The sequence below is a fragment of the Citrus sinensis genome, chromosome 3, assembly GCF_022201045.2.
Source record: "Citrus sinensis cultivar Valencia sweet orange chromosome 3, DVS_A1.0, whole genome shotgun sequence".
NCBI lineage: Eukaryota > Viridiplantae > Streptophyta > Magnoliopsida > Sapindales > Rutaceae > Citrus > Citrus sinensis.
This window is the reverse complement of record NC_068558.1, coordinates 46151558-46291556: the sequence shown is the minus strand read 5'-3', so window position 1 is coordinate 46291556 and position 139999 is coordinate 46151558. Positions and strand designations below refer to the sequence as shown.

At 34.4% G+C, this 139999-nt stretch overlaps 17 protein-coding genes, 1 long non-coding RNA gene and 1 other non-coding gene across 36 annotated transcripts in view; 7 read left to right on the top strand and 12 right to left on the bottom strand.

Moving 5' to 3' along the window:
- LOC102615873 (SWR1-complex protein 4) overlaps positions 1-4950 on the top strand; it is a 6113-nt gene extending 1163 nt beyond the window's left edge. For 2 of the 3 annotated variants that reach the window (XM_006492309.3, XM_006492311.4), the window contains 11 exons: positions 1-117; positions 313-380; positions 545-637; positions 746-793; positions 1095-1274; positions 1601-1711; positions 2489-2584; positions 4048-4119; positions 4246-4306; positions 4425-4459; positions 4572-4950. The exon at positions 1-117 is cut by the window's left edge and continues 13 nt beyond it. In XM_006492309.3, the coding sequence (XP_006492372.1) occupies positions 1-117; positions 313-380; positions 545-637; positions 746-793; positions 1095-1274; positions 1601-1711; positions 2489-2584; positions 4048-4119; positions 4246-4306; positions 4425-4459; positions 4572-4646 (956 nt within the window). In that variant the 3' untranslated portion in view covers positions 4647-4950. The remainder of the gene's footprint in view (positions 118-312; positions 381-544; positions 638-745; positions 794-1094; positions 1275-1600; positions 1712-2488; positions 2585-4047; positions 4120-4245; positions 4307-4424; positions 4460-4571) is intronic. The other variant, XM_006492310.3, reaches the window with a different exon arrangement.
- A 1239-nt stretch (positions 4951-6189) lies between these two features.
- On the top strand, positions 6190-7882 carry LOC102616554 (hypothetical protein). Its single transcript, XM_006492312.4, has 5 exons — positions 6190-6630; positions 6730-6869; positions 7079-7267; positions 7365-7416; positions 7506-7882. Exons 1-5 carry the CDS (start codon positions 6322-6324, stop codon positions 7620-7622), a joined length of 807 nt encoding a protein of 268 aa, XP_006492375.2. The 5' UTR covers positions 6190-6321; the 3' UTR covers positions 7623-7882.
- Positions 7883-7998: 116 nt separating this feature from the next.
- Positions 7999-9734, bottom strand: LOC102615574 (nifU-like protein 1, chloroplastic). The gene is made up of 3 exons (XM_006492308.4): positions 9332-9734; positions 8496-8632; positions 7999-8393 (listed from the first exon to the last, which is right to left on the bottom strand). Exons 1-3 carry the CDS (start codon positions 9675-9677, stop codon positions 8205-8207), a joined length of 672 nt encoding a protein of 223 aa, XP_006492371.1. The 5' UTR covers positions 9678-9734; the 3' UTR covers positions 7999-8204.
- Positions 9735-10632: 898 nt separating this feature from the next.
- LOC102615295 (hypothetical protein) lies at positions 10633-18631 on the top strand. Of its 2 annotated transcripts, none has more exons than XM_015525189.3 (9): positions 10633-11239; positions 12222-12641; positions 13873-14340; positions 15001-15109; positions 15185-15399; positions 16103-16190; positions 16280-16384; positions 17420-17587; positions 17665-18631. In XM_015525189.3, exons 1-9 carry the CDS (start codon positions 10781-10783, stop codon positions 18360-18362), a joined length of 2730 nt encoding a protein of 909 aa, XP_015380675.1. In that variant the 5' UTR covers positions 10633-10780; the 3' UTR covers positions 18363-18631. The 2 variants fall into 2 exon arrangements, with proteins under 2 accessions (XP_015380675.1, XP_006492370.1); XM_006492307.4 differs by having other exon boundaries at positions 10635-11239; positions 16106-16190.
- A 4618-nt stretch (positions 18632-23249) lies between these two features.
- On the top strand, positions 23250-29559 carry LOC102614799 (long chain acyl-CoA synthetase 1). Of its 4 annotated transcripts, none has more exons than XM_025093073.2 (21): positions 23250-23361; positions 23435-23490; positions 23868-24060; positions 24219-24282; positions 24389-24478; positions 24580-24636; positions 24715-24763; positions 24960-25036; positions 25117-25156; positions 25238-25332; positions 26234-26401; positions 26607-26717; positions 27097-27184; positions 27290-27356; positions 27491-27566; positions 27745-27862; positions 28187-28432; positions 28519-28658; positions 28748-28930; positions 29075-29194; positions 29287-29559. In XM_025093073.2, exons 3-21 carry the CDS (start codon positions 23915-23917, stop codon positions 29332-29334), a joined length of 1983 nt encoding a protein of 660 aa, XP_024948841.2. In that variant the 5' UTR covers positions 23250-23361; positions 23435-23490; positions 23868-23914; the 3' UTR covers positions 29335-29559. The 4 variants fall into 4 exon arrangements, with proteins under 4 accessions (XP_024948841.2, XP_024948844.2, XP_052294397.1 ...); XM_025093076.2 differs by adding an exon at positions 23595-23706 and having other exon boundaries at positions 23310-23490; XM_052438437.1 differs by having other exon boundaries at positions 23310-23490; positions 23833-24060.
- Positions 29560-31415: 1856 nt separating this feature from the next.
- LOC102614514 (probable pre-mRNA-splicing factor ATP-dependent RNA helicase DEAH2) lies at positions 31416-36258 on the bottom strand. Of its 4 annotated transcripts, XM_006492305.4 has the most exons (7): positions 35808-36250; positions 34463-34665; positions 33282-34366; positions 32747-32872; positions 32390-32628; positions 32094-32212; positions 31416-31839 (listed from the first exon to the last, which is right to left on the bottom strand). In XM_006492305.4, exons 1-7 carry the CDS (start codon positions 36096-36098, stop codon positions 31719-31721), a joined length of 2184 nt encoding a protein of 727 aa, XP_006492368.2. In that variant the 5' UTR covers positions 36099-36250; the 3' UTR covers positions 31416-31718. The 4 variants fall into 4 exon arrangements, 2 of the variants coding, with proteins under 2 accessions (XP_006492368.2, XP_024948814.2); XR_003062461.2 differs by lacking the exons at positions 31416-31839; positions 32094-32212 and having other exon boundaries at positions 32561-32628; positions 32747-32964; positions 35808-36258; XR_003062460.2 differs by lacking the exons at positions 31416-31839; positions 32094-32212 and having other exon boundaries at positions 32561-32628; positions 32747-32982; positions 35808-36257.
- A 1954-nt stretch (positions 36259-38212) lies between these two features.
- On the bottom strand, positions 38213-40473 carry LOC102614224 (probable glycerol-3-phosphate acyltransferase 3). The gene is made up of 2 exons (XM_025093044.2): positions 39697-40473; positions 38213-39589 (listed from the first exon to the last, which is right to left on the bottom strand). Exons 1-2 carry the CDS (start codon positions 40426-40428, stop codon positions 38690-38692), a joined length of 1632 nt encoding a protein of 543 aa, XP_024948812.2. The 5' UTR covers positions 40429-40473; the 3' UTR covers positions 38213-38689.
- A 6326-nt stretch (positions 40474-46799) lies between these two features.
- Positions 46800-49222, bottom strand: LOC102613720 (uncharacterized). The gene is made up of 3 exons (XM_015525170.3): positions 48329-49222; positions 47399-47543; positions 46800-47077 (listed from the first exon to the last, which is right to left on the bottom strand). Exons 1-3 carry the CDS (start codon positions 48882-48884, stop codon positions 47014-47016), a joined length of 765 nt encoding a protein of 254 aa, XP_015380656.2. The 5' UTR covers positions 48885-49222; the 3' UTR covers positions 46800-47013.
- Positions 49223-52128: 2906 nt separating this feature from the next.
- LOC107174355 (3'-5' exonuclease) lies at positions 52129-52725 on the bottom strand. The gene has a single exon (XM_015525179.2). It carries the CDS (start codon positions 52723-52725, stop codon positions 52129-52131), a length of 597 nt encoding a protein of 198 aa, XP_015380665.2.
- Positions 52726-52912: 187 nt separating this feature from the next.
- LOC102613042 (uncharacterized) lies at positions 52913-57300 on the bottom strand. Of its 2 annotated transcripts, XM_025093051.2 has the most exons (6): positions 57043-57300; positions 56191-56521; positions 55664-55804; positions 55110-55557; positions 54422-54720; positions 52913-53820 (listed from the first exon to the last, which is right to left on the bottom strand). In XM_025093051.2, the coding sequence occupies exons 2-6, from the start codon at positions 56491-56493 to the stop codon at positions 53476-53478; spliced, it is 1536 nt and encodes a 511-aa protein (XP_024948819.2). In that variant the 5' UTR covers positions 56494-56521; positions 57043-57300; the 3' UTR covers positions 52913-53475. The 2 variants fall into 2 exon arrangements, with proteins under 2 accessions (XP_024948819.2, XP_006492363.2); XM_006492300.4 differs by lacking the exon at positions 55664-55804 and having other exon boundaries at positions 57043-57286.
- Positions 57301-61714: 4414 nt separating this feature from the next.
- LOC102612542 (flowering time control protein FCA) lies at positions 61715-69702 on the top strand. 5 transcript variants are annotated; one of them, XM_006492297.4, is made up of 15 exons: positions 61715-61866; positions 61945-62194; positions 62466-62539; positions 62824-62902; positions 63681-63763; positions 63855-63906; positions 64348-64415; positions 65091-65157; positions 65850-65929; positions 66017-66081; positions 66664-66720; positions 66814-67153; positions 67764-67928; positions 68029-68208; positions 69163-69702. In XM_006492297.4, exons 2-15 carry the CDS (start codon positions 61954-61956, stop codon positions 69223-69225), a joined length of 1614 nt encoding a protein of 537 aa, XP_006492360.2. In that variant the 5' UTR covers positions 61715-61866; positions 61945-61953; the 3' UTR covers positions 69226-69702. The 5 variants fall into 5 exon arrangements, with proteins under 5 accessions (XP_006492360.2, XP_024948836.2, XP_006492361.2 ...); XM_025093068.2 differs by lacking the exon at positions 61715-61866 and having other exon boundaries at positions 62001-62194; positions 63665-63763; XM_025093069.2 differs by lacking the exon at positions 61715-61866 and having other exon boundaries at positions 62047-62194; positions 62424-62539; positions 63665-63763.
- A 2981-nt stretch (positions 69703-72683) lies between these two features.
- On the bottom strand, positions 72684-74639 carry LOC102612245 (WRKY transcription factor 23). The gene is made up of 3 exons (XM_006492296.4): positions 73872-74639; positions 73485-73628; positions 72684-73308 (listed from the first exon to the last, which is right to left on the bottom strand). Exons 1-3 carry the CDS (start codon positions 74291-74293, stop codon positions 72906-72908), a joined length of 969 nt encoding a protein of 322 aa, XP_006492359.2. The 5' UTR covers positions 74294-74639; the 3' UTR covers positions 72684-72905.
- Positions 74640-84665: 10026 nt separating this feature from the next.
- LOC102611943 (transcription factor UPBEAT1) lies at positions 84666-85446 on the bottom strand. Its single transcript, XM_006492295.3, has one exon. The coding sequence runs from the start codon at positions 85307-85309 to the stop codon at positions 84905-84907; it is 405 nt and encodes a 134-aa protein (XP_006492358.1). The 5' UTR covers positions 85310-85446; the 3' UTR covers positions 84666-84904.
- Positions 85447-98825: 13379 nt separating this feature from the next.
- On the top strand, positions 98826-103657 carry LOC127901299 (uncharacterized). 3 transcript variants are annotated; one of them, XR_008053459.1, is made up of 3 exons: positions 98837-99318; positions 100094-100343; positions 103354-103657. It is a non-coding gene; the product is annotated as an uncharacterized LOC127901299 (long non-coding RNA). The 3 variants fall into 3 exon arrangements; XR_008053461.1 differs by lacking the exon at positions 100094-100343 and having other exon boundaries at positions 98826-99318; positions 103361-103657; XR_008053460.1 differs by lacking the exon at positions 100094-100343 and having other exon boundaries at positions 98826-99318.
- MIR403A (microRNA MIR403a) lies at positions 99016-99145 on the top strand. The gene is given in 1 exon segment (NR_129321.1): positions 99016-99145. It is a non-coding gene; the product is annotated as a microRNA MIR403a (primary transcript).
- A 5501-nt stretch (positions 103658-109158) lies between the features above and the next one.
- Positions 109159-112965, bottom strand: LOC102611645 (stachyose synthase). The gene is made up of 4 exons (XM_006492294.4): positions 110814-112965; positions 110542-110719; positions 110092-110459; positions 109159-110003 (listed from the first exon to the last, which is right to left on the bottom strand). The coding sequence occupies exons 1-4, from the start codon at positions 112287-112289 to the stop codon at positions 109428-109430; spliced, it is 2598 nt and encodes an 865-aa protein (XP_006492357.2). The 5' UTR covers positions 112290-112965; the 3' UTR covers positions 109159-109427.
- Positions 112966-119859: 6894 nt separating this feature from the next.
- Positions 119860-120588, bottom strand: LOC107174352 (glycine-rich cell wall structural protein-like). Its single transcript, XM_015525175.1, has one exon. The coding sequence runs from the start codon at positions 120586-120588 to the stop codon at positions 119860-119862; it is 729 nt and encodes a 242-aa protein (XP_015380661.1).
- Positions 120589-128518: 7930 nt separating this feature from the next.
- Positions 128519-130168, bottom strand: LOC107174351 (glycine-rich cell wall structural protein 1-like). Of its 2 annotated transcripts, XM_052438317.1 has the most exons (2): positions 129193-130156; positions 128519-129117 (listed from the first exon to the last, which is right to left on the bottom strand). In XM_052438317.1, the coding sequence occupies exons 1-2, from the start codon at positions 129569-129571 to the stop codon at positions 128690-128692; spliced, it is 807 nt and encodes a 268-aa protein (XP_052294277.1). In that variant the 5' UTR covers positions 129572-130156; the 3' UTR covers positions 128519-128689. The 2 variants fall into 2 exon arrangements, with proteins under 2 accessions (XP_052294277.1, XP_052294276.1); XM_052438316.1 differs by having other exon boundaries at positions 128519-130168.
- Positions 130169-131422: 1254 nt separating this feature from the next.
- LOC102611354 (pentatricopeptide repeat-containing protein GUN1, chloroplastic) lies at positions 131423-135747 on the bottom strand. Its single transcript, XM_006492293.4, has 4 exons — positions 133565-135747; positions 132204-132420; positions 131939-132123; positions 131423-131844 (listed from the first exon to the last, which is right to left on the bottom strand). The coding sequence occupies exons 1-4, from the start codon at positions 135529-135531 to the stop codon at positions 131580-131582; spliced, it is 2634 nt and encodes an 877-aa protein (XP_006492356.2). The 5' UTR covers positions 135532-135747; the 3' UTR covers positions 131423-131579.
- Between the last annotated feature and the right edge of the window lie 4252 nt (positions 135748-139999).

Below are 139999 nucleotides of genomic sequence, written 5' to 3'. Positions count from 1 at the left end.
AGGAGACAGATCAATTGTTTGAGTTGTGTGAAAGGTTTGATCTCCGCTTCATTGTTATAGCTGACAGGTTTCCATCATCTCGGACTGTGGAGGAATTGAAGGATCGTTACTATGGTGGTAATTTATCTTTTTGTTGACTGTCATTGGTTGCTTGCTGTTTATATGGCTTTCCCCTTTTTATTTTTTATTTTATATCAAACTATAGTTTGATTGAATTCCAAATTTGTTCAGTGTATTGTAGACATTGTATGAACTCGTCTTCAGGGACTTTTCTGATTACTATTGATGATTATAATACCTTTTATTGTGCAGTATCCCGAGCTATTCTGATCGCTAGGGCTCCATCTCCTACCGATGTTTCAGGCCATCCTCTTGTTAAGGTGAATGTTACACTGTTATAATTTTGAGGTATTAAAATAAAGAAGAAAATAAATTTTTTTCTAGCTTGCAAATTATGTTTAGTCGGTTATTACTGATAATGTTTTTCAAAGTTTGCTATATAGTGTCATTATTAATTTGTACTTTTTCACATTTCCCAATGTAGGATCCCTACAATGTTTCACAGGAGGTAGAACGGAAGCGTGCACTGTCTATGGTACTCTCTCAGACAAAACATCAAGAGCGTAAAGATGCTGAGGTTTTTATTTTACTTGACAGTCTCTTTAGTAACTCAGTAACATCACTGTTTCTGGCAAAGATGTGAATTCAGACTGGTCAATAAGTTATCTGCAATTTATTTTCTCAGGTTTTGGCTGAAGCAAAAAGGATAACTGACTCACGGATGGCATCACGGGTAGGTGTTGGAAATGAATTGTTGTTAAGCTTCTTTCCTATAATGATTCACGTTTGCAACTGAATAGGCAGATTTGTATTATTCCAAGCAGAGATGAGAATCATATTCTTGGGGTGAAATTTTGACCAAAAAATCTAAGAAAAGTCAAATAAATTGTTTATAATTGGTGTTTTTCCCTTTTTTTTTTGGGTTTGTGATCATCATATTTTGATTGATTTCTAAACTGTTGTCATTCTGCCTATGGGAACATTTATGTTTAGTTTTTGTCTAAGGGTTGATCAATAGTTTTCTGCTTTTTCAGGCTGCTGAAGAGCCTGAGATGCCTGTTGCATCTCATGTGGGTTCAGAAAGTGCAGACAGGGCTGTTGTTCTGGGTGATACTGTATCACCTTCATCCAATATTCAGCTTCCCTCAGCAACAGTTGTACCTTCGACTTCAATAATTGCTGATAGTGCCTCTACTCTTGCTTCTCTGCGAATGGTATGCTGAACGATTGTTTCCTATTTATGTCCTGTCTCGCCCGCTCCACACTGTAACACCACCGCCAACACCCATCCCCAACCCCCCCCCCCCCCCCCTCCCTTCCTTCTTTCCAGCAGTTATAAATATGGTTAATGGAAGAACTAACTTTTAATTACTTGTTTTGTTTACCTTGTGGTTCTGTCATTTTCACATTGAAGGTTTGAATAGAGGTTATCACTAATTTCAGTGGCTGTTTGGAACCCTGTTTTTTTTTCGTTTGTGAAGTTTTATCTCCACTATCCCAGGCCTTGAATGACTTATCTAATGATTGAACATATTTGCAGCTTCGGGTTTATTTGAGGACTTATGCACTTGAGCAGATGGTGCAAGCTGCAAGCTCATCTGCTGGACTTCGAACCATCAAGCGGGTTGAGCAAGCCTTACAAGAGCTTGGGGTTTGTTCCTGCTTCCTGAACTGTGAATGTCATGCATATACTCATTTTTATTGTCACGTGATTTATCATTCAGTGATGTTATTTCTATAATTAGCAATGTAAGATAGTGTTATTCTACTACTTTCTAGTATTCTTCTCTGGAAAGTATGATATATGAAGAAGCTTTAGCCCTTAAGCTTCTTAACATTTTTCTCCTACTATGTATGGGCAATGATAGTTTTACGTTGAGATAAATTTCAGATTCTCATAAAAATTCGAAGCACATGCCTTTTGCCTGTATGCTTGTTTCAGATGAGAGATGGATTTTTTCTTTTTTCTTTTTGTTTTAAATAGTTACATTGGACCCCACCGCACCCCCAAGTTAAACGTATCCCCTTCTTCTTGAAACCTTGACCTCTTGGTTCCACTGCAAGAGTTCAACCAACTGAGCCATCCCTTGGGAATATAGGCATTATTAGATGGCCATATTAAGCATGTGCTTCACTAGAATGCAGGCATTTTACTTAAGGGTGTAACTATCATACTAAATTCTCATGAAGCAGATCTTGAACTTGATTGTAGATTTTTTTGTGACTTTGATTGTGAATATTGCTAGGTTCTCGTCAGGAAGTTCAAGATTTTATGATGAGCATGTCTAATTAAAATTGTGATAATTGGCCTTTGGTAATATTCCTTATGGTTAGTGATTTCAAATTTGCTGAATATGCTTCAAACATGGACAGTATTTTGTGAATATTCTGCATTGTTGAGTATAAGCTCATGTTACATCTTTTACAGGTCAATTTGAAACCAAAAGTTCCAACCAAAGCTGTTTGTGCGGAGCATCTTGAATTAAGAAAGGAAATTTTGACTTTGCTAAATCTTCAAAAGCAGGTACAGCATATCTAAGATTAATTTTCTAGATTAAGTTTTTGTAAAACAAACTGATCACAACATCTGTATATTCTAGTGGCGTTTGTTTTTTTATTTGAAGTTTGAATAGGTCTGAATGCATATATATGAACATGTTTGTTTTTCTTTTTTTAATATTTGATATAGTTTTTGGTTGTTTGATATTTTAAAAGAAAACATCTGAAATATGATAACCTCATAAATATTAATAATATTTATATTCATTTGTTAAATACATGACAAGTGATAAATAAATTGTTTGATTAGTTAAAAAATTTTAGAATGTGTACCTTAACAAAGCATTAAAAATAAAAAATATATTTAATACATATATTTTTCCTATTAATATATGATATTTTTAATGTTATTTTTAGTATATTATATGATTTTTTTTCTTGTTAATTATGTAAGCCAACCAAGAGTTCTTTAATCATTTGAATTAAAATTAATGTATTAAATAAAATTCAAAATTCATTATAAAAATAGTAATTGTAAATACAAAGAGATAGACCTATTATAAAATACACTCACAAAAAATCATATTATGTATAAAATTCTCATCCACAATTAAGAAAAAAAAAGAATGATAGTTAAATATGCACAAAACAAAGGAAAGGGATAAAAAAATAAATAATAAATGGATAATTTATATAATAGAAATAAATATATTTAATAGGGTTATTAATAAGATAGAATATTAAGGTTCCATTTAGATGTTTTGTCATTAAAGTTCCATTTAGATGTTTTGTCATTCAGATAAAAATCAAAATATTTAACTTTGTCCATTCAGACCTAAACATCTTATACTCAGATATAAGTTATTGAAAACAAACAAATTAAAAAATCTAAATGTTTGAAAATAATTAAAATTTGAACTTCAGAGAAAAAACAAACAACCCCTTTGTCTAGTTTCAATTTTATACTATCCTATTATCCTGGGAATGATGATTGATATTATATCTTTCATTTATAGTTGAGCTTATATTTCATCAAATACTTCTTTTTGTACGTATAAGTTTATGTTTGCTCTAGTGTCTTCATCAGTGTCAAGCAATACAAAAGTTTTTGTAGTTTCCTCCTGAGCCTGAAATCTTACACTACGGGGTGTTGGGAGACATTTGGTTGATGGTTACCATGTTGTGAGTCATGTCTGATACTTGAATGTAACTCGGGGGGTATTGTTTATGGTAATGCATCTCGCAAGTGCTGCTGTATTCAAATGACAGTCAGCATTATTAGCAACTAAATTGTCTTTCTTAATATGGTGATATTAACCAATTACTATCTCCATTTTGGTTCTTTGGGTTACACATAACAGGCAAATGTGTACCAACTTTGAATAAAAGACGCTAATGCCAGTTCTTAAGAGCTTGTTAGGAAATAATGACATGACGATGTTTCCCTTCGTGTATTGATCTTGACATGTGTAAACTTGCTTCATTTAGTTGCAATATAAGGAGGCAGAAGGTTCATCTTATCGTGATGGTTCATACATAGATATGCCAGGCACCCCGAAGGTTGGTCTTCTTATTTTTGATTTTTTTTTTTTTTAACAATGTCTTGTTTTTGTTATTTAGGCTTTTGTAATATAAGCTTTGCTGTCCTAATATTTGAAATTCTGAGTGATTTTGTAACGTTCACAGCGGTCACAACGTGCTGGAGATCAGGATCGGACATTTGTTCCTGAATCCATAAATTTTGGAGGTAAAATACTAATTGATCTCAATGTTTGGCTCTTTTCTTCAGTATATTCATTGTATGAGTCTATAAAATGTATAAGCTGTCTGTTATTGGTAAATTCAAAATTTCATTTGGATTTCAGGGGAAAGGGTTGGCAAGAGGGACCAGAAACGCAAGGTAATATTGTTGTTGTATATGGTTACGCTATCATGTATAATATTATTTCTACTTCTTTCCTCAAACTTCTTGTGGAATTAATATCTTCTTCCTTTAATATGTGAATCTGAAGGGACCTGGAAGGTTGTCAGAGGCTCCATCATCGCCTGCTCACAAAAGGCCAAGAAAGAAGGCCTCAGATTTATAAATTTTTGGAGGTGAATTGTTGTATAAAGTTCACTGTGCTTGAAGTTGGGAAGTATTGAGGTACACCAGAACAATTATGCTCTCCAATCAGTGGAGACTCTATCTATTAAAGGTCCCAAATGATGTTGTTGTTGGAGGCATGTTGGAAAATCCGAAAAGGTGATCAACAACATGATACACAAGTGATTGGTTAATGTTATGATAGGAAGATGATTATGTAGTTGTATTTATTCGAATCATATATTTTCATCATTCTTTTTTCTTTTTTCGAATTAGTTAAATTTGATTGTACTTTGTGTCTGAAAGGTGCAGTGCTACGTATTGTAGGCTTTTAGCAAAGACTCAAAATATCACGCAGGCAATGATACTAAGAGAAAAAGAAAAAGATGAGGAGAGAAACCACTTGAAGAAAAAGGATTAAAATAAAAAAAATAAAAATGGTGGAGAAAATCCTACCATGAGATAATTATCACATGACTATTTGAGTTTTAGATCTTATTTGAAATTGAGGTGTTGTAATTTTTAAACTACAATTGTTTTGAAAAAAATTATAATTATAAAATAAAAAGTTAATATGTAATAAATATAATTTTTAAATAATAAATTTAATAAAATTGTTAAAGATATAATAAATTTTTTATTATAGAAATAAAAAATTATATCAATATAATTTTAAGCTACAATAATTAATATTTATTAAATATTTTAATGCCAAAATTTCCCTAATTTCAATCCCAAGTGAGTAGGCTTGGCAAAATGCGGGTCCGATCCGAGTTTTGGTGTTGTTCGGGACCGCACCGGATGAGTGAAACACAAGACCGAACCCGGGTTAAAACCCGATTTTTTCGGGTGCAGGTCGGGCTCAAGCCAACACCCCCTGGGCCCGAGTTCGGATTTTTGATCTGGGTTTCTAAGCCTGCATGAGATAACTTCAATTTTTTCTTTCGTTTCTCTAACAATGCAAATTTTACAAAAAAATTGTCAAATAAACTTATTCAATCTCAAACTTTAAAAAAGAAAATAGTCAAATACAAATATATACCATATTAACAATGCAAATTTTACACAAATAATAAATAAAAATTATTTCAATCTACTTTCAAATACCTAAATTCATCCAATTTTTAATCTAAACTCATTCAATCTATATATAAAAAAAAAAATTTAACAACACAATAAATCTAAATAACATTCAATATATCATAAATTAATAATTATATATTTATATATATATATATTTTTAATTTATTAAGAAACCGAGTTTGGGTTCCGGGTTTTTGGTGTTGAGCCCGGACCCGAAAATATCCGAGGGTTGAGAATTTCAAACCCGAATCTGATTTTTTGTGTACCGGACCGGATTGCCCCGGGTCCGGTCCCGGCGGGCTTTTTTGACCCCCCACCGAAGTAAGGCTTTATTTTGGGGGCAACAGAATCTGCTTATGGGTTGAGACCGTTGAATGAAATTTTGCTACGTGTCCCACCTAAGACTTATTATAATAACTTTGTAGGCCCCCATGATAACAAACTTGTGCGGTCTAGATTTGATGATGGATGGTCCTTCGAAGGTCCAAAAACTGAAAATGCACTGCCAACTGAAACTACGGACGTTTCAGAAAAAATGAAGAAAGCAGATGACGTCCTTCTAACTTGGCAGTTGACAAAGAGAGGAGAAGAAGATGCACGCCGTCGCCCTTGTTGCCTTGAGCGGCTCTCGCTTTCTTGCCAGTCCCAGTCCCACTCTCTTTCTTCATACAAATGCAAATGCAAAAAGCAGAAATTATAGCTCTAGACCTTTTTGCAGATGCTGTCTAAGGAGGAAGCAGAACAGGCAAAGTCTCAGCAAAACTTGGCCATCCATTTCACTCGCACTGTTTAGTGCAGGCTTCTTTCTGGGTCCCGCTATTGATGGACTTCATTCTAGGGTTAATCTTGTGGTATACGAAAATGGGTCAATCAACGTTGGTCCACTTCACACAAACATCTGGGTACTGTTTTCCACAGTTCATCATTTAGCTCATGCTTTGTTGATATAGTTGAAGTTACTGAATATGCAGATTGTTTAAGTTTGTTTAATTTGTTGGCAGGTTCCTCCTCTGCTTGGATTGTTTTATTGCACTGTTGGGTTGCTGCAACTCTTCTTGGATGACACTGACAGTGACAGGGCCTCCTCGGAGTCGGAGGTTCCTGATGATGGGAGCCTTCAGAAGACAGTTTTTGCACTTATGTGAGTATAATTATTATTTTTTTCAATCATTTTTCGGGTTTCTAGTGACTAGTACCTTATCTACCTATTGACATAACATATCTAAGCCAACAACATAGACAATTTCTCTTTTCATTTCCAATATGTATCAACAAAGCTAATTACATTAACACTAATCATTCATATATTATATCACTGTTGATCTACTTATACATTCTTCTATAATGTAGAACACTCCTTCTATTCATAGAATTAAGTGCTGAACTGTATAAAGCTGGAGTTGGAGACAACATTGAGGCCTACATATTATTTGCAGTAGCAGAGCTTATATGGTTTTCCCTGGATAGGACTTGGCTCGGGTTTACCCTGGCATCTATTATAGGCCTAGTCTGTCCACTGGCTGAGATTCCCATAATGAAGTACGCATGCCTAATTTCGTAAAAGCTTATAAGAAAAGCAAATGATTCAAATCAATTTTAGGCTTTGACTGATCTGTCTCCGATTCTTTCTTTTCAGGCTTTTTCACCTTTGGTATTACCCAAAAGCAAACATTGAAATCCTTGGCCAGGTAATGTATTGCAATGCCATAGCAAAAAGCTAAATTGGTTAAAACTTTTTTTGATTCCAACTATAGATTTGTTTCCACATTGTACGCAGGGATTGGTCGCCTGGACAATCACTTGCTACTTTGTGTACACACCGTTTCTCATTAATTTATCACGCTGGCTGAGATCAATCGTAGTTGCTGCGGATTCAGAGGGCAAATCTACATAGGTGATGTGCTAAGAATTTGTCAAAAGTTTCAAACCAGAGTTTTCAAGAAGAGCAAGGGAAAGCCTTGGAAGCACAGATCATAGGCTTAAATGAACCATTCGGAATTCACAAACTTTATTTATATAACAATCTAGAAACAGATTTTCTGATATACATTGTTTTATCTATTACTACTTCAACCTAATTCACAGATGCTAGACATCTTTTTAACATTGGCATTAATTTGCGCCAATAAGGAGTCTGATTCCTATCTTCAATCCTTGGAAAGCCTTTCAAGTTGTGCTGTTATCTCAACATGATGAATTCTACCAAAAACCAAGTAAATAATAAGCCAAAAATAACAACTTTATCCAAACAACTCTTGCAGACAAGATAATTTAGAAATACATATTAGTTATTCAGCGAATGTTTTCAAGGTTCGACATTCTCAACCGGAGGAGTGAGACACCCTGAATACAAGAAGTATACGCATGTCAATAAATCAGCCACAAACCCAAAACTCATTGTAAACAAGTGATCTTGAACCTCATAAAATGTACAACAGATTGTTTTTACTTTTGAGTCTATGATACTAAGAGCAACCTAGTCAGTGAAGACAACATTCTCAATATCTGGGAACTTCTCTTTGATGGCTGCTCTAATGCCCGATGCAATGGAATCAGGCCCCACATACTTTACAATGCAATCCCCACTCTCAACAGATAACACTTCCACGCTTCCACCATAATTCTTAATGGCAGGTCTCAGTATATCAAGGTGACCATTTACTGCCTGCATTCACAAAACATGCAGAACGCTCAAGTCTCACAAAGGAACTGCAGTAGTGTAGTAATATCTTTTATCACTTATCAGACATAAAAGTAGAGCACTCACCTCAACTGTGGTCTCTCTTACTTCTTCATCATACACTTGGCGGATATCCTTGATTGCATCTCCAAATTTTTCCTTCAATACTCTCTCAATTCCCATCGACATGGTTGTTGTTGAGCTCGGGCAGCTGCCACATGCTCCTGTTGATCAATCTAACATCAGCAAAATCTCTGTTTGGATAATGATTAAAGACTTTATCTATTCATTCTGAAAATCCATCAAGTCCCTTTTTTCCACTCCTATCACCACTTTATAAAAAGCTGCAGCCCTCAAATTGTTATACAGAGAGTTTGAAATGGTGATCTCCGGAGACAATCAGCAGCTAGACAAGGTAATTCTATGCCCCTAATATGGTCCATCTATTGGTAAAAGAAACAGATTGTTTCTTCCTTTCCCTTGCCCATAAAAGAGCGACAGAAGTTAAATAAGATCTTTTAAATTCAGTGCACCAGCCTTTCAAGCTTTTACATTGATCGGACTGGTTTCCTTTGTACTTAAACTAACTCCCACTACACCAAATGCTTATCACAAATGTGGTGCCTCACCCCTTAGGGCTAGGTTTTGGGGTTGAGAGAGGACTCAGGCCGCCTAACATGCACAAGCAAGCTTCACAAAATCCACCATAATAACTTTGTTTCATAGAAATATACTACTAATCCACAAGATATTTCACTCAATTCCAACACCAAAAAAATAAGTTTTCTCTAATAACTCCAAAAAAAAAAATGAATGATTTTAGATGTCTTGAATTCTCGGTAGAATGCTAATAACAACTATATTCTTCATTCAATGCAAACGCAGAGGCAAACAAGTTCAAAAATTTCATGGAGTTTATTCACCTTGGAGCTTGACAGAGACGACGCCGTCTTCAACGGAAACAACGTCGATGTTTCCTCCATCGGCGATCAAATAAGGCCGCACGTCTTCGAGAACAAGGTCGACGTTTTTAGCCGTGAGGTCGAACTGGTGGGCGGAGTAGAGGCCAGGTGATGAGCCAGCGGGCGCGCTTGGGTTCGAAGCTCGTATCGCTGTTTCATGCGATCCGCTTTTTTGCAAGACTGAATTTTTTGGTTTAATTGATATGAATTGTAAGCGTTCATTGAACTTTGTTGGGAATTGGCTTTTTGAAGAGATCGTCGGCGTCTTTGATATTCTGGTGGCTGCTGTTAGGCTTAGACACGCCATTCTTTTGCGGCTTTTCTGATATTTTTTTTTCCCCAAAAAGGCTGTTTAAAAACAAATCTTGGACATATATTCTCTTAACATTCTTATTTATTTATTTATTTTATATGATACGTTTTTAAATTGTAGGATTGTTTCTTAAACCATATAATTTTATAATTCATTATAAATTAATTTATTTTTAAATTATAGAATTGTTTCTTAAACTGTATAATTTTATAATTTATTATAAATTAATTCATTTAAATTACACGAGTTAAGAGTGTGTTTATATTTTAAAAAATATGAACACATGAGAATAATTTTTTTTGTCATATAAAACTTAATGAAAACACTAAATAAAAAATATAAATTTTAATACATTATTTTTTTTAAAATGTATTCTCACTTTTCATATAGGATTATTTCTATGCCGGATTGTTTTTTTTTTTTTGTGGTCATTGTTTTGGGCCCACAGATTCGTGGGATATTTATTGTGCCCCTCAACTTAATTACTGATAGATACCTGGAAAACAATTAATCTCATTAATACACTAATAAATAACAATTAATCTCATTAACGGCAGTAAGTCACAATTGTTTTCCAAGGATTGAAGTGGTTAGCTTATCACACACATCATTAAAAATTTCAAAACACGTACAATTAGTTTTTAAATATTGTTTTGATTTTTCAGGATTCAGGTTTTAGAAAGCAGATTATACTTTTATCCACAACACCTCAAAAAATAATGGTCGTTAATTTACAGAAATTGAAAACCTGCATTGACTTTCAAAATTTAAGAATATATCATCATCACTGATTAAAAAATATAATTTATTTAAACAATCAAAATTATTGAATGAACAACTTAAAAAATTAAAATTCAATTCCCCAAAAAAAAAAAAAACCCTTCCATGTCCATCCCGCCAAAATCCGTATTAAGAAACCATTAAAAAAAGAAAAAGAAAAAGAAAAGAAAGTGTACATATCATCGATTATCGATTAAAGCTGTTAAAACTTTACCGGGTTTTGCCCGCTCAGTAAAAAGGAAACAAAAATTAAAATAAAAATAGAGCACGGAGAGAAAAACCCTAGGGTTTTCAGCAAGTTAAGGGACAAATCCAAAATGGTGTCCTCGGACACCGAATCTCAAATTCAATTCAGTAAAGGCACGGAAGTCGAAGTGACAAGTGATGAGGAGGGATTTCGAGGCGCATGGTACCTGGCCACTATTCTCGAGTCACCTCCCAAATCGGCTTCAAAGAAGCGCAAGAAAGCTCTGATTGAGTACAAGTACTTGGTCACTGAAGACGGGTCGGGTCCACTAACTGAGTACATAGACCCGGCTTATATTAGGCCTTTGCCACCTCAACAAGAGGGCGGTGAGGACGTTTTTGAGTTAAACGAAGTCGTCGAGGCCAATTATCGAGATGGGTGGTGGACTGGCACTGTGAGGAAGGTTTTGGATAACGGGAAATTTAGGGTTTGTTTTGATAACCCGCCTGACGTAATTGATTTTGAGGCCATAGATTTGAGAGTGCATTATCAATGGGTTAATGGCAAGTGGGTCCGACCCGAAAAGGAGGTTTGTAGCTGCTCTGGATTTGTTTTAGGCGTTCTTGAAAACCCAAAATTTTTTTAATGTTTTTTCAAGAAATAAATTCTTTGGTTTGTAAAATATGAGCTAAAGTAGTTGTCTTGATGGGTTTTATCGCGTAGGTTTTTGTGTTTTTCTAACTAGTTCTGGTGCATGCCGGTATTTTTACAAAATGTGAACCATATAGGGTTTTTTCCTTGTATTAGGAGGCAAAATCTCAGCTTACCAATGTTGTTTTGTACTTTTATTCGAGTTTGTGATTTTTCTGGTATGCATAGGTGTGAAAGCGGCATGGAGGTTGGGTGGAACCATTGCATGTTGCTTTGCATCTAAAGGAAAGAGCTTGATGCTCAAAACTCTGTTTCATTCTTGTGAGATGCTGGTGTCCAGCCTCCGTGCAAGAAATAATCACCATGGTTCACTTATTTTACCTTGTTGATTCTCTGTTTGCACTCATGCATAGTTTGATCTGTTTGGAGTCTATTAGTATTCATTGTATGCATATGTATTCCCAATTAATGGATATATTCCAAGTTAGTTGCAAAACAGAAAGATATTGTGATTCTTTCGTGGATGCTGAAATATGCTATTAGTGCATGAGCCCGGAGGTTTACCTGAATCCTTTGTTAGTTACTGCACTATCTAACTGTCACTTTGCGACATTTTCATGTTCGATATTTTTCTTTTGTAAAATTTTGCTACCATGCTATTTGCTATTAGTGCATGAGCCCAGAGGTTTACCTGAATCCTTTGTTAGTTACTGCACTATCTAACTGTCACTTTGCGACATTTTCATGTTCGATATTTTTCTTTTGTAAAATTTTGCTACCATGCTATTTTCTACTTTCACTTCCCCAAGCTGTAGTTGAATATGATCTGCCTATATTATTGGTAGCGTTATATTCAAACATGCTGCAGTTGACTTTGGTTCTGTAGTAGTGATATTCTTTTTTAATTTCATTTCTTAAAGCAATCAACAGGATCAATTTTTAGTCCTGGGACAGCAGTGGAAGTGAATCTTGATAACAAAGAAAGCTTACGTGATGTCTGGTTCCCTGCAATTGTCATTAAAGAAAATGTGGATGGCACTTTCTTTGTGAAGTATCAGAACTCAAAGAACAGTGAGGAGGCTGCAACAGTTAAAGTGACTCTGGATTCCCAACATATCCGACCTCCTCCTCCTCGTTACGTGGACAGAAATTACGAGTTGCTGGAAAAGGTTGATACATCTTATGGTTTTGGCTGGCGGGCTGGAGTAATTACTAAAGTTCTTGCCGGTCGAAGGTATAATGTATTTTTCAAGCATGGAAATGAGGATAAAGAACTTAGTCATTCAGAAATAAGACCACATGTGGAATGGACTGGCGGCAACTGGATTAGTAAATCCAAGGTATCATCTTTTCTTTAGTCGGGGTACTCTTGGGGTATTGCTTTTGTTGGAAATTCTTCACTAGTGCTTTTCTGTCCATTGTTTTTATTTTTCTGTTGTGAAGAGTGAATTACCTCTATTTGTCAAGCTGCCATTTCTTTTCCTCTTCATTGGAACTACTTTTGTTATTTTGAGTGTATCAGTGGATTGATCTTCTTTCAAGAGGAAGGAAATGATGCTCCACCCTTTGCTGTATACATGTGGAGTCGTGATCAGGTGCGTGTCATCACGCGCATTATTGTGCGTGACACGATTTCATTGGCTGGGCTATGGGGCGCCAGCCAATGATATCATGTCACATGGCCTGTCAGGCACAATAACGTGCGCGACGGCGTGCGCTCATATGCATGTGTCACATATTTTGTGTAAATTGTTGCGTTCTCTTTTAAGGGGTATGGACTTTCAAAGTTAGGTTGTATGCATCTATTCTAGTTTAAAGGTAGAAAGATTACTATCATGTGATTGGGTAGAATTAGTTGTAGTTTTAATGTTCAAATATTTGTTGAAGTTATTGTTTTGTGGATAAAAATCAATGGTGGAGCCACATAGAGACAAGTTAGTTTTTTAGAAAATGTTTTCTAAAATTCAACCAAAAATTTTAGTCCCCAATAAAATTTTTAATTTGTCCCCACCAACATTGGATAATATATAAAAATGTGGGTTTAAAATTACATTATCATCATTAAAATCACTTTGAATGAGTATGATAAATCCAAAATTCTTTTGAGAAAATTGAATTTGCCCCGCTGGGTTTGAATCCTAGCTATGCCACTGAATGGTGTCATTTTTCAGCATACTAAATTAACTGTAAATTGTTTAGCACAAGTGAATAAAAGGAAGACTAAGCTGTAAATTTATGAGATGCGAAACAATGAATGTTGAGAAACAGAGTGATCTAGTCATGCTTCTTATGGGTACTGATCACCTTCCTTGCTAACAATGCTTATACCAAGTGTCTGAATGTCTAGTCTGTTCCTTGTTAGTAGTTCTCTATCTATGTCTGTTGATATTCTTTTTGTCGCTCTAAGTTATTTGACCTGAAAGAAATTTAGAAATTGCTATGTCATTTAATGATGAATGGAATAATGCATTCATCTTAGAATTTTTTGGTATGCATGCTTAATGCTAAAGCTAGAAGAAGCATGAAATTATCTATTTATTGGTAACTTAAGTAATATGTTTGTTCATTCAGGAAATCTTGGTCACTTCTGATTATCAAGAACAGTTAGAGCATGCTCATAATGATTCCAACAACCCTGAGGTAGCTCAAAGACTTGAAAGTTCAGGCTCCGTGAAGGATAAAAGTGAAGAACAAACAGCTTGTTTGACAAACGTTAAGAATCAGATGGAGGACCAGTCAACTCCTATGCATGAAGATTCAGCTGCCTATGCCTTGTCTCCAAGCAAGAAGAAGATAAAGGTGACTAGCTCTAATGGTACTGCTGAGCGTTCACGTCCTATTAAGCAGTTGACTGAAGGAAATGCTGCCGATGCTCCAGCTTCTCATTTAAGGAAGACACAAAATGAAACTGCTAAGGAATCACATGTTGGTTTGGCCACCACAAAGACAGATAGAACTGGAACTAGATGCTCAAAGAAATCTGTTAGTGTTGAACAGCCTTCTGCTAAACCTGAGAGTCCTATCCTGGGAAAGAGAATTGTGAGTTAGTAATCTCTTTTGAAACCTTCAAACATTTTTATATTCATGACTGTATGTTACTTTGGCCTATATGCCCAATCTTTGGTCCGGAGAAACTTGTAAACAAGACACAACTGGTCCTGTGACCATATGTGGTCATCTTATGATTGGATCCATGAGTCAGACTGAAGGGTGAAGCTCTAAATAACTTATTCATGTTATGGAATAAGGTTTTTCTTTTTCGCTCTATTAGTCTTTGGGAGAGCTAATTGGTTCAACTGGTAAAATCTCTTGTGGTGGTACAGGAGGTGAGTTTCGAACCTTCCCACGTGGGTGGAAAGGGGATTGGTTATATGTATGTATACACACACACACACACACACACACACACACACACACAGTCCAATTCAAGCATGTCGAGCGAGAGGTTTAGGAATCAGCAATTACAAAACTGATCTGCCTAATTAATTCTGGGCTGTTAGAGCTCAAGTATTTGTTTCAAGTGTAAAGAAAATTTATTAATTCAGCTAGAGTATCTGTTGGACACCTTGACTTGGAGTATACAGGTTTGAAAGGGGCTGTTTTAAGTGGATACCTATGTTACTCTATGCCATGGCACAACGAGCATAATTTTCATATTTTACCTGTTGCTTTTGCTCACTCTTTTCCTTGCTCATGCAGAAGATTAAGCAACAGAAATTCGGAGTGGATTTTGAAACAGAGGACATTGTAAAAAGGAGGGGAAGACCAAGCAAATTACAAAATAAAAGCTCACCGACTTCAGTCGCTGGTACATGTGTTCATTTATATATTGCATTAATTGGGAAAAGTTTCTGTCAATTAACTGTCCATTTACGGTTTTCAGGTAAGGAGATGACTTCAACGTTAGCTGCTGCTGAACTTAATGAAAATGATGGTAAAAACAAAGAAGTCGAAGTGCCTGTCATCTTAGGATTAGAAGCCAAGGGGATAGAGGGCGCAATGGCTCAAAGTACTTACAAAATATCTGATGAAGTATCATTGAAACTAATTAAGGATCAGAAGAAGAATTTAAATGATTCAGGAGGAGACAGTCCTATGGTAAGCAATCTACTGACTAAATTTCCCACTTGTCTGAGAAAGAAAGAGGGGGCAAACTGCTAAGCAATAAATCAAAGAGTGGAGAACCACCAAGCTTTGTAGACAAGTTATTTAGTTTCTTGGAGGATCTTATTATGACCAATATGTATGATAGCTCCTAATATTTTGAATGATGCTTCATATCATTTAAAATAAGACCAGTCTTGAAATTGTTGACCCTGTTATTAAACTTATTACTTTTCCAGTGAGACAATTTTGATGTGTTTTATGTCGAGAGCTAAAGTGATTGGCATGTCAATCTTGTCATTTTTACCTTGAACAAACATCAGTAAACTGCAGATATTGATTTCATTCTCATAATTTTTCAGCAAAGCATTTTGCTAATGTGATGACTGAATGACCCGTAAGAAGAGATGAAGAAATACTATGCAGTGATTTATATAAAGAAAACCATTGGTTTGCCGACCTTTTTCATTTCTTATAAAATTGTTTAGTCATTTCCTAGCTGGGTAATGTAACCAGGTTGGCTCAGTTGAAACTTGCCATTGCTGTCAGTTTTGGCTAATGCTCCTTAGTAGGTCATTGTTTAGACATTGCATCAAAGATGAAGTTGGAGTTCTCTTTTAGTATCTACCTTCTATTTATTTTTGTTCCATAACGCAATTGTTCTGGTTTTGAAGTTTTTTCTTATGTGGTAAATAAGCAGGCCAAAGGTGGGGGAAGCAGCCAAAGAAGAAAGAGAGGAAGACCGCGCAAATTAGTAGTTTTAAGCCCAAGGGCTCCAGAGGATGGTATATGATAATTTTAAGCTATAACCATTGTTAGATAAATGTTTTAGTTGCTTTCTCTTAAGAGTGGGAACTTTGCATTATGTCTGCAGGTAAGGAGCACAAAGGGGAGGTAGGTGCTCTTCATGAAGTTGTTGTAAAAGATCATACAAATAAAGACGCTGATTTCCCTTCCATTAAAAGATTGGAGTCTACAGGTAAGGGCCTACCACCTGAAAATTATTTTCAAAATCTGAATTACTTAAAAGTGTAGGTTTGTGATTTATCCAGTGATAAACCAAATTATTGTTGGCAACATATTTGTGATTGTGTACGAGATAACATGGAACTGCTGAATGAAGCAGTTGGTGTACTACGAGCAAGTAAAGAAGTTTTCAGGTTCAATTACGAGAAAAATTGCACATAGGCAAAATTTAGGAGAAAAATTGCACATAGGCAAAATTTAGGTAGCTAGAGTGTCGACATGTCTTCTGTGTTAAAAAGTTTTAGTTGGTAAGCATAGAGCTGAAATCTATCCCCACTCCACCTAACCTCCTTACTACTTCATGTGAAGCCTAAGATCCCTTGAATGCTTTTAATATCTGCTGTCAAGAAACATAATTTCTTTTGTGATCCTTTGATAGCCTAGAAGTTGAAATCAAAATTCTTGGAATCTCTGTCTAGCCACTCAAGCCCAAAATGCATTTTAAGTCTGTGGTTTCCATTTCTATTACAATGTTAGCTCAAGAATTCAGTCAAGCATATTTATCTTTGTCTCATTGAGATCTTCACCTAGTAAAGGCATTTTATTTTTCTTCCCTCTTTTTAGTGCTGGAAACTTATATTCATCTAAACGGGCCTGAGTAAAAAGAATTCTGGGGAGGCATACGTTGCATTTTGAACATTGGTTATATCCTAAAGAATAATGATGCTGCAGTTTCTAATTTTGTCCAACAGCTCAATCAACACTTTTTTTTTTTTTAAGCTACCACCTCACATTAAACATACCCTTGGAATTAAACCCTTGACTTCTTGCTTCCACTACTGGAGGTCAAAACATCTGGCCTATCCTTTGGAGATAATCATCGCTGTACAAATGCATTGGTTTATTCTAGGGTTTGGATATATGCTTGAGATAGTCCAATTAATAGGGTAGTCTCTGGTTATATCCTGTCCCTTTTTTTTCCCCCACTTTGGTCTCCCTGTTTTGTGTGTGTGAATTTTGAGGAGCTGAAGCCTCTCTGTACTTGTAGTTCGTCAAGATGCTTTGGGAGCAAAAACAGCTGATATTTCAGAGGTTGATTGCACAACAAAAGAAATTGACATGGCCATTGCTGTAGCATCCAATAACATGGCTGATGATGATCAACCGCTCTCAACATGGATTGGAGGAATGCACTCTTCAAGTGTCGAAGAATTAAGTAAGCTACATGTACATATTAATTCACTCCTAGCTGTTATAATTTGCTTGACAAGTTTTGTTTGTTTTTCTCTCTAGGATTATCGTCTGGTAGGACTGTCAATGGATTGAACGAGGCAAAAGAAAAGCAAATTGACGTTATTATGAAATGTTCTGAAATTGATGCCAAAGGTAGTAGTGATGCAGTAGAGAATCCGGTTTTGCCTTTTGTGAAGAAGTCGCCAATTTGGACAACCATTGAATCTTTTGATGCTTTTCAAATAATGCCCCAAAAACCACATTTCCATCCTTTAAGTGAAACTAAAGAGGAGTACCGTGAAGGATCTGCTGTTGGCATTATGGTGACTTATGCTGGTTTGTTTGAGAAGATCACCATGATGCAATTTGATGATTCTAGAAGCGTATTTGATCGCACCTTGGAAAGTCTTCTGGACTTGGAAAGGCATGGGTTTGATGTTACGATGCTGCGAGGCCGTGTGAATGAATTACTCTCAATTAGAGATGGACAAGGGCGGCTTGTGGATGAATTGAAAGTTGCTGAAAAGGAGATGACAGAGCGTACCAAGGTGAAAAATGAGTTGGGCAAAGAAATCGAAGAGATTAAAAAGAAGATAAATGAGTTAGAGGAACAACTTGATTCAACAAAATTAAGGAAGCAGACACAGGAGAATGAGGTCGCTCGGTTGCAGTCAAATGTTGAAGATATTAAAAAACGGGTTCAGATGGGCCGGAATGATTTTGAAAAAGTAGCATCTGCATCTTGGAAAATCTCATGAAGTGCTTCAGTAATTTTTCTGGTTTAGATATTAAAAAACGCGTTCAGATGGGCCGGAATGTTTTTGAAAAAGTAGCATCTGCACCTTGGAAAATCTCTTGAAGTGCATCAGTTATTTTTCTGGTTTGCTTTCGTTTCTTGAAGCGTAGGTGATTATGAAATCTGTTAACTTCTGTGCATTCATAGGATTGTAATGACTGCTGATATTAGGAATGTTAAAAACTCTCAGCTTGTGTATCAGTATTCAGTTGCTTTGACACACTTATTGTACCTATCTCTCTCCCCCCCCCCCCCCCCCCTCTTTTTAATTTTTATTTTAAATGTTATGCATGGCCAGCAAAGGATCTTTCTGGATCCGACGTCGTTTTTTTTCTTGTTAAACTTCCTTTCAATTATTTTAGCCCTTCCGTTCCGTTCATACGAGTTGTTTTGAATCCAGACTTATTACTGTTTTGAAAGCTACAAATTAATAACATTGTGTAAATGAGCGGGTGGAGCGGAGTCTCACTTCCCTTTAAAGTGGGCAGATTGATTGAGAGTCTCACTATGTATGTGGGGCTTTATTTGTTTTCGTATTTTTAGAGTGAGGTGTAAGATTCTCACTGCAAATATTCTTAACAAAGTTTACAAATTACGATTTTATTATATATAAAATGGACTAAATTTTTTATTCTAAATAATTAAAATAAAATTAATATTTTTTTAAAAATTACATCATTAAAAATATTATTAATAGTAATAATTTTATATAAATAAAATCAATAAGTCATTCTAACGAATATATTTTCTTATTTATTTTTTAATTAAAAGCTACAAATTCATTATATAAAGATAAAATTATAATTTGAAGTAATTTACTTCCAATCCAATACAAAACAAACGCATAATTGAGATTGTGATTGACAATTCACACTCTCATTCTCAGTGCAAGTAAATACCTTATTCATATTCTCATTCTATACTCTTAATCTAATGATTTCCACTCCAATCCGAAAAATAAACACAACATAAAATTTAGGATCCCTCTATAATGCTGTAATTTTTTTTTTACAGCATCAATAATGTATATAATGTAAACCATTAGATTTAATCAATGGTATATAATATTTCTATTAATTAAAAATTTAAGTATTTAAGAATATTGTAATTTCTTAATAAACAGATTTTAAAAAAATGGTATTTTAAATTTAAAAAAAAAAGATAAGAGGTCTGATGGAATTCAATCTCTTTTTTTTTATCTTATTGAATTTACTGTTAGTCTTTCTCAGTTGTATTCTTTTATTTTAAAGTTGAGTTTTCACTTCCGACGAATTATTGAGGTGGACTTCTGCTTGTCTTCAAGTTGCTTTATATAAGCATCAATCAATTCTTGAATCAAAGATTCAAGTTCCATCTTCAATGCAAGCTCTTTCCCACTTTCCCTCAATTGTTTTTTTTTCTTTTAAATCAGTTTTCCCACAGCGATCTTAATCAAACTGCCCAACGCTTCCAACCATGCATGAATGTTCCCCTGCAACATTTCTCCAAAGTCTCTTGAACTAAAGATTCTACAAATTAAGCCAACTTTTCAACTAATTCATTTCATTATCTCTCAATTGAAGCTCAAAACTACATTCTGTTACAAAAGTTCTTCATCATAATGCAACAAAACACTCAAGTATGAATGCCAATAAACCATAACATGTCCATTATCTCAAACGGAATGTAATTCCAGAACAAAGCATTATTCAAAATGTCTTTTTCACTCTGTTTCGATAAATTAGAAAGAAAGAAAAAACTAATTTACCTACAACTTAAATGTTATCTTATTACTAATTAATTAATTATCTACTATATTAAATAAATGGCAGAGATTAAAATACTTAAATCTAAGAATTTATAACACTCACCACCCTATCAATATTCTAAAAGTCTGATAGAGAAATCCCATTTAATAGTGTAGAGAGGGTGGAGTTTATGCTCTCTGTGGCAAGTTAGAATTAGTTGCATCATAGCTCCATCTAGGTTCACTCATGGACCACCTGAGTCCATATTAAGAGTTAAAAAAATGTTCACACCCCATTAAAATCCTTTTAAAACCCCACTTGTATAAACATAATTCCGTTACTAGTCGAAATTACATAGACAGACAAAAAATGAAGTCACTTAAATTAAAACGTCTCCAGTCTCTACACCCAATCAATTATGAACTTTATTATCTTCAAATTTTGATACATAATATGATTAATTTTTTATAAGCTTTAAATTATTTGAAACAATAAAAAAATAAATTATTTAGTGATTGATTTTTATTACGAAAAAGTATGTTTAAAATTTAATTAATTTATTCCATATGATATTTGAATTGAATTAAAACACTATTGTATCCTTTGTCATTTTCTATAATTTTAAATATAAGAAAGTGAGATTTAACAAGAATTTTCATCCGGTGGTCCACTCCCATATTAATGGCCTGTTACTTAGGTGATGGGCTTAACTCCCACAATTATGGTGATCATACTAAATTGGTGCAAGATACATTGTTCGCCATAGTGTGCCTTGTGGTTTGCCATAGAATATGTGGCAAATTTTTATTAATGGAGTTGTGTTGTGGATCCCTATAGTTCCTACGCCAATGAGAGCACAAGATACATGCCGTCGTGCACCATACCATATATATAATTACATATATTTTCAGGTGCGGATGCATATAAAATAAAAAGATAAGCGGACTCTCAAACATTAAAAGATGAAAAATGGTACATTTTATTATTATTTTTTTTTAAAGCTACGTGGGTATGAAATTTGTATTTTAACGATTGCATACGAGAAGCTTTGTTGTCTATTGTAAATGTTTCATTTCGGGATTCTAAATTTTGTAAAAGTTCAAAAAAATTATTAAGTTGTATGATTTAATAGTTTAATTACATTATACTATTAAATTGTCAAGAAAATACTTCTAGAAGCAGCTTATTTTGAAGATTTAGAAACAGTAATTTTTGAAAGCCACAAATTTTGAATCCATGCAGAAAAGCTTGAAGAAAAAAAAAATAATAATAATAATAATTTAATTAGAAAAAGGAGAGGAAGTGGAGCCTATAAATAGAAGGCTTCATTTCCCCTCTCGGCATCCTATTTTTCAGTTTTATTTCCTCATCTTTGGAGAGAAATTGAGAGTTAAGAGTATCAAAATTATAGCTCTCGTCTTAATGATTTGAGATATTGGGAGTATCGGGGTTCTGGGTAGTGAGTCAAACATATTACAATACTTGTAATCCTTATTTCAGTAGTAAAATATTTTTATATGTCTTCGTCTGTGGACGTAGGCTAAAAACCGAATTAAAAGCCGAACCATGTAAATTTCTGGTGTCTGCTCTGTGCTTGTTCTTTATTTTCTTCCAATTTCATTTTAGTTGTGACCCTACTTCACTCATCAATTTTCCAAAATAAACTATAAAGTTTAATTGCTTTCTTTGACTTCAATAAAATATATGATCTTAGACTATATTAGTAACACGTGTGAGCATGCACACACACATGTGCGAGGCAATAACTTAATCTAATATAAAGAAATATATATGAGACCATCCCATCACCTTAGTGTACTGTACTATCTTATGACAGAGTTTTTAGGTCGCAAAATAAGCTGAGTGTTTATATTTAAAATAATTGTAGTCTTACCCTAAAATACATAATTTTATTATGGTCAGTGCTACGTTATGTTAATAGTAACGTACGCCACACACAACAACAATAGTGAGTCCCACCATAAAAATTATTATTGTATGTGGATATATGTTACGATTAACGTAAGGTAGCGGGATTCTTTTATTATATGAGTTTTTCTCATCAAAGTTTATCTCAATCTATCTATCGGGTTATCCCATCATCTCAACACAATTCGATACAAAAAGTATTTCTCAACCTAACATGCCATTTAGTAATTGCATTTCCGGGACGGACTGCCCACGTGTCAGGTCTTGTATGGCCATCTCTTTCTGATTGTGGTCTTTCATTTAATGATCTCTAGCGTAGTAGTTCCAGAGTTGTTGAATTGTATTGATGATGATGATGATGATATCGATGTACTTGAATGAAATGGACTTTTAACACTCAGCTTCTTTCTTTTAAGAATGAAATGGACTTAATACTTAGCTTCTTTCTTCTAAGTAACTTTTTATGTGAAGTGATTATGGATTTTTGCCAATTGTTTGTATGAACAAATGATATATAATTAGAATTTCAAGAATCAATTAATTATAGAGCAGTTCCTTATCAAAAAGAAGTTAGTAGCGCAAGCAAAAATCGATATCGTGAAGGTTAATTAGGAGTTCCGACATGGGAGTAATAAGGCCTACATCTCAAATATAAAAATAATAGGGTGATCACAAATTCTTGAAAACCTATTTATTTAAAAAAAAGATATGCACTCATCTATGTATTCCACTTCATTCTCATTAAGGCAAAATTTTTAGGTTAAGTATGTTATTAACTTAAAATTTTTTAGCGTAACTTTATTATTAATTAATCTTTTACTTACTCTTAGGTTGGGTTAATGTAAAATTAGGGTGGTCTTTCACTCTCTCTATAATTAGTTATGCTATTTATGGAGTGAAAATGATGTTACTTAAGAGAAATATAATGTAAGCCAATAGAAGAGAGCTGCAACTTCGTGGTGACGGCGGAGTAAATCAGTAAATGTAAGCAAATGACATTCCAACAAGGGTAAATTTTAGATTTTTAAATTATTATTTTTATTTTTAAAAATATCAAAATCATTCCTATTTTTTGTGAAAATGGCAAAAAAGAAAGGGTTGAGTCAATGAATTTTTTTTATCACAAAAAGAAAAATTAAAGAAGAATCTGAAATTAATCCTTCCAACAACACAGCATTCAAGTCTGTCCAACTAACTCATTAACAACCATACTGCTACGACAACAAATGTATCCCCATTTTGTTGTCCCATCAAGCCCAGTTCCACCACCCCCACCGTTGCATTGCATGATTCAGTTTCCACATGGTAAGGTTCTCAATTTCTGCGTATTTATTTATGTACATTTACTTATTCTAGGCACGGATATGGGGTCACGCAGATTCTGAGTATCGGCCTCTTCATAAGCACCAACCTCTTTATACTGCTGGTTTCAAGGTAATGAGTTTCTTGCATTCTTATAATTTTTTAAAATTATTAACGACTTTCTCATCTGCTTTTAGTTTTGCATTTGCTTCTCTAATATTTCAAGATCATTTTAGACTTCCCTTGCCTGTCCAGCACCGCTAAGCTATTGTCATTAGACTTTCTTTTAGCCATCGTAACTGGCGCTTTATTCTCCATCGTATTAATACTTGAGTTGACATTAAAGAGGTTTGCATTTTTCCTTTTTGTTTCAAGCAGCACATGCTCCATAGGATGGAATTTCTTCTTTCCTCTAATTTGAATTTTTCAAGTTAGAAATTTCTTCTTTCATTTTTGTTTGCATGTACACTAAAGAACTGGAACTCTTGTGTTGTTATACAAATGTCCAGTTTGCGGAGTCTTTGAGCTGTTCTAGTTTCTCTCGGGCCCAAAAAACATGAAGATTTTTGCAGCTCAAGTGGAGGAAGGAAAGGAGGGAAAAGATGGGAAGCCCTCAGTTGGTCCTGTTTATCGGAATTTGCTAGCCTCGAACGGCTTCCCTTCAGTAGACAGTGATTTAAATACTGCTTGGGATATCTTCAGGTATGTAAATGCTTTTTAATTCGACCAAAAGAAGTTAATTTTACTATAGTACATGCTATTCAATTGAAGTGGACAATGGGGTTGCTAATCCACTTGTCTCAAAGTCTTATGATCTTTCTGAGTTAATATTTTTGACAGACAATTTCCTTGATTTGTAGCATGTCTGTTCAGAAGTATCCAGGTAATAGGATGTTGGGCTGGCGTCCATTTGTTGATGGGAAGGTAAATATCTACTTGATGGCGTCAATGTTTCTTTTTTTTTTTTTGCCCTTTTGTCCTTTCGGAGCTCCGTTTATATTTTTCTTTTCTAACTTTGGCTGGTCTTCAGTTTGGGCCTTATGTTTGGAAAACTTACAAAGAAGTTTACGAGGAAGTTCTGCAGATTGTTTCAGCATTGCGAGCATCTGGGGCTGAACCTGTAAGCACACGCATATGTATTTGCCAGAAGTTTGTGATATGACTGCAAAATAAAAGTGAGAATTATGCTTTAATTTAAAAAAATAAAAAAATTTGTTACAGGGTTGTCGCGTTGGCATTTATGGAGCAAACTGCCCTCAGTGGGTTGAGGCAATGGAGGTCCGTTCTGACAAGTTTGATCTAATGTTGATTTATTCACTCTTTTTGGATGACTCTAAATTTTTCAATTTTGTGCAGGCTTGCAATGCCCTCAGTTTAATTTGTGTGCCTCTTTACGATACCCTCGGTAAATTCTCTCGAGAAACTTATTAGTTTTGGACTTCCAAATTCATTTTCTTTCTTGCATGAAAGAAGATTTTAGATTTTGACTGTGTACCTGAAAAACAAATTTTATCTCTTACTAGTAGTCTAGTATGCAGTCAATGGAGTTCGGTTGCTTTATGCAGTTTGTTTGATCTCCTCATGGGTTCTCTTGGATGCAGGGCCAGGGGCTGTGAATTTTATACTAGATCATGCAGAGATTGATTTTGTTTTTGTCCAAGATAAGAAAGTGAAAGAAGTAAGACTCAAAATACTCGATCTGCATTTTGGTTGTATAATACTAAGATTGTTCTAATTGATCATATACTCTGTATGCAGCTACTGAGTCCTGATTGTAGATCTGCTCAACGACTGAGAGGTTCAAATGAATAGTTGTTCAGTATTTTAACTTTGCTGAAACTACCAGAGGACATTTTACTGAGTTTGGTTGTGGTTGCAGTAATGGTATGCTTCACCTCATTGACAGCGGAGCAGAAGGAAATGGCTGTACAAACTGGGATTAAACCTTACTCATGGGATGAGTTCCTCCACTTGGTTAGTTTTCATCATTCTGTTTATGTGATTAATTTCTTAATATCATTTTTAATTAATTTCTTATTAAATTTGGTTAAATAATGGGAATTTCTCTATCTTTATCTCTCTAGCATTTGTTAAATCATTTATCACCATGACCAAATCGCTCAACAAACTGTAGCCCTATCTATTATTGAGGTTAGACAACTGTAACTTAAAGTTACAGCACTAAAATATTTGGTAAATATAGTTGCTATAGCTTGGAAGTTAAATTGATTTGATCAACCAATTTTTATGATGAAAAACTTATCATATCTTTATTATTTTTGTCAAAATTATTATTTAAAAGTTATGTTTACTGCATTATTTCACATTTGTAGCTTTTTTCTACAGTAACAACAACTTAAAAGGTACAGTACTTCAATGCCAAACAGAACCTATATATATGACATTACAAAATTTAAATAGTATCGTGTATTGAATTAAAATATTTCAACAAAATTTAGATTTTCATACCTTTTTCTAAATTTTTTAAAAATTATATTATTGTAAAACTCAGCTCCTTCTGTGTTGAATTCCTGGCTCCACTATTGAATTTACATGCATTAGTTTTTGTGAAGAGGGAAACTTGTTCACTTCCAAAATATTTCATTTTCATTATGTTCTGAAGCAAGATTTTTCATCCTAAGAATTATAGAATTATTCAATAATATGAGTTTCTCCCTGACTAAATCACCACGGCACGGGGTAATCCATAATGAACTTGATTAAAGAATATGCTCTCATTCCGATATTAGTATGCTTTTCTCTGTTATATTTCAACTTGAGAGTTTGTTATTTATCAGGGTAAAGTAAATGAAATGGAGATTTTGCCACCACAGCCTTTTAATCTTTGCACAATCATGTATTTGTTGGTTATCAGGGTAAAGTAAATGAAATGGAGATTTTGCCACCACAGCCTTTTAATATTTGCACAATCATGTATACTAGCGGAACCAGTGGAGATCCAAAAGGTGTTGTGTTAACACATGAAACAATTGCAACGTTTGTCAGTGGGGTTGATCTCTTTCTGGATCAATTTGAAGACAAGGTGAATATAGTGTTGGACCGTTTAACATTGATTTTACATGATATGATTTGGGTCCTCTTGTTCAAGTATTATCTAGAGTGGGAGGAAGTTTATACAATGAATCAGCTATTTATCATCTCCTCACAACAAACTCTGTTTATTTAGTGCTACCATTTTTATCTTTCTCTTCCCCTTCCTGAAGTACAATTTTTGTGACTTTACATAGATGACAGTGGATGACGTGTATCTGTCTTTCCTGCCTCTTGCTCATATTCTTGACCGCGTGATTGAGGAATATTTTTTCCGTAGGGGTGCTTCTGTTGGTTACTACCATGGGGTATGCTGCTGGAAATCTCGATTCTATTGTTGTGCTTTGAGTCATTCTTTGCAAGTGTAAGGTGTGCAGAAGAGAACAGTAAAGAATTAATATTAACAACAAAACTGAGTTTTTTAATGTTTGATTGATAGAAAATTTAAGATGCGAATTACTAAGTTTTGTTGCACTTGCTGTAGGTTTACTTCACATCTTATTTAGCTAATATTATGCATATTATCTTCTGTACTTCGCTTCACTTGAGGCATTCCACACATTCTGTGTCACTTACGTTTTTAAGGCATTCCATGCATTCTGTGTCACTTATGTTTTTAAGTACTTAATGTAAGTATATGTATGTTCATAAAAATATTCAGTTGAAAGTTTTGTTTCCTTTCTTAAGGATTTGAATGCATTGAGGGATGATTTGATGGAGTTGAAGCCAACACTTCTAGCGGGTGTGCCGCGGGTATTTGAAAAGATTCATGAAGGCAGGGAAACTTTCCTGGGCATTGGTCATTAGAAAACTTTGTAAGTTCATTGATTTTGAATTCAGAGAAACCAACTAACCAAATTAAAGTTTTTCTTTATTTCAGGTATAAAGAAAGCACTAGAAGAACTCAGACCTCTAAGGAGGCGAATTTTTGATGCCCTGTACAAATAGTAAAACGCTCTTCCCTCTAGTTAATAATGGTTCCTTCAAATAGCAATAGTTTTCTCTCTCTATTGAATGTTATTGCACCTTTTTACCATCATAGCATAATTATGATGCCGATGGTTGTTGTATTGATGTGCAGCAAACTTGCTTGGATGAATATGGGATATAAACAGAGAGAAGCATCACCGCTGGCAGATCTGTTAGCCTTCAGGAAGGTAGTGAATTTAAATCCTACAATCTGGTGAGGGTTCATAGTTCGTGAATTACCTTTTCATCCAACCTCAATGCCAACTCCAGCTTTCAGCACTGTGGAACCTTAATTAATTAGGTTTAAGTTTTAAGCTCTTGAAAGAACTTCCTTCAACTATCTGTATGTTGTTACTTTTTAACCAGGTCAAAGCCAGGTTAGGTGGCCGCCTTCGTCTAGTAATAAGTGGTGGTGCACCCTTGAGCACTGAGGTGGAAGAGTTCTTACGGGTTACTTGCTGTGCCTTTCTAGTCCAAGGCTATGGTAATGATATATGCCTATTCGCTGTAATGATTAAACCATAGACCATCTAGGACGTAAGAGTTGGGAGGTATTTGTGAGATAAAATAATTTTCAGATCAAGTTTGTGGATTTCTTAAACCTTTTATAGCTAAACAAACTACTGTAAAACTTTTATAGCTTTATTGAAGCCTTCTTCTCGTGACTTTTTATCAAAATATACAAAAATCTTAATGCTTTATATTAATTCTCCAAACCTACATTATCCTTCAGTCTCGCGTATGAGCATGACATTCAAACATATCATATTTCCCATGCATCTCTCATATTGGATTTTGGATTGTCCAGGTTTGACAGAAACATGTGGACCAACCACAGTTTGCTTTCCAGATGAAATGTGCATGGTTGGTACTGTTGGTCCAGTATCTGTATACAGTGAGCTTCGTCTGGAGGAGGTCCCAGAGATGGGCTACAGTCCGCTTGACGATCCACCTTGTGGTGAGGTATGCGTGAGAGGCAAGACTCTTTTTTCTGGGTATTACAAAAATCCAGATCTAACAAGAGAATCCATAATAGACGGGTGGTTTCATACAGGTTGATCAGTAACGTTTCCTGTCAATCCAAATTCTAAAAGAATTCTGATATTCAGTTCTGATACTAACATTCTCTGCCTTTCTCAGGGGATATAGGACAAATTTTACCCAATGGAGTTGTTAAGATCATTGATAGGAAAAAGAATCTTATAAAAATATCTCAGGGAGAGTATGTTGCACTTGAATATTTGGAAAATGTTTATTGCGTGGCTCCTATAATTGAAGACGTGAGCATTTCTTATAGTTCAGTTTCTTAGTGGAATCTATTGAAAATAAATTTTTATATTATTATTTAATATTTCGGTTTTCCTTAAAGATCTGGGTCTATGGGGACAGCCTCAAGTCAATGTTAGTTGCAGTAGTTGTGCCATGCGAAGAAGACACCAAAAAGTGGGCATACTCGAATGGTCATGCTGGTTCATTCCTGGAACTTTGTTCACTTGTTCAGCTACAAAATTATATCCTCTCAGAGCTGAAGAATGCAGCTGAGAGAAACAAGGTTATATTTGCCAACTGGGACACTGGCTGTTTTTCTCTGGTGCCTTAGAGATTTACTAGCGTTTTCTTTTACCTATATATCAGCATCAACTGTCAAATTTGAAACTGATCCATGACCCTTTTTTGGTTGTTGGCATGTAACCAGCTGAGGGGATTTGAACACATCAAAGGAGTCATCTTGGATCCTCGCCCATTTGACATGGAAAGAGATTTAGTGACTGCCACATTGAAGAAGAAAAGAAACAAACTGCTCATATATTATCAGGTAACAAAAATTACTCTCTGTTCTCCAATTTCTATTGCAACAATTGGTGATCTTACCGATAATCTAACAGATAATCCAACAATTGTGTACAGGTGGAAATTGATCAACTATATGAAAAACTGGCCCCGGGACGACGCTGATGAAATATGAGTACAATGTCGGTCGACTTTATCAACGAGAACTCAACTTGTTTTGTGCTTGCCCTTGCTTTACTAACAAAAGATTTTTAGTAACTTATTTTCTGTTTGAAAATAAAATTGTAAGAACAATCCTCTACTTCTATAGCCTTTTGCTTGATGTTGATGTATAAAAGTCGTGAACACCTCTTAAAAGAATGAGAGAATAAAATACAGACGGTTCATATATGTGATTAGTGTGTGTGTGTCTCCACATTTTTTTTTGAATGATTAGACTCACAAATCACAATTGATTATTTGTAGAGCTGGGAAAATTTAACACGACTCGATTATTCGACACGAACACGGTACAAATAAATGGGTATGAGTCGTCAAATTTGATATGATTATTAAATGGATGGGGTTCGGGTTGACATGATTTTTTTCGGTGGCAGATTAGAGTTAAAGTTCTTGACTCATTTATCTAAACAATGATATGATTATATTTTTTATTTTAAATTAATTTTTAAGTTCTTGTCAATAAAACTCAAATATTAAACATAATTATCTCTTTTTAATTTTTTTGGAAAGATGTATATATACACTATTTTATTTATAAAATTTTCTATAAATTTAGAACTTTAATAGTGTAAATGTGTAAAATATTAATATACATGTATATATTATGATATCGATATATAATATTATTTACATATGTATAATTTAAACTTTATTCAATGTAAATGTATAATATGTTGGGGGGTGTGTGTAACATTTGTTAAATATATAGATATTAAACGGATTATTGAGTAATTTATTTATTTTTTGTGTTGAGTTTGAATCTTAATATTTTAACACGATTATTAAATATGTCATATTTAGATAGACTTAAATTTAACACGATACGAATATAATCCGATGACCCATTTTGCATACTCTAATTATTTGCCTACAAAATTCTTCTTGCACCTGGCCCACACGATTACAGCGACCTCCAAAATCGAATACAATTATTATCGCCAAAGGCCCAAACGGTGCTGACAAAATAATAATTGACAATTAATTAAAAGCCCAAGACCTGTTCGATGCAAGGCCCGTGAAAAAGACTATTTTCACCTACAAGACCATTTTGTCAGGCCTGAACAAGACCAAGAGAACCCAAAAAAAAAAGTCTATTAAGCTTTCTTACTGAGTGGAGCTTTTAACATCCCTTCATAGTTCTTATGACGTTCCTTGTAATATTATTTCTTAAAATATCCTTACTTTAACTTATTAAATACACATTCATATATTAAAATGATCTATATTCCTAATACTGGGCATTCATTTTGATGTGGTTTTGACTTTTGTCAACAAAATGGGGACACAGAAGCACTTTTCTGTGCTTTTGATTTTTGAGTCCATGGAGAAGAAGTGCATTAGAAGAGTTTGAGAGAATGATACGAGTTAATCTTAAACCTGATCAAGTTGCTTTTTTGTATGTTCTTCTCGGCATGTGCACATTGGAGGTTGGTTGAAGAAGGTGAAAGGTGCTTTAATTATATGGAACCCAAATACGGAATCCGAGCTGAGATTGAGCATTATGCTTGCATGGCGTACCTCTATGGCAGTCGGTAGAGCTGGCCAGCTACACAAAGCAAAGAAAATGGATAAAAAGGAATGCCATTTGAGCCTGATATTGTAATTTGGAGCCTGCGACCGGCATTCTGCTCCGGAGCTAGAGGAGATTGCCGCATAGAGTATTTCTCAACTGCCAAACGACTGTTTGTTCATCATGATGAATATGGGTTTAATCAAGTTGAGGAAAAGGACGAAAGAGGAGTGAGTTGAAACCCTTCAAAAATTTGCAGTCTCATAGCAGCATTTCTATATCAATGCTGCAATGCGCCATCACTCATTAGAAGAGGCTCCACTACAGCCACGGTCAACTGAGTTTTTACTCTGTACGAGCAAGACTGTCTTTTTCCAGATACTAATTGCTGTCAAATTCACTCCAAATGCTTAGGTGTCTAAAGCTTGCTGCCCCTAATAGCGACGGCAATTGTTGAGCTCATATAAGTTTCGTACTCGCAATTGCTGAGTTCAATAAGGTCACAATTTAGATATAAACTAAATCCTATAACATTTTCTTCCAGCATCAAAAGATCTCGAAACACAACAATAACACATAATCATGCCAAAACAATCAAAAGCAACATAGCCATGACATCCGAAAACAAGCCAAGGGCCGATTCTACAAATACAAAAAGACAGTAACGGACATCCCTTCTCTAGGAAATGGTACATGGAATTATGCTAATATTTTCTTTCCATCTGATGCAGAAGTAGAATAGCTTTAATAGCAAGGTCTCCATCTCATCTCGAGACAAACAATATTACATGAGTCAAGGATCTAGATGGCATATACTTTATTTTCTGTTGTTCTCCCTCTCCTTTTCCCGCTTCCTGTAAAGCCTCTCAAGAACACGTTTAGCCTCACATTGAGGGAAGTTCGAAAGGTCATAGTAATGTGGTGCGATATCGATTAACCTGCAATTGGAAAATTATGATTATCAGATGATATTAACACACAAGATATGCTAGCAAACACACCATGCAACATCAGTAAAGATCCACAATAAGAAAAATGTCCGATTGGTGATTGAGCTCTTATGAAATAATTCACAGGGAAGAACAAGTACAGAACTCATCAATCAAGTTCAGGCTTAGGCTCTGTCAGAAGAATGCAGTTACAATTACTGTACATCAAGGAGAAGCAATACACCAGTAACTTGCAAGCTTACCATTCACCACGAACATCTGTCACCGTACGAATAAAGTTCCTGCTAGTTAGCACATACTCATTATAAATGACCCACTCTGGCTTGTGATCGAGGCAATTTGAAGGATGCAAGTGCACAACCTTGAAAATACATAAAACACAAAACATAATATTAGCATATAATTACAATTTGGGGTGAAAAACAAAGATGAACCAGGAACAGAAAGCAATATAAGAACTTGAAATTAGAAATGTCCAGAGAACAACTGAAAAGAGTGGCAACTCTGTACAATGAATCAACTTAATAAATCAACATACTTGGTTATCTTTAACTGTCAGATATTGTCCAGTGCGTTCTAGGTGAGCTACTTGCATGAAATATCCTGCCAACATAGCCTTTCTGATGTTGACATAGTAGTCCCGACTGTTAAAATCATTGCTGCATAACTTGAGGTTGAACCGTGCCATGATCCGAACTAGCTGTTGTCTAACATTATCAGCCGACTTCAATGCCCTATGATTGACAAAATTGTCATAACACCAAGATGGATCCTCATCTGCAAAAGGTTAAAAACAAAAAAAAAGAAAAAAGAAAATTTAGAATCAAATATGGAAATTAAACACTTTCACAAGAATCGAGAGGGCAAAAAATAGAAAATTAGTAAAAAATCTTACTGTTTTGCTTGTAAGCATGGTATACATTCAGGAGTGTAAGGTGATCCCCATCAATGTGACCAAACCTGGCTTTTGCTTCATCTGCAGCTTTCTGAGCCTCCCTAGGCCGGACAAAGCAATTGGGTACTAAAGAAAGAATATTTGGTTATCACAGAAGAGGCCCACGGTGGTCAGCAGATGCATAGAGGCGACGACACCATTTGCTTCATGAGAGAATACTGAGAAACTGCAACTATCTGCATCAGCACTTACTTAGAATCCTATGGTGCATGCCAACCAGGGGCATGGATCCCAGACAAGACAGTTGCTGATGACAACCTAAGTGGACACTTTAACTATTTAACCGCATACATGTATACCAATGTACACATGAAAGCAGTTAAAAAACTATCACCACATAGACATAGTGTCTGTGTGGGCTGGACATATAGGGATGTTCTCAATTATGACGCATCCCAACAGCACCTACCTCCTAACCTTATTAAGACCTGACTTGAGACAGACACAAAATAAATAACAAGATAGGAAAAAATACCTGAAAGCATGGCAGAAATTGAAAGAATTTCATTTGAGCAGTTGTATTTAGGACTCTCAACGAGCATCTTCGACATTTGAGGATCTAGTGGAAATTCACTCATCTTCTCCCCCATTTCAGTCAGGTTTCCATCATCGTCCAGTGCTCCCAAATAATTCAAAACTTCTAATGCTCGCATCAGTGTCTCAGGAGCAGGAGGGTCCATAAAATCAAAATGCACTAAATCATCAATACCCAGCTTCTTTAATGTAAGGACTGTATTTGCAAGGTTTGAACGTAATATTTCTGGATATGTCTGCGGCTGCAGATCATTATTAAAACTTTTCTCAGTGTAGAGTCGGAAACATTTTCCTGGCTGAGTTCTTCCAGCACGCCCAGACCGCTGATGTGCACTTGCTTTCGATATTGGAGAAACCAATAACGATTCCACACGCACACGTGGATTATAAACTTTTTGTTTAGCAAAACCTGGGTCTATAACATAAACTATCCCATCTATGGTCAAAGAAGTTTCTGCTATGTTTGTAGAGACCACAATCTTTCTTCCAGGGGGGCCACCTTCCTTACTTGGAGGTGGAGCAGGTTCAAATATTTTTTGCTGCATGGCTGGAGGAAGGGTTGAATACAAAGGCACTACTTTTACAGGACCCACTTGGTCACCCATGTTAGTAATTTCCTTTGTTATTTTGCGGCATGCATCTTCTATCTCCTCCTCTCCAGTCAGGAAAACAAGTATATCACCAGAAGGTTCACACATGTGTATCTGCACAACGGTCCTTATGGCTGCCTCAAGGTAGTCCCTCTCAGGTTCCTGGGTATAAAAAATTTCCACTGGATGAAGCCTACCTGGAACCTTCATGAGAGGCGCACCGTAAAAATAACCCTGAAACTTTTCAGCCTCAAGGGTTGCACTCATTACTACCAACTTCAGATCTGGTCTATTTTTCAACACTTCTTTCAAAAGTCCAAATAGCACGTCTGTGGCCAGAGTTCTTTCGTGAGCCTCATCAAGAACAATTACCTTGTATCTTTCCAAAAGTGGATCTGTCATTGCCTCTCTTAAAAGCATACCATCTGTTAGATACCTGCCACCCAATAAAACACAAAAACACAGACTCATCACTTCAGTCCCAAAAAAAAAAAAAGGGACTTCTAAACCAGAGAACCCCAACTGAACTTACTTCAAAACTGTTCTTGCACTACTGCAATCTTCAAAACGAATGCTATAACCAACCTCTTCTCCAATGGTTACATCCATCTCTTCAGCCACTCGACGAGAAACAGACATAGCAGCCACTCTTCGAGGCTGAGTGCAAGCAATCATCATCTTCCTACGTCTATCAGGGGTTTCTATATCAACACCTTCCAGTACAAACTGAGGAATCTGTACAACAGCAAATAATAGTCACCACCCACATTCCATTATGTAACTTATTAGCATCCCATACTAATGCAATTTGATTGTAGAATAAAATCTCCATCCAGCCAAGTAACTAACAAAGATAAGACTGGGACCATCAAAAATAAAAAATAAAAACTGCTTCGTTTTGCTTGTCACTACCCATTATTACAAAATAAACGGTGTACTATGGGTGCACCTGAAGTCAATTTGGGTCAGTTTTGGGGGATTTCAGCACTTGTTGGTTACAATAGCTCCTTAATTATAACCACAAGAAATCCAGATTCTAAGGAACTAATGCAACAAGAATTTATTAGGGGAAAAAAAAAATTTTACATGCCATATCCTTATCAAACGACTTCAAAAACATATATGTTCCAGATTCAGATTCTTTCTAACATTAAGACATCTTTCTCAACTAAAATTTCTCATCAATTTCTAACAAAGTACGCAATTGAGCTTTCTCTCCATCCAAGCACTATACTCGCTATCTAGAATTTTAATGTAGATATTCAGAAGTTGAGAAACTGAAAAGCCTTATACAGGGAAATCCATGTGATGACGGAAAAAGGTTTTGAGTCAGAAGAAAAAACAGATACCGACACCAGAGCTAAGTGGTTGTGAATATAAGGAAGAAAATACGGTAAATGCTATATTATGAAACTGAAGTGCAATACTTACTAGATACAAAGCCTAAAAGGAAAAATAGGCGTAAAATGCCAGTTAGTCCAGTTCACAATATTCCTGAACCCCCAGACCCAACAGTCTCAACCAAAACGGGTTAGACAGCTAGAATCCAAAACAAACTGAACCAGATTGCTCAGCTAGTTTCAGCTCATCATGTTAACTGAACATGAATTGGTAAGTACCGCATCGAGAAAAGCTAACCTGTGATAAGCATAACCGTGCAAACACTTTGAAAACAAAATCCTTAGCACCAACACCATCTTAATACACCCTACTTTAGACACTACTCCAATACTCCCTCCTCGTTCAACAATAACCCACCAATTCATAAATTTAAAGAATATAAATAAAAAAAGAATTTAAAATAAGCTATCAAATCCAAACAAAAGTAAATCTGTCGTTACTTGTAGGGTCGTAATGTGTCAAATTTGAAAACTAACCTGAGTGGTTTTACCACTACCGGTCTCACCAACCAATATTATAACTTGATTGGCTTTCAAGACTTGCAAAAATTCCTCTTTTTGCTGCCAGACAGGCAAAGACTTGCGCTTCTCCAGTATCTCATAGTACCTCTGCGAGTACGGCTTCCCATTCCACCTATTAATCAAACTGTTATTGTTGTTCATCATCGCACCGGGACCGACGCCGTTTGTTTTGACTAGCTTCGCTGAGACCGAGGTCTCGTCCACCACGTCAAACAAGCTCACCTTCCGCTTCCTCTCCGTTCCCATCCAATACGACGTCGCAGGGTACCGTAGAGAGGCCGAGCGAAGAAATTATTAAAAACGACGAGAATAATACAAACCCTAGGACGAAGTTTTACGTTTGAAAACAAAAAGATGGAGGCTAGGGTAAATACAGCCCGAGTAGTTTAAAGCGAAAGAAGGCAAGGGAAGTTTCGAGATTTACTGAAATGTCCTCGTTTTTATTTTTTATTATTTGGTCTCAACCGACAGGACAGCCCGAACCGATTCAATTCAGGCTGGATATTGTTTGGGCCACACCACTAGAAGAAGTTAATGAATCTTTTATTTTTAAAGACACCCGCGTTGAAAGCTGAGAAGGTTCACCAAAAACTTAGTTCGATAAATAAAAGAATAAAAAATAAACTCTTTTCCAAAAAATCCTTAAAATAGAAGTAACTTTTTTTTTTTATCAAATTTAACCACCCTTAATTTTTTGATAATATAGTTATAGTACTTCTATTTTTTCAATAATAATGATATTAAAAATAATATAATATTATTTGAAAATAAAAAATTTACTCTTCAATATTAAAGAGAAGGAAGAATAATTTTACTTAAAAAGCCTTTTGAAACTTCATTTGTTGATGTGGCTTTTCAAATAAGAAGTGAAATCAAATAAGATGTGAAATCTTATTTAAAGAGACTTTTGATGCCATTTTGACTATCAATTCATCACTTGTCAATTGTCATACTATGATTTATTACTTTATATGCTGATAATTTATTAAATCTTAACTACTAATATAATTTATGGTTGATTTTTTTTAATATGCTTACAATTTTTTTTCATATACTTACAAAAATTATGTTTTAATAGATAATAATAAATAAATAAATAAAATGAAACTATGCTTTCCAGATAACATTTGAACCTTGTTTTTCCAAAGTGAGGTTGTATTCATCCATTTTATAGTAAACATAATTAAAAAAAAAACTTCAAAAGAGTTTAGTAATTTATGTATAATTATTTTTAAGGTGGGTTATTTGCACTCTAAAAAATATTTTGGACATCAAATTTTAATAAAAAATTTAATTATAAAAATATTCCTAATATAATTTGCTAAACAGGACAATTGAACTTAAGTTAATTGAAGACCCTTGAAACTGTTTAGGAACACAATTTCTTTTTTCTTTTTGAGAAAATTCAAACCAATTATCCGACCATAAACACAAAACTTTGCTCAACTTCAAAACTATATTATAAATCATTGGAAAAAAAAAAGATTCAACAAATTGAGAACAACCAAATACAATAAACTTATTTATATATGCAGAGAAAACGAGCTTCACGTTGAAAAATGAGAGCTAAAAATTCAGTCTTTGAAAAAAGAAAAAAGAAAATCAATAGCCTCAAGACGATTAGAATATTCAAATTGTGATTCAATCAAGATAATGTTCTCTCAATGTATATATACAATGCTCTCTTTCTCTCTCTCCATATATATATATATATACACACACACAATGCTCCCTCTCTCTCTCTCTCTCTCTCTCTCTCTCTCTCTCTCTCTCTCTATATATATATATATATATATACAATCATTATCAGGTGTGCTCGCATTTCTTTTAATGCAGATGGTTTAAGAGAGTTAAAAGCATATCTGCATGAAAAAAAAAAAAATTGACGGCGCCTGCACTAGAGAATGATACACACACAAAAAAGGGGTTCTTTCTTTCTTTCTTTTTTGAAGAGAAGTGAATTTTTGTTAAAAAAAATTAGAATATTTTCTTCATATCAATAAGAAATTAATGGAATGACATTATGATCTTTACAAGTTTCTATTATCTTTGAGATTTTGACAAGATCAAATAAAGATAATTAGTTGTTACAGAAAAATAGCACGGCCTCAATTAATTATTCTATGAAATCCAGTGTCCCACTGTGTGTATTAGAACCACACACAACTTGAAAAGGCATATTGGATTATTCGCGACAGTGGCCCCTTAAGCTATTTCACTGATATGTATATTGATTACTAACCCCACAACAGTTTTTATTGCGTACGTGTTTCAGAGTGTGGCTAACAAACAATTATTAACGTAGTCATTATACAACTTTTATTTTTTTCACCGTAAAATAAGTTGGATTTGAGAATGACTAAATTCGTAGAGTGTAGATCTATCATTGATGTCCATGAATAGATCAGTGACTACAAATTAGATTAGCACTGTGGCTTTGAGAGGCAGAAATGCCCGAACCTTGTCCGGCAGTCAAAAGAGCAACCCTATCTAAATCGGGAGTGTTTTTGCTGTTCTGCCAACACCAGCATGATTCAGTAGCCGGAACAAAACGACATTTTTTTCTTACAAATCCATCGATATTACGGATGCACAATAGCAGCTTATAATTACATCAACAACTAACGACCAAAAAAGATAAACAATGAGATTTTACTTGTACACAACTTGCAAGTACTCGCCAAATAAAAACAGAAGAAAGACTTGTACGTATAATCTATCACCCTAATTACCTAAAACAAAACGCAGAACAATCATAGAAACGATAAACCTACCGATTAATACATGTCTGCATAACGTGTGATAGGATAGCTTTCAATCTCGATAAAGTTATGGAATTAGGATTTGCTACTGGTACAAGCTATGCCGTCATTCCCAGCCAAAATCTGGTACTTGTCTCTTCTTGTAAGCTTAGTGCATTCAAAACCCAATGCCTTGCCAAGCTCACTTTGCACATAATTGGCCACATCAAATCTTGATTCATTGCCGTCTTGACACATGGACAGTCCTGATACCCCCTCAAGCAACTGCATGGTGTAGCCTGGTGACGGATTCATGAGAAAGAAAAACGGGTCCAAGCATTTGAGCCCACCAGCAGTCGTACCGTAGAACATGGTAACATGGGAGTTACTAGCCACAGGGATTATATTATCACTCATTTCAGCGAACAAAGGGCTGAATCTTAAGAGATACGGTTCCCTACATGTGGTCCCTTCTGGGCAAATAACTAAGTCCCCTTGATTTAATAAGCTCTTCACCAGCTTAGCATCTTGATCCCTGTTTCTTGTCATTCGGACGGTTTTGATAGGGGCTAAGATCTCTGACATTCTGCTCAGGCTGTAGGTAACGGCTGTCACATTTTTCTTTAACGCAAAAGATAGGTATAGAGGATCTAATAATGTCCTATGGTTACAAACATAAAGAGTACGCTCGGTTTTTTGGCAATCCCTGGAATTTTGAAATGAACGGGATGTTTTTGGTTTAGTAATTACTGTGAAGCGCAAGCCAGAGAATATCAGTGTGGGGGTGGAAATCTCAAAGGGTAGGGTTAAAGCGACAAAGGACCTGATGATAGCGACAACGAGACCAAATGGAAACCACATGAACATGGCTAGACAATCTGATAGCGCTGGTCTAAAAGCCAGTCTACCATCGTGGAAAATGAGTGGCTTTGGGTATTTGTCCCTTGATAGGTGTTGCCAGCTCCGCTTGTCAGTGCTTCTCACCAAGTAAACCTCCTGTATTGCAAGTGCAACAATGCACGATAACAACACATTAATATTTTGATATGAAATAAATTAAAGTCAAGTCAGAACGAAAAGAGTATACCAAAAAAAAAACTCACATTACACTGCTGAAGGAACAACTTGTAGTGATCAAGTGACGAGTTTAGGGAACTAATGCCGATAACATCACCACTGTTTTCTTGTTTAATTATCTCCTGTAAAACAAGAATGTTTTTCTTTTTATCTTCCATGAGTCCGACAAAGTAACCACAAAAAACCTTCAGCTCTCTTCCAACCACAAGATCAATATCCAAATAATCTCTTAAGAAACTATCAATCATAACCTGAGGCATATTACTCACGGCCACCGTTTTGCCTCCTTTCTTCAATACCTCAAATATTTCTAATCCCACGTTCTCCAAGAAGAACTTCGGCAGAACTGCTCTTCCAACTCTGAAGTTGTCTTTTTTGACCCAGAAGAAGGATACCATGACCATTATCTTCAAGCCCATTTCTTCACCAGCTAAACAAATAAGTGGGTACAAAATGAATAAAAGGAAAGCCCTTATGAGCCCTCCTGCTTCAAAGGCTACAAGCATGAAATATGGAAACAAAGACGATGATTTTAGTAAAAACCCCTCCACGTTAAAGATCAAGGTTCGCTCTGACACCTGGTCTGATATGTGAACAAGAGAAGTGTACTTTTGATATTTACTACTGCCACTATGAGTTGCATGGAGGTTGCTGACACTTCTGTGGAGAGCTTTAGGGTTCCTAAACTGTCCGAAGACTGTGCGAATAAAAAAGAAGAAAAGGGTTTTAAAAAATGAGAATTTGATGGTTGGACACATCTTAGATATTTGTTTGTATCCGAACGCGAGGTATTGTGAACTGAATTTGATATAACGTACAGAGAAGTGAGAACCTTATGCCCTTTTATAGAATGAACGTTTGAGAATGCCCTCACACTTTTTAAATTATTACAAGCATGCCATTTTCTTGACTCGCTGACTTTTATTTTGATGGAAGAAGTCAACCACGACTGTGCTGCTGCTGCCTTTTCCGCTTTCGGTGTCTAAGCTGCAGTTTAGGGAAAAGTAATGAGAGTTGAAACAAGGTTAAAGATTAATTAGCGACCCCGCCGCGTTGGGACTTTTCAGAGAGAGAGAGAGAATAAACGGAGGTGTGTCCGTGTTTGTATCAATGATGTGAATGATATTAGTTGAATTGAAGCTACATAGTAACGTACTATAGTAAATATTTTACGGATGATGAAACAAACTGTTCGCAGAATATTACATAAGCTATAAATAATTTCGTTAACGTTCAAGTTGTGCATTAACTGCTTGACTAGGAGACATTTTCCAAAATTAAAAATAGAGAAAAGTATTTTCACCACCCAAATATGGAGCGGTGTTTAAATGCCATTATCATGGTGATGGACAATGCAATTAGCGGATTATAGCAATTCAAATACATGTTGATCAAACTGGGGCATATAATTAAACAGATTATGTTGGGCGACAGGTTCACAACGAAACTGATTGTGATTTAAAACTCCGTTTAATTAGCGGCGGCGGCGATTTAGGCTCTGGGGAGAAAAGGCAGATCCAGCTGGTTTTACTAGTGGATGCCCCCATTAACGGAAGCGATGTCGTTGTATTCTGTTCTCTGGAGAGTGTACACTGTTCGAGTACTTATTGGTAATAAACAAAATTTGGTTCCAGGGGCCCGAGCTCATTGAATTAGACGGTGCTGCTTTCCAAGATAGGAAGGAAGGCTTGAGTCAGCGACGTATGCAAACGGCTTAGTTCAAAAATGTTAATGTAATTTAATTTGGGGCTTTGTTTTTTAATTTTTTAGTATTTACTTAAAACATGTTTAAACTCTTAAAAATTTTAAATTAAATATTTTAAAAAAAATTAAAAAATAATAATACAACAATATTTATTTTATATGCTAGGCTCATTGTGGTCACATTTGTAAGAGTAGTTTGCAAGATATAAGGAGCACTTTTTTTTTTTTTGGTCTTATCCACGAGGTATCCTGGGGAGGGCCCCAATAGTGGGAGTCACCTTTAAGCCCGTACCACAACCCAGACTAGAAGTCCCCGCTCGAACCGGGAGGCACAGGTTCTCCCAACAAATGCGACTTCCCTGCGACTCGAACTGGGGAGCAAACCCAGTCAAACCACTTAAGGGGACTCCATTGCCAGTGGAGCCAACACTTTGTTGGTGATATAAGGAGCACTTTTTAAGACTAAACCGCAACCATTTTGCTTGAAATGTGGCTAAATTATCTCCATTTGACCTTTCAGAAGGAACTCGATCCATCCACCCATATGACTATCACATTTATTTTTCTTTTTTTCTTTTTTAATTTTTTTTCTACCACCAAACCAGCCGATCTCAAACACATAATGAGTAGAGGAAGCAACTAAGTGAGCGTCGAAGTAGTGCAGAGAGCAATTTGCATGCATGGCAGCAGGAGATTGAGCTCGTGCCAATTCTCTTATTTTTACAACCCTCCCTGGCCTCTTTACATGATAGATGGTTAGTTGTTTTCATTATCTAAAGTGAATGAAATTTTAAATGTTCTCATATTTAGAGGGTGGGAAATTCAGTTGTTACCTCTTTGACAAATTTTAGATTATCTTGTAATTACTTCACTTGGTGGGATTATCACCGGTTTCCAATTGGAAGAATGTTTTTAGAGGATGTTTGAAATTTGCACAAATATTATTTTGCAACTTAACTTATGTTCTTATTCACCTTTTTCCTTACTAATAATATTTTTTTTCTCATTTAAAAAAAAAATGCTCTTATATTTGTTTTTGGTCTACTCATTTTGGCAACATCGCGTAGTCGCATATCACAACATTATGATCGAGTAGTCAACAGCGTCTATTTTTCTATTATAATTTTTTTAAAAATAAATCAGTACAACTCACGCTTTTTTTAATTCTTATTATTATAGCCGACCACGCTTTTTTTAATTCTTATTATTGAATTCGAACCCCCGGAGAAGGCTCGTGTACTGGGATTAATTGTGCAATATGCATGCATGCATGCATGGCCGTTAATTTGGGAGGAAGAAATGAGCAAACGAAAAAGAGCTCTATGGACCCCAAGTGCCATGCTGTCTTTATTACAAAACATGGCTTTAAGGGCCTCTATTGCCATAAAGATTGTGCATATTTCCACAAGCGCTCAAAGGATGGACAGGTTAAAGGTGCGACTAAAAAAGGGGCAATGGCAATGGATGGAATGGACCATTAAAATAATGATATGGTTCATATGGTTTTATCCATATTTTGTGAATAAATGAAGAAAAGGTCCTACATATTACCCATATACGTATATATATTCTATAGTTAAGAGTGTACACAGATCCAGGATAAGCATCAAAACCAAAAGGGGGTGCGAGTGTGAACCTATGTAGAAATTTCGTGATTCAGAAATTTTCCAAATTTGTAAGATCTGATCTTAAATTGTGGTTCATCAGCTTCTTCATGTAGTCAAATTTTATTTTATCAAAATAAATGCACCAAGCAAAAAGAATGGAACCCGAGAACCGACATGTATTTGAGTTTCCGGGGATGGGCATGTTAAGTACATGTATATCCAAATCGTATGTCTGCTCTTGAAATAGTTGAAAAGAGATTTGAATGAAGCATGGGTCGGTGTATAATTTATATTAGTATTTAAATTATTGGGGGTCAACTCTAGGCCGACGTGAATTTGTATAACTTATTAAAACTCCAATTTCAACCTATCAGGTTTGTCAATTTAATGGAACCCTGGCTGTGCCATGCCCCGCAGAATTGTTTATACAAAACAATTTTGGAGTATCCGGATTTTACGTGCTCGGTAAGTTGCAAGCAATTCTTCCAGATGTTTCAGCACAATTTGCACAATGGAGATCAGTGGGAGAACCATGATTTTGAAACTACGGAACCATAATGGAAAAAGTATAAACTATCAAAGTTATAAATTATTCTCGTGTGCGAGCGTCCTCATTTTTTTAATAAGGCCACACTTTTAAACTATACAGTTTAAGAGAATTACTTTTAATAAAATATAAAATTGTACGATTTAAGATTTATAAGAGTTGAAAACTAACTTTTTTAAACTCTCATAATTTAAAAACATGCCCGAATAAAAAATAATTAGGGCTTATGCTTTAGAGAATGACTCTCTAAATTATATAATAGAATTTTTACATTGAGGAGTCTAAAAGCAGAGGTTATAATGAATATACGCACCATAACAATTCGTTGGCTTCATTAAATATACTAAACTTAGTTGAATTTCGATTTAGTACTTCATATTTTTTTGAATTTTTTTAGCATGGGTAGTTCTGCCCCCTCACCCGACAACAAAAATAAACCTTTGTTTTCAACTTCGTAAATTATTGATGAAATACGAAGCAGGGAAATGAATATTCGCATCCATCTTAATCTAGTTCATCCTCATACCACACCAATCAAAAACCATTTTTTAAAATAAGTTATTAATTTTGGTTGGGCCGGCTTGATGAGTCTTAGGGTCGTGGGTCATAGTATACATAGTAACCCTGGCCTTTCGAACCTGTTCGGTTTTGTGATTGGATAGATGTTAAACATTTGATAAATACTTGTTGTTTAAAGTTAAATTAATTTCTCCGTTACTTGAATGATAAAAAGATTTATAAAATTTTTATAATCTCTGTCAAAATTATTATTTAAACACTCAAAATTCAGTGGTGAAGTTAACAACATTTTTCTAGGTATATATGAGTTAATTTTAACTTTTTTTGGTTTTGCCTATTGTATAACTAAGAAGGAAAGTAACTAATTAAATTTACCAGGTTCGTTTGAGGGAGCTTGTACCTCCAAACTACAAGTAGTTTTTTTTTTTTTTTTGAAAATCAGAGTTGCCCTTAAAGCATTATTCCATTAACTTAAATAATGGGAAATACAATTGTCTTTTCATAACATCAGGCATGTGCCAACAATTTAGCTACCAAAACAGCTTGGACTCTACCTTATTCAACAGGTAACAAGACTTATTCAAAGCAAAAAAAAAAAACAAATAAAATAAATTAATTGGAACAAAATATAGACCATGTAACAGTGGGTTGACCCCCCCCCCCCCCCCCATTCATTGCTTTTCTGTTGCACAAGATAACTTTATTAATAACAAATTAAAGATACCCCTCATGATGAGAGACATAATGAGTTTTGTCTCTTGAAATATTTGTTCTAAACATTATTTGAAATTATATAGGTAATATATTTACTCCTCAAATGATGAACTTGGACAAAAATTTGATGACATTCGAAGAGGCGGTGTAACTAATTAATATAAGATTCTTACATATGTTTCAGTAAAGAAAATTTTGTAATTAAATAAAAAAAATTGAGATCGCTAAGTCAAGCCACAGCCTGACCTAGCCCTCTCTGAGCCTCGCCATTCTCCACATTATCAACTTTTTTTCACAGTTACAATTATTTTTTGATAGGATTATTTATACTCAAAAAATTACTTTAAACACTCTAGTACTTTGTACATTCATATGTTAAATTTAAAAATATTAACTTTTACTTTATACGCTCTTTAAATTACCAAAAATAACCTAACTTAAGTCCATTAAATTAATTTAAACAAAATACCAATAAAAGTAAAACTATTAACCACAGAAAAAAAATAAAAATTTAGCATATACTTACATCAAATGGAATCAAGTAGTAAACAAATTCTTTAATATAATTTGACTAGTTTTTGTTTACTAATTAAAGTAAAAGAATTATAGGTTGAATAATAAGTGTACTATGCGAGTATTCAAATTAATCATGTTATATTGTTTCAGAATAATTCATGTTATATTGTTTCAGAATAATTATCTTTAATAGTAATTCACATGATGAATATTCTTAGAGTAATTTATTTCATTAAAATAAAAATATTCCAAGTAGTTTTAGAGTGTAAATAATCTCACATTTTATTTTTTTCAAGCTAGTGTTAAATGAAAATATCTCAACCCAATCAAAATAAAGAGTGAGGTCAACCAAAGGGATTAAGATTCTCTTCTGATCTGAGCACTCCTGATTTTTTACAGATCTTGTGCCAACTGTGTTTTTATTGTTAGTGGATGATTAAAATTTAACTATTTTTTTAATTTATTAACCACCAATCATATTAACAGAATTTACTCATACTAATATCATATTAGAAGAGGATCCATATTCCGACCAAAGATGCACAATAAATCACTTCTCCTTCTCTTTAAAATAATAATAAATAAAATATTCATCGTCTCTAAGAAAACCTTTGAAGTCATAAGCGTTATCTCGCGCCTTAAAAAGATGTAATAAAATAAAGTTTTTTTAATTTAATTGCATGGGTTATTATCTTTTAATTATTACAAAAATTTAAAAATTCTAAATAAGAATAAGAACTAAATTGAAAAAAAAAAAAAAAAGTGCACATGCTTACGTTCTACTCCCATTCCTTCATTTTGTTCTTTCTTTTTCTCTGTCATGTTTTCTTACTCTTCTTCTCCTTTTATTCGTTTTCTTTCATCTTCTTCTTCGTTTCCTTCTTCAACTTCTTTGTTATCATTCCTTCTTCTTCTTCTTCTTCTTCGCCTTCAATCCCAACTGTCTTGGATCGGTTGTCCAGCTGTCATCGGATTTGGGCGAGCGGCGAGTTCATAGGCGGCGAGGTCCTGCAGCTAGCTGTCTTCGATTGGGTGTGCAGGCTGCGGCTGCCAGTTGGGATTGAAACCATCGTCCTCATTGGCGTGCAACTGTCAATTGACTGTATTTAATCTTTGATGAATGAGTTGTGGCAATATTTTATCCTGTAATCTTAAGTATATAAATTTCTCTTGATTTTAAATGTAATATCATTTTTGGTTCTTTAATGGTAGGGCGACATCAGCATTAGACTGACAGCACCAATAAAAATATAGTAAAAACAAAAGATTTTGCAAAGATTCAACGATTCAATAGTTGCACACCTGTGCTAAAAAGCCTATAATGTTAACCATTCTTTTGTTGCAGGCAACATTCAATGTTTCAAAGCTCAATGGAAAGTGGTAGTCTTTGAGATCAAATCAGATTTTCTACAACCCTTAGCTCTGTACATTCTAAATCTCGGCATCGAAGCGAGATACCATACACTAGAGTGAAAAGAGAATAGGAAAAAGAAAATTCATCCAATGCCATGACCAACAATCATATAACAAACTCATTTCAAATTTAAACCCGGAAATGAAATCCATGTAGAAGCTAAACAATAACAAATATCTGCTACAGATTGATGGTATGTACATTATTTACAGAAATAAGAATGGTTAGGTCAGGTGCTGCACAGGCATCAGTTTACTGGGATCAAAACTTCAACAAATTGAACAGCCATGACATGGCAAGGATGTTCCGTGGTTTTGCAATCTCATCTGGCAACTTTATTAGGCCTTCCCTCAAAATCAAGACCAGAAACTCGCTCTTCTGCCAAACTGTGTCACACAATGAGACATAAGAATTACATTTGAGAGGAGGCACAGTGTCTTGGATTCCTATATGAAAAATGCTCCATCCTTGTTTCAGAATTGTTATGACATTAATCAATATTTTTCATGAATTAAGTAAGGTTTGATTTACCATTTCATCATTAAGGTGGTAGTTATGCAAGTACTTATCATTGAAGATTAGGTATTACATCAGTTGGGATACATAGCATTACTCTTCTAATATACTATAGGATGCATGAAAAAGATAATATTTTTCACTAGACATGCCAAAGATAATAAAATAAAAATAAAATTAAAACTACATACTTAACAGAGCCAGCGCCAGGTCCATCACTTTCACGGGCAGAGAAACTCTTGTAAAACTGAATAGAAATCAGACTCTCACTTGCAGTGACTGCTGGTGCAGGAGACCCATGCATACCCACACTGCCACTGTTTCTGAAGCAAAATCCTACAATCAAAGTTTCCACAATGAAAAGATGCATGAATGAATTAGTGCACGAGCACAGACACAGACAAAGACAGATATATGATAGGAAAATAGGAGACTGGAATAACCCGACAGACAGCAGAACTTATCATGGAAAGACAACCCCAACTTCATTTTCTACCACACTATGGAAGTTAGATTAGCCTGTAAAGTCCAGGAAGCATGGCAGAAACAATGAAGTTCCGTACCCTGGAAGGCATAATTGGACCAAAAGAGTATTATCCACAAATGAGAAAAATATAATGCATACTAAAATAAGCTAAATATTGTTTCCAGTTAGGCTGTTCAACAATCAAGTAGTCATAAAAATCAACTGATGCAACCTGAGAAAGTTATTAATGAGGTAACCAGTTGAAACAAGAAATTTGCATTCTGAAACAATAAAGGTTTGTAGCTGGAGAAATTACAAAATGGAATGGTACCACAGGAATGGATGTTCAGATCATTTATGAAAACTCACAAAGACTAGAAAATTGAAGGTAGAATGAAATTTTAGAATTCTGAAACAATGATAATTTAAAAAGTTAAATTACACTCTAAATTACAATTTACACGTCATAGCAGATTTTAGGCACACTAATGCAAATTAAAAAATGACAATGGCTTAGGGACCTATTTCTGAAGTTCTGCCTAAGAATCAAATATAGATTACAAGGAAACAGGACTCAGTCTTTCCAGACACGTGAATTATAAAAAAAGGATAACAATAGATTGGATGAAAACCGATCAGACTCATGCTATAGCACCTTGAAAGATAACAATGAGACAAAAGATAAGTGTGATGATCATGGCGGATAGACTACTGCATGAATTGGATCCCTTAGTATTTTTGATCTTCTTCAACGCTTTAATTCTTTCAATCCTGGCACGCTTTCTCATGGCAAGCTCAGCAATTTCCCTTACCAACTCATGGTCAGCAGCATCCAATGATGGACCTTTAGGAGGACGGGGTGGCTTGGGAGCTTTCCTAGAGTTGGGTTTTTTATACTTCCCTTCCACACTCTTCTTCTCCAACGGGGCAACACTTTCTTTGCAATCACCTTCCAAATTCTTTTCTAACAATGACTGCATATTCTCATTCACAGTTTCCCCAAATTTTGTTAAATTGCTGCAGAAGTTCGTGTCACAGTTACCGTTGACTGGACTATCAGTGCCAAAATGACCAGTCCAAACCCAATTGAATATTCTATTTGTTTGTCTATTTGCCGAAACCAGATCCCTGGTTCCATCCTCCTCACTGGTAGTCCCACCACTTTCAAGATCTACTTCAAACTCCTTGTCTCTTAAATCCAAATGATCCATTCAGAAAAGTCTGTATAATATCTCTCCCCCAACTTTAACTCTGATAGATATACAAACAATCTACTCCAAGATAATAAACAAGGGATTCAAGCTAAATGAAGATAACCTTTGCCTGTTTTGAATTGAACAAATTACGAAAACACGTGAACAAGATCAATATCCGAGGAACCTAAAAAGATTTTTGGCAGCATTATCCTTCATAATCGATACAAGTATTTCTGTCTCTATGTCAATTTTATCCCATGTCCTCGAAATTTCAACAGTCGAGGACCAAACACCCAAAACAGTTTGAACCTTTGTTCACACCGACCTCCAAACTTCAAGCAATGAACCAAATCCTGCACTTCGATAAATTGCAGCACAAAATAACACCAAATGAGAAATGCTGTATCTCTGTTCCTTTAACACACACACAACAGCAATTTTCCTATACAAAGAAATCACCAAATACGAAACAACCGGAAAACAAACAAACAAACAAACAAACAAAAAAAACCAGAAACAAAAAAATTAAAAAAAAAATGATATTAATTTAAAACATTCCTTGAACTTTCTTTTCCTAAGTTAACGGGTGACAAGATAGAAGTCAGAATCAATAATGCTGCTATGAAAAAAAAAAAAAAAAGCAGTATTTTAAAACAAGGAAATTGAACGTGCCTTTGGGTGAAGCAAAGAAGCCCGTAAAATCGATGGATAGCGACGACGGTGAGTGCGAGATCATATGTTTATGTTTGGCATCTGATTAAATGAAGATATTTATCCTCAAATTCAAGCTAGACACCTGAATTGATTGTTTTTCCAATAAATTATATATAGTAAATAAATAAAAATGGAAAACGAACGGTAATATTATAGATTTTTTTTTTTTTTCAGCGTCGCCGATGTTCGTTGGAACCTGGAAATATTATTTTAGATTTTAGCTGTTGAACGTGTCAGCTCTTCCTGGGACGGCTACCGGTACTAGCCGGTTGTTAGAGTTACGTGTCAAGGGCTCCATATGCTTTACTATCTGACAAGTTTTCAAATTTGGGTCAAATTTCTAAATTAAAAGCACGATAAATGATATTTATTTCTTTTCAGGAGGAACAAACAATAGCACAAAAATAATTATTTAAAAAGAAAAGAAAATAGAGTTTAGCCCAAAATGGCCAGCTGGCTTTTCTCCGTCTAGGCGGAGAGAGATGCCCGCCCCTTAATATAGTATTTTCCGATCACACAGTACCATACAAAAGCCCATTAAGTACCAAATTTATATTTAAATAATTAGTAGAGTTGCAGGCTTATTCGGTATTTAATTTAATATTATTATATTGATTTCTTACGTAAACAATATTTACGTTATTCGGTATTTTTCTCATTTGTGGATAATACGTTACATCTCATCCATTTTTCTTTTATCGTAAGTATATTTAATCTTCACAAAATTTTAATATATTCTTTGTACTGTTTTTATTTATAAGCTTATATCAATAAATTACTTTGACACTAAAAAATGATTAATTTACTCATAAATGAATTAAAAGATCATTTTATTCTATAAAATTTTTAAAAATAAAAAATTATAATTACAATAATACTCCTAAATTTAATAAAATAAGTAAATCTAGATCCAATATGATAATTTTTATAGTTACAATTTTATTTAAAAATTATCATGTTAATTTTTTTATAATTATAATTGCATTTAATTTGTATAGGGAAGTTTCTTAATATTAATTATAGGGAAGTTTGCAATAATTATAGGGAGTTTTTCTCTTCATGTTAATTTTGTAAGCTTTCCTATACTTAATTTAATTACAAAAAAAATATATAATTACAAAAAATTACAATTACAAGATGTTAATTTTCTATAATTATAATTTCATTTAAAAATGATCATCTTAGATTTTGAGACTTATTTATTTTATTAAATTTATGGGTATTTATGTAATTATAATTTTTTGTTTTTCAAAATTTTATAGAACGAAATAATCTTTTAATTCATTTAGGGGTAAAATAATTATTTTTAGTATCAAATTGGTCTATTGATATAAGTTAAAAAACAAAAGTGGTGTAAAAGATATCTTAAAATTTTATAGTGGTTAAATATACATGTGACAAAATAAAAGTTGTGCGTATGTAATTTATCTTTTTTTAATATATTAAAATAGAGGTCAAAACCAAGTAAAAACAGAACCTTTCAACAACTTATATTGTGTTAAAGGGTCTATGACCCAATCAATTGTGTAAAGTCTGCCGTAGCAATGAAACTGGAGAAAATATACACAAGTACACAAAAAAAGATAGTCCTTTCTATTATATTAGTATTCGCTTGTTCAAGTAACGGATTCTAGTCAAACTAAAAGGATCTTCTGATCAATGCAGAGATCACTTTGATTCCATTAGTAACAAGGATTTGGAATATCACACATTGATCAATCAAACAAAGAGAGATTGCTTTACAGTTTCCTAGGATTGAATAAGGTAAAGATTTATACTATCACACCTTAACTATTTGAAAATACGTAATTTGGAGTGAATTGCGGTACCGGTGCTTGTTGTTCTTGAAAATGTTAGGATTAGCAGACTTTGGAATTTGGAATCAGTTGAAAATGGATACTCAAATCGGTGAGGGTAAAGAGATAAAAAGTTTATTAAGACTTCGGACAGCATGTAGCTGCCAAAGAATTGAGAGCATAAATAGAACAAAGAGAATCCAAGGCAACGACGGGGGTTCAAATGTAGGAGTACATGTATTACATTTTGCAAGCTAGTAACCGCATTTTTATTTTCTTATTATATACATACATTATGGTATACATAATAAATTATTGAAGTAATTATAATAATAATACGCCCTATCTAACTATACCTGAAAGCTCACTAGATTGCAACAGAAACAAACTGATGGAATTGTTAATAGAAAGAAATTATGAGAACATAATTAAAGTACCATATGGCCATAACAAGTTCTTACTTGTTACAATTCAAGCACTTGAGACAATTTGGATACCACAAAAACAAGTAGAGCCCCCCAAGAATCTTATGGCAGAACAAGTTTATTAGAAATGTAATAAGATGATAACTTAATAAGCTCCCTTTGTAGCTTCGTACCGCAAATCTTGAATTCAAACAATTTGCGTTGTATCCATGCATAGAAGGTGACTAGAAATGACAACAAATTATAAAGGCACAATTTGCTACTGTTTACTTGTTACAAAATTTCTGGACAGTAAATATATATAGCAATGGGACAGTGATAAGTTCATTGTGTCTCTTCGAGAAGCAGCTTTGTGCCAATTGCACAAGAAACATACGCATCAATACATGCAAATTTAATAAGCTCTGTATCAAGAAACCCAGATTCCAAATTATTCATGCAAACCTTCTTTGGTTTCCACGGACGCAGCCGCAGCAACTGATAAGCAAGGACCTTTAAGCCGGGTTTTCCAAGGCAACTAATCGGAAAATGCAATTTTGCTAGAGTGCGAACGTCGATCTTCTTCTTAATGCAGAGTCCATACTCGTTTTTAAGCTTCGACATAATCTCTTCAACCTCAATTCCCACAAAAACGACGTTAGGATCGCTCAGAAAGTTCTTAATAGACAAGGGAATGCAGTCCATATAAAGTAGTTGTAGAATGAGACACTTGGTATCAACGCAGAGTTGCAAGGTGGCAATTTTGCCGCTGAGTGATGGTATAGGATGCGGCTTCCACTTACAATTCAATCCTACAATGAGTATTTGTGCGCTGTGCAATGATCGAATTTTGAGCAACCAATTTTCTACTACAGAAGTTGTGGATGTGACTGTTGTTTCTATGATTTTGCCACAGAAAGAAATCGACTGTGCGTAGGCCATTTTCGAAACTTGTTTTTAGGGATCCCTGTTTTGACTCATCAATCATTTATATTTTGAAGAATTCGAGGGCCGAAAGGTTACATTTATTAATCTAAGAAAACTGAAAAGCTTTTGGTTCAATTAACAATTCTAAAACAATCATGTATGAAGACGAAACATTTCCATTGGGGATTTCAACAGCATGGAATATTTGTATAATGTTTTTACCATTATTTTGTAACCATGTTTCCAATGGTCTTTCGTTGACAAAGCTTCAGTTAATACAAACCGAATTATTCCCTAATGCTCCACAGTTGGCGCATGGAATAAGGAAACAGACGGAATGAGCTCACAAATTTTTCAAGAAGGAAAAAGAACTTCTACTTGAACCAGATGAAATCGTTGAGTACAAGCAAATTATCATCTCTATTGGGAGTTGATAATTTCTTAATGCTACTAACCCTAGCCAAAGCAGTATCTAAAATCCTTACAACAAAAGTTCTGAACAATTCTGAACCACCAAAGTCGGTGGGAACAAACCGCTACAGCATAGTCAATGTGTCACTGTTCCCTTCTCAACAATATACTTCAGTTACTTGCGTAGATATGAGGCTCCCTGTGCATTACTCCTACCCGAACCACGATTGAAGATAAGATGATGGGCAGTCAAGAATGAGTGGCGAATACGACACATAGATGGCATTGACTAAAATTTTCTTCTACTCGATTGAAGGATGATACAACTCACCACCTCAACTCCTGTATGCCAATTTAGTATCGATTGTAAGCCTTCCCAAATTCCTCACGTCTCTGACGCTGAAACCCACCGTGGGTGTCATGAGCCCTCGAAGGATAAGTTTCCATGGGGTTTGGGTACCTGCCTCTTGAATCCATAGGATAACTAGTTCCAGCATATTCAGAATTTGTTGAAGAACCATCGTAGCTGGAATAGTTATGCTGTTTGTAACCACCAAAACCTGAGGCAGACATTTGCTCTCGAGCTTGATGCTGATGCCTTTGGCCATCAAGTTGAAGAAACTCCTCCCACTGTTTTGCATGCATGGCCCTTACCTGAGTCAGTTTCTTCATGTAACTCTCTCTCATCTCCCTGATAGTCTGAAACCCAAAACAGCAAAAGTAAGATATTTGAATTCCTAAACAGCATAGTAAACAGCCAGAGGGATTATGGTTTTTATTTCATAAATGCAGAAGACCAAATAACCTTCAGTTCTTAGTAATAAAGAATGTTTCTTTGGATGAGAAATACAATATTTAATTACAATCATTCATTCTCGATAAATCAGATTGTTGGCTACGTCTAACTTGGATTCAACTCTGAAAGATATAAGAAAAATGTACAAATAAACAATCAAGTGGAATGGGAGTGTGGACAGAGTTGGATGACCAACATCAACTAATACTTGTAGGTTAGAAAACAAAAATATTCAAGATGTAACTCACTACCTACTGAGAGTCCATTCTTTGAATGGTACCTAAATGGGCTATAACTTAACCCGAAGAGAAAAATTAAATAAAATAAACACATATAACTAGAAATTTGCTTGGCTTTGTCAAATGGAATCCTTTAACCATGAATGAATTTTAGCGCAAAATTATCCAACAACTCCAGAATACATATAATAATAATAAAAAAAAAAGTGCAAAATTGTTCAAGACAGTAACCAGAAGAAGCATGCACTGCAACAAAAACACATACCTCACGATGCTTGTAGTTCTCTTCATCTTCTTCCTTATCACGAATCCTTCCAAGTTCCATAGCTTCCCTCGTATAATCCAATTCTAACTCATCCAATGTCTTAGGAAATGCAGGGTATTCAAACTGATGGCCTGATTGCATATCTGATCCCCGTCTCTCAATATCCCATCCATCATTTCTGTAACCACCCATGCTCTGATTATGACCATCATACGAATTATGCAAATTGCTAGCATAAGGGGGACGGCCAGGAGATTTAGAATGGCTTGAACGACCTCTAGCTCCATCACTACCATAAGCTTCATGAAATGAAGAGTACGTTAAGCACTTGATTCGAGATGCTAACATAGTTGGTATCTTTAACTAGACATACTATCTTATATTCACATAGTGAACCATCCGTAGCAATCCAGATATGCTTTCAGTAAATAATTTCGTTTTGGGGACATTCCGATCAATTCAGACCCACTCACGTAAGTAACTTCAGATTCGTACACATAATGCTTGAACATAAGAACTTACCTCTTGCTGCAAACAAATGATAAGCAACAAGCAGAATCATTAAGAATTTACATTAGGTAAACAATATTTAGAAGTCACATAAATCACGCTAGGGACCTAACAAGCTACGAGCATGGAATTACCGGCTTTCTATGGATGCCGTAAAGATATCCTATGCTGTCCCTACCTTGTGGAGAACCCCTTGAAAATTTCTGGACATCTTCACGGACACGGTCTTCCACTACCTTATCCTGCCTACAAATACGCTGGTGAAAATGTGATGCATTATGTGAAACCGGATGAGACCTTTGGGATTCAGAGCGTCGTAACTGTGTACCAACAGGACTTTGCTCTGGCGACCTAGATTTACTCTTGTGAGAACTAGATGTACCCCTCTGATCACCCTCCTCCTTAATAATTTTGTGCACTGCATCCACACCTTTTGACAGAATTAACCTATCCTTTCCACTGACTATAATAAATTTCTCATCCATTTTGATTTTGCAACTGATATCCTTTTCAATTCTCTGTATCACTTTCTCTGTAAAAAGTGCTCTCACATGCTTATCTCGTGCAGCTACCCTTTCAAAAAAATCTTGAGACTTGCGATTTGCTCCGAGAGTCGAGGGGCACCCCTATATAAGTACCAGGTAGCAAGGAATGCATAATCCCATTAAAAATAAATAAATAAATAAATAAAATAATATCTTAGAAAAATATCGTGGTTAAAAGAATGAAAACCTCTTCCCTCTGACCCCTCACCAACCTCCTTGAGACTGCAAATGTTGGTTTGCACATGTGTGCCACTGTCGTTATTTGATATATGGGGTTTGATATTGAGATTGTGATGCAGTGGAGAGGAGAGGGGCCGTATGGAAGGATCTTATCAATGTCCACAAATGATTATTAGATTAAAATCAAATAAGTCTTAAATCAGATTAGTACAGAAAGAAACTAATACACGCAGGACCTCAATGGCATCCTTATATCAAAACAGGCTCATTAAAATGAAGTAATTAAACAGCTGGTCAGGCACCAATCTCAAATTCTAAACTCAGGTCAATAGGCCTGTAGACCTAGTATTGTGCAAATCGTAAGAGCCTAGAAATTACGGTAGCGTATCATGCAGCAAAACGATAACCATTGACTAGTTACTGAATCAATTACTCATACATGAATGTATCTACGCTCATAGCTTCGTGTGAAGGCAATTCATAACATTTTCTAACATATAACACTATATTTGCAGGAAAAAAAAGGAACAATACCTGAGTAAAGTGACCTGATTCTCCACATATTTTGCAAATCATTTCTTCTTCTTTCCTCTTCTTCCAATTCCTTTCAGTAGCTTTTGATTTTGCCTCCCAAACCTTAGCTTCTCTGCTAGTGAAATCGGTCGGGACAGCATTGGGGTCGCGCGGTTCCTCTTCCTCGTCAGAACCTGCTAATGAACGCTTGTTTGCTTTTGCCTTTTCTTGCGACGTGGCAACCATGCTTCCTGGTGGGCCCGTGTATTCCTTGTAGAGTTCGCTAAAATCATCATCGTCATCTGGATCTGGTCTTTTTGCCATGTGAAAGAAAGTTAACTATAAATTAGACCTGCAGTACCAACATAAATCACTACAATGAGTGAAATTGAAGAAGGAAACAAAAGTACAAACAAAGTTCAACCAAAAGGCATATGAAATCATGGTTAAAATTTTGTGTAAATCCTTAAAACATCGAGCTAAACTTGCTCCTAGAAACGGTTTTAAATGCAGACCTCCGCAGAAAATTTGTCCTTAGTCAATAATTTTTTTTAAAAATTAAATAAATAAATAAATGCAAATTGACGAACTCTTGACTTGCAGGTTGACGAGTAAAAAACATATCCGGTTAATCTAAGTTTGTCTGCGTAACTGCAAAAGAAAACTGACAGTAAAAGCGAAGAACTTTGGGGCGAAATATCATAATTATGCCATCAAACTCAAAAGTGAGACTAATTTCAAAAAATGAAGTCGTTAGCTTACATGTTCGACAATGACTAAATTTAAATCCAACCAACAGCAAATAAAAATTCAAATCAGAGTAAGTAGGGATTCGTAAACAAACGGAGAAGAAGTAAAAAAAGAATTTCATACCTGAAGATGGCCGAACAGGCAGCGGGGAGCAGAGGAGACTGAACAGAAACTAGGGCTGGTGGATTCTCGGTAGTCGGTTGGTTGGTTTAGTTTTATTATTTCTTTCTGTTATTTATTTTAGTGCCTTCTTTCTCCAAGAATTTTCATTTTTTTCCCTATATTTTTCCAAATTCTCATTTTTATCGCTGCATTCTGCCAAAGCAACTACTCCAGTCCGTTTCGACTTTCGTGCACCGGTGAGCACGTGCCTTTTCTAGGAACTCGTCCCGAACTCCCGTATTTTAGTTTTTAGTTTTTTTTTTTTGAGAAGAACTCCCGTATTTTAGTTAGAGCAGCTGAGCAGGTCCCGCAGGGAAATAGAGTATCCAAGGACTCGTATCTTGGAGAAGTAAAATTTCGTCAAATTATATAATCAATTTATATGTCATTAGAACTTTATATTGTAGAGCTTTAATAATTTTAAAATATATTATGTGCAAAATAATTAGATTAATTTAATATTTGATTGACAAAAATTTAATAGAAATTCCATGGATCAGAATCAAAACCAAGACATCTTTATACTTCAGGAATTGTTGGGGATTGCGCGTAAATTATTTTTCTATTATTTTATGGTGGGGGTTTTTTAATTTAATTTTTGTTTAAAATTTTAATATAAATTTTGAGTTATTGTTTTCATGTATTCATATTGAAACTCAAAAGTAACATTTCATAATGTTATTCATTCATCATTGGATTTCTTGACTAAACATTAGTGTTAACAATTTTAGTCAAAATTTTAAATTAAAATACCGTAACACAATTTTATTAACATTAATATTTAATATATGTACTTGATTTAACAATAATATTAGGATTCGAAGATTCCAAATAATTGAGTCTTAATTTGAATCCCCAACTATTATTATTTGTTATTTATTTATTAGATAATGAATTTCACAACTAATGAAATTAAAATTATATAATCTAATAAATGAATATTATAACAATTAAAACTTAGTTGAAACTCAATTATTGAGGTTGATTAACACTAAAAAGTGTACGTGTAATAAGGATAAATTATTAATTTTTCACTTAAAGTGTTGATTAATGCGTGCTTAACTTATAGATTATATGAATGCTCCCAAATAAATTTTTGTGTTAAATTAATTAGCAATATGTTAATTTTTATCTTATAAATATTTTTCAGGAATGAATTGGAATTGAAAGCGGGAACAAAGAATGACTGCTGGAGCAATTTGAAAGCATTATTGAGAAGATGTAAATAAATAAATAAAATGAAAAATGAATAAAAAATAAAAAATAAAAACAAAAGAACAAAAACCAAACAATTTATTTTCTCATGATGGCCACTTGACCATCACACATTTAAAAAAGATGATAATATAAATACTAATAATAAAATAATAAATAAATTAAGTTAAAGCATTTGTTGCCTATAAAAAGGAGGCAAATGAGTTGAAGAAGAGACGAGAAGCTAGGGAGCTGAGTTATGAGAGAGAGTGTTAGCCAAGGGTGTAGTTGAAGAATTTCTTTCTTTATTTGTTTCTTTTATTTTCTTGTTTTCGTCTATATCATTTTTCTTTATAACATATTTCAAAAGTTTATCAATTAAAGGAAGTGTTGTGTTTTCTCTTAATATAAGTGACTAATTTTACTAAGCTGAGGTAAAAATTGAAGCTCAATGTTTCAAATTATTAAATTTATTATTTTATCAAATGAGTTTTAAAGTTTATTTTATTCTTTTCTAGTTATTTTTATGTCATAATAATTTTTTGATCTGTATAGTATTTTGACATAATGTCGACACATTAATATAGTGTGGCACATCATTAGGTACTTATTTCTATATTTATTTATACACATAGAATTAAATAATATAATAATTAACTGGTAAAAGTGAGACAAAATATAAACGAGAGAATATTAAAATTATAGTTTAAATACTGAGAGTGGATCTCATAACCTTAGCCAAATTTTAAATTGATTTCAAATAATTTCTTTTCCCCACAATTAATTTTCTTTGTTTAATAAATTGACAATTAGATTTAAAATTTCCTGTGGTTCGATCCCGGACTCATCAAGTTATATTATAACTAAACACTCTTATATTTTGGAGTGATACACTTTCGAGTCTGTGTCAAAGATCCTTAAAATTATTTTTATTTAAATATAAGCTATTGAATAATATTTTTTCTTGCAATCTGTACTGAGGCTATTAAATGGAAAGGAGACTTTTTGGATAATTCAACAACAAATGGGATTCCTGTTGATTTTGAAATTCGTCATATATTCTGGATTATGGAATTGTATACCCATACATACACTAGCTAAGTTTTCTTTGCAGCTATGCGAATTTGTGATTTGGTTGAATAATTTTTATTTTTTTTCGTGTGGTTATTCATGATCGAATTTTAGTGAGGTAGAGACTAAAAATTAATTTAACTTTACATATACTTAAAAATATAATTAATTAATTACATTAATTTTCATCCATCATTAATCTATAGAGTTTGTCTAGTTAAATTTATGATAACTTATAACTAAATGATAAAAAAAAGGTCTATGATGCTGTGATTTTATCCTAATTAAGAATGAATTATATAAATAAAACAAAAGATATTACAAAACTTGTAAATAGATAATAAAACAATTAAATAACATAGGAATGATAAATTAGTTTATTATTGGTAAACAAAACAAAATCTTACAAATGTAAAAACTTTTAAACCAATATTAAGTGTAATACAAAACATAAATTATGTGTATAAAACATAAGAATTGTAAATTAAATGTAAAATAAGTAAATGAATATAAGGAGTGGTAAATTGTATTATTGATAAACGAAACAAAAAATTTACAAATGCAATATAAAACTTGTACATCAACATTAAATAAAATAAAGCATAAATTATGTAAAAGAAATATAAGACTTGTAAATAAAAGGTAAAATAAGTTAATTAACGAATGTGTGGCAAATTGGTATATTATTAGTAAATAAAATAAAACTTATAGATGTAACATAAAACTCGTAAATCAACATTAAATGTAAAATAAAACATGAATTATGTAGATGGATGGCAAAATAAGTAAATTAATACAAGAGTAATTGAAAAAAAATTACAAATGTAAAATCAAAATTCATTATAATAAATACCTTATAAATTTATTGTTTTTATTTATAAACTGAATAATGATAGTTTTGGGTTTGTCTAGCACATGTGAAGTTATGTGTGAAATTTTATTGAAAATAAAACTTATTCTAAATTATTATTTTCATGTTTTTAAAACTATTTGTAAGATAAGGTGATTTTATATCATTCTAAACCTCCTAAAAAACAACCCCAAATAATCTTTAACTATAATTAAGAAATAAAGTTTAAAACTACATGAAGTGTGTATAAGTTGAAAATTAAATCCAATTTATTGATATATCATATATATCTAGTAATAGAAGAATATCTTTTTATTTTGTTTTGACCTAATTGACATCAAGAAAAAAAAATTGCTTAATTAATGCATAGTAAGCAAATACTGTGATAGAACTTGAAAAAAAAATATAAATGTTTTTGAACAAATATAAATTTATGGTAAAAAAAATTCAATAAAACTTATTCCAATTGTTTCAAATACAAATTTCTTTTGTTTTCAATTCATCAATAAGATTTTTTGTTTAATTAAATAAAATATATAAACTATTTTTGTCTAATTAAAGTTTAATGTTATTTTTGAAAGCGTTTGTTTTGTTTGTAATTTTAAAATACTAATTTACCACTCTTATATTAATTTTTTTTTTTACCTTCTATTTATAGGTCTTATGTATAATTTATAAAGTTTATATTTATCACGATATTAATACCATAATTTTAATATTGCGCTAAACATAAATTTTGAAATGAGATAAAAATAAATAAAAAAATAATGAAGTAAAGTGGTGCGGTGAAGTTGGCAATTTTGCACGGCTATTAGTTACATGAAATAAAAACTTTGAGAATTGAAAGAGAGACTCTAATATTTGTATATCCCAAATAATAATGTTAGGCATTAGATTAACTTTAGAATTAAATTTTTTATCCCACATTTAGCAACTTTACTTGGATTGGATTAGGGAGGACTAAATTAATTTAGTCGTCAAATCATGAGATCAACAATCTCAATTTATAAGTGGGTTTAGATGAGATTAGAATAGGAAGAACAAAAATTATTCATTTGCAATATCTCATATATAACACCACCTTTTATTTATCACTTAAAAAAATTAACTGTTTAGTAATTTCTTACAATAATTGATTTTACTAAATTTAATAATCACTAATGTAATATTAAAAATAATCATAAAATTAATAATACCAATAATTGATTTTTTTATATATATTATTTACTAATTTTTTGATAAAATAAAATACATCTAAAGTAATTGATAAAATAATTAAATAATTAAATAGTCTTATTGATTTATATTTATTTATTATAATATAACTACCTAATAACTAATTTACTATATATTTAATGTTCTTATTAATTATCTTTAAATTAATTTTAATAATTATTATTAAATATTTATAAATAAATTTATATTTAAATATAATTTAACATTGTCCAATTTAATATTATATCAAACACAACCTAATATTATATAATTTAATTTAATTCAACTAATTCAATCTAATTATGATATTTAGTCGAATCTAATTCTGCTCCCAAACTCAGCCGAACGGTAATAATACTTCAACGGTCTTTCGTTATATTCACCGAGAAACGTCAGCTGGCTAACAGAGACAAGTGCAAATTCTTACACTTTCTAATCCACAATTCAAGATTCTGGTACAAGAATTCTCGCTCTCCGTCTCGTGTTACTCGCGCGCTTTCTTTTTCATTAATTATTTCATCTGCACCCATTAGGGTTCGAAAATGGAGGGACACGTGGGAGAATATATCACTGATCCTCCAGAGTTTAACCCTAATTCATTTTCCGGCAATTATTGTTCTTGGTCCTCCGACGACCACAGACATAATTTTCCCGACAACTACCACAGTCACCACCGCCGGCATTACCAATACGATCAAATGAGCAGCGAGCCGACTGATTTCTTCAATGGTCAGCCTATGCCCTTCATTGGCCGGAAGCGAGGGTTTAATCATCCTGCTCCAGGTTTTCTTTAATCTATTTACTTTTATCATTAAGTTCTCATTTTAATTTTGACAAAGATTCATCATAGTAAATAAAGAACCATTAGTTCAAATTTGCGGGAAAGTGTACAAGTTTAAATAATATAGCTTTCTTATCTTTGTAATTTGCTTTTATTTCCGCTATTTTGTAAGTCATTCGTGGTACTTATTTTCAATTTATGATCGAACTGTTAATTTTTTTAATTCATAAGGTTGCTGAAGCTCTAAGTTTTGTCCATCAACAAATTTATTAGATCATATCAATGACAGTGGCATTCCTGCGAAACTTTATGTTGCACCGGTTCCCAGAACTGCAACTGAAGAAGATGTAAGTCATTTCAATGGCATTCAGTGGTTAATGTGTTTGAAATATTTGTGTAAAGTTATGTAAAAAGGAACTATAATATTTCCTAGTGAGGACGTGCACTTATACATCATGTATGTAGAAAGATCATCTGGAAAAGTGCACAGCATGCTTGCCTTTGTTCTTACTCAAATTAGTTGAATTTCCATCGAACTACTAACTCTCATTTTCAAACCTCTGGATACTAATTGTGTTAGTTATAGCTATAAGTTGTTATTTAACGTCTTAATATTTTTCATTTATATCAGATCCGCCCTTTGTTTGAAGAACACGGGAATGTTATTGAGGTTGTTCTACCCAAGGACAAGAGAACTGGTCAGCAACAAGGTATGATTAATTTATCCTGTAGAAATTGAGTACGGTTCATAAAAGTGTCAATCTTTTAGCCTTCTGCAGTGCAAAGTTCACCTTGTACCCTAGTCAATTCTGGTTTGTTTGACATTATGTGGTACCTCAATTCTGAAGATTGAACCTGCAAACTGATTTATAAGAAAGGGAACTTGGATAGCAGATAGCTCCCACTTTTCTACCTGGATTGTACTGATTGAGGAGTGTAAGCTTCTGTGAAAGTTAATTTTTCTGAAGGATTATTTTTGTTCAAGCGATAACCTTGTGCAGTTCTAAAGCAACATTAACTGTGCATTGTGGTCTTCCCTTTTTCCTTTTGAAAAGGAAAAGGAAACAGCATAACGTTCTGTCATTCAAATGGCCTAAGTGGTCCTAATCATTAGATGCCTTTGCAGTCTGAATAGTTCTGGTATTTAAGGAAGGAAAAAAAAAAGAAGAATGTTTTACTGCTCAGCATACGTTGTAGAGGTCACTGATACCATTAATTTTTAGAAAGCTCTGTGGATGATTTTCCTATAACTGGAATTGCACAATTTTTAATACCTTCCTGCTTCATGGTTGCTATGCTGGTGGTTGCTCTGAATTTCATTTGGAGCGTTTCAAGGAACCTAAACTTCCTGTTTATATCTATGATATGCCTTATACCAATCTACTATTTTATGTGTCTGTTTCAAAACATGTTAGTATATGTTCTTCTGCCATTATGTTGAAGTTACTATGATAATTTAACAGATGGTGTAGACTTCCTATTTTTCAGGGTATTGCTTTGTGAAATTTACGATATTCGAGGAAGCTGGCAATGCTATCAGAGCTCTAAACGGTCATTATATTTTTCCTGGGGTAAGTTCATTAGTGTCTGGAGAACATCTGCAAAACCACATTATTCTGTCAGTCTTATTTTTGTACTAATATATAAATATGATGCGTCCAGGAACAGGCTTCCATCAAAGTGAGATTTGCTGATGGAGAAAGGGAACACCCTGGTAAGTGCTTGTAGCTTAACATACTCGCGTAGCATAGTAAGAACTTCACGCAAAAATCTTGAAAGAATAAGAATAAGACACCTCTTGAATAGACAATTAGCAAGACCTTATTTTGTGCATATGGTGAACTATTCTTTTGGCTGAGAGCTACTGGGGTATAAAGTGACCTTTATCTGTTTAATGGAATTAAAATTCTGTACTTTTTATGTCTTTAGAAGTAAAAATTTTAATGTTATATGGCACTTGCTATTTTGTTTCATTAATGATGCGAATCCTAGCTTTAAGGGAAAATTTTGTCTGCTTGCATTTTGTTTTGCAATATGTGCTTAACATCATTGTTTTCATGCACCTGTGCTGTGAAGATACTAACATTCCATGTTTATGTTGTGGTATTCTAATCATTTGTTCTTTTTTATCCATGTTCCATTTGTGATTTGGCAGTGGCTCCTCCGGACAAGTTGTATGTTGGCTGCCTGAGCAAACAAACTTCAAAAAAGGAAATTGAGGAAGTATGCTCATGTCCATTGAACATTTATGCGTGGCCCTTAGTTTACTACATAATTGCCTATTTCCCCATATCGTTTAACTTGCATATGCAAACTTGCAAATGTATGTGGACAGAACCACAGCAATACAAGTGACAGTTATTGCCTTCATATGTGGTAGGGCATCTCTTGAGTGGAATGAATACATTATGCTATAGCAAATAGAATATTCATCCTTGAAGTTCAGTTACTAGTTCCCAAAATAGTAGCTTTTTGCTTTGGTGAATTGTGGTTTGAGTATAAATCTATCTCATCAAGAAAAAGGTATTGTTGCATGTTTAGGATCAAATGCTGATCCCAGGTATAGAGTGCTTGTCATTGAGTAACCCTTAGATTGGTTCCAGGTGTGTAGTGTGTGACAAAATGCTGGGCATAGGTAACAGTATTGTGAAATTTACCTGCATGCATGTTACCCCTTTACATGCATGCTCTGTCTATGTGCACTAGTGCATACTTGCTTGTCACTGTTCCATGACATTCTTTAATCAGTAAGACCTTTCCTGAAACTAGGGTTGGATGGAAAAAGTTCCTTCTTCAATCTAGATGGAAAAAATTCCTACAGGCACCCTTTCACTCTTGCTCTGGATTCCTCTCTATTTTTGAGGATGTTGATTAATAGTTGAATGTTATCTGTATCAGGTATTTTCCCCATATGGTCATATCGAAGATATCTTTATAGTGCGTGATGAGCTGAAGCAAAGTCGTGGTTTGTCGCCTACCATTACTTCTGTTTTATGCCTTCTTAATTTTAGAGCATAATTGGAAATGTTGGATATTGATTTTTAATTTTTGTTTCATGAAGGATATTGGTTTTTGCTTTCTTGTTTCATAAAAAACAGAACTTGTTGAGTTTGCATTGGCTACTTTTTGATTTTCTTGTTTACTCAAATAATTCTTGCAATCATACTTTTAGCCTGCCTTTTGCAACTTGCACCTTTTGCACAATGGGTGAAATAAAGGACAACATAGCAACCACTATGTTGGTGGAGATGCCGGATATATCTATATGATTCGTCTACAGTTGTTGTACATGAATGGGTGACACGTGCATCAAAAACTTTTTATAAGCCTCTGTTTATGCCGCCACTTTGCAAAAACTATTAAACTCTTTATATGAATAGTTGGAAGCATCACATACTTGTATCAAACATTTAGTCGGACTTTGTTCTGACATTGATTGTGTAGTTTTTGAAGAATGCCTGATATATCTATATGCTTCATCTTCAATTATCGTGCATGAATGGGTGACTCATGCATCAAAAACCCTCTATATGCTTTTGTTCTTGCTACCTTTTTGCTAATACTTTTCTTCTACATATGAATGTTTGGATTTATCATGTACTTGCATCAACTGTTCATTTCACCTTCATTCTGAGATAGATCCTGTACCTTTTGAAGGATGTGCATTTGTCCAGTTTTCTCATAGAGAAATGGCGCTGGCAGCCATCAGTGGATTGAATGGAACTTTCACGATGAGAGTAAAGTGTATTTATGTTTCGATATGTAGTTCTTCAAAAATATTTTGATAGTTATTGAATAATTTTTTTTAACCCTTTCAATTTTAGGGTTCTGATCAGCCACTGGTTGTTCGAATTGCGGACCCTAAGAAACCAAGGACTGGAGAACTAAGGTTTTGTTTCTTTAGTTTTGCACTTTAAAATGATTTGGGAATCATGAATCTACACCTTAGTTTTTCACTTTGTGATTTGGGAAGACAATACATAATTGTGATCATGCATTCTTCTAGTAGTCATCTAATCGGTCCGCCGGAGAAGAGCTGACATCTAAAATTAGTTAGTTAATGATCTAAGCTAAAGGATCTTCTTTTATCATTTTTTCAATAAGAAAGAGTGAGTGCTTAGACACCCTGATATTGGTGTCAACTGTTAATTATCTACCTGATAATCAACTTATCCAAGATCAGATTTTTGTCTGACATCTTCATGGAATGCATGTGTCCATATATACAAACATACATATCCTGTGGTCAATATTTTTCGGTTGGGATTTCTTTCCTGAAATGAGAAAAAATTTCATCAGGTTGAGAGTGGAAAATACAAATATGTATTGCTAAAACCAAATGAAAACAAATTACAGATATTCATATTTGGAAATACAATCAATTGACTTCTTCTGCTTATGATTCCAGGCTTTGTTGCTATCTTTAATGGTTAGATTCAGTTTAATTTTTGTGGCTCTTTCTCCTCTGCAGGGGAAATTACACATTTGGCACCCCAAGTTTTGGTCCCAATTTTCTAGAACCAGTTAGGTACATTCTGGTCCCCATTTTTCTTGTTGCCTTCAATAATGTTATATTTCCAAACATTAAGTTGACTTTCCAGTTTCCTTGATTTACTTTCAGGCCACCGCCCAATCTGGGTAATTCAGCAGGAGGGCAGATTCTCCCTAATGTTTCATATCGTCCACAACACATTTTCAATAATTCACATCCACAAGTCTTTTCAAATTGGGGAAACCAGGAAGCTGCTACTCCTATCATACAGCAATTACATTGTTCTCAGCAGCAATCATCTTCACAGCTGTCTCAGTTGTCATTACAACAGATACAAATCCCGCAGCAAAATTCTCAATTATCTCAACAAGCAGTCTCTGATATGCAAAAACAGTTGCATCTGAGACAGTCATCAACTCAAAATGTAGAACAGCAGCAGAATTCCCATGTTATCGTGTCAGAATCAGAGGTATTATGATATTTAATGTTGGTTTAGTACTTCAAATAGGAAATCCAAGGCATTTGTTTACCGTAAAATTTGGTTAATGTAGTTCACTAGCTGAAAATGCAATGAGACCCAACAAATATCTCTATATTCTCGTGTTGCCTTTTATGAATATTGGAGAAATAGGAAAAACAGAATGTTGACCTTATTAAATCATGACTTTTATTGTATTTGTAAAGAAGTCCCAAGGTGAAAAACAGAATGTTGACCTTATTAAATCATGACTTGTATTGTATTTGTAAAGAAGTCCCAAGGTGAAGCTACCTTTGATGGAAGTAAGCTTTCTTTTAGAACTTTTAGGGTTCCACATGTGGACATTGTGCTGGGCTTAGAACTAGAGGTTCCATGTAATGTTGGTGAATAATGAAACTGATTATTCCCTGTGCCAAATTGAAGGGTTAAGGATATTATTACAATTATTCCCCCTTTTTTCAAAAAGAAAATATATAATTATTTTGTAAAAAAGGAGCGGGGTAAGAGGTTAAGGATATTATTTAATTATTTTGTAATTTTAAATGTAATTGTTGCATGTTGGTGCATAGTGATTTGCTGCTAATGTTATGCATTTCTGCAGTCTCCAAGGAGTGGAAACAATCCTCAGACAAGTGCTAGCGCTTCCACTATTCCTACAGTACCTCAAAGTCCCCAGGTGGCAGCTTCTCCAGAGTGTGACTGGAGTGAACATACCTGCCCCGATGGAAACAAATATTACTACAATTGTGAAACTTGCGAAAGTAGAGTAAGTTTTTTTTGTCTCTTATTAACTTTCTTGTGCCCTGCTGTTTGGATTTCCTTTCCACAAACATTGTAACTGATGTCCTTAAAAAAATTAACTATAGTGGGATAAGCCCGAGGAGTATCTTTTATTTGAGCAGCAAATAGAGAAGCAGCAAAAGCTGCAAAATGGAAGCCAGTCAGTTTCTTCTACCAAAGAAGTGGCTCAAACCCAAGAAGTGCAGCTTCAGCCGCATGTCTTCCGTAAAAAAGTGCAACTCCAAGACCCTTCTGTGTCTGCATCGGTAAGAAATAATTACTTGCTGGCTGCTCAATATTTCTGCATCTTTGTTCTGTCCATTGCAGTATTAATCAAGCTTCTACCACCTGTTCCGGGGAAGACTAGGGTACAAAACCTAGAACTAATTTAGTCGTTTTAAATTGGTTGGAAGAATTATATTGTTTGCTTATAGAATCTGATTTTGCCGCTATTGCATTATGTATCTCAGCCCACTATTATGCAAGTTAGTACAAGCAAAAGAGAACTTTGTGACAAAAAGTAGAATACAGTAGGTTTTGCCACATGAATTCTTTTAGGCTAAATATATCTGGTGTTGGGTATGTTAATTCATTGGTATTCATATGTGATATCTTCGAATGGGGTGGAATGGTTCCTGCTGTGAAAGTTTTGACAGCACAAAAAGAATGTACATTAGAATAAAATCTGTGTGATGATTTATCCTCACCGCTGCATGTTTTAGTGTCGAGGCCTTTTTATCTTTACCTGTGAGCTACAGATTTTTTTGTAGTGGACTTGATGCTAATTGCTGACAGATGCCCCTGGATTGTGCATGCACAAAGTTATTACAACATGATTTAGTGTATTAGAAGTCAGTTAGTTGTACTATCTGTTAATATGAATTTCAACTACAAACAATGAGTTGATCAGCCATTAAGCTTTTGCAAGCAGCTGGATGATGATTGTCTCGTCCACGTTTCACATGGAGAGAGGATACTCTTATGTGCAGCGATGGTTATTATAGTAGAGATCAGGATATACTTGGTTATTATAGTAGAGAACAGGATATACTTGATTGTGATATTTTGGTTATGAATTGTAGGCCCACGTTGATGACCGGGCAACAAATTATAGCACCTCTATTTTGGGACATGTAAATTTGATGTTTTTAAAAAATGAAAACTTGTACAGTTCTACTTTGGCTAACCCGGCTTCATTTTGGATTGCTGTGGTTTTTCAGGAGCAGGATCACCTGCAAGTTCAGACTAAAAGTAGTCCTGTGGTTCATCCCACCTGTGTTTAGAAGGTGGCCAGTTTTTGTTGATTCCCTGGGGAGGATAGTTTTTTTTTATCTAAAAATGTTAGGTTAACATTTAGCAGGTGATCAGTTTTTGCCAATCCGTGGGCTCCATCTGCCTTCTTGTTTGTTTCTGATACTGCAGGGAACTGGCCGCGTGTGATTGACTTGTTGTCTTATTCATATTGTATTGCGTGTAGATTTTTTGAGACGGTGGGTTGTTTTCCATGCCATGTGTTATTTTTCGGAGAAAACCTTATGTGCAACTGTGCTACTGTGTCACAGTTGTATTTAGTCGTTGGATGTCAGTGGATCCCACCAATTTAACTGCATCTAACGGCTAAATACAATTGTGGCACGGTGCCACAGTTGCACCGTAGCCTGATCCTATTTTTTGTGATTCCTCTATGAATGAAAACTCGGACCCCACGTCTGTAAATCGTTATGTAATTTGGAAAACATTTTGAAAAAGATTTTTCGCCATATTGAATAGTTTATAAAGAGTTGCAAATCCAACCATCAAAGTGAGTTTCTTTCGCGAACGCGTGGAATCCTCTTTCCAAGTGAGATTTTCCATAAAGCCCCGTGTGACTGATTGATGGGTGTGAACTCGACAAGAAAACATTACATTTTTACCAGTAGCGCCGGCCTGTTGGATGGAAATTTTGTTTTTATTTTTTTATTTTTAAAAAATATTTGGTATTATTATATCTACGATGGAAGATTGGAAGTCGGGAAACGCCGCTACAAGTGGGACGTGCACGGTGTCTGACCGGAGGTTTTTAGTCATTTAATTTTATTTAGTGTTTATTTATTTATTAGATAAATAAAAAATTAAAAGATTTCAATCAAATTTTTCTTTCATTAAATTTGATTATTCTTTTAAGTTTTTAATAATGTAGGTTTGGTGTTTCTTTCTTTTCAACAATGATAATATAATAAGTAGTATAATATTATTTGAAGAGGATAAAGTCACTCTTCAATATCAAAAATGATAATCTCGTTTTAATTTTTTTTTTAAATTATTTGATTCTCCAACTATTTTTTCTTCATCATTTGAAGAATCTTTTAAGTATACCCTAATGTTGCACTCAATGTTGCAAACGTGCAATTGTAAAAATCCTTTTTATTTTTAACTCTTGATGATAAATTTATGGGTAATTTTTAAAAACCTCCCCTGAGGTTTGGACTTGTTGCAAGTAGATGGCGAGAATTGATTTATTTGTAAAAAACCTCCTACCGTCAGTTAATTTTAACATTGACCGTTAGTTGACCGTGCAAAGACAATATTATCCTTAACAATAGTTTATAAACGAAAATAACTATAAAAAAAACCAAAATTATTAGTTATTTTACCATCTTTAAATTATTGATATTTTCTTAAAGTTCCTATAAAAAAGATAAAATTAAAAAATTAAAAAATTCTCTTTAAATTATTAATATTTTCTTAAAATTCCTACAAGAAAGATAAAATTAAAAATTTAAAAATGAAATAGTCATAATCTTTACCTATGATATTGTAAATTTTTAGAATTGACAAGGATAAAATTATTAAAAAATAGGGTTTGTGCTTTTCGCGCCAATAATTTTGGTTTTTTTTTAGTTATTTTCGTTTATACACTATTGTTAAGGGTAATATTGTCTTTGCACGATAAACTAACGGTTAATATTAAAATTAACTGACGGTAAGGAATTTTTTACAAATAAACCAATTCTCGTCATCTACTTGCAATAAATCCAAACCTCAGGAGAAATTTTTAAAAATTACCCATAAATTTTTTCTTAATTTGACCGAAGGTTCTGTTTTGGTAATCACACCATACATGACATTTAACTTTCCGATTCTCGATGCCAAATACAGTGTCACACAGTATTGCCAAACATTTTGCCTTGAGAAGCATCTGAGAGTGGGGTACTCAATTATCACATCACTTTCCGAAGTACTCGATCGAATGCGTGGATGAACAATTACCATTTCATATTTACTAATGCAAACTAAAACTAGCAGTGAGAACTCACTCTGTACCACTGTGGGCGGGGCGAAGACTAAAATATTCCCAGCAAAAACAATAATAACATGTTCTATATATATGGCAGATAGGGGTGGGCAAAAAAACCGTAATGTTAAAAAAACCGAACCGAACCGACGGTTTTTTTTAATTCGGTTCGGTTTTTATTTTTTTTAAAAACCGAATATACCGTTTGTAAAAAAAACCGAAATGTCGGTTCGGTATTCGGTTCACTTAGCTGAACCGAAAAACCGAACCGAAGAACCGAATTATTTTTTTATTTTATTCAAATCAAACATGTGTTAATAATTTTATTCAAATCAAACATGATTTTATTCAAATCAAACATGTGTTATTTCTCTTTATAACATTATGATTATGTTTATATAGATGGAGTATTGGAGTTTGGTTATGTATTTTGAAATTTTAATATTTCATATTTTGGGAGTATCTTATTAATAATTAGTAAGATATTAGTGATAAAATGTGTTTTGAATACTTTGTATTTATTGTTAATATTTGTAATAAAATTAGGATAAATTAATTGTTAAAAAAAATTATTACATTTATGAGGTCCAATGGGCTAAAAATTTAAAAATTCAAAATAGGCCCAATAGGCCCAGAACCGAAAAAACCGAACCGAACCGAACCGATCCGAAAAGAACCGTTTGAGTTCGGTTCTTATTGAGTTTGGTTCTTATTCGGTTCTTTTTATAAAATAACCGATTTAAATCGGTTCTACTTAATTTCGAACCGAACCGAACCGAACCGAACCGTGCCCACCCCTAATGGCAGATGCTAAATTACGATTAATAAAAAGATTAAAAAAAACGTATTAATAAATTTTTAATAAAAATAATTTACTTAATTACTTTAACAATACAAGAAATAAATTAAAAAAATTAATTTTAGTAGACAATATTTTATTCTATGATATATTAAAATATAATATATATTTTTTTATCTTTTAATCTATTTCTTTATTCTATGATATACATGCTCTATATCCCCACAATTTTCAATGAACCAAATCCATGATAGTTCGCAAGACATAAAGCAGGTAATAATAACTCTTAAGGGGCTATAAGTGGGTCAGCAGTAGGTATGTTATTCTTCCACATTGCATCTCTCTTTACCACTTCTGGAGACAGCACATTAATTTCACCTCACCAAATTCTCACAATTGGTTCCCTATTTTTTAAAGAGAAATTTTGTTTTTGCCGTTTCCCAGACAGAGAAGGAAGGAGGGGAAATTTTTTTTTTTAAAAAAAAAACTCAAATGCTTACATTAATTGTTCTCTCCACAGAAACCCTAACCCTGAAAAGATCTTGACTCAGGGGGTGGCACTCTCAATGAAATCAATGCACATTCCTTCGACAACAAAAACAAATAGATAGGACAAACAAATGAATGAATGAATGAGTGAAGAGTTAGGAAATTAAACCCAAACAAAGTAAGAAACCAGTTCCTTCCTGCATTGGATCAAAAACCCATTTCACAATGACATTCATAAAGGGTATGCGGGAAAAGACTTTCTGCAAGAAAGATCAGATCCTGTCAACTAGTAGATTACATAACATTTACATCTAAACCTTTTACGGAAGTCAGTTAAATAGAAAAAAAAAAAAACTAATAATAATTAAATTGATAATCAATATACTCATCTTCCTTCATCTCTACTCTTCCCTTAGCATATGTGAAGGAACAATGTCCTGAAGAAGGCCATGATCCTTAAGCAGATCAGTCCCTGCTGCAGGAGTGCAGAAACGCCTCTCATGAAGAAAAGAAGCAGTTGTTGGACCGTTGATAAAACTACTCCCAAAATTCATAGGCAACAAGGAATTAACCAAGCTGGGCAGTTGTTGCTGAGAGAATGCCGCCGGCATTGGCATACCAAAAGAGGATCCAACGACACCGTTTCCAGCATGAGGAACACCGCCAAGGGTTGGACGTGGTAGGAGTGGACTCGGGTGGTTGTGCTGGCCCTCGTAGGTCGTCACGACAATGCTTGGATCAGTGTAAGATCTCTCCACTCTTTTCTTCACATTACATGAAGCACTGGTGCAACGATAGTAACTCCTGCAACAACAACAATGCCACCCATATATTATAATCATTCAATGATATATAATTTGGACCTAATTTTTGAACTAAAATTAACTAACGAGGAAAGCGGTGGAAGTTTATAATTGCGAAATTAACAATAGAATTAATTATTATTATTATTATTATTGAAGTAGTAAAGTCAAAGGTACCTAGGAAAGGGGCTGTCCTTAACGGCCTTCTGACCGTACTTCCTCCATCGGTATCCATCTTCCAGATGATCAACCTCGCTCTTTGTCATGAACGCGAATCTCGGCTCTCTCTGTCGTTTCTGATTTGTCTTCTTGGGCTTCAACCTGCTTATCCCCAAAAAAACCCAAACCAAACAAACCATCCAAAACATCATCAAAATCCTTATCTTTAATTCTTCACACTTCGGACAACTAACGATATATATTTATATATAATTTATGGGCCATTCATTAGCAGATGCATGTGTACTGTACTGTGCTGTGCTTCTTTGAAAAAAATAAAAAAAAAATTGAAATGATAAATAATTAAGATCGAAGACAAAAACTACCAGAAAAGAAAAAACTCACTGTTTCTTGGTTTTTTGTTGATTTTGTTCATCATGTACATGCTCTTCTACTTTAACTTGTTCATCATTCAAAGCCTCACTCGATGCAGATGAAATCGAGGAAGAGTTAGGCGTCGCCGGCTGATTCAACAACTCAGAACATTCAATCTTTGTAACATTGACAGTTGAAGATGCTGATGCTCCTTTAGACGGAACCTGATTCTGTGCCTGGAACTGTACCATATCAAATAAAGAAGAAGAAGGAGGAGAAGAAGAACCAAAGTCTTGAACACCCAGTAACTCCATAAACCCTAATGACCCCTTCTCTCCCTCGTACAAGTCAAATACGCCTCGAAGCTGAGAACCAGTTGAAAGATGATCAGCAAATGGTGATGATCCCATATTGTTATGATTCTTCGTCTTTGTAACTTCCTTCCTCTCCATTATGCCTCAGTTGAAATTCTTCTTAATCTTCATAAAAAAACAAAAGAAAAGAGAACAAAATGGAAAGGGAGAGAGAGAGAGAGAGAGTTACTGTGAGGCTTTTGAAGTGTGAAGTAGGGTAAGATTTCAACTTTGATCTGGTTTATAAGGTGGGTGGGTGTTTAGAGATGGAGAGAGAATGGTATACAAAGGAACAAGGATGAGACTTGGCAACAGTAGAGTTGGCTAAGTGGCAACAAATGTTTCCATTTCTTTGACCGGTAATTGTAGGTCAATACTTTGTACGGACATTAAACCAGCGCCCGTAACAAGTTTCGAGTTTGAATACGCACATGAGATCGCTGGCGGTCGGTCCGACGGTAGTGGTGTTGGTCGATGCTTTCATGCGTGGAGTTTGACCGGTTTACGGGTTTAATTCCACTGTGTGAACGGGGACGAGCTGCACGTGAGATTCTTACGGCGTAAAAAAGGCTTTTTATTTCCAAACTCTCTTTCACTCGAGTGCTGATTGCTCTGTGTGCATGGGAATTGTGAATTAATAATCCTCTTTTAAGATTTCTTTTTAATTTTTAATAATAATAATAATAATTTTCCCTTTATATTTTATTTCTTCATTCTAACTCCTCCTCATCTTTGGGTCGTACCGTATGCGCAACTTTTTGTTGTATGACAATCGACAAATTAACGAAATAAATTAGTAATTGCGTAGGGACTTCCACTAAAGGGACTTCCACTAATTAAGTGAGCGTATATATATATATATTGATTTGATTTTAGAAATAAATAAGCTAACACTAAAACCTAGCGCTACGGCGCTAGTCCATAGAATAGAATTAATTTTCCATATGAATTAAACTTTGAAAAACTCAAAACTGTGGGAAACTGATTAGCTAATTAAAGGGAAATTAAACTTCATTTGTACCAAGATCGAGTACTAAAAAAATTAATATCAATTTATCAAAATTAAAGCGGATTTGAATTATAGCTGAGAACGCGAACCTTGTAAGGGGGAACAAAAGAACATGATCATCAAATGAGAATAAGATTCAAGTTAAAGGTGTGAAATGGGTGCTATAAATGATTCATAATTCCTAAATCCCACAGTCGGTGGTAATGGCTGCTTTTCTTTTGTATAGATTATACACAAAAAAAGGGCGAGAAAAGAATGGCCGATAAGGATGCTCTTTCTACTCTCCTTTCGATGAGAAGCGTATGGAAAAGTTCTTGCACGTGTGGTTACTGGTGTGGAATGAGACAAGGATCCTTCGCTGACATAGTTTGCGTGCAAGCCCAGCTTACCTTTACATGCTTCTAATAATTTGGTCTCTCTCTCTTTTCTTAGCAAAAATTCAATTAACATTGTGTTCTCTTTTTATCAAAAGCATTTGCGAAACCATTGATGTCACTTACACACCTTCTCTTTTGAGTATGATTCAGTTTCGTTAACGAAAGACCTTTTTCACATTGCGGATCAAACACAATTTTAACATTCTCACAACTCTTAAGATTTTCTTTTCTGCCCGTAGTTTCACCCATTTAATTCTCACTAACATCCTTATCTTTGCCAATGATCAATATTGTGGGAGGGAAAAAAAAATACGCTCAATATCCTCAAGGTTTATCTATATAGACGTCTAGATACCCACGAATTCATAGATGATAAATTGCATCCCGAATATAATATTTTTGAAATGAACATTATGAGTCTTGTCTATTTAGATGTAGAGAAGAGAAGCATGAATGCATCATCGTAATGGCACCGATATCAATTTACTACTATGTATAAGGCCCTCATCATGGAATTGAGCTGATAAAATTGTCTAGTTGGGGTAAGAACTAATCGAAGAAATGGTGACGTTTCACCGAGGGCAAGTTAAAAAAGTTTTCAAAATCATTAGTTGAAAAGGTTTCATAAATTCAAAGAACAAAACGAATTTTTTGGAATCATACTCTGCGGGCTCTGCAGGGGAAAAATAAAACTCGAGATGGGGTAAATCCTATACTAGCTTCGTCAATTAATGCTCTTATCTTCATTCAAGTAACCGAACTCCCTAGACTAATGGAAATGGTTTACTAAATTTAGCTCTCCATTTTTACAAATGGTGACGGTATTGAGACAAACTTTTCCAATATCTTTATAAAAAATCAATACATAATTTCGTCAAACAAAATATGAGTAATAAGCTATCTAGTTGATTCTGTTGTCCTTTTGCTAGAATCTAATTTGTGAGTTACGTGACTCGTATGGATCTTTCCGTAAACAAAAGAGACAAGGGTTCAGCGACACTAAAAAGATTTGCCAAGCAAAATCCAAACCCCATGATCAATGTAATTTACTTACTTTAGATAAAATCAGCTCCTTTTACGCGAAACCAAAGCTGGCCACGATACACGGCCCGTTGTCCCCATCGCTTCCACTCACATCGATGCTCGACCGTCGGGCCGTTGCCCTTTCATTTTCTCACACGTGTTCTCCTTTTGTCTCTTAAAACTTTCATGATCTCCAGGGGTCCCGTTACTCTATCCTCACCATTCACGTGTGAGATCAAATGGTCATCTTTCGCCCTCAATCTACGCCGCAAGTTTGGCTTTTGCCCTTCACCAGCCTCTGATGAGAAAAGGGAATAATGCCTTGTCTACGTACGTTACCACTAAATAGATTTTCAATATCTAAACAGTTCAGTTTCGTACAATAATTTTATGGGGACATGCAAATTTTTTTTTTTTTTTGGCCTTAATAATTAATTTTAAACAACCCATTATTAAACTGTTCATGCATTGATAGCATATTTTATTTATTTATTCATAAATAAGTAATTACACGATAGATTAGACGCAAGCATTACATAATCTGCCAATTGGAGATGAGATCATGTGACGAATGGAAAGCCAAGATTTAACGCGGTTTTGGAATATTCTAGGGTTTGCTTTCGATACACGCTCTGAGGATCTCGTTTCCTTCTAAATTTTAATTATATTAGTACTATTTCTTCATCGCCAACGGACGTGCGTGTTATAGCATCTCGAAAAGGATTTTTAAATTTTACTTTTTAAATTTTAATTTATTTATTGATATAATAAATAAGTGTATAGAAAAAATATAATTCTCTCTAAAAGACTCACCAAATAAGAGTAAATTAATATTATTTTAATCAAATCTTTCTCACCATCAAATTGAATTGTTATTATATTTTTTAAAAGAAACATAAATAATAATTGAGTAATGATACAGTCCCAAACTCTTGTACAAACTGACGTGTCATTAATTCATTGGTTGAATGAAAATATAAATTAATAAAAACAAATCATGTGGGCAAAGTGATATTTAATTCAACCAATCTTATCATGCCACATCAGTTTGTACAAAATAAGTTTGTACAAGAGTTTGTGGCTGTATCATTACTCATAATAATTATTACAGTCTAATCTTTTCAATAAATAATAATAAAATATTAATAGAACATGGAGAAATTCACTCGGTAATATTGAAGAGTGAGAAGCAAATCTTATTTGAAAAATCTAAATTAACGTGTCTTTTGAAGTGTTTAATATTGATATGACTCTTCAAATAAAAAATAGAATCTTATTTGAAGAGTCTTTTAGAGATGCTCTTAGTGGAAGATATACATTTTTTCTATTTGTTAGTTATTATGATTCAGTTATGGTCCAATTGTGGTATTATACCACAGTTACTTTCAATCATTAAATCTAATTATAGTGACAACTATGACTGGATTCAATGGTTGGGTGCAATTATGGTATAATACCACATTTGTACTATAGTTTTGTCATACTTATTATATATTAATCAATAAGAGTAATTTTAGAGAAGAAACACGTTAAAAATAAAAAAAATACCGGATTCAATAAATTATGAGATATAATACATCATATTTGAATATATATTTTTTATCATATAATTTATCCATTGTTCTATTAGAGTAGGGTGTTCTCATTTTTATCTGTTAATCAATATTATAGTATGCTTGATAAAAATGTATCTTAATTAATTATATACTAGTGATAATTTTCCTATTATAAAAATACGGATATCATCCGCATGTGGGGCATCCACAATTTTAAAAAAGTATATATGGGCAAGTAAAGGATTATGCGACTGTTTGACTGAAATTGTTGCTTCTTGGATACGTTTGGGAGCCAAACAAAAAAATACAAAAATACAAAAATTATATATATATATATATATATGGGAGCCTCTATGTTACATTGAATGTACCATACACAACCAACAAGAACCACACAAATTGTGGGATCCACATAATTGTGTGATTCTTGTTAGTTGTGTATGGTACATTCAATGTAACATAGCAAAATCCTATATATATATATATATATATATATATATAAAGCTTTTGTTTTGATGTGAGCAGTCACCATCTTCCATTACCATTTACCAGTCCATTCTAGGACTCGGAGCCCAATATTTTGACTATGGTCACGAGTCTCCGCTAATTATTGCTCCTGTTGGGACATCCGATCAATATTTATAACCACTACGACTCAGTCAAAACCTTGAATATTGCTCAATTATTTGATCTACCAATTTATATCAATCATACAGATCTATATATTTTATTTGAATTTTAAAAGCTTTTTCTTTTAATATATATATATATATATGAGAAGATAAAGGTGTTAACTATTCATAATTTATATTTCTGATTATATGCTTGATCTTAGTTTAATTTTCGTTAAGATTATTATTTTTTTCTAAAAATATGGGCGACTTATTAATGTAACACTAATAATAATAATAATAATGTTGCTAAAACCGTCCATTACCAGTGGCCCATAAGACCAAAAATTATTGTGACCCAAGTGTCTGCTCGTGATAGATTTGATATTTTAAAATACGTTTATAGACTATCTTAACTCAAACTCAACTAACCGTTACTTTTAATTAAAAAGTCACCATCTTCAAGTTGTGAACTTATCATGTTTCATGATTGCCGTTAAATGAAATCCAAAGATCAGCTAAGAATCAACGCCTCTCGCCATGACGGATATATCTGTGATGAGCGATCAGATCCACCACGAGGAGAAGACTTTCTAGAAGGTTGACGTTTTTTAATTTATAACGGGGGGCATAAAGCTCGTCGCTAATGCATCTGATCTGACTCGTGAGCAAAGTAAAACTTTTGGTATAAATCGTCAATCAATCTCGTTCCCATCAATGTTTTCAATTATCAAAGATTGGGATGTGTGGCCTTCTCGCACATGGCTAGAAGTCAAAAGTAAATACGTTTGATGTTCGACGTGATCTTTATTTATATATATAATTATTGTTAGGTGCGGACGCCCGCATTTTTCTTAATGTGGTGCCGTAATTTTTCTTTAACGTGGACAAATTATATAATTAAAAAGAATTAATTATTAAATAAATTATAAAATTATGTAATTTAAAAAATTAAAAATTAACTCTTAAATTTCACAATTTTAAAATATGTCCGCATTAAAAAAAATACTTGCATTAAAAAAAGATTATATATATATATATATATTGTCATTTAATGCAAGCCATGCGTCGGATCGAGTATGCATGAAAACAAACTAATCTCCAAACTAATGTTTGTGGAAAAAAAAAAGTTCTTTGAATCTCGAAACTGTCTGTGACAAAAAACGTTTTAAAATTGCAGTCAATGCAAAACATGCCGCCAGCGATGGACCAATATTCTGTAATTTTGTGAAGAAAAATGAGATAATATTTGACTGGAATAGATGGAGCTTTCAACTTTCCAACCGAAGAGTGCGCACACACAGAACAGGTTCGTTTCCCATTAGCAAATGGTAAAAGACAACGGCCCATACTCTCTGATAGCTCAGCCATCATTCGCTGGAAACTCTGTTTTAGGCCCAGGGTGCTTAATTGCAGCTGCCAGTTGCTATCTTTCTACGCGGTTGGTGCTGCTGCCGACACTTTCGTCTCTCGAACTAGATTCAAATCATATTTTTGGCCAATTTGTTGAACCCAATTGTCGGTCCATTTCCGACTATTCAATTTTCATTTCTCGTTTTCGCCCCCGCCCAAATATTACCCTATGGTCAATTTCTTCATCATCATCATCATCATCAGTTTTCCAAACTTGCACGCAATCGATCCGGTCAGATTCATACGTATAGTTTTTCAACCATATACTTTTAAGAAATAATGATTCATATTTTTGAGTGGAGTGACAGGACATTTATAATTATAGCAGTGACACCACTGGAATAATTTAGCATTGGAATTAGTTTCGTTTCTAGTTTGTTCTGACTCGGGTGAGGTTTTGTGTTAAAATTTAATGGGCGAGACAAAGGTTGGCTGGCTGGCTGGCTGGCTTGCCGCGGCCCACAACTGATGGAATGTGAACGTGGTCTTGTAAAATGTTCGAAATCTTGGAACAGTCGATGCTGTCGACTTCGACTGCATCCCCATTGTCGTCATTCTCATTCAGTTTTGAGCGACAGGCAAATCTTTTTATGAGGCAAATGTCAGGGCCCGCCATAATCTCGTTGCAACAAATTTGCTCTTCAACCCCTATTGCATTGTATTGTATTGTTTGTTGTTCATCAATATCAAACTCAAACCTTTCAAAAAAGTAAGCTACCAGTGTTTATCAACGTCACCCTAGTCACTAGTCATGGCTTGTACTTTGTATTCTGTTATTTATATATATATATATATATATATATATAATGCCACGGTGGCAAGCGGACCGATACAAATAGTTGAGGACAATGACGCATTATTATTGGAGATGAGTTTGCTTTTTCTAAGCCCAAAATGTCCAGCCCAAATCTTGTATCTCAGTTGAATGTAGCGGGAATAAGGCTTGCTGCTGGCTCGCAAATGGACCGATACAAATAGAATTTCGCGGCCTTTGAGAAGTCTGAGCTTGGATCATCTTCAGCAAATTTTTGAAACCAGAATATTGTAACTGTAAACGGAAGTACGGAAGATAATGAGAATTTTAGTGTCTACCATTTTGTTGTTATGACGAGTAACGAAGCTTTGCTTTCATTTTCAAAAGTTTAAAAAAAAATAATAATAATAATAATAATAATAAAGAAAATCAGGATTACCAAGTAACTCCATCATTCTCACCAAATCTTAATTTTTCTATTCAGAATTATGATTATCATAGTTACATAGTTCAAATTTGTTCATTATCATTAGAGAGTTGATGGGGGAGAGAGTTCACAATAGAAGGGCTAGAGAGAGAAGAAGAATAGAAGGGAAGGCAAGTAAAAGAGTGAGAAGGGGCACAAATGTTTTAGGGATTTATTCAATAAGAAATTAGGGCTATCTTTTAGGTGTCATAAGAACTTTATAATGTTTAAATAATTTTAATGGAAGGGGAAAAAAAACGGTTTCAACTTTCAACAAGTATTGGATGGTGTCAATAGTCCAAGTCTTCTAACTACGCTTTGTAATTAAGGTAGTGTTTACTTTCTGGAGTGGGAGTGTGGAGTGTGGATTCCTCTCACTCCAGTGTTTACTTATCTTAAAAAAGGAGGGAATGAGAGTGGGAATCCGTGGGTCCCACCCAATTTTGGAGTGGGGAGTGGGATTCCCACTCCCATGGGAGGAGGTGGGAGTGGGAATCCACTCCCCCCTCTTCTCATTTTATCCCTATAATAAAATAAATAAATAATATTTAATAAAATAAATAATATCATATTTATTAAAAATAATAATTATATCATATTTATTTTATTAAATTTAATAAAATAAATAAATATTATATTTAAATTAATAATATTAAACATTAATTTTAATAAATATTAATTATTTATTTAATTAATAATAATAAATATTTTATTCTAAAAAAATATTAATTTTGTATTATATTATCAATAATAATATTTCATTTGTGTTGCTATTATTAATAATTTTTATTCACATAATTTAAATTAAAATTAATAAAAAATTATGATTTACATAATTAAGAATATTAGTAATTATTATTAATTTAGAAATATAATAAAATATTTATTTTATTTTCCAAATATTTTTTATTAATTTTTTAATTACAAATTATAATTTTGTACATAAGGATAAAATTGTAATTTAAAATAATTTACTCCCAATCCAAGACAAAGTAAACAAATAATTAGGATTCTGATTGACAATCCATACTTTCATTTAGTCTAAGTAAACACCATACTCCCACTCCCACTCCACACTCCTAATCCAAAGATTCTCACTCCTCATGATTCCTACTCCAATCTAAAAAGTAAACGCAGCATAAAAGGAGTAGTCACTGAACAAAATGACGGTCACTTTCTACTTTCTACCTTGGTTGAACAATTACCATTCTTTCTTATTTTTCTTATCTTTCATTACATCAAACAAATATTAGCTGCATGTTCTAATTAATATTATTTGTGGTGGTAATTTTTTTTTTTTGGGGGTAGTGCCAGAAGATAAAAAGAATTTATGTTCTAGTAATTAAATTGTATATTACCACAATATAATTAGTCGTCTAACAACATTTTTCTAGGTGGACTGAATTTTTTTATAATTTAATATTTTCTTTTTATAGGAGAAATTTTATTAATATGTAAGAATTAATAAAGGAAGATATAATGAGCCATGCCCCTTAAATAATTATTCTTTATATCATTTGAGATTATTTAAAAAACATATTTATCTCTTAAATGATAAATTTGGATCAAAATTTAATAATAATTGAAGAGAGGATATGACTAATTAAGATAAAAAAAAAATCTTATATGATTTTTCAGTAAGAGTAATTTTATAATTAAATTAAAAAAAAATTTTCTGAGAGAGGGGCCGTGGGCGGGCTTATTCCTCCTCCTTCAGCACTGAAATAAAATGGTGGGAGCCCCTGTTTGAAGATGATCGGACGGGTATTGGACGTCAATTTTATTCTAAAATTATGTAATTTATTATTACATTCACTGTTTGCTTTGCAGAACAAATAATCAAATTATAACTAAACGAGTCATTAGACTCATGAAATAGAATCTTTTTGCATTATTTTTTAAATCTCACGGCTTAAATCTCTGTTACAGTGACGGTAAAGTCAGATCGTGAGGGAATCGACGTCAGCCACGGTGAAGTAGAAAGGCGTGAGAACAAAACAATAAAAAGATTTAGAGTCGGTTGCTTATGTTTGCAACCCTAGTTCATTACCTTTCTTTATCATTTTCTTATTATTAAAAATCTACAATTATAAAATTAACCTTCAAGTTTTAAAATTTTTAGATTTATTAAATAAATAAACGAATCAATTAGCTCAAAAATTTGGATTCGATTAATTTATTTAGCGAATCACATTTTAATTCTTTCATTTATTAAATGAATTTATTTTTCCAAATCTAAATATCTTTAATTCCAACTAAATTGAATTAAACAAATGAATCCTGACCCATTTTACCATCTCTAGTAATACGAAAGATGGTAATAGTGAAAATCCAATAGAAATAACTACGGATCCTCATTCACATGTCATACTCTTCCAAGCATAAAAAGAATTTTATTGCACTTTTTGGAGCGAAAACTAGACTAATAATAATATAAAAAACCTTAATAGATTACAAATAGAGAGGTACGAAAAAACTTTCACCCATATAAAAGAACTAGAACAACACAAATTATGTTGCGTGATTACAAACACTTGGGACATGATTTATGCAAGAAACTTGCTTTGGCACCATGCTTAACTAAATCAATTGAGTTAATTAATCTCACTATCAAGCCGTAAGCGAAAGGATGAGGCCACTCCATCACCAAAAGTAACATCATCCAGATAATTCCCCAGAAAGCCTATGGGAGTGCTTAGACATTATATTACGTCAAACTAAACAAGGAAACTATATAAACACAATTATGTCACTGATCTTAGATGTTTCAGAATCATTTGGAATTAGGATTTATGGTGGTTAAATTTTTTCTCTAAACCTGAGATTGTGTCCTTAACAGTTTGCTTGACTTGAGATTCTTTCCTTTAACAATCTCCCTCAAACTCAGGAATGAAGGAAAAGGAGCAAGCTTGAAACATGAGAAATCTTGAAACTTGAGGATGCTTGAATATTAATCTTGACGGACAAAACCAAAAAGAGAGATGGAGGAGTATTGGGTAAACCGGTGGCTGACGGAAATCGGATAGAGAAATTGTTATAGAGTTGATATTTAGGTGGAGAATGAAAGTGTAACACACAAGCCATAAAGTTCTGAAAAAATCCAAAAAGAATGCTATTTTCTGAAACAGCCACTGGGCTTTCAACAGTTTTGCAAGTGACGCCAATTAGACGTCGGTTTAACGTCCAAGACATATCCAATTATCCCTAATCTCTGGTGTTGTCAGGTTTCAGAATATCGCAGTGAACACCAAAACAACAATAATTCATTAAAAAAAATAGTTATTGAAATAAAAGAATATATATCTGGAAAATATCAGTGAATCCAGCAATTCACCGCACACTATAGAAAATAGAATTACCAAAGCTATTGTTAAATCTAGACAGCACCAGGTCATAAAGCTGGTACTTACCAAACAAAGCTCCTATGACTATGAAACACCAATTAAAAAAGGAAAAGGACAAATTAAAGATATCAGCCTTTACAAATGGATTATATTGTTTTCACTCCTCAGAACCTGTCAATACATTGACCATAATCTGCATGACCTTTACTCTCATTTGCAAAGCCAAAATGTAATCAGCAGTTTCTCTGAACAGCCCAGCTAATCCCAATGGCTCGCCGTTTGGAATAAGCTTCTTCAGGGTCTTGACCTTCTTTTCGATCACGGTAGCAGGTATTCTAGAACCTTCCAAACGAGCTCTCTTCTTCATCAAAATCCTTCTGGTTTTGATGTGTCCGTTTTTCCGAGTAACTCTTTTTTTCCTCACTTGCCATGATGACGATCCTCTCTTGGCTTGCGCTTCCAAAACTTTGTTCCGCAAAGACTCACTCAACTTACACTTTTCCTTGTCATTTCCTTGAATGATGCTCTTCAAATCAAGAAGAGGTGAAGAAACAATTCCCATAGACTCAAAATTTTTGACAAAAAGGAGCTAATAATTTTGTTCTCCCAAAAAGGACTTCGTATAGCAGAAAGGGCACAAACTAATGGGTTTTATAAGGTATATTGAGAGCCGGGTTGATGGCCAATTAGGATAATGCAAAATTAATTATTTAAAGGGGCGGCCAATAGGGAGGGACACATCAAACAATTTCATGGAAGGCCTCCAAGGGAATGGGACTAATCAATAAGAAAGAGCCAAGTGTACCTGATGATGTTGCTTAATGCTTTGAGCATGTTATCCAACTCAATGCACATGCAACCACATGATTCTTCGCCACCTCCTCAACCTCCCGAACCACCACCACACCTATCTCGTCAAAACACCCTGGATTATTCCTCCTCCTACTTTCCAAATTCAATGCATAGATAATGTGAATTGAGGGGTCCTTAATTTCCTCATTCCAGCTCAATAAACATGGCATGGCACTCCACGCACTTACGTATTATATTTATCAGTTGATAAAACTCTAGGGTTTCATGGTGATTAGCTAATGTTTCCAAACGGGGAAACCTATTTATAAGACTAAATGATTATTTTGATTGACTGCAAATCATTGTTAATTGTCAATATTTGTTTCAAGAAAAATGGACATTTTAGATCTCAATGTTGGGATAAGGTAGATATTCTTCTGACATTCATGAATCCTATTTTGCATCAAAATGATGATTGACTGCAAATCATGCTTTAACATGTCTGGTTTTGCAGTTCAACTGAGAAAAATCTTAAAAACAAAATGCATGCATCTTCGGCTTGGCTGCCGCTGATACTTAACATATAAGATGGCATTAATTCTCAGTATATGGACTATATATGGATGCTATGGAATTAATATTTTCCTTTTCCTTATTTAATTATCTGGCAACAAAAGCACAGCATGCATTAATGGCTCCTTTACACACACTGACACCCACACATAATGTATCATATATGTATGCATACCATGCGAGATCGAATAATATATGTATATATATCTTATAAACAACATAAACAATTACTTCTAATGTTACATTTAATTACCATCCCATGAAGAAATTAAAGGAAAATAACAATCCTTCATTGGCATTGCAACATAAGTCAAGTTTTGATAATACTTGCATAAAGATGGCGAAAATATTACGTCTTTCTCAAAATTTCACTTAGCCTTGTTAGGATAAGAAGCCAATTAAGAACATGCACGCACGTGCGCTTATGTAACCCAAATAATTGACGTATAATTAAATAGAACAGCTGATTTTTATTATTGATCCGGCGAAAATTAATTAAAGCACATAAAGAAAGTCTATCTACAAAAAGAAGCGCATGGCTTAAAACATGGTTACGATTTAATAATATAAATATTCCAGTGAACACCTATTCCTTGTGCTGTATGCCTGTATTCAGCGGACAAGTAGGTTAGAATATGTGGGATGTTCTTTTTCTGTCACCCTCTTATTGGTTTATTTATTTATTTTTTGCTTTATATGAGCAGATAAACTTAGATCACAAACCAAACAAACGTCATGACTCATGACGGTACATGTATCAATCCCAAGCTTCATAGTCGTGTATTATTGAATTTCCCTTTTTTTTTTAATTCTAGTGGGCATTTGCTGTATTAATATGTGTTGTTAAGTATGTTCTATGCATCTAATTTATACTCATTGGTAATTGGTATGCTTAATTTAGCTTGAAACAAACTCTTAACTTTAAAAACACCCAATTACATAACAGGTTACAGGTCAAACATCTTTGTCAAATGAAGTGTCCTCGCTGGACCAGGCCATCCCCAAAAGCTATAAAAATGACCAAGATGGGGATGAAACCCTAATCAATCACTACTGTACTTGGGTCTATCTTGAATAGTTGATCAAGCAGCTGTGGGTAACGACGGAGTGCCTGTTCTCCATGTGTGCATATATACAGAGGCTATTAATTAGGCTTTCTAAGCTAGCTAAAACCTATCCATTTAACGGCCTATTTTCTATAATTTCTGGTTTTCTGAATTTAACAAATTCTCAATTGTTGGCATCGTTGCTGTGCAGGATGCTTTACAAACAGAAAAGGGCAGATGGATGATGTGGCTGCAAACATGGGTCATTAAAAGCGGGCTAAGTTTTCCCAAACGCTCATGTGCTTAATGACGTGTTCACATGCAATGTAATGCGAATAATCATTATTCGTTTTCTTTTATAGATGCACCACCATCATCACATTTTGTGGTTAATTTATGAGCCACAACAGTTCATTTCAACTTGTCTGAAGTTTCAAAAGTCCACCGATAATAAGTTTCCAAAGTTGAAATATAAAATTTATATTCAATTAAAGGGACCTTATTTTTTAAGGTAATGTAATAATTTTTTTTTATTAGAAATGGGCTCTCAGGGAGCTAAGGCAACACTAATCGGGAGTGTGCAATCCCATACGCATCCTTACAAAGTATGTCAACAATTCCAGGAGGAGAAGAAAGGAGAACATGCAATCCTATAGGGGAATTTAAGCTATAAGTAGGGAGAAAATCAGCAGCACAATTTACCTCTCGATACAAATGCTCAAGTTGAACGATCCAATCCTATTCTAATAATTTCCGAATAGCCTTGATAAGAGTGGCATTTTCATTTTCTAGAACAGAGGCCATTGTCAACAAATGCACTACACTCTCGTTATCCACTCCAACTTGAACACGCCTAAACCCATTTTCCCATGCCATTCTCAATCCATGCAGCAGCCCCCAACGTTCAGCCGAAAGGACTGAACACATTCCAATGTTCACTATAAATCCCATGATCCAATTTCCAGTAAAGTCACGAAGCAAGCCACCAGCTCCAGTCTCATCGAAACCTTTCCTGGCACCATCCGTATTTAAGCTAATACTCGGCCAAATAGGGGCTCTCTAACGTATCATTTTCTCCACTTTCTTTTGCTTGACAGTCAAAGGTTGCTTGATACACCTTAGGATCTCATACGTCCGAGCTTTAATATCTGTAACTATAAAGCTGCTATCCCACGATCCATGATTAAAGAGTACACACTGTCACTCCAAAGCACACTCTCCAGTACTCTTGACTTGCGGTATTATGACCTCTCCCTAGATTCATATGGATCCAATCCTTCAGCTGCAATAGGAAAAAATTAGGATGATACTGACTCGGCAAAAGCTGAGACCAAACCCTCTTAGCTGTAACACAATCACGGAGAGAGTGAAGGATATCCTCAACCGACCCTCCACATCGATCACAGTAAATAGAAACAATGATATGCCTCCTATTAAGCTCCTCCCGAGTTTTCAAACGGCCATGCAAAATGAGCCACAGGAAAACAGGTATGCTTTGAGGGTCCTTCCAGTTCCAAGCTAAACGCCAGTCAATCTGAGATCCACTGCCCATAGACTCATCCAGCAGCTCATAAACAGCTCTTACCGAAAACATTCCATTAGGTGAACCCCCCAAAAATAACTGTCATTGCCAAAGGCAGTTGTTGGTGGATGAATTGCAGCAATCTTTAAAAGGACATTGCTAGGCACCAAGTGGCTAAACAAAGGCCAATTCCAGTTACCAGCTCCATCTAGAAAATCCATTGCCCTCTTATTTAGTAACTCATTCGGGATTGGTTGAATCACACATTCAGCTAGAGGCTTTAGACTTGTCACCCAACAATCCCCCCAAAAGTTAACTGTCTCCCCATCACCAATGTTCCACCGAATGCCCCCTCGAGTTTTCTCCCAAATATTTCCCATCGCTTTCCACAGAGGGGAACCACACCGAGTAGGCAAACTTGTAGGAACCTCATCCATTTGAACTCCGTATTTTGTTAGCAGCACTTTGTTGCTAAGTTTAGTGGGTTCGGTAATCAAACTCCAATTAATCTTCATAATAAGGGCATGGTTCATAATCTCAAGCTTTTTAAAACCGAGACCCCCTTTAGACTTTGGAGTGCAAACCATATCCCAACTAACTAAACTCATTTTTTGGTGTTCAGCCGAGCCACTCCAAATAAAACGCCGACATAACTGATCAATCTTCAGTTTTATACTTCTTGGCAGGTTGATGGTTTGCATTACGTACACAGGAATGGCTTGTAAGACCGATTGTGCCAAAGTAATGCGTCCCGCTAACGACAGATGAGAAGCATTCCACCCGGACAATCGCTTATCCATCGTGTCAATAATATTCTGGTATGTTTGCTTCGAAACCCTATTATGAAGCAATAGAACACCTAAATACTTTCCTAAATTATCCGTCACTGAAACTCCAAGTTCAGAGCTGATTCTGGAGACCTCCATAGCTGAAATATTCTTGGAAAAATACACCAAAGTTTTTGATTTATTAACCTTGGCTCCCGAGCTAACACAAAACTCCTCCATAACTTTGTTTATTACTTCAGTCTGCTGTCTAGATGCCTCTGAGAGTAATAATAGATCATCCGCAAAGAACAAGTGACTCAAAGGGATTCCTAGTTTCGCTAGCCGAATTGGTTTCCACTGGCCTTGTTGTATTGATCTCGAAATCTCATGGCTAAGGCGTTCAATACATAATACAAAAATATATGGTGAAAGAGGATCCCCCTGTCTAACACCCTTACAAGGGCTGAATTCTGAGGTGAGCTCGCCATTTCAGAAAATGTTCATCATAGCTGTAGTAATACAAGCCATAATGAGATTAATAAGCCCAATCGGTAAATTCAACTCCTGAAGAGTGTCATGAATAAAATTCCAACTAAGCTTATCATAAGCTTTCTCTAGATCCACTTTTTTTGCCATAAAGCCTTGACGCCCTTTTTTCCTCCTCATAAAATGAATAATCTCCTGTGCAACTATAATGTTCTCAGTAATATGGCGGCCAGGAACAAAACTAGTTTGATGAGGACTAATTAAATCGGGGAGGATCTCTTGCAGTCTATTAGCTATAATCTTGGTGATCGTTTTATAAGCTACAGTGCAGAGGCTTATAGGACGGTACATCTTAAAGAAAGTGGGGTTCTCCGTTTTAGGGATAAGGACCAACAAAGTTCTATTTTTTCAACAGGACTATGTTGAGATCGAAAAGCATCCTTAATTACCTTGCAGAAGGACTCACCCACAATATGCCACTGAGTTTGGTAAAAAATGGCATGCAGACCATCTACTCGAGGGGCCTTGAGAGGGCTCATACTAAATATAGCCTGCCGGATTTCCTTTTCTTCAATCTCATTAGCTAAATTTTTCATTCGATATTCATCAATTGGCGGGAAGTTACCACAAACTTGATACGGCTCACACACTTCTTGATCCGATGTGTACAATTGAGAGAAAAAATTAGTAGCCTATTTTTTAATGTCTTCTATGTCATAAAGCCAACGACCATCCTCTGCTTTGACTGCATCTATTCTGTTGTGGCGTCGTCTAGTGAGTGTTTTTTGGTGAAAATAAGCAGTGTTCCGATCACCAAATAATACCCAATCCCTTTTCGACTTTTGCAGCCATAACAATTCTTCCTGCATCAAAACTTCTTCTAACTTTCTTTTAAGATTATCCTCTAACCGGTGTAGACTCCGGAGAGGTCTCCGTTCTAAGGCTCTTTGGACGCCGCCAATTCTAGCTAACAAACCTTTTTTCCGTTGAAGAATGTTCCCAAAGGTATCCTTATTCCATTGTTGCACTTGCTTGGTAAACTTCGAAGCTGCTTGATAATAAGAAACATCATTATTCCAATTATTTTCCATAAAGTTTTCAAACCTCGAATCTGTTAACCAAGCGGCCATGAAACGGAAAGGCTTTAGACCCTTACTCTTTCGGCCATATTGATCAAATCTAACTACCACGGGGCGGTGGTCTGACTCAACTTTTAGGAGATGAAGAACTGAAGCATTAGGATACTTTGAAAACCAAGCCTTGTTACAAACTACTTGATCAAGACGCTTTGACAAAGATCCACGCGACCAAGTGAACCTGGGACTCTTAAACTGCAAATCATGAATCCCATTATTATGAAACCAATCACTGAATTTTTTACAAACACCACTTGTTGTAACCGACCCCCCCATCTTTTCTCCTGGAAATAAAATTGAATTAAAATCTCCTCCAACGATTTAAGGCTCATTCGTGTTAGCCGCAAGATGATTAAGACGGTGCTAGAGCTCGCCGCGGATAACAGGAACTGGGCTAGCATGCACTGCTGTGACCCAAGAAGTCAATACATTATTACTCAAAATTTTAAGATGTATAAATTGCTTATGGTTAAAAACAATCTCAACATCAAACTGATCTCTCCACAACAGCCAGATTCCACCCGAAAAACCTACTGCTTCCACTCTATGAGAGAGATCAAAACCACTTGCTTTAATGAAGTTGTCTGCTTTCCTTCCACTAATTTTCGGTTCCATAACCACAACTATATTCGGCTTGTAACTTTGCCTGATGGATTCAAAAGCTCGTCTGAAAGATTGGGACGTTGCTCCCTGCACATTCCAAAACATTACTGATATTACCATAAATAAATATGTATGAGTAAAAAGGTGGACTTTAAAGCTACTATCCATGAGGTTGCTCTGGATACTCCTCGGGCGTTTCCTTCACCATAGACTCTTCATCTTCAGACATTCCATTTTCTACTACATCAGTTTCTATTAATGCATGTTCTAGAATATCATTATCAGTATTCTCTGTGATGAAACCACTCATATCGTCAGGGGGGTCATTTGGGTGAGAGTAATATGGAGGAGGTCGATCATGGTGGCCAGCTGCAGGCCAGACAATTGTATCATTGTTTTGCCCCGGTGGTGTATTCGGCTGAGGAGAGCAGCATACCGCTGTATATTTGGTTGGGTCTAAAGTGATAGGGATGGATTTTGTAGTATGGTTATCGGAAGTTGCATGGGTAAAAGGACGAAAGATAAAGCTAGGGTTTGCATGGGAATTATAGTGGACCTCATTTATATGGCTATTTGAAGGATCTTGGATGGAAGCAGTATTTGGAAATGGATTGTTTGATGTGGAGGCCTCGGGTCGGTTTTGTATAATCAAAGCAGCTTTTTTCCTTTGCTGCCGTCGGGTAGCACTCTTTGAGAGGTTGGCTTTAAAAGTTATCATGCTAGGGTTACTGTTACTGTTGGTAGCTTGAAAGTGGCCAGGTATTGCAGGCAAAGCATGCGGTTCTATAGATATTCCATTAGATGTCTCCTCAGGGATTTGTGCAAGGACTTGAAACCTTGATGCATGATTACCTGGTGGCATCCTGTACCGATTTAAAACATCACCATTCTCCTTCCCAGCATTTGGACGACGACCCCTCTTGGACGCAATCATCCATGGCCTAAACGGTTCAAGGTGATTAGCTTCCTCCCTTCTATCTTCTTGTGGTTCAGTCGTCTCGGCTCTTTGTTAGTATTGGCTATTTGTATAGTCACCTGTAGGATTCCCATCATTTGTGTTACTGCTGCATGTTTCACTATGGTGTCCATATCTGCCACACTTGAAACAAATAACTGGTAATCCTTTATACTCAATCTTCTGAACCTTTCCATTGATTTCAACTTGGGAGACTAGCAGTTGCACAAGGGAAATTCGGACAGCAATTCTTGCGAATTTGCCTCGTGTCGATAACTCAGTATTGTCGTCAAACTTAATGACCTCCCCAACTAAATGACCAATTTTTTGTAGAGTTTTCTGATAATATAGATGCATAGCCAGACCAGGTAGCCGAATCCAAACAATGGCATGAATCAAGTCTGTGGTTTTACTGTCAAAATCAGGCGTCCATGGCTGTACTGTTAGGTAATGGTCTAATATAATCCACGGTCCTTTTGTCAAAGCATCAATAGCATCTCCTGCAGCACGAAACCTTATTAGGTAGTAGTTGTTTTCCAAATCAATTACTGAAAAACCCACCAAAGGTTTCCACATACTAGCCAATCTGGCACAAAGGGCTCTATAGCCAATGTTCTTTCCCAACAGCTTTACTACAACCGAGTTCTTCCATGGCTTAATTAATTTTTCTTATATCCTGGCTGAGAATGTTATAGATGGCATTACTCCTTCATAGTTCTCAGTTACATCACCTTCCTCAAACTCCCAGTCCTCCTCAGTTCCTTCAACTCCATGTTCCTGAAACTGTGAGGGTCCAACTAGCGTCTCCTTATATGTAACCGATGGTGGATTATCCTCATCTGTTCATTCTTCCCGCATCCGAGCCTTTTTTGTTGAGCGTGTTGCCTGCAATGGCGGCTGAAAATCCCTTGTGAAGCTAGGGTTTTTTCCTGCTCCGAGGTTTCTGGAGCTTCCTGTCATATCGGTCGGTCACTCTAAGAATTTTTTTATTTATTTAGAATTTTCTTTTGGTAATGTAATGTAATGTAATAATTTGAGCCTTATATTTCTCCTCAAATGATGAATCTATACAATATTATTGCCACATCAATTGGAATAAAATTTTATAGGATAAATACATATTTCGTCTTTATATTTTAAGTTTTAGTACCCCATTTAGTTCTATTTAAATAAACTTCTTGTTATATATTTAGACTTCTATCCTTACTTTTTTCTTGACTTTTGCAATTAATAATACCCTTGCAACAATCTTGGGGTATTAATGAATACAATTGTTAATTTATCAAACTAACACTAAAACTAAAAAAGAATTAATGTAAATCTTTCTTTTATTATTTTACTCTTAAGGCTACTTTGGTAAATTAATATTTTTGTTCCTTTCATTAATAAGTCCAAGGTTGTTGTTAGGATATTATTGTAAAAATTAAGAAATAGGAAGGACGTGGGTGTGACATAATTAACAATAAGAAGGCCTTAAGATTATTTTTAATTATAGAGATTAAATATATACTTAACCCAAAATATAAGAATTAAATACACATTTATCCAATCGTGTATTCTCACTATATAGGTGTACCAATTATAATTACATTTTAAAGATTTTTGAGCTACATGTGAATTTATATATTCTTCTTATACAACAACCCAATTACATGATTGTATTTTACTTAACACAATCTGATATCATCATATGGTAACGAATTTACATTTTCCGAAAAAAAAAATTAATAATAATTGTCATGTGTGAACTTGATAGTGTCTTTTTCTCCCATTACCTTATTTGGAAAGAGAAGTGGTCCAACAAGGCCGGGCCAAAACCGAATGATGCCCAAGTGCTGAGACCCAAATTAAGCTCGTTCTTAAGTTCTATATAGGCCTGTAAACGGGCTGGAGTTTGAATCGACAGTGACGTGATTAGTGATCTGACTCCAGTTTAGGATGAATATTGAGGACGAATGAATGAATATACAATTACCAGACGGTAATGTACGACACCCATTCTTTGTGCCGTCGGCTGGGGCAAGTAGTAGTAACGATGAAGTGCGCGCAATTGTGCGGTAGCACATGGCAATTTCTCATTGGGAAAGTTGTGCTGTAAAACCCGCACCTGATCAACAAGTAGAATAAATTATGTTACATATCCTAATGTCATGACCCAAGCCTCCTTGCATGGCCTGGCCCATGGAGGATTCTAGAGCTATGGAGACTTGTGTGGAGTATGTAGATATTTTCTTATAATTAATAAGTTTATGTGATAGTTGTGATAACTCTAGACATTTCCCTGTGCTCTATATATAGGAGGGGCCTCACTTGGCTCAAATCATCACATGCAACATACAATTTCCGGCACTTAAGCATTGCAAGCTTTTCTTCGAATAGTACAAGTTCTTTCCTCCCATCTTGAGTTTGTTTGAGTGAATACACATTCCGGTTTTCGGATCTAATAGTGCATTTGAGTGTAAGGTTGACTTAGGATAAAAAAAGTGTGAATTTGGTGCTTAAGACCGCACGGCACAACATGGGACAAAATTAGGCCGTGACACTAAGCTTCGTTATCTCACTATTGATTCAACATTTTTTTTTCTTTAAAAATTCTAATAAGAAAACCAATACACAACTTTACACATGAATAAAACTTCTTCTAATGTCAACGAACTCATTGAATTTTTGAGAAGTGATAAATCATGCAATATAAATATCTCACCATTAGTTGGTGTTAATTCATGAGCCATGTTCTTTGTAGATCTTAAGATCGTAGCATAGGTGCATCAATTCAAATTGCCTTATTATTTCGGATTTCAAATTTCAATACAGTATAAATAGGATCGGCATTTTATGTTGTCTCACCTTAATCCACTTACAGAATTAGAAGGAACCGTCATTGTTCCCCTTTAAAAAGAAATCACATGGTCAATATAAGGGAGCTACTAAAGCACCTAACAACTGCTCTTGAAATCTAAAATGCTAACTAGCTCAAGCTATGCAACGAACATTTGGAGCAATGTTTTGCTCAAGCAAAACATGATTTACCACTTCCCATTGAAGAATTGTTCCGGATACCCTAGATTTTGATAGGCGATTGCTGCCTATAAATAATTTACAGCAAGGGCAGATAAAGGTTCAATGAATTGGATATCAAATATATGGGGATGTATCTTCTCCACATCCTAAATGTTGCATTCCTCTAACACTGCGCTCCTCTAAATATTCTTTTCACTTTCCCTGTACATTAAGATACTAATCTCAAGCAGTTAGGACTATATGTAAGTCATGTTGGGGAATAAAAGCTTTTATATGGTCAAGGATACAAGAAATATTAGATATGTGAAGGTAAAGACAGCGCAGAATGGCAAAGAAGAAAGAATTACGTTAACATCAAGTTCGCGGTCAGTAAGACACATGATATAACGTAATACTGAAACATATGCTCTGCAAAAGAAAGAACAGTAAATATTGTAATATATACTTTGACTTTCAACTGTTTGTTGCGTTTGAAGATATAAACTTTATAACCTAAAATTAAAACCCATGCTTTGCAACAGAAAGGCGAGTAATTATAGGAGTGCTGGAGTTTAAACTGTTCGTTACAGGAATAAGTTCCAAACAGCCTTTGCTCTCTTAAATCAGATGCCTTAAATCAAAATAATTTCCTTACAGGTGCTGGTTTGAGAAAATGCAATTCACACATAATTCCTTGAAGTGCAGGGTCAATTCAAGACTTGAGACTAACATGTAGACTTCACCTTTAATTACATAGGCTAGACGACTAAAATGTTTGAGACTAAAAACATAAGGTGGCCAATGTAACCAACAATTGACATGCATCCTTATCCACATCACTCTTGAGGAGCGGTTCCTAAGAGTCGACATCTTGCTAGTGCCTGCAAACCAAAAGGAAACATCAATTTCAAATGCTTTAACATAAATCAAGAATATTGAGATGCCATCCAATGCATCTAACTAACCCAGTTTCTACTTTCTACCTAAATCTTTTATCACCATTCCAAACCCAGAAAGATCTGCGTGCCGAGAAACCACATCTAGCCATTACAACTAAGTGGTTCCCTTCCCACTGCCCACCTTAGACCAGATTTTTTGCCTTCACGCTCCACTTCAACAATAAAAACAAAAACCAGGAAAGTAGAATCTACTATCAGCCACATAAAACAAATGGTATAAAAAATTACTGCTGATATCCGCATAATGCTAAGCAAAGTTCTCACTGTTGTGTACAAACAAGGGGCTTTTGATTTAGCTTGTTCTTGCCGGATGCCAAAGTAATGAAGTATGCAGCAGCACTATATTCCTCCAGTTCCCCAGGGAGACAAGGGGAAAATTTTGTTGCACCAGAAGCATATGCGCTGGACCAGGAAAAAGACTATGAGAAAAGATTGCAAACAAATCCATGGAATGGTTAACCAGAAAATATTAAAAGTCTATTAGTATTTTCTTCCATTTCTCCTTTTGTCCAGCATAAACTTTTATTCAGGGCATCCGCCAGTTTGAATGGAATTTAACTCAGAACACTAGCAATCCCACTAGCTTTAAGTCGTCAAATAAAACTATCTATTCAAATTTTTTAGAGCGGGACATCTCATTCAGTTCAACAAAATGATAATGTTAGTAAAAAATAAATAAAAAAAGACATGTTTGAATACAATAACAAGTAAAAAAATATAATTTTTAATTGATTAAAATTTATTCTTTTATATTTTAATTACATCCTATAATACAAGGATGTTCTCATTAGAAAAGTAATATATATATATATATATATATGTATGTATTAAAAAATGTATTAAAATTTTATGCATTTGAATTAAATAATTGTTTTACCTGTGTCAAATTGAATCATTATTTATATTTTATTTTTTCAATATTTTGTTAAATTTGAATATTATTTATTGATAAGTAAAGATAATTTTAAAAATACATAAAAAGTGAATGTTAACAAAATAAAATTGAGAGGTGAAATATTAGGCCTAGTTATGGTGCAATGTGATATCATACCACAACTGCACCTAGCCAATAACTAAGTAGTTGGATCTAATAATTAAGTGCAGCTGTGATATGATACTATAATTGTACTAGGGGTGGGCACATTTTCAACCCGACCCAACCCATTACATATCTCAACCCAACCCGCAGTTTTACGGGTTGGGTCGGGTTGGGTTGATTGTGTTAGACTTTTGAAAAAAATTATTTTTTATAGTATAATTAAATAGTGAACAAAAATAAATTGATGAATTAAAAAAATAAAAAAAATAAAAAATGCAAATATTAAAATCTTTAGAACAAATTCAACATTTCAAAATTTTTATATTTATTTTTTTAATTTTTAAATGAAATATCAAAATTTATATAATAATTTTTTATATACATACGGGTTAATCCGTTGGGTTAGGTTGATTGGATTGAGTTTTTGAAAAAATCTATTGTTATAGTCTAATTAAATAGTGAACAAAAATAAATAAATTAATTAGATAAACTAAAAAAATGTAAATATTAAAATCTTTAAAACAAATGTAAATATTAAAATCTTTAAAACAAATTCAACATTTCAAAGTTTTTATATTTATATTTTTTTAATTTTTATATAAAATATGAAAATTTATATATATAGGTTGACAGATTGGGTTAAAAAATTTTAACCCAACTCAACTCGTAAATAGTATGGGTTGAAAATTTAACAACCTAACTCAACCTGTTTATCTTATCAACCCAACCCAACCAATAAAAAATTATAAGGATTAGGTTGGATTCACGGATTAGGCGGGTTGATGACCACCCCTAAGTTGTACCATAGATAAGTCCGAAATATCACCTATCAATGGCCTCTTTTTTTTTTTTTTTCTATTTTCTTTATTTAGAAAGAGAAGTGGTCCAACAAGGCAACAAGTAAGGCCGGGCTAAAAGAGCTGAGACCCAAATGCAGGTCGTAACGGGCTGGAGTTGAGCTGAGATAGGTGACGTGGCTCAGATCTATAAGTGGGAATGAGTGGAGAAGGATCGATTGCAACTGAACAAAGGTCAGTAAAAAAACCATTTTAACTGTATGTATCTCGTCCAAAACAGGGGTCTGAGTGGTTTCGGTTGCTGATAGGCAGGCAGCTGATCCTGAAATCTCTGAGGCAATCGTACATCACACGTGATGCATCGACGTCACATCTTAGCCACGTAAATTAGGGGTAATCTAATTCTATCTCGTATTCGATTCTGAATCTCAAACGACTTTTAACCGAGCAGTCGTAAATAAACCTTCTTATAGTTGGTCATATATAATCTCTTTTAAAAATTTATGCCTTATCATTTCCGTTTTCTTTCTCCATCTCTGTCCTGTAGTGTTCTTCGTAGCAGCACGAGCTTAGCTGGGTATCGAATTCAAGGAGAGGCATGTTTCGGGTTTGTGCGTGAATTTAATAAAATAACCGCTTCTTTTAATCTCGTTCCCCCATTTTTTGTTAGTAACAAATTTTTGCCGTCAGTGTTAGATTCACGCACAAACTCGTGATGTGTCTTTTCTTTTACGATTTCAAGTTTCGACCTTTCTTCTTCTCTTTATTGTTTTCCTTTTTCAATTTTTGTGTTTGTGTATCACTGCATCAATAATAGTGCGTAAAATGCAGCTGAGCCTGAGATGAGGAGACCGATTGAGGGAGAAAGATGGAGACTTTTCGGAATTAATTACTCGGTACACATTTTTTAAATTTTAAATCCTCTGTTTCGCACATTTATTTAGTATGCAGTAAAATCTTTCGTGTTTGATTCGAATGAAATGATTAGTTTTTTGGAAGATGATCTTGCTTGTTTTGCTGCCGGATTGTTGTGGCCAGTTACGACCAATTTTCATCATAACACCCAAACCTCTTCAACATTTTAATCTTAATGATTTTGATGCCTAATGTTACGTCTTCTCCTCCTATATCCTTCGTATCAAAGTTAGACGAAAGCATCCTTTTGGTCTCATTTATCGTTCCCAAATTGGGACTTAGGATAAGCATGTCATCAACACAGAGGGAAATAATCAGGTAACATCAACTGATTTAAAATAGATATATTCGTCTGAGTCATTAATCGCGTGTCCTTTTGATATTAATACTTGATCAAATTTCTCATGTCGTTATTTTGGTGCCTATTTTAAGCCATATAATGACTTAACCAGTTTATATACCTTATGCTCAGTGCTTGGTACTGCACACCCTCAGGTTGACTCATGTAGATTTTTTTCATCTAAGTCTCCATTTAGAAAAACAGTTTTGATATCTATTTGATGAACATGTAACTTATGAATTGCAGTTATTGCAATCAAACTAAAATGAATGCAGTCCCCAATACAGGCGCATATGTATCAAAATAATTTATGTCTTTCTTTTGTAGGAACCCTTTGGCAACTAACCCTGTCTTATATTTATCAATTGATCCATCATCTTTCATTTTTCTTTAAAAAATCTATTTGCACCTCATAGGTTTAGTACCTGGAGGCAATTCAATTAACTCCAGTACATGATTGCTTGTGATGGAATCGAACTTGCTGTTATTTGCCTCTATCCACAGAGGTGTATCACAAGAAGCCATTGCTTCTTTGAAAGTCTGAGGATCATTTTCAGCAAGTAAAGGGTACTAGTCTTCATCAAAATAGTGGCCGTTCTCTTCCTCTTACTTCTCCTTGGTTCAACATCTGAACTCTTAGAGGATTAGCAATTTACTCTTTCTGGGGTAAGTAAATAATATTACCTTTTTTAGGAAAAGCAGATTATTATTGTGAATTTGTGAGGTATTTCAAAATACTCACATTATTCCAAATTGATAAAACCGTATTGGCTTCGCACGTATGCACACGGGCTTGCCCCAGTTCTTTGCCTCTTTGATGAAAAGTATAAATATTGGATTAAGAAAATCAGTTAGTTCAACTGATTTGAATCAGTCAAGCCGCATATCTACAGATCAGCAGCAGTTGCTTGATATTAGCAGTTTAGCACTGCAGTTGCTTGATATCAGTTTTTACAATCAGTGTTGAGCACTGAATTTTTTTTCCCCCTTATCTCCTGACTTAAATTAAGGATATGGCTGTTGCAATTCAGGGATATATGGCTGCTGTCACTGATTTGAGAAATGAGAAGACTTCTTTTCTTCCTCCTCTCCTTCATCAAAGCTCTTACACTTTGTCAGAAAATAAATAAACTAGCTGTTTCGGAGCAACTGTAGTTTGGAGTGGACTCTGAATCCCGGAAGATTAGACTGTTTTCAATTCTTTTTACACACCTGGAAATCATCTGAGAAGGGGCAGAATCTGCTCTTTAAGGACGGTGCTCCTTGGGCACGCATTGGCTTCTTAGTTTCACACTTTCTGTGTTTTGTGTTTAAATTGTCATGTAAACAATCTTAAACTATATAGTTCAGGGAAAAATGAGTGAAAATTACTGATGAGGGGAGATAAATATTCATAATACTAGTGTTACTATCTAGCTCTTGATAATCCTATGATCTTCTTTGACACCATGTTTACAATGTTTGTAAGCAGTTCCTGCCTCTTATGAAGCTTTTGAGTCTTAAGGAATAATTGGCTTCCCAGATTTGTTCTTGTAGGAGCTTTGGGAGCTGCATTAGGAAATGCCCCACAACAAAATCTTTGAAATCCGATGTCATTGATTTTAGGTATGTGAATGTGTTTTGAGCCAAAACATACAAATATCTTGGTAAAGAACTTAATGACTTGCCTTTTGTAGAATAGCCTATAATTCGATAGCCGTTAGATTAACAATATATATAGAGAACTAGTCTACATTTGTTTATAATAAAATATAATTTTGAAGTTCATGCATCTCTAAAACAAACATTGGGCAATGGGCATGCATAATTTCGTTTTTGAGTCCCTTACCTCAAATATAAATTTTGTAACACTAGTTAGGGTGCGTTTGGAAGCTACAACACTAAAGTATTTGGTAAATACTAACTGTTATAGCTTGGAAGCTATGTTAATTTGGTTTTTCACTTGGATCATGGAAAATCTTTTATATCTTTAATAATTTTGTCAAAATTATTATTTAAATTTTATATTACTAGATATTACTAACTTTTGTTTAATAATTATAATTTTTTTTCCACAGCAGCTGCAGCTTAAAAGCTACAGCACTTCAATCCCAAACGCTCCCTTAATTCTTCAAATCAAAGTTATCCAGGTTTAGAGAATAGTTGAATAAAGCAGGCACGATAGTGTAATTTGTTGGAAGTTTTAGTTTTGGTTGGATGAGTGAAAAGAAAGATTTGATTCTCTGAAGGTAGTAGAGTTTCAAACAAGTAGAACTTATCAAAGCATAGACTGCACTAAATATGATTTGAGTAAAAGATACCTGCTAAAGGACATCCTAAAGCCAAAGATAAAGCTGACCTAACTAAAACTAAATTGTTGTATAGCTTAGTAAATAGTAACCATCTAATTTCAGCGCAATGATTCCAGCAGATGCTTAATGTGCACTCCATCAATTAGTTTCTGTGTATAACCATCACTACGAGCTCTCTCCTCTTCGAGTAAAGAGCTTTCTTATCTGTGGTTGCTGATGGATCTTCTTTCTTTTAATGCCTTGGGATAATAATGACCACAATATGCTCCATTATCTTCAAAGGCATTCAAAAGTTTGATGAATAATTGGTTCATTTCTTCATCGTCATCAGGCTTCATCTCAGCTTTATGAATCTGAAGTATTTGGTGAGCCCGGTTTCTGAAATGACCTTGCACGAGATGTTTGAACTGCATATGAGGTTGTTTGAACTGCATATGAGGTTGAAGCATAACCAGCATGGCCTGGCAATTCAGCCTGAAAACCTCTTTGTTACTCTTCTGGGGGTGCCCTTTGTGACAGTAATATGGATTGGCATTCAAAACCTTGTGTTGAATTGAGACAAGTACTTGCATTATGTTAGATTCCTGTGGATTCCACTGTTGCTTTTCGTCTGAATCCCTCTTGCAGTTCCACCAGCTATGACTGACATTGATGGTTAGAAGGTCAAGAGAAACCTGTCCATCTCGATGCAAATTTGGGTTCAAATCAAATCCATAAGAATGATAGAAGATCAGCGGAGGCGTAACTGGGTAAGTGGTAGGAAAGAATATGTCAAAGAAGAACAAGCCATGACAATAAGGGGTACCTTCCAAACCGATTATTACAGCTCTCATAAGGTCAATTCTTTCTGCAGAAGCTCTAACAAAAATAGAACTTGGAAGGTTTTTCTCCAGAATTTCCCATTCTTTGTGAATTCTTTCTGCTAGTTCACTTTTGGGATTAATATTTATGGTTTTGTGGTGGATGAAGTGATGGTTCTGGTTCAAAAGATGAGTTGGAATTCTAGCGAAGTTCTTGTACTTTTTGAACCTCTTCTCAATAATGTCTTCGATCTCTTCAATTTCGCCAAACATAATTTTCTCTTCAGTTTTAGTATAATCCATGATTGATGGATTTTGAGTAAAAACAGCAATTTGGTTTCGGTGAATAAAAAAGGCCGGTTAAGCAAGAGCAAGCTATTCCTAATACTGCTAGAATATTGGGTAAACTGTAAGTCAATGCCAATCCTTACCCTAATAAGAAAACAAATAGGACATCTTGACTTGATGAGAGAATGTTAAAGACTTCTTTTCTAGTGATTTGTTAGGGTCCTTTTTAAAGTCAATGTACCTTTTTAGCCTTATGGAATCTGATTTATAACTTACTAATGGTTATCGCTATATTAGACTACAGGGAAGCATACTTTTTGGGTGCATTGATGAACAAATTGGTAGAAGCACACTGGCTAATTGGCTAATTGAATCTCTTTCAGTTCCTTCATGATTTCTAGATGAAGATACTGTTGGATACTTTCTTGATTTGTTCAAAACTTGGTGAAAGGTTTGAAGGAGTTGATGGAAAAAATAGCAGGCTTGTAATGGATTTTTACAGTAGATGAATTTTGAGCTTGTAACGTATGCCAGGCCATGCTGAATTAAATGAATTAATTCGCTGCGATTTTTTGGATGTCAATCCACTTTTTTATTGCCATGATTTTGTTGAATGCCATACAATAAAATTATGAACGCCAACATGATAAAAATACATTGGTATCCTTTAACTAATGGATGCCATACATTAAATACATTGCTACCCTTTTATCTAATGCGTGCCAGGCCATGCTGAATTAAGTACATTAATTCACTGCGATTTTGTGGATGTTAGTACACTTTCTGTTGTCTGAATTTTATTGCTCAGTCCATGATCATATTTGTGGCAACATTTTTTTTTTCCTTTTCTTTCTTGAAATGTTTTTACAATTTTCATATGGCGTGAGGTTAATACACTTTTCTGTAGTGAGGTGATGGTTATTATTATTATAGGGTACCAATGTAGTGATGAGTTAATTTATTAATAAAGGCCAGCTTGAGACTCAGATTTCTGTAGTTTATGAATGTTGAAAAAAGTTGGCTAGTTATTTTGGAGTATCGTTAGGTATTTTAAATATTTAATTCTCAATTTGAGGCTTTGTTTGTTAAATACAATTTGAGGGTATGTTTGTTAAATTTATGAAGTTTAAAATTTCATTAATTTTAGATTTTTTAAAATTTTTTTTTTATTTTTTGTAACCTATGTCTGATTTTTAAACATTTACAATTTTACATCTGAATAGAAGATGTAAATTTTTTTTATCTTAATAAAAAAATCTAAATAAAAAATAAATATTATATTCTAAAATATCTCTATTGAATATACATATTTCCTAAACTATAGAACCTAATTCCTTTTATTATCTTAATCTTATATAGCACTGTTTAAATTTTTCCCCTCTCTAATATTCGAGAAACGTCTACTCCACTTACATTTTAAAAGGGAGAAGACTGTCTTCTTAATTCCTTTTATTATCTTAATTTACAAAGACATAAATGTCAAATAATTATATTTAAAATGTGTTTTATTCAAAAAAATAAATAAGATGTCACTTATATTCAGATATAAAAATAAATAAATATATAATTCAAACATTCATATTTAGATCCACTTAAGACTTTAGAAAAATTTATAACAATTCAGATTTTAGATATTAAAAAAAATGTACATGAGTTCCAACTAATGTGGTATTTATTTATTAGATTGTGGTGAAATAATTTTACAAGCTATGAAAATAGAAGGGTGGCACCTAACTTTGGGACTCAAGTCAGGATATAGATGTTGGGATTTCTAAAGTTATTTGGTTATTTAGTAGTTGTATTGTAGCAGTTGTTATGATTGTATAATGACCAAAATCACATAAAAGATATATAATCAATAAAAAAAATATAAAAGAATTTATCATATTTATGAGTAGGCACATTAGTAGTGTACAACACAATCATATGCATTCCTAAAGTTTGTTATTTAAATTTGGCGAGGGTTAAAAAAAAAGAAAAACTGAGAAAATAATTATAAATCTTTAGCATGTATCAAATAGATGACATTGCACAAATTCATTGAAAACATATGATTTTTAGATATTTGGATCTAGTGTTGAGCTGATCTTTACTCAACTCCTTATAATCTTATGCTACACGTGTATAGTAATATACGATTAAGATTTAATTATTTTTTTCTTATCTAATAATTATCAATTGTATTTTTCAAAAAGGTTAATAAATAGGTCAACTTAGCGTTTAATTTAAATTCATAAGAAACAAATTGTATGACATGTCTTTCATAAATTCTTAAGATATATGACATGTACATAGATGACATGTCATATTATTAACTGAACGTACTATTTGAAAGAAATTAATTAAGTTTTAATTATTCGTGTAAGTAAATACTAATAACTTAATATATACAGTTATCAAAAATTTTAAATTATTTTTTTTATATTAATAAATTAGTGAATATTTTATCATAAATTAACTATCTAAATTAGTTATTAAAAATAAAATTTCATTAAATTAAGCATTGATGTAATTTTAATTATTATTCAGTGATAAAAATTAATAAATTTAATGAATTCATATTTTGATGTTATTAAATAAATATAATTGTTTTTGTTTAATAATTAACCTTAATAGCTATATATGTAAAATACAATTAACCTTAATGTTATTGTGGAGCCTTCCTAAAAGTTTTCTAACTTAACATGGGTAGCTAACATTAAGAGTAATACAATCAAATAGAGGATTTTTTTTTTTACTTAATAACTTAATTGATTTAATTTTAATCAATTAAATTATTAAGTTTCTTTATTATTTTAACTTAATGAAAATTTTCAGTCATTAAGTTAATTTTTTTAACTTTTTGCTTAATCTAAAAAAGTTTAAATGATATCATTAAAAGATATTCTCCAAGATATCTCTATATAATTAATTAATTTTCATCTATCTTAAATAAAATTTAATAATTAGTATTATTACCCATTCGTATAACTTGTGATAAATATAGTGGTAGATTATTAATATTTTATCTTTTAATTTTCTTCAAATTTTCATTATTTATATTCATGTTTTTATATAATTTTTTTTGAATATTTTTCATATAAAAACATTATAAAGTATAATAAAATTGATTAACATATACTAATTTAGAATGTAAAAGGTTCTATTCAATTGAGCATAATTTATATTATGATAGTATATTGTCGCATTTAAATTTTTTGAGATAATTATTATTTTTTTAACATTTATAATTTGTAAGTATAAATGTAAAAAAAATTGATTATTAGTTTTTTAAGTTAAAAAACACACAACTTAATATTTATTTTTAGTAATTTAGACAAAAAAAAAGAAACATATCATTTAGATTCAAACATTCAGTTCTATTCAAAATTTAAATTAATTTAGATCTATTAAGATTTCAATAAAAAATAAAAATAAAAACCACTGAAGTGTTTTAAAAAGAATGTATTGTAGAACTAATGGTTGGTGGATCTTTTTAAAATTTTTATCATGTACGACCATAGTTTAAAAGAATCTTAGAATTTTACATTACTATTAAATATAAGGGTTTCAAAAGATAATGGAGCTTTATGCAATCGCCTAATTTTGCTTGCCGGTAGAATTAGCACAAATAATATTGATTTGAAAATATTAAAGATTAGTATGTTGAAACTATATATTTGCATGCCCGTGCTAGCATACCAAAAACTAGTGAGACTGTAACTTTTTAGCTCTAGCCTCTAGGTCCGTTGGATCCACCAATCTGATGGTAATGAATGAGAACTTAAATGCTACTGTTTTAACTTTAAATTTTCACCATCAAATTGGATGTATAGAAAGAATAAAAATTTAAGTCATGATTTAAGAAAAAAAAGTTGATTTTTTTAATTTATTAATTAAACACTCCTACACAAAATACATGATACTTAAACTCAAAACTAAATCTTGGTAAGATTGCTAACTGACTGGTGGAGTTAGGTCTTGGTCTAAAGTAAAAAGTTGAAGTTAAAGAACCCTAAAAAGAAAAATTATTGCAGGATTAAGAAAATGTTTGACAAGGAAAACGCTTTAAAATCATGACAATGTACATTGCATCATTATCCAGTCCATCCATATGCATCAAGCAACACGAGATCACCATGGCCATCCATACGTTAAACATATTATCATCTTACATCAACTCATACGTACAGTCGTCAAAAGTCATAGCAAGATCTTGTTCAAAATATTGAAGGACGGTTAGTTCGTTATCTTGTTAGTTAGAAGCTGTTGCTGGTCTAACTTCTAAGCCTCTTTTCACAAATAACCTTCCCCTGTGCCAGCTTAAATGGAGGCAACTTGAAAGTTGAAACTATGACTATTGGGCCGACCAAAAAGAAACTATTAAAACAGAAAAAAAATCTGTTGAAACGCTTGAACGCGTCTTCACAAGCAAAAGACTCGTCACTCTAAAACATCACTTTTTTGCTTTTTGTCATTTTAACGGATTAAACTCCCGGATGTTGAAGTGCTACAAGCCGACATTTTTTTCTTTCTTTTGAAAGGTTTATCCAATTTCCACAGGTGTTGTGTCGACTGGAAACTTCGTATCTTCGTCGGTGCAAATTAAATTAAATTAAAATTACCACAGCCATACGGCGTGTTCTTTTGAACGTAAAACGACGTGGGCAATGAATTCTAGTTTATTCTGTTTGTTGTTAAACGTTTTATTTTTGACAACTCCGCGTACGACAGGTTGAGAGCAGCTTGCATCGACGTCTGTATCAGACCAGCGGGTGACACATTTTCAATTATCTACTAAGAGTTAAATCAAACTAAAATAATCTTCACACGCTTTCCCTTTTAAGAAATTATAGGTAAGGCTTATGCACATATTTAAATTCCTTTTTTTTTTCTTTTTGTGGATGTTGTACATGTTTTCAAACACCAGTCACCGGCAGACTATCTGTGTCAATATGACCTTATCTGAATTTTTTCGAAATTAAATTAAAAGGAAAGAACAAAAGTCACAATCACATCATGTCATCATCCTTCCTGCCCTTGTAAGGCAATTGTTGTGGCCTGATTTTCAGGACACTCGTCACTTTCTCTAATGTTTGAAACTGCTGTCGTGTCTTGTCCTCGCTCCTCAGCCCGTGGGCTAAAACAACAGCAGCTGATATCCTGGTGATAAGATTTGTTATTATTTGTGAGCAGGGCCACTGGACTTTTGAGATCCAGCATTTCTAACTAAAAAACTCGGATGGATTGCGGTTGGTCAAAAGTTTATTGCAAAAGCATTTGTAACCGACCAACAAAAAAAAAAAGTGTAAAATCCATCTAGCCATTTTTCTTTCTTTATTGTTTTTTTTTTCTTAAGAAGTTCAATTCCAATAAATAAATATTGCAACAAAGCAAATTAATGAACCGAATATGTATCACATAAGTAGTGTCCCAATGAAAAAGAATGTTGTAGCAATAACTGGATTTGTACAGAAACAAGTTAGAGACTCAAATTCAGAACCTTCTGGTTTTGAGATTCTAGTTAGTGCCGTGAGCGTCGTCTATGACCCAACTTCGTGCATTAATAATGTTTTATTAAGTTCAAATGGATCATCATTAGAAGCTAGAACCAAAGTTGGCTTTTATTCTTTACTTTTCATTAATTGTAAAGCAGCAACTTGATTTAGGTTTAGATTTACCTTAAGACTACATCTTTTTGTAACTGGCAAATACGCCAGAAGCTCTCAGTCCGTCAGAGTACATTCTAGGTTCTAGCCTGTAGTTTCAGGAATGGCTCCAAATCTTGAAGAAAAGCATAGAGTAATAATATTTCTTAATTTCTACAGATATTATTCTAAATTTTTTTTTGTATAATGTATGATGTGAGATGCAAAATTCATTACGCGATTCTCTTTTTCTTCCAAAGAAATGTTTCTTTTTCTTTGACAAATCTCTCCCTGTTTCTCATGTTCGGACTTATTGGGAAGAGTTGCTTTGTATTTGACTGTGACATTTTAAATAAAATATAATTTAATATATTTTCGCATGAGGGATGGTGATAATGCAGAAAACTTGAGATACTTGATCCTTTCAAGTTTCAACTGCGACAATTTGCTAATTAGAGAGCAAATAATAAATTGCTTTAGTGTAAACAAGAATCAAATTAAATGAGTATATATGGGAACTTGCACTTAATATGATCCACGGGGAAGGAAGCAATCTTTACGTAAAAAATGCAAAACCTTTTTTTTAAAAGAAGAAAAATTATTAATTAACTAGTTAAGGGATGAATTACATCATTCCAAAGTTCAATAACAATCTTACAAGTAGCCAGAAAAAAAGTTTGTTTAAAATACTTAAAAATCGGCCCGGCGCCCTTGACTAAAGTTCAAACATAGTAGTCCTTAACCTCAAAAGAGAAAAGCAACATTAGAAATGCCGCCTGCCTCTTCAATCCAAGGAACATTCAAGATCAGTTTGCCATCTGGCATCCACTCGAAAGCCACCTCAGCACCGTTCAAGTAACACTTCTTCGGTGACCCACTTGAATAGGCCAAGAAATTTCCTCCTCCTTTGACTTCAACCTTGACACGAATCTCAGGTCCGGACTCGGAGTGGGCCCATTCTCTTATTGTTCCTCCGTTGTTGAACATGTCGGCTATCCCAACAGGAGCAAATTTGATGCCGGGGCCTACTTTCTTGATCGGCACAAAGTTGAAGAGCTCAAATGACGACGGTTGGAGAGTGATTTTAATTGCCTCGGATTTGGGAGTCACCAAGTGTATTTTGTCGGCCTGGCTGAGATAGACAATGTACTCTTCTGCTTCACCCAAATGTGCAGCCTCAGCATTTTGGTCCCATTCGATATCGGTAACATGAACAGTGCCAGAAACTGGCTTGTAGCATTCTGCGTAGCCCTTGATCCTTCGCTCCTTCATGTCCCATCCACTTCCTTGGCAATTGAAAGCTCCAATCACTCCTCCGTACTGTAAAATTTTTGTCAAAAATGAGTGCCCGTCGTCTTCTGATAATACTTTTAGACAGAATAGATTAATGGAAGAAGTATGATGATACCTTGTTGAAGTTCCAAATCTTGAGAATGGTTTTTTTGTCAAATAGAGGATTTCTGAAGAGGCAGTCTCTGGTTGGAAGAGCAAAGTGCTGGCACCTGGGAATGGTACCGTCAGGATAAACTAGTTGCTTCAAGAGATCGAAATCATGTCCCCCAACTGAATCACTAACATATACCGGACCACCGCAGATGGCTCTTGAACCAGCATGAAATTTGGCGCAGCAATGATCAGATTGGAACATGTCCCAATCAGGCTGTATGAACTGGCCCATCCACAAGCTGTTGTAGGAACAGTGGATCATATGAACGCCTTGCAGCCAATAGACTCCATTTGGATCCCCATTCGGGTCCTGGAACCAGAAATCATCACCTGTAACAAACAATAAATCCACTCATATAATTAGAAAAATGAAACTCTTCACTAAAATTGCATTTGGCTCAGAATTCCTTACCAACTCTTCCCATAGATATCTGGCGCGTTCCAAGGAAGAAAAAGTCATTGCACTGTTGCATGCTGGAGATTAGTCCAGTTCCTTTGAAGTTCTTCTTCAGGGAATTAGATAGTCCTTTGTAATAAGCCTTTCCTAGCTCAACCCGGCCTCCATATTCTTCCGAAACATATTCAAGAGTCTGTATTGATGATCATAAAGAATTAAATACATTAATAAACAAGAGGGGTAAAAAAGTAGACTAGGGTGTAAAATTGGTAAATTTGAAAACATACATGGATGACATCAACTTTGACTCCAGTAATGCCAGCCTGGGCAAGGTAAGAGTACATGGAGTCATAGAAATCATCAGCTTGAGAAGGATGAACCAGGCCGATTCCACCTTCAACGATTTTGACCACAGCCAGATCATCCATTGTACCATCAAGTCCCGGAGACAGATTGCAAGGAATGATCTTCGAGTTCAGATGAGTAGTTCCTGGCCTTACACCACCCCAAGCACCACAAAGAGCGTGCCACACCCAAATATCGTCCAATCCTTTGAACCTAGTCCTCAAATCTCTTGTAAAAGCCTTCATCCCATAATTATCAGCCTTGCATGAACAGCGTCCACAGCCTTCATTGACACTATTACCACTCTCCTCCCCACCAAACATCTCCTCCAATTCTTTTTTCAAGTTGTTAATCTTTGAATCAAACTCAAACAGATCAGTGACTCCGGATCGGATTGCCTTATCGCGAGCCTTGTTAGCATGCTCAAGTTCAATCGCCTTATTTATCAACATCTTGGGCCTCTTAATATCAAATGAAGGAGCATTAGGGGCCAACAAAGATCCACCCTTGTATTTTCTGAACTTTTCAGATTCATCAAGCCTGTGAAGCCTGGCAGTCATTTGTTCTCCACCGAGAACAAGATTTTTGGAATCCTCATTCGGATTCTCATCATCACGGTTGATGCTTTGCCAACCATCATCAATGATGAGAAACCTTGGCGAGATACCACCGTCAACAAAATCCTTCACTCCTTGCCAGACTCCGGCGGGTTCTACCGTTAAGTAGAATGCATCCCAAGTGCACCAACCGAATTTGTCAACAAGTGACGGGACTTGTTTCTCTTCCAAAAGCCTAAAAGTATTTAGATGAACTCTAAGAGCACTACAGGCTTCTTTCATGATATTGTAAGGATTATCAGACACATGAACATAAGCGATAGCATCAAATGATGATGCTTTCAATCGAGTAGAACCACTCTCAGCACAAATCATGACATGGCCATCAGTGCCAGGATGAAGAGCAGACCTAAAACTGCTTTCAATAATGGGTATGATCATAACATAAGAGGTTGTTTCAGGAACATCTAAGAGAACCCATTGGGTTTCCATTTGCAAATCAGAACCAGAATTCCCAACCCATTGAGTGGACCACCATGTTTTGAATCTAAAGATACTCACAAAATCCCTTCCGCTAAATCTACCCAAGGAGTTCATCAACCTATCAGACGGTTCCTGTGCTTTGAAGCCGAGGAAACCGCCCTTGTGAGAATTGGCCTGGACAGCCTGAATCACGGGAAGTGGAGCATCAGATGATTTGGAGATAGAAAATGGTGTGAAAGAAACATTGCTTGGAACATCCGAAAGAACTGGAAAACCTTTCACACAGAGCTTGCCATTGGACAAGCCTATGTGTTTCTCCGGTCTATTAGGTGCGAGTTTGGTGAGTAGTGCGTTGGCAGGGTCATTTGGGGGAGCCATGACAGGGGAAAACAGAGAAAGAACAGAGCAACAACTGAGAAAATTTTTAAAGATATGACAAGAAAACAAGACTTTGATGCGAGAAACCCAACAGCGAAGAGGATTTATAAAGGGCTTTTAGAAAAAACTGATTCCGGAAATTGAATCTTTAAATATTGATATATGTTATCAAATCTACAGAGTGAGAGGAAATTATTTAAGTACGAATATATTTTAAGTACTATATTATTTGAGCTATAACTGGAATATACAATTATATAGGAATGTAGGTTTCTTGATACACTGAGCAAATATAGACACAGTAAAGAGAGATCACTGAAAGATTAGCTTACAACAAAGGCAAGAACAATAAAAGCGGATGAAAATTTCTATCAAAGAGAACGTTCGGAGATGTTTGTTTAATTTACGCTGATGAAACGGGCCGCCCGTGCAGGTATATATAGAGAAAATTGAAGTGGGTACTTTTGAATTGGAATAAGAAAATAGAATTAAGTAACCTATCCAGATAAGAAGCTTGGGCGGCAGTTGGTGATGCGACTGTTTTCTTTTTAGGCTCTAATATTTTTATCTGCTCTGTCCCTCTCGTTTCTTCTTCTCTTGACTGCCTTGAGGGAAAACAAAAACAAACAAAAAAAAAATCTTCATATGAAAAAGAATTGAGTACTTTTTTTGTTTCCTTGGACAACTACCGCAAGAATAGAAATTAAAAGGTTCGAAACTTTATCCAAAATTTTTTAAGTAAATAATTAATTTAGAGGGTTGAAAAGAAAGAAACATCCATGATCCTTTGCATGCATGTATGCCATTTGGCTAATCGTTTATGGGACATGCAAGAATGCTGATTTGCAACATATCACATACTCATTTGTTTTTTGGTGGGAAATTAATTCCGAACTTTTGAAGCGATTATGCTTAATATTTAAATTAAGAAATTGGAAGTGTGGTTCTAAGATTGGTTGAATTTGAATATTAAAATTCAAGAATCAAGCTTGTGTGGGACATCGTGGGACATATTGAGTTGCTGAAAAATGAAGGTAATGGAACGCTGGAAAGTTCCTAGTGAGAGTGCAGGTTACATGATTTTTATTTTTATTTTTTTCCTTCTGTATCATGATTAAAATAACATTTTAAAAGACGAAGGTTAGGAGATACGCTTGATTAAATAATTATAAAAATAAAACATACTATATTATTGGATGATGAAGGTCATGGATGCGTGGGTCTCTCTGGAAGATTGCCAAGGACAGATGTGATAAATCTGGAAATAGCAACTTGCAAGTTCTTAATTTTCACTCATTATTAAATTAGATTTCTGGTTATTATAATTTTCTTCTTCTTCATCCTTGACCAGACATAAAGTATTGCAAATTTACAATCAATAAACAATTGGTTTTCTTTAATATTAGATCAACGTTATTAAGCCCCCCATTTTGGAACATAATCTCAACGTGGGGTCTTTTTCTTAGGCCTAACTGTTGGACCACGGATAATGATAATTTAGAGAGAAAAAAAAAAGAAATCTAACCTCCAAGATTTAGAAAAAAAAGTTACGAAAACTCCTTAAGTTTTTCATAAGGGACACAAAACTTCTATTTGACCATAATATTTTTTTACTTTAAAAAATTGACCTCAAAATTTTATAATAAGTAAAAATATGGCATTCAAATAAATATAATAATATATAATTTTTAAAATAATTTTAATATTTAATATTTTTATATTTTACAATATATTAGATCTATTTTATTATATTAATAGTAAATAGAAACATAATATTAAATTAAATAAAAAATTAAAATTAAAATTATTTTGAATATTATGTAAGAAATAATTTTAATCTTATTAATAGGAAGATATTATGTTAATTGTAAAATCTACTTAACCCAAAGATTTATTTAAAATCTTTATAATATATATGAATATATTATTAAAATTACTATAACCATTTAAAATTTTAATATTATTTTAAATGTTAAAAATAAATTAATATTATTAGTCTATTATGTATATTACATTATATTATTTATATTAAATTTGTATTAATTAAAAAAATTTTAAATTAATTTTTTAATTACAATATTCAAAAGGTATGACGGTAAAAAAGAAGTCTTGATGTATCTTTTTTTAAAATTTAAAAAAATTTCAAACTTAGGTGTAAGTATATTTTTTTCTAATTTTTATGAATTTTGGACGAAATGAAGAAAACTTGTACATTTCTTATTGGTCGATAAGATTCTACCAGCCTATTTCTTTTGATACACGCCCTTTGTAATTAAAGTAACAAAGGGATTTATCCATTTAAAGAGCAAAAAGCAGAGGATATGCATTCTACCAGCCTATTTCTTCATATTTTTCTTGTCTTGGTATATATAATATGAATTGCGACTGCTTAGTGGATGAGCCATGACAAACTCTCTTATGATGGATGCTATGAGAAGTTTGGAGTTTATTCTTAAGATTTAAGAGCAAATCTTCTCGATGTTAAAAAAAAATTCTTAAAAAGTTAATAGCATTTTATTATTTTTTTGTAAACCTACCTAGTTAGACCTAATTATGAATATAATTTCTATAATTTTGTTTTCGCCAATAAAGAATAATCTACATTTGTTTGAACTTTTTTAGAAAGTGAATTAAGTTAGAGAGGAAAGAAAATTAATCATAATATATAATTTACAGAAGTATAGAAAGTTTGATTAATGGATTATACATCCTTATATGTGCATTTGGGGAAAATGAATCATATAAGAAAAATAAGATTTTATTCTGTTATACCCAAAAACTCGTTACAGTACTAATGGCCAAAGAATCTATATGATCATATACGGATAAATGAGTAAATATATACTTAATCAAGAAACTGTATATATTGGTTGATTTTGTTTCCATTGCAAAAAGATCTGGTGGCTGTATGCCTGCCACTGTTTTACATAGTTATATATGCTCACCCTGGTCCCTTTACAATTAGATTAATTATAGTATCTTATAACAAAATATTCTTGAAAATTAAACCTTCAGAAACTAATTAACATAAAATGCACCAAATAAACCAACCATTCTCATTCTTCTTAATTTCTGTTTTTGATATTATATCTTTCTATCAGTGTCGTATTTACCATAAATGTAGATCATTCCTGCCACGGAAACTTCCACAAATGTTCAAACTGCTTCAGCTAATGACAATCAGTGGATACGCATCCATATTTCTCTTGGAAAATATCAGCAAGTAATTAATAAACCTGGAAATGCAACATTGATTAATTTCTACTTATACTATCTTAAATTAAAACGATATGTATACATTCATACATGTGTACATGCATGCAGGGAGAAAATTACAATTCCAAAGAACAAACCATGCGTTATCGAAGTCAGCGAGCATCAAAGCGCATCTATTAGCGCTAGTTTCACTCCCATGCTGAATAAATCTTAAGCTTTAAGCCCGTTGTCTTGCATTTCCAAACGTACGCATGCTTGCGAGAGAAACTCAAGTTCTCACCTTCGTTAGCCATGATTAATACTGCTTAGCACCTGTTACAGTTTTTGACTTCTTCAATTCAACTACCACTTGCTGCAAAACCAAATCCAACACCCCCCATCTGCACGCACATGGGAGAAATGTGAAAACGAGAGAGAGAAGTATGAGAGTGACTGCACTCTTTCCAAATGGCTGCATACTGCCTACCTCTCAATGGGTCAGAGTTACTTACATGGCTGAGTGTACGGATACTTAAGTTTGAGTTATAAAGTTTTCCCCCGTCACAGAACTAAAATAACGGATTAAAGGTTATGGTTTTCCATAATATGTTATTATATGTGATGTGATAAAATTAGACTCAATTAACATAATATTTTTTATCACTTACTAAATGAGCTTATCAAAATTACTCTCTAATATTTGACATTAACCACGTATTAATATAAGATAATTAGAATAATTTATGTTAGTCCACAACATTTAAGAAATTAATACAACATTTTATTCCAGACAATGTTGTTGCTATAGGCATTACGTTCAATGTACAATATATATATATATATATATATATACATATATAAGCTTCTAATCAAGAATCTCTGACCATATTAAAATTAAGGATAAGTTAAAATTTAAAAGATAAAAAAACATATATATTAATATACTATAAGACTAAATGCATTACATTGAAGCTTATATTTTTTTTATTTTGTAATTCATTCCTGATTTTAATATAATCAAAAACTCGTAACTGAAAAAAGAATATTTAACAAAAAGTATGTATACATATCATGTATGTACACACACAGATATATGTGTGCGTGTGTAACAAAAGTACGTGTATGAAACTTTTGTTTTCCACGTGTGCGTGCTGGGTTGTACAATAAATGTTACGATTAAGAAAGAGAAGTGTTTTAATTAATTAATTATTCTTCCGTGCAGACATATGCATGTCTCTAATTAAGCACAGACTAGCTACTACTAGATTTTAATTAATTTGAAATATAAAATGCATTAAACATTAATGATGAAATTCTAATTAATCGCAGTACGTACGTGCTCGAAGGCAAAATGTGGTGGACCCGGTGCCGACGCTTTGAAGCGTGCGCCGTGGGAGAAGAAACTCGGTGCGGGTGATTGGTGAACCAGTTTGTGGAATACAGACTCATCGATAACCTTTAATTTTCTGATTTATTTATAAATAAAGAATCTTCTACTTGTAACTCAGCCACAGGGATCAATCCTCTCTCGGAAAAAAAAAAAGAAAAAAAAATCTACACATGTAAAAAATTAGTGATATTTTACTCATCCTCTTTTTCCTGTCTCCCTTTGGACTTAATAGAAATATCTCGATTTATTTAGAGAGTAAATTATGTTAATGGGATGAGTTTTAATTAGAAAAAATAGAAGAAATTTAGGAATAAAAGTGTAATATATTAGAAAAATAGTAAACTAAATTTAATTTGATGAGTTTTCATTAAAAAATAGAACAAATAAAAGTGAAAAATAGAATAAGTATTCTGTTAAAAGATTTCTCGATAGGGAGAAAATGGGGATTAGTGAATAGACTTGTTTGGATATTTTAAAAAGTAAATTATTTTTAAGAATTAAAAAAATAAAAATGAGAATAAATTTTATATGGGGATATTTTAAAATTTAAGTTGAAATATCTCCATTTTTATTAATTATTTATTATGGTTACATCTATTTCACAAAAGCTTTGGCTTTGGCTTAACCTACAATTACTTGATAAAAATGTGTTCAAAGACTACCGCCCAACGTAACCCACAAAATCTCTGCCCTGGATTCAACTGAGCAGGAAAGAAATCCAGATCTAGTTGGTAAGGATTGAGATTTTATTTCTTTTCCTGGCAATAGGACAGATTAGGTTACCTTGTTGTTTTTTTCCCCCAACTTTTTTAATCGGCAAAACTAGCACTAATGGAGTTGTTTACATGGCTATATAACATGTCCATTTGGTCTCTTTACATAACATAACATAGTCATGTCCTGTAGAATTATTCTCTATCAAACTGTTCTTTCAAAAGCTTCTTAATTTATTATCTTTTTCAGGAAAAAAAAGTATTCTTAATTTGTTAACATAAAATGTACTATTTAAATTCATTTTTGTTTGCTGTAACATTGTTATTGCTTTCTTCCAATGTCTCCACAGCTTTGGATTGTAAATTGAATAATGCCAATCCACTTAAAGTGGCGTATACCATTAGTGTATCTCGTTCTGGTGGGGGAAACTTCACAAAGATTCAAGATGCCATCAACTTCATTCCTGTCAACAACGATCAGTGGATACGCATTCAAATTTCTCCTGAAATATATCAGTAAAAACCTATTTATATATATAATCACACACATTCATATATACACGAGTACATTTGTACGAGCTTCATCATGTCAATTCGTTAATTTATTTATTTCGAGAGGTGTGTGTTGTTTGTTATACGTATATACAGGGAAAAAGTTACAATTCCACAGAACAAACCATGCATTTTTCTTGAAGGAGCAAGCAGTAGAACCACAAAAATCCAATGGGGCGACCATGACACGACCATCAGTAGCCCTACTTTCACTTCCCTTTCCGAAAATGTAGTTGCTAAGGGCATTTTGTTTCAGGTAGCTAGATAGATAAATATAATTGGCTAGCAGGTAGCTTATGTATATATGTTTTAATCATGTCTGTGTATGTGCGTTTTGAACAATATTAACATGCAGAATACGTATAACGTGCCGCCTAGCTACCGCCAGAACCAAGAGAGAATGGAAGTAAAACAAGCTTTGGCTGCAAGAATATCAGGGGATAAATCGGCTTTCTATAACTGTGGTTTTGCAGGCCTGCAAGATACCTTGTTTGACGACCACGGGCGCCATTACTTCCATCAATGTTACATAGAAGGTGCAATTGATTTCATTTTTGGCAATGGCCAGTCTATCTATCACGTAAGTATATAATAATAATAATAATAATAAAACAAAAAATTTTTGGTTGACGTACAGTACCGGCTGTCATTATATATATATTTATATATATGATTAACTTAAATGAATTTGTTAATGAATGGTAAAAATCTTAGGCGCCTACGTACTGTGATTCGCAGAATTGTGCAGTAAATGTTACATTAAAAGAGTACCTTCCAGAAAAAGATTATGGCTATATAACAGCTCAGGGGAGAAATTCTACAGATGATCCCAGTGGTTTTGTATTCACAAGCTGTCAGTTTCTTGGGAGTGGTAAAGCTTATCTCGGACGAGCATATGGAGCCTTTTCAAGAGTTATTATCGTTAATTCAGTGCTAACAGATATGGTAGAACCTCAAGGTTGGAATGCATGGAACCACGTTGAGCATGAGTAAGACTTTTTAAATTAAATTAATTTTAATTCATATACTCTAGATATTGAATATGCTCGATCGCAGAGAAAATATTAATTGTACGGACACTTTCTGTAATTTGGTGCTGTAGAGAAAATATTGAATATGCGGAGGCACGTTGCAGAGGAGCTGGAGCAGACACATCCAAGCGTGTGAGTTGGGAGAAGCATCTCAGCGTTGATGAAGTGAAAAAATTTACGGATAGTTCATTCATAGACCACGACGGATGGATTGCCAAACTACCTTCCGTCTTGTAGTGTACTTATTTAATTATATTGACTGCAGCCGTTGCCGTTAATGTGTTATTGCTCATAATCAATGCATGTTAACTGCAGTACCTTTGTGTTGCCGCTCATTTATCAATTTTATTTTAAGCTAATAAAGAAAAATTCATATTAATTCACTTCTCCTCTTAGTCTTTAATTAATATTCATCCTGATCAGTTCCGAATATGAGTTTCTCTTGTAAAATTTGATTTTATTATGAGAATATTAATCTTAAAAATTAACAAACAGACTGAATAAAGAAACGAAACTTAATTAATTGGTTGGAATAAAAGGTAATCCGAATTCATAAAATTATAGAAACATCTCTTTATTCTCCATTATTTATTATTTTTCGATTCATCTTAGCTATGCCATCTCATGCAAGCGTTGTATGTGTATAGAGCTTACATTATGACTTTCTAATGATATTGAACCAAAATCATTTAAAATCCATCGCCATGACCATGCACACTTGCAGCACCTTTGTCATCACCATGTCCATGCACATTTCCAATGCCTTCCACTCTTCTAGCGCCGGAACCGTCACCGCCACCGTCACCGGCACCACCTCCAACTCCACCACCTGCTCCAACGCCTCCTCCAATACCACCACCTGCTCCGACGCCACCTCCAACACCACCACCTACTCCTCCACCAACTCCGCCGCCAGCTCCTACACCACCTCCAGCACCGCCACCTACACCTCCACCAACTCCTCCACCTCCCCCTACACCACCGCCTCCTCTTCCACCTCTACATCGACCACCACCTCCCCTTCCACCTCTACCACCTCTTCCACCTCCGATGCCTCCCCCGCCACCTGCACCTACACCTCCTCCAACTCCACCAACTGCCCCACCTCTTCCACCTCCAGCTCCTCCAAATCCGCCACCGGCTCCTACACCTCCTCCCACTCCAACTGCCCCGACTCCACTTCCAACAGCAACTCCACCACCACCAACACCTAGTCCACCACTACCTCTGCCACAACCCAATTTGCTATCTCCAACTTCAGCACCATTATTTATGCACCGTGCAATAGCATCACCATTGTCCTTGTGCATAGTCATACTTTCTTTCTCAATTTGCCGCCCTTCAGTTATCCCTACTACAGCTATCAGCATGAATAATGTGATAGCATACATCCCAACATTTCTTAAGAACGCAGCCATGTTTCTCTAAATAGAACTTATTGAAGAGTAGGCAAGACAATGATCAAAGAAAACAAGTAAAGAGAATCAAGAGTTGCAATGTTAGCTCGTCTGAATCTGATGCCGTATATTTTGCATCAAGACGCCTATTTATAAGGGAGGATTACTACACTGTATGAAAGGAAGTGGCGGATACGAGTCATAATTTTGATATTGATGAAAGCACATTGCACCACTCCTGATTCCCCCGAGTGCTTATTGTGATGAATCGTCACCCGGAGTGCTCATTGTGATGAATCGTCACCCGGAGTGCTTATTGTGATGAATCGTCAACAGGAAACTTGTGGCCGGTGCCACTTATAATCAAACAGCAACCCTCAACAACGTAATACCAACCTTTCGCTGGCCCTTTCTCTTGCCAATAGAGAACGTGCAAGTGCAATATGAGCTCTGTACTAAAGACATTAGAAGGAAAATCCAAATAGCAATTGAATGTGAAGGCCATTATCGAAGCACCTAGATGGGTACGTAGAACTCACCACGATTATGTTATCATTCCAACACGGTGTAATGAGTCAGTGGATTATACGTGCCTCCGTTACGGATTTCCCGAGTCCGTAAAAGCTACTCCACTAACCATTAGTGCAGTTGGTTAGAAATCAGGAGATAAGTACGTTACGTATCTTGCTAAAACTCACCTTCTTCTTTGGTTGGTATTCACTGGCACAGCACAGAATGAAGAAGCACCAGGGAGGAGGAATTTGTTGCGTGGGCCACATTGTTTGACAATTGAGTTGGGTACGTGTGCGGTCAATGTATGCATACACCCAATTTATCTTACCAGCTGCGGGGAGCTCTGACTTTGAAGATTTGGGCCTTATTAGTTTGGATTTGGATGGGCTTAAGCCCCAAAGATAAGGAAATCAAATTTGAAGAGGGATGGGCCATCGCTACGCGAATCATACTTTCAGTCAAGGCCCAAAAACTACACATGCGAAGATATCTTTTTATTCTGATTGTCACGTGCAATATGGATGACGACTCACGGCAGAAGGGAACAAACAACGAAACAAATAAAGTCTAAATTAAGGAAGATTATAGCAATAGGATGGGATAAATTTTAATCAATAAGCATACCGCCCGTCGTCGAAACAAGGGCGTACGCAGGCAGTAAAAGGTTCATTCAGTATGTATTATGCATTCCTCCTGATCCAATCGCACGATTGTTTTCACAATTCTATAGCATTTGGAAACGAGCACCACAAAGTTTTGTTTTCGTGGAGTGGAAGACAGAAATTGCATACGGTATGCTTTTAGAAACTTAGTTTCTCTTTCTTTTTTTTCTTTTTTTTTTTTGAGCGCCGTTGATGCAACAAAGTATCGGATCATTTGGGGCGTAATTTCGATGAAATAAGTGAATAAATGTCTTCCTGCCTGTTTCTCAGTGTGACCTAATGTTTTCAGCTGTTTGTTTAGCCGACAATATATTAATATTTACCCAGTAATTTTTTCACACCACTGGCAGCAGGGCTAAGGCAGAGTCTCAGAGACGACAGAAATACATTATTATGCCTTGCTGAGAAACATATTAACATTATGTGAACAAAAAAATCTTAATTAACCTCTAAGCCCGTGATCTTGCATTTCCAAACATATACATGCTTGCGAAAGAAATTCAAGTCCTCACATCGGTTAACCAACCATGATTAATGCTGCTCAGCTCCTGTTACAGATTTTGACTTCTTCAATTCAACTACTACTTGCTGCAAAACCAAACTCAACACCTCCATCTGCACGCACGCGCGCATGCAAGAGCAGCAAAGCATGAACGAGAGAGAGAAATATGAGAGTGACTAAACTCTTGCCAAATAGCTGTATAGTAACTCTCAATGGGTCGGAGTTACTTGGGGTGTATTTAGTAGCCTTTTTCACTCGATATAAATTAAGAAAATATGTTCGGTAAACAGTTTTATAACAGTAAATTGAAAAAAAATTAAAAATAAAAAGTTCCCGTTCTCTATCATTTTTGAAGAGAAGTAGGAGAACTCTAAGAGAACAATGGAAAAAAGTTAACAAAAAAAAAAAAAAGTGTGTCAGTGATTTGTCTTCCCGAGACCCGTATACATCTCATTTATTTTTCTTTCTTTCTTTACAAAAATCTCATCCCTCTCCTTGCAAGCTCCCTAATAAAATATTTCCATACATAAAAATAATTCGTACAATATGTGCCAGACTTATTATTAAATTATGAAAATAATATGTAGTGACAATCCTAAATTTATTTTATTTAATTGAAATTAAAAATTAAATTAATGTAATTAAAAATTAATTTGGAAGTAGTGTGGCGTGATTTACTTGTGCCAAATACGATGATTTTTTTTTCTCTCTTTTCAATGTTTTAACTAATGACCATTGCTATAAACATATAAATAATTAGACATAAGTGAGTGAAAAAATAATCTGTACTTTGCATCTTTATAATATTTTTTGGAATGTAAATTCGAATTGTTCACAAATAAACTACTCCAGAAAGAAAAAAAAAAAAAAGGTTGTGGTCGAGTTCATTTGCATTGTATTTTATTTAAATTAATAAAAAATAATAATAACCAATAAAAATACTATTTTAGTGAATAATAAAAAGTCCAAAAATGTGTTTTATAAAATATTATGCTAAATAGATTTTCATTACTTTTCATATTTTCAGACAAACAACCAAACACGTTTTTATTATTTTTCATTTTCATGTACTATTTGAAAATAAGTTGCCAAACACGTTTTTAATTTAAAAAATGTCACATTAAAAACATCATTTTTTTTCTAAAAAAAAATTAGTGGGGTGAGAATGGGGAATTCACATGTGAGGAATGATTTTCTCATCCCCATCTTAAAAAGATCTCCAAAGTATTGAAATAATATCTTGAAATAATATCAAAACTTAAAAATATTTTAATAGAGCAGTTTCTCGAGGGAGAAAATAAGATATAACAATGTTTAGGGTTAAATAAGAATTATAATATTTCAGTTATAAATTGTTTATATTAGGTAAAAATATAAAAGAAATTTATTAACCAATATTATAATTGATAAAACAAAAATTAGTGAACAAAAATGATAAAATATTCATATATAATGGGGATTGGGGTGGGGGTGTGGCGGGGAGTAAAAAATCAAACCCCCTCTCATTAAGAATTTGAAATTTATTTTTTCACATTCTCTAAAAAATATTCAAAATTCACCTCATTTGGGGTGGGGCTCCATAAGGCTCCAAACTCATGGAGATTTCTACAATCCCTATTAATCACATATTAATATGATAAAATATAAGACAATTATAATGATTTATACTCGTCCACAACATGTGAGAAATTAATACAACACTCCATTCCTCACAATGTTGTTGCTATAGGCATTACGTTCAATGTACATTATAAACATACAATATATAGATGAGTTTCCAATCAAGAATTTATGATCATATTAAAGTTAATGACAAGTTAAAATTTAAACATTAAAAAATAAAAAACGCAATACTTTAATATACTATAAGACAAAGTACATTACATAAAAATCTGTCTTTTTTTTTAATTTTGTAGTTGTACATACATACATACATACATACATACATTAAACTTTTTGTTTTCGCATGTGCATGCTGGGTTGTACAATAAATGTTACAGTGGGAATAAATGCTCCAGAGCAAAGTCACGACTACGTAACAGGGCAAAGCAGGAGTGCTTCACACGAACCCATGGGATATGGAACTGGCAAAGTTTACAGTGGAATAGCTTATAGAGCCTATTTCAAAGATTTTTTTTTTTTTATAATTTAGAGCTATCAGATTCATATGTACTTAGTAGCACCAAAAGGTTAGGGACCTCGTCGGCCACGAGTAAGAAAGATTATCATTTTTATTAATGCCAAAATTTGGATGAGTTGGTTAGTGATTAGATCTTAGATCCCCGCATTAGTATTTAATTTATTTGGTGGGAAGCTGTTGGTTGATCTCCAAAAAGATCCTCCGACTACGAGTAGAATATTCATGAGCAGATAACTTTCAAGCTTGTGATCAACAAGTACTTGAAATTATAGGGAATGGTTGAAGGCGCCGGAAACATAACGCTCAAGTCAATTATTGGGTTTACAAGAAAAACCAAATATGTCATTTCTAGTTTTTATGAATAAATAATCTTAAGTAAATGTAATAAAAGAGTCAAAATTGAAAAGGAGAGTTCTCCCCCTTCTCTGAACTTTTCAGTACTTTGATAAACATCCCTGATTATCATACCATTTTCAATACGTTGGCGTTGCTGGGTTTAATGCGTCGCTTTAATTATAAGTTAATGCGCCCATTACAGAATAGTTATTGAGCTGCAATTATAGCATCTGGGTGTGCGTAGACATTATGGCTGAATTTATGGGAGGAGCTTGATAGTTTGTGGTTGGTTAAGGTTTTTGGAACAATCGACCTGGTCAGGTCTGCTCATGGTATTCTGGCCGAGGTGTCTACTCATAGCCTCAAGGATTACTTCCTGGTCGAGGTGTTCTGCTCATGATCGTCAAGATTACCACCTAGTCGAGGTGATCTGCTCAAGGCACTATAATTTTCTCTTGGTAGCCTATCAACCATTCGCTCACTCATTACTTTGAGAAGATCCTGATCATCCTATTTTATTCCCCAAACACTAGTCTCCCAGTTTTTAGTGTTGAGAGTAAAACGAATCGAGACTGGAAATTCTAAAGTTTATAATTTTTACAAAGTTAAACAATAAACAACTTATTTTGCTTTCTCTGCTGACCATACCATGGGTGAGTATGTATCGTCAATTTAAAATTTTATGCATTATCTAGCGCAAGTTTCAAGACTTTTAACCTTTAACTGATTTAAGAAATTTTAAGTTACTCTTATTAGTTTAAGGTCTTATGCCTTACCTGAAATAGGTTTAAGGCTTTTAACATTGTACTGACCTAAGCAACTTTGAACAACTCTTGTCAAATTAAAGTTTTATGCCTTATCTAGAGCAGGTTTAAAGGCTTTTAATTTTTTTTTTTGCCAACTTAAGCAATTTTAAAAAAGAAAAGAAAAAGAATGAATGGATTTTTTTATTAATTATTGCTTTACCTTTTATTTGCCTTTCTTGCTTTTGATCTAGCTTACTCAGCGTATCATTTCATAAGCTTAACAAGACATTTAGATTTTTTATAACTCATGAAAATTATGAGTAGAGAAATAACATAACTCATTTAGACATTTTATCATATACTTACTAGATGTAACATTAATCTCTTGATTATGTAATTATCTTTCTTATGATTTTGCACAAAAATTTCACAATAAAAGAAAGCTAATCTAAGGTAGCTTAAGCGACAAAGGCACGAATATGTTCTCAAACATAAAAGCCAAACAATTAACTCTGAAAATTGTAAGTGTGCAGCACATGCTTTCAAGCAATGAAAGTAAGCATGTTATTTGGACAATTGGATGGCAAGCACATGATTAATTAAATACAAATGACAAACATATGATCCTGCAAGCTCTAATTGTTGAAAAGTCAAAGATTTTTGGTGAGTTTTTTTAAATTGATTGAAAAAGAAAAGTGAGCCACATGCATTGCTTTTGTTTTTCAAAGTCGGCACCAAATTGTAAGCCGTAGAATATATGACTTTTGACAATCCTGCACCAAATGAAGAAAAAAGAAAAATGTTAGCAAAATTTGTCAAATTAACAGATAGGAGAATTGACAAATTGCAAAGCGGATGGTGCAATAGTGCAACATTTTTTTTGTTATAAATAGAGATGCATTCTTCATTTCTGTAGCATCCCAAAAATTTGTTAAGCTTATAAGTTTTTAAGTTTTTTAGAGTTCTGAGAGTGTGAGCAATTGGAGAGTGTGTGTAAGAGTACTGAGTGTATTTGGGTTCTGGGAAAGTGAGATTTCTTTACTCAAATTTATACTTAAATAATTGTTAATAATACCATTATTTTTCTCTTGCTCCTGTAAACGTAGGCATACTGCCGAACCATGTTAAATTTTGTGTCCTTTATTTTTCGACAATTATTTAGTGTGTTTGATTCCGCATTCCGTGCACAACAGTAATAACATGCATTGTACTTCGAATCGTAACTATGTTTAAATTCACTTCAGTTACAATTGATGAAGCTTATTATTTATTCCGTTTTAAGAATTTAGAACTTATTCAACAATAAACGAGGCATGCAGTGAATGAATATTTGATTCCAAATCTTAATGCACGTGAATGGCAATTTCAACTAGTTGGTCTTTGTGATCTAATCATGCAAGGACATAAAAGAAAATTTCCTATATTCAAATTGAATTTATGCACACAATTACCAAAATTGTGCGATCAAATAAATTGATTTTCATATTTTAAGCCGTGAAAAGTTTTTGGATGAAGTCGAGAATCAAGTTCGCATCAAGCTAGTATATGAATTAAAGTGAAAAGCCGTTTCGATGACTTACCGATTGAGTAAGCAAATTTCTTCAATACCTGAATCTAATCATTGGCCTTTGGACAGTATTTAACCGAGCTTCACTCCCGTCAATTTTCCCATCAATTTAATTTGCTAATCACTTCTACTTCAGCCATATCCAAATTGGTAGAGATAAAAAATTGGCTTCTCAATCCCCGTAGACGGCGCCAAATATTGATGCTCAAATCTGATTTGGTCGATTAGCGACTTAATATCAGACTTCTGCACTAGTATTAAATTTATTTGGTAGAGAATCGGTTGGCCAATCATCAAGATGTCCTACCACCACTAGCAATTATCCTGCAAATACCTGAAATCACAGAAGACAGTCAAAGGCGCCGGAAGTTTTTCCGGTGTGAACCCTCCAACGGTTAAGATAAGTGATGGAGAAAAATATGGAGTGCACGCAACTCTTCAGCAAACCCCTCAACCATGTCATTTTCTTGATTAATTAGTCTCCTTTTTCATTCCCCAAACAGTTTTAATTAATTAATTTTTCTTCCGTGCAGACGTGTGCATGTCTCAAATTAATCGCAGACTAGATACTACTAGATTTTAATTAATTTGCAATATAAAATGTATTAAAACATTAATGGTGAAATTGCAATTAATCGCGGTACGTGCCCGAAGGCAAAATGTACCGGACCCGGTGCCGTGGGAGAAGAAACTCGGTGCGAGTGAATCAATTTATGAACAATCAGGTTGTGATTACTGATTCATTGATTAACTTAACCCATTTTTTGCTACTGCCCCTTTTTTAATTTTCTGATTTATTTATAAATATAGAATCTTCTACTTGTAATTCAGCCACACGGATCAATCATCTTCCCGAAAAAAGAAAAAAAAATCTATATATGTACAGAATTAGTGATATTTTACTCATTCTCTTCCCTGTCTCCCTTTGCACTTAATACAACTATCTCAATTGAAGTATCTCAATTTATTTAGAGAGTTGATGAGTTTCAATTATAAAAAAATAGAAGAAATAAAAGTGAAAATATAATAAGTATTTTGTTAAAAGGTTTATCAAGAGGGAGAAAGTGGGAATTAATGAATAGACTTGTTTGGATGTTTTAAAAAAATAAATATTAAAAAAAATATTTATTTAATTATATTAACTGCATCCATTGCTGTTAATTTGTTATTGCTCATACTCAATATATGTTAACTGCAGTACCTTTGTGTTGCTGTTCATTTATCAATTTTATTTTAAACTAACAAAGAAAAATTCTTATTAATTCACTTCTCCTCTTAGTCTTTAATTAAGATTCATCCTTGTCAGTTCCGAATATGAGTTCTCTTGTAAAATAATAAACTATTTCGGTTTTATTATAAGAAAATTAATGTTAAAAATAACAACTATGCATAACATGATCATCATTAATTCATCAAAATAAACAGACTGAAGAAAGAGACGAGAACTTAATTGGTTGGAATAAAAAGTAATCCAAATTCACCAAATTAAAGAAACATATCTCTTTATTCTACATTATTCATTATTTTTCGATTCATTACATAACGATGATATGCTTTCAAGTCCCAAAATTTGTAATAGCTACGCCATCCCATGCAGGCGTTGCATGTATACAGAGCTTACATTATGACCTTGTAATGATATTGCAACAAAATCATTTAAAATCCATCGCCATGACCATGCACACCTGCAGCATCTTTGTCATCACCATGTCCATGCACATTTCCAATGCCTTCCACTCTTTTCGAACCGGAACCGGCACCGGCACCTACACCTGCAACAGCACCAACACCAACTCCACCACCTACGCCAACACCACCTCCAACTCCACCACCTCCCGCACCTACACCACCAGCAGCACCTCCTCCAACACCACCACCTGCTCCAGCGCCACCTCCAATACCACCACCTGCTCCAGCACTAGCGCCACCACCTCCACCTACACCTCCGCCAACTCCTCCACCTCCAATGCCACCCCCACCACCTGCACCTCCTCCAACTCCACCACCTGCTCCTATACCTCCTCCCACTCCTCTTCCGCCTCCTACACCAACACCTCCTCCAACGCCGCCACCTGCACCTACAGCTCCTCCAACTCCGCCACCTGCTCCTATTCCTCCTCCAACTCCACCACCTGCTCCTATGCCTCCTCCCACTCCACCTCCTCCAACGCCGCCACCTCCACCTACACCTCCTCCAACTCCACCACCTGCTCCTATTCCTCCTCCCACTCCACCTCCAGCTCCCCCACCTGCCCCGACTCCACCTCCACCACCACCTCCAACACGGCCACCGCGACCACCACGTCCCCTACCTGCCCCTACACCACCACGTCTGCCACATTTGCTATCTCCAATGGCACTTGCAGCAACACCAACTCCAGCACCATCAGTTGTGCACGGTGCAATAGCACCACCATGGTCCTTGTGCATAGTCATACTTTCTTTCTCAATTCGCCGCCCTTCAGTTATTCCTACTACAGCTATCAGCATGAATAATGTGATGGCATACATCCCAACATTTCTTAAGAACGTCGCCATGTTTCTCTAAAAAGGACTTATTGAAGAGTAGGCAAAACAATGATCAAAGAAAACAAATAAAGAGAATCAAGAGTTGCAATGCTAGCTCGTCTGAATCTGATGCCGTATATTTTGCATCAAGACGCTATTTATAAGGGAGGATTACTACACTGTGTGAAAGGAAGTGGCGGATACGAGTCATAATTTTGATATTGATGAAAGTACATTGCACCACTCCTGATTCTCCCGAGTGCTTATTGTGATGAATCGTCACCCGGAGTGCTTATTGTGATGAATCGTCAACAGGAAACTTGTGGCCGGTGCCACTTATAATCAAACAGCAACCCTCAACAACGTAATACCAACCTTTCGCTAGCTCTTTCTCTTGCCAATAGAAAACGTGCAAGTGCAATATGAGCTCTGTACTAAAGACATTAGAAGGAAAATCCAAATAGCAATTGAATGTGAAGGCCATTATCGAAGCACCTAGATGGGTACGTAGAACTCACCACGATTATGTTATCACTCCAACACGGTGTAATGAGTCAGTGGATTATACTTGCCTCCGTTACGGATTTCCCGAGTCCATAATAGCTATTCCACTAACCATTAGTGCAGTTGGTTAGAAATCAGGAGATAAGTACGTTACGTATCTTGCTAAAACTCACCTTCTTCTTTGGTTGGTAAGCACTGGCACCGCGCGGAATGAAGAGGCGTCAGGGAGGAGTTTGTTGCGTGGGCCGCTATGTTTGACAATTGAGTTGGGTACGTGTGCGGTCAATTTATGTATACCCCCAATTTACCAGTGGCGGGGAGCTCTGACTTTGAAGATTTGGGCCTTATTAGTTTGGATTTGGATGGGCTTAAGCCCCAAAGATAAGGAAATCAAATGTGAAGAGTGATGGGCCATCACTGCTTTCAGCCACGGCCCAAAAGCTACACATGCGAAGTTATCTTTTAATTCCGATTGTCACGTGCAATATGGATGACGACTCACAGCAGAAGGGAACAAACAACGAAACAAATAAGTCTAAATTAAGGAAGATTATAACAATAAGATGGGATAAATTTTAATCAATAAGCATTCCGCCCCTCGTCGAAACAAGGGCGTACGCAGGCAGTAAAAGGTTCATTCAGTATTCCTCCTGATCCAATCGCACGATTGTTATCGCAATTCTTTGGAAACGAGCACCACAAAGTTTTGTTTCCGTGGAGTGGAAGACGGAAATTGCATACGGTATGCTTTTACTTCGTTTCTCTTTTCTTTTTCTTTTTTTTTCTTTTTTTTTTCCCCCTTTTTGGCTTCTAAAACGAGGAATTGCTAAAAGAGATGTAAACGATTGTACGACCATGGAAACTTGATCGCGTGAGAATAGGAAGCCAATTAACGTCTCTAGCGACTACGATTATGTTGATGGCTTGTATATGACTCATCAACCTCCTCCATGCAGCCAACGTAAAACGAGCGTGAGGCATAACATATTAGTTCAGCACCAATTGTGATTACTTATGAGTGCCGTTGATGCAACAAAGTATCAGATCATTTGGGGCGTAATTTCGATGAAATAAATTAGTAAATGTCTTCCTGCCTGTTTCTCGGTGTGTTTTCAGCTGTTTGTTTAGCCAACAATATATTAATATTTACCCAGTAGTTTTTTCACACCACTGGCAGGGCTAAGGCAGAGTCTCAAACACGACAAAAATACACTGTTAAGCCTTGCTGAGATACATATTAACATTATGTGGACAAAAAACATATTTTACGGAACCTATTCATAATAGTCGAGATTCCTACCTTCAGACGAAAATATTAAGCCATTGTGGTTTTCTTTCTGCCTGGACCATCTGACAGAACACTGCAGGAATAGCACGTTAAAAGCAACACAACTACAAAAAGGATTTATAAGAGAGAAAGAGAGATCGGTAGAGCACAAAACATGAAGCTGTATATGTTCATTTTCTGATGCTACTATAAACATGTAGGGAAATGGGAAAAAAATAAAAATAAAAAGTAAACAGATTCGAACAGCTACAAGGTAAGAGTCTGCATATTGAGCATTTCATCAAACCCTGCATTTTCTGAATGAGTTCTATCATCATGAAGAACAAGCACCTTTAACGTGCCAGATTCTCTTAACCAAGAAGCGACCATGGGTCCTGTTGATATAAATCTGCCTAAGTTGCAGTTTGCTACCCAAAATGGTGCACCCATTCCAGTGAGGAGCACCTCAACAGCTCGCCTTAGTGCACCATCCCCCACAACTTTGCTGTGTTTGCCCCATCCAGTCAAGATGCTAAAGAAAAGAGCAGCTTAAGTATATCCTATTTAAGTGAAATTTTAATAAAAGCAAACATTCATCTGCAACAGAAAGGCAAATAATCATATACCTTAACAGTTTTGGTAATTCGTGACCTTCAAACACAATTGAGTGTATGTTCAGTAACCATGCATGAACCATTGCTCGAGCAGCGCCAGAAGACATGAGATGCAAATCTAAGCACGACTCAGACCACACATTCTCCCATACTTGCCGACGTTTACCTTCTAGCACGACCAGCTGGGCTCCTCGTTTCTGTGGAATAACAAAAAATCATTAGAAACCCAACTGAGCTTTAACTGAACATGTACTTGGCAGCTATAATATAAACTAACCTGACCAAAGTGCCAGAGCATGTCAGTCAGAGCATTATAAAAGGCAGAAGCAGTAGACGAGTCCATCAGCTTTACTTCGTCAAAGAGGGACAGGGCTTGAACCCAGATATTATCCCTATAACCCATAAGAAGTCCATGTGCCACACCATAGACCTGATTATCAAACAAACGAAGCTCTTCCAATAACATTGAGGCATCTTCAAATGAATTACAACGGCTGCACATAAAGATAGAGAGTGTGAATAAAATCCACTCATATTTTCAACTTATAAATGAAAAAGAGGAAAGCAGACAATGACAGAAGAAAAGAGTTAGCACTTTTTTTCCACTGTTTTAAGTGCACAAAATGGAACCAAAAATTTTATTTTGGACGTTGATTCCTCATTGTTAAGTGTGGGAACTACAAAGAATCCAAACACAGGGATTTATCATTCAATTAAGACTCCGTTTGGTATAACTTTTCAAATAGAGCTTATTTAAGTAGAGATTTTACAAGTAAAGCTTTTACTAAAAAAATTTTAGTTGTTTGGTTGTCAGTGAGAGATGTTATTAAAAATTGTAAAATTACTCTAATAGACAAGTTATTTAAAGTTTTGTTATGAAGAAATGAAATAAAGAAATGATACTTTAGACATACTAACATTTTAAAAAAGCTTTTCAACATTTACTCCTAAAAGACTAAAATTTGAACTATTACAAGTAGAGTCAAAATAACTTATTTAATCTTTAAAAGCCCTACTCAAAAAACAACCAAACAACAATAAAAAAATTTGAAAAGAGCTTATGAGATTAAATTAGCACTTATGACCATTAAATAAGCCATACCAAACAGGCACTAACTAAAACTGATGTCAAAAGGCAAATGAACAAGTCAGGCTCAATGTCTTGAGAAATTATTGCTCTAACTTAAATCACATCCATGCAAAAGCTGGATGTACAGCAAGCAGACTTCTTACATTTGCCGATAGCATGTAATATGCACATGGGAAGATACCAGTTACATTTACAAATACTGATAAAAAGAACACAATATCTTTCTTGATCATTATTAAACTAGCAGTTACATTTCAGATATGTCATGTTCCAGCCATCAAATTTAGCAGGAGGTACACTTGCTGTTTGATTAAACTAGCATGTTCCAAAATTACCATAATTCTAAAAATAGAGCAAAATAAAAAATCCACTGACATCATCCTTTAGGCTGGAGCATCAAGAACAACCAACAAGCTTAAATTTTGGGAAATATATACCACCAACAGATAAAGATTAAAATATAATTATACCAAGTTCAAAATTTTCAAAATAAGATCATATGGCACGATCCTTGTAGAAGATGGAAATAAGCAGACAACGGACTCTACCTGCAAGCATTTAGAATGGCTGAAAAAGTAACAACGTTTGGTTTAATTTTCAGCTTATGCATCTTTTGAAAGACACCCAAAATGCACAAAATCTCCTGTCTACATCTGTTCTCTTTCTTCCCTTGACCTGCTTTCTCAGCAACTAGCTGCCCAAAAACTTTTATAATTTGATTATCTGTCCTTCCTGCCTCCTGGACATCCTTGTCATCCTGACTACACATTGCGTCCAAATTTGCTGATTCCTTTTGCTTCCCGAGATCTCTTTCGACATCATCAACCGTACACTCTGTAGTTGCAGACCGACCAAAGGCATCAATTATGGAATTGTAAGTGACAACATTAGGCCTAATTCCTTCCTTTGTCATCTCGTCCAGTAAAGATACAGCTGACTCCACCAGACCATTCTTACACAAGGCATCTATAAGTGCACTATAAAGCACCACATCAGCCTTCAATCCTGCCTGCTTAAACTCTCGAAAAATTTGCATTGCCTCCTTATACAAACCACCTTTTGAGTACACATCAATCAAGGTCGAGTAAGTCAATAGATTTGGTGATACACAATCTGCTTTCATCTGTTCAAACATTCTTCTAACTTCATCGTACTTCCCTTGCTTCCCATATCCGCCCAAAAGTGCATTATAAGTCACAGCATCCTTCCTAATCCCAGAACTCTCCATCTCCTTGCAAACAAGCAAAGCCTCCTCAAACCTACCAAGTTTGGCATAAATCGAGAGCACTGTATTATATGAAACCCTATCCAACCCAATTCCCAAAAACTTCATTTCACTAAACATATTCAAAGCGTCATCTAATCTCCCAGCCTTTGCATACCCATCAATCATTGTGCTATAAGTCACAACATTGGGAGAGATATTCTTGGCGGGCATTTCCGCCATGATCTCAAAAGCCAAATCCATTTGCGCACCTTTGCAAATGGCATCTAATAGAGTATTATAAGTGAAAATATCCTGATCAATCCCTCTATGAACCATCTCATTGAACAAATTCCTCGCTGCCTCCCATAATCCTCCTCTACTACACACGGCAAGCAAAGAATTAAACGTTATTCGATCAGGCTGCACTCCATTTCTTAACATATCATCAAAAATCTCCACCACATGCTTAAAATCTACACCCCCTTTACCACACGCATCAATCACAGCATTGTAAGTGACTAAATTCGGCTTTAAATGATATCTTTTCATAGAATTAAACACACTTATGGCCTCTTGGCAATAACCACTCCTCCCATAAGCACTAATTAACGCAGAAAAAGCATATACAGTGTTTCCATAACCTTCATTTAACGCAGTTTCGAAAATATTCTTAGCAAGATCAACTTTTCCTAATCTACCAAGAATGCTGATCATGGCACTCGCTAATTTCCCTTGATCATTCTTTCTTTCCTCCCTTTTGACTGCAAAGGCAAAACATTGGATGGCCTTTGACCACTCACCTCGGTTTCCAAGCTCTCGAAGCAGGAACGTGTAGTCGTCAGCACCACAGAGTTTAAACTCGAACTTTTTCAAAATATCACCGAGAGACACGTCATCTCTAGCGAAAGCAGTGACGTGGTGAAGTGCTTCTTCAGCTACTACCGAGTGGCGCGTGCTCATAGCAATTTTGGGGCGCCCGAAGTGCATTTTGGAAACGAAGCGAGTGGACCGGCGGCCGGAGAAATCAGGAGCAAGTTCGGATTTTGAGGAGGGAAGTGGAGAGAGAGAATGGAAAGGTTTAGGGTTTGGGGCGACGGTAGTGGAGGTAGCAGCCGGCTTCGGTGCATTGCGGGGTGAGGGGGAGAGAGGGGGTTTGGTGAGGGAGACCTTATGAGAAGTCCAGTGAGGGCGAGAGCTTGGGTGGTGAGATTGACGGTGGTGATTGTTTTTGAGATGGTTATGTGGATACTGATGATTTTGGTACGGCTTTGTCGCCGTGATTGAACAGTGCGGCGGCGTTGACGCCATTCAGGTCAAGCTCCCCAATTTTTGTAGATAAATACGTGTATACGTGTATATGATAGATACGAGATAGGAGCGTTCTGGAGGCTAAAGAGGGTTTAGGGGGGGTTTGGTGAGAAAAGAAGGAGATGAAGCGGCCATTGCTGTTGTCGAGGACATTTGGGAGTGAGAAAGCAGCGAAGCGATAAGATTTGGAGAGAGAGAGAGAGAGAGATTGTGAATATAACAAAACTTAGCTGAGTTGGAGAGTTGTTGGTTCAGACATTGGAATCTACGTCTCTTGGGTCCCACAACATTTTTTTGTGACCATTTTGGGCTTCATTTGGTAATTTTAATTTGGCAAAATTTGCTCAAATAGCGGAAAAAAGGATTGGTCCATTGACCTATCGAACTCTACTGACTCAGGACCGTACATGATGACTCTGGGACCTACACGCGACGTGGATGAATCAACGGAGGAACCCCCACTTGCTTGGCGTCAGCACAGTTTGTGTGAGTAATTAATTAACGGTGAGATTGAAACAGGAGTAGACCTTGGCTTAGGAAGATACTCACTGTGATTGCCCAACAACTCGGTTTCTGTCACGGAGTAGTGAGCGTAACAATACCTGTAAATGACAGCATTTACGTCACGACTTTTTCTGCAGATTCAACAGTGAATCAACAATCCATTCAAAGAAACTGGCCGCGGTAGGTATCTATGAATGCATCTTTGCTGGCTGTTCCTCGAGAAATACAGAGATTTGAGCTTGACATACTTATAATAATTTATTACTCCAGTTGTTTATATATGCTAAAATTATTCAAACTGCAAAATTCTAAATTCCAGTTCCTTGTTGGTCACCCGAAGCTATATGCAGAAATGGCGACTTCATCTTGGAAAATTTTATTTGTATAATCTTTAAAATTATTATTATTATTATTTCAAGAACTCTATATTTTTACCGCAGGAGTGATATGTCAATTTAGAAAATGTGAAGGTTACGCACGCTTACACCTTTGTACAGGCTACAGCAATTCCAACGCGGTGGGAGCAGGTAGATTGAGGCCCAAGTTTCTTTTACTGTATTGGTTGGTTGGTAAACGCCATGATGGGCAAAAACAAAATTTGGCTCATGAGAGATTGGCTGCTCCTATATCTACCCATCTATTTAAGGTAGAATCCGAAAAGGTTGGTTTGTCTCAATTCCAAGTGGAAATTGGTTTGTCTCAATTCCAAATAAAATTTGGAGCGATCATTAAGTCTGTACCAGTTCTTTTTTCTCAACCATCATCATCAACAAAGTTTTGTGGATACCAAATCCGGATTCATTTTGTTGGATATACATGCCGTTCTTTTGCATCTCTCTCGCCATCTCTCTTTGAGTTGTTGGAGAAGTTAAAATGGAAAATGGATTGAAGAAAAATTTGAGAAATTATATATGAGATGAAATTTATAAAATGATTCTACAAAGCCAATGGGATTTGTAGCGAGAGGTGGTGGTGATGGTCGAGACTCGAGAGAAAGAATTGATGAGAGAGAAAAAATAAATATAATTATTGTTATTATTTTTTTACTTTTAATGAGGTTAATTATGAAAATGAATAGAATAATTAAAAAATCTGGCTGATATATAAATTAAGAAGGCTAAGGGCCTATTTGGTATTGTTTTTGAATTTTTATTTTCTAAAATTAAAAATGAGAATGAAAATAGTATTTTGTAATTGTTAAGTATGCGTCTGATATTATTTTCTGTATCTTGTATTTTGTATTTTAAAACTAAAAACATTAATATGCATTCGGTAGACAATTGAAAATGATTAAAATAATGAATATGTGTTCGGTAGTATCATTTTGAAAAACAGTTTTTACTAAATATTTGAGTTATATTTATAGTTAGAAAATAATTGTTGAATTAATACATACATAAACATACCATAAATGATTTAAACAAAATAATTATAAAAAAATCACATGATGATAAAATTTTAGTATTAGCATTAATAAAAAAATTTATATTGTCATTACTTTTACACTATAATTAAGATAAAAATTACAACACATGATTTAAACAAAATAATTATAAAAAATTACATGATAAACATCATGCATTACATGCGTAATCATACTACATAAAAGTTGCAATTCGATCTCTTGTATCATTTATCTTTACAACACTTCTAGAGATAAATCAATATTAGTAAATGACCTACTAATATCTCCTTCTTCATTGGTAGCTATATCTTCCACATCAAAGTCCTCAACCGCAACCTATCACTTGCATTTTGAAATTAATCAAATTCAACATTGCATGAAAGCCATTTGAGCAACATGTCATAAATTAAAATTGAATGTTACTATCTATCTATCTATCTACCTATCTACATATTATTAATCAAATTAAAGAAAATGCTCCTACATACACATAGCTTAAACATTAGGAATTAATCAAATTTAACATAGCATGAAAATTTCAGCAACATGTCATAGATTCAAAATTGGACATATCAAAATCAAATATATTATACTATAAATTGACCAATTCAAATCAAGACCACGCTCTTGTTATTTTTTTTTTAACTCATTTTTTCACAGCACAACAAAAAATTAAGAACAATGAAATCATATGAATTCAAGGCAATGGACACTGAAACAATCGCATCTAAATGAATGCAGTATGATATTATTATGATCAATTCATCCTAATCTCCATAATTTTTGCATTAATATGCTTTGGGTCCCTAATATATTAAATAAAATGACAATGGAATTAGACAAGGGCAACCAATACTCTCGATGACTCACAACCCCCAAATGTTTTGCTGTGAAACTCAACATCAAAATGGTAGATAGTATGCATTTGCACGATTTTCCACCACAAAAAGATAATTAATTCTAAACAAGAATAAAACCACATTAACAAAAGAAATAATAATTACTAAAAATTTACTCAAATAAAAAAAAAAACCAATAACTCACAATAGTAGAGATGGAGCAGAGAGAGCAGTAGCGGCAATGGCAGAGACGAAGCAGCAACGGTGGAGACGGAGTAGCAGCAGCAGTGGAGACGGAATAGAAACAATAGCAGCGGCGGAGATGGAGTACAACTAATTTGGGCACACCAAGAGAGAGTAATAGCCACTATGAGTAGATTGAGAGAGAGGGAGTCAAAGTTGTTGGACGAAGAGATGGGGATGAAGAGATTAGGCTAAGAGCATTTGGATTTTGTTTTTTAATTTAGGGAAAAGGGCACGGAGATCCACAATGTTTGAATAAGGGATACAGAGACGAAGTAGCTACGGTGGAGACGGAGTAGCAGCAGCAGTGGAGACGGAATAGAAACAATAGCAGCGGCGGAGATGGAGTACAACTAATTTGGGCACACCAAGAGAGAGTAATAGCCACTATGAGTAGATTGAGAGAGAGGGAGTCAAAGTTGTTGGACGAAGAGATGGGGATGAAGAGATTAGGCTAAGAGCATTTGGATTTTGTTTTTTAATTTAGGGAAAAGGGCACGGAGATCCACAATGTTTGAATAAGGGATACAGAGACTCCCAATGTTTGAAAAAGCAACACAAAATTTCCTAATATTTAAAAAAAGACACTCAAACCCCTATTTGTTAACAGAAATTATAATTTTAAAATGCAATTACCATTATACTCTTATAGCATATTAAAAAAGAATTGTTCATTGTCCAATTTATTCCTATATTATTAATAAAATTACAAATATAACTTCATTATCTAATTTTTCCATTTAATTTTTGTCAAATTTTCTCTTCAACTAAATAAATTTAATCCATTGCTCAAGAATAAAAATAAATTAAATTGATTACTAATATAATAAAAATAACAATTCTCCATTTAAACTTATATAATCAAAAAAATAAAAAAAATTGGTTACAACAATAATTACATAATCGTAATTGTACTAAATAACATATTCAATAAATTGACATATGGAGAATTTTTATTTTTATTATATTAATAATCAATTTAATTTATTTTTATTCTTGAGCAATGGATTAAATTTATTTAGTTTGAAGAGAAAATTTGATAAAAATTAAATGAAAAAATTGGGTAATGAAGTTATATTCGTAATTTTATTAATAATATAGGAATAAATTGGACAATGAACAATTATTTTTTAATATGCTATAAGGGTATAATGGTAATTGCACTTTAAAATTATAATTTCTGTTAACAAATAGGGGTCTGAGTGTCTTTTTTTAAACATTAGGGGATTTTGTGTCCCTTTTTCAAACGTTGGGGGTCTCTGTGTCTCTTATTCAAATATTGGGGGTCTCTATATCCTTTTCCCTTTAATTTATTTTTGAGTTTATAAGTTTTCTAATACGTGGAGAACATATTAAACATATTCTTACTTTAACAATTATAAAAGTGAATCTAAATTTCTTCTTTGTAATCTATTTTTTGAATTCAGCTCATTTGAACATGTATTATCCCTGTACTCTCAAAACGATAATGAAAACA

Excerpts from the sequence above, each read along its gene's own strand:
- LOC102616554 (XM_006492312.4), top strand. The coding sequence starts at position 6,322 with ATGCACGCCGTCGCCCTTGTTGCCTTGAGCGGCTCTCGCTTTCTTGCC. Across the intron at positions 6,631-6,729 it reads CACTTCACACAAACATCTGG|GTTCCTCCTCTGCTTGGATT; the intron begins GTACTGTTTTCC and ends ATTTGTTGGCAG. Across the intron at positions 7,417-7,505 it reads ACATTGAAATCCTTGGCCAG|GGATTGGTCGCCTGGACAAT; the intron begins GTAATGTATTGC and ends CATTGTACGCAG.
- LOC102615574 (XM_006492308.4), bottom strand. The coding sequence starts at position 9,677 with ATGGCGTGTCTAAGCCTAACAGCAGCCACCAGAATATCAAAGACGCCG. Across the intron at positions 8,633-9,331 it reads CGTCTCTGTCAAGCTCCAAG|GAGCATGTGGCAGCTGCCCG; the intron begins GTGAATAAACTC and ends ATTGATCAACAG. Across the intron at positions 8,394-8,495 it reads TAAGAGAGACCACAGTTGAG|GCAGTAAATGGTCACCTTGA; the intron begins GTGAGTGCTCTA and ends TTGTGAATGCAG.
- LOC102615295 (XM_015525189.3), top strand. The coding sequence starts at position 10,781 with ATGGTGTCCTCGGACACCGAATCTCAAATTCAATTCAGTAAAGGCACG. Across the intron at positions 11,240-12,221 it reads GGGTCCGACCCGAAAAGGAG|CAATCAACAGGATCAATTTT; the intron begins GTTTGTAGCTGC and ends CATTTCTTAAAG. Across the intron at positions 15,110-15,184 it reads CTCACCGACTTCAGTCGCTG|GTAAGGAGATGACTTCAACG; the intron begins GTACATGTGTTC and ends TACGGTTTTCAG.
- LOC102614799 (XM_025093073.2), top strand. The coding sequence starts at position 23,915 with ATGAAGATTTTTGCAGCTCAAGTGGAGGAAGGAAAGGAGGGAAAAGAT. Across the intron at positions 25,037-25,116 it reads AAGATAAGAAAGTGAAAGAA|CTACTGAGTCCTGATTGTAG; the intron begins GTAAGACTCAAA and ends CTCTGTATGCAG. Across the intron at positions 27,357-27,490 it reads TTTGATGCCCTGTACAAATA|CAAACTTGCTTGGATGAATA; the intron begins GTAAAACGCTCT and ends ATTGATGTGCAG.
- LOC102614514 (XM_006492305.4), bottom strand. The coding sequence starts at position 36,098 with ATGGGAACGGAGAGGAAGCGGAAGGTGAGCTTGTTTGACGTGGTGGAC. Across the intron at positions 34,666-35,807 it reads GTAGTGGTAAAACCACTCAG|ATTCCTCAGTTTGTACTGGA; the intron begins GTTAGTTTTCAA and ends GCTGTTGTACAG. Across the intron at positions 32,629-32,746 it reads CCATGCTTACAAGCAAAACA|ATGAGGATCCATCTTGGTGT; the intron begins GTAAGATTTTTT and ends AACCTTTTGCAG.
- LOC102614224 (XM_025093044.2), bottom strand. The coding sequence starts at position 40,428 with ATGTGTCCAACCATCAAATTCTCATTTTTTAAAACCCTTTTCTTCTTT. Across the intron at positions 39,590-39,696 it reads TGTTCCTTCAGCAGTGTAAT|GAGGTTTACTTGGTGAGAAG; the intron begins GTGAGTTTTTTT and ends CTTGCAATACAG.
- LOC102613720 (XM_015525170.3), bottom strand. The coding sequence starts at position 48,884 with ATGGATCATTTGGATTTAAGAGACAAGGAGTTTGAAGTAGATCTTGAA. Across the intron at positions 47,544-48,328 it reads TCTCATTGTTATCTTTCAAG|GATTTTGCTTCAGAAACAGT; the intron begins GTGCTATAGCAT and ends CTTTGATTGTAG. Across the intron at positions 47,078-47,398 it reads CCTGGCGCTGGCTCTGTTAA|TTTGGCAGAAGAGCGAGTTT; the intron begins GTATGTAGTTTT and ends TGTGTGACACAG.
- LOC107174355 (XM_015525179.2), bottom strand. The coding sequence starts at position 52,725 with ATGGCCTACGCACAGTCGATTTCTTTCTGTGGCAAAATCATAGAAACA.
- LOC102613042 (XM_025093051.2), bottom strand. The coding sequence starts at position 56,493 with ATGGCAAAAAGACCAGATCCAGATGACGATGATGATTTTAGCGAACTC. Across the intron at positions 55,558-55,663 it reads TGAGGGGTCAGAGGGAAGAG|GGGTGCCCCTCGACTCTCGG; the intron begins GTTTTCATTCTT and ends GTACTTATATAG. Across the intron at positions 53,821-54,421 it reads AGAACTACAAGCATCGTGAG|ACTATCAGGGAGATGAGAGA; the intron begins GTATGTGTTTTT and ends TTTGGGTTTCAG.
- LOC102612542 (XM_006492297.4), top strand. The coding sequence starts at position 61,954 with ATGGAGGGACACGTGGGAGAATATATCACTGATCCTCCAGAGTTTAAC. Across the intron at positions 62,903-63,680 it reads GAGAACTGGTCAGCAACAAG|GGTATTGCTTTGTGAAATTT; the intron begins GTATGATTAATT and ends CCTATTTTTCAG. Across the intron at positions 65,930-66,016 it reads ATGGAACTTTCACGATGAGA|GGTTCTGATCAGCCACTGGT; the intron begins GTAAAGTGTATT and ends TTTCAATTTTAG.
- LOC102612245 (XM_006492296.4), bottom strand. The coding sequence starts at position 74,293 with ATGGAGAGGAAGGAAGTTACAAAGACGAAGAATCATAACAATATGGGA. Across the intron at positions 73,629-73,871 it reads CAACAAAAAACCAAGAAACA|GTTGAAGCCCAAGAAGACAA; the intron begins GTGAGTTTTTTC and ends GGGGATAAGCAG. Across the intron at positions 73,309-73,484 it reads AAGGACAGCCCCTTTCCTAG|GAGTTACTATCGTTGCACCA; the intron begins GTACCTTTGACT and ends TTGTTGTTGCAG.
- LOC102611943 (XM_006492295.3), bottom strand. The coding sequence starts at position 85,309 with ATGGGAATTGTTTCTTCACCTCTTCTTGATTTGAAGAGCATCATTCAA.
- LOC102611645 (XM_006492294.4), bottom strand. The coding sequence starts at position 112,289 with ATGGCTCCCCCAAATGACCCTGCCAACGCACTACTCACCAAACTCGCA. Across the intron at positions 110,720-110,813 it reads TCAAAGTTGATGTCATCCAT|ACTCTTGAATATGTTTCGGA; the intron begins GTATGTTTTCAA and ends TCATCAATACAG. Across the intron at positions 110,004-110,091 it reads AGATTTGGAACTTCAACAAG|TACGGAGGAGTGATTGGAGC; the intron begins GTATCATCATAC and ends AAAATTTTACAG.
- LOC107174352 (XM_015525175.1), bottom strand. The coding sequence starts at position 120,588 with ATGGCTGCGTTCTTAAGAAATGTTGGGATGTATGCTATCACATTATTC.
- LOC107174351 (XM_052438316.1), bottom strand. The coding sequence starts at position 129,571 with ATGGCGACGTTCTTAAGAAATGTTGGGATGTATGCCATCACATTATTC.
- LOC102611354 (XM_006492293.4), bottom strand. The coding sequence starts at position 135,531 with ATGGCGTCAACGCCGCCGCACTGTTCAATCACGGCGACAAAGCCGTAC. Across the intron at positions 132,124-132,203 it reads TGCTCTGGCACTTTGGTCAG|AAACGAGGAGCCCAGCTGGT; the intron begins GTTAGTTTATAT and ends GTTATTCCACAG. Across the intron at positions 131,845-131,938 it reads GAATTACCAAAACTGTTAAG|CATCTTGACTGGATGGGGCA; the intron begins GTATATGATTAT and ends TCTTTTCTTTAG.